This window comes from Balaenoptera acutorostrata, chromosome 4, assembly GCF_949987535.1.
Source record: "Balaenoptera acutorostrata chromosome 4, mBalAcu1.1, whole genome shotgun sequence".
Taxonomy (NCBI): Eukaryota; Metazoa; Chordata; class Mammalia; order Artiodactyla; family Balaenopteridae; genus Balaenoptera; species Balaenoptera acutorostrata.
In genome coordinates, this window is record NC_080067.1 from 56,840,876 (window position 1) to 56,985,054 (window position 144,179).

A 144,179-nucleotide genomic window follows, 5' to 3' on the forward strand; every position below is an offset into this window, starting at 1 on the left:
ATATACTAATTCTTATTAGCAGATTAGAACAAACTACAAAAGTGTGAGAAATCTTCTTCATTCTGATTTGAAGAGTGATGGCATGGGCAGTGTGCATACTTGTGAATGCGGGTGGGTATAGGGTGGAGAAAGATATTCCATAACCCCAAACTAACTTTCCTAACTCCCCATTCTCTGCTGCCCTGAAGGAGTACATATGGAAAACGAAGATGGAGATGGAAAGGGGAGGGCGTAAGGAAAGAAAGGAACTATAAATAAAGAGGAGGGAATAAATTGGAAGAGGAACAAATGTTAAGATGAGAGTCAGGAAAGATGGTCCAGCGTGTCACTCAATTCAGAGATGGAGGTGGAGAAGTTGATCCTCCAAAGGAAGAATCTCAGTAGTTCTATCTTCCACATTTCATTTCCCCACCTCAGAAATTATCGTATTGTTTGATGAAAATATGTCACGCACTTTAATATACTAAGTACTTTAGTTCAATTCCTTTAGTATTTTTTGTTGAAAACTGTTCATTCAGCATGTTAGGAGTTGTGAATGACACGTAAGAATTTTTTAAATGGTTTATTCTTTCAAGGAACTTCTCATTTTGATTTATCTATCTATTTATCCTGTACTGTAAACAGTTTTGTCCCCTTGACATATGAATTCAATAACTACATTTCCAGTGAAGGCACCTGAAGGAAGAGGCTTGCATTTAGCATAAAGACTCTTGGCTGGGACTTGCCTTGGAAGGGGACAGAAGCCTGGCCAAGGGCAGCAGCAAGAAGGCCATATCTTCGAGACAAGAGGAGACATCTTGAGCATTGCAGGCTTTCCCTTAAAAGAGAAGAGAGATTAGGTTTGGTGTAGAAGGACTGTCCTCTCTCTGGTAGGAAAAGAATGCAATGGAGGTCTTCGCTGCACCAAACTTGGTCTGAAGGGTGGCGGGATTTGTGGCTGGGGATGGGTGGGGCAAAGGGAACAGAAACACTGCTGCCAATGCTCCTGTGGTCAGAGATGAGAAGGCGGTGTAGAGGACCATCAGTCCCATCAGGCAAGTATAGGGCCTCGGCTGAGGTAACAGTAGTGGTAATAGTAGCAGCAGCAAAGTCGTAGTAATATTAACAGCTAACATCTACTGAATGTTTATTATATGCTAGAATATGTTTTAATTACATGTATTAACTTTTAATCCTCACAACAATACTCTGAGGTAAGTACTATCATGCCCTTTTATAAAAACTCAAACTGAGGCATAGAGAGGTTAAATTATTTGCTTGAGGTTACTTGCCTAGGAAATGGAAAAGGATGTCACATGGTTAGGAGATGTTAGAAGACTGTATTGCCCATTTATTTGCTAGTCAAACTGCCATATAACCCTTAAAAGGAATCAAGTATAGCTTTTGTTAGGCTAGCATACAATTTGTATGGTGATACCGTGTAGGCAATCAATAGATTTGGGTGCAAAGCCTAACGGAGCAAGGCACAGAGGAAACAGGTTGCTTTCTTCACTAGCTTAACTTATTTTCAGTGAGGAGACCTTTTGGAATGCTGGGCACACCCTAGTTTAAGTACGCAAGCACATTCCAAAGTGAAATTTCAATTACTGTTTTTCTTTGCTTTCGCCCTAACGGTTATCATGGCATTAAATGAAGGGCAGACTGTAAATATTCTTCAATTATCAACAGGGAAACCAATAATTACCAGACTGCTTCACTCATTTTGTGGAATGTATTACAAACTTTTCAGGCATTCTAAGGTGGCCCGACAAAGTTAGGAAAAATTCCAAATCCTGACGACCTGTTTGAGACGTTCAGAAGTGTTGCATTCCAAAGTACAAGTTCTCCTCCTCTTGTTGAAATTTAAGGTTTCAGCAGCGGATTCTCCTTTCTTCCTTTATTTAAACCAGCGATTAGGTGGGAACTATGCAAAACTCACCTTCGGGAGGCGTCTTTTTAAGAGGTTGTGTGACAGGATATTATATTTAGAAAACGAAGAAAATAAAAGATTTTCATGATAGCAATCGTAATTATAGGAAAACCGATAAATTCTTGGCTAGACTTCAGAGGAAAGCAGCAAAAGACCTCGGGGAAGGGGGGGAGGGGCGGGTGCAGCAGCTAGCAATTTACTTTGGCTACAGGAGAGTCTAGAATCTCGTGACGTATTTTTACATTTGTTCAAATGCAAGCTTATATTAAAAAAAAAAAAAGGCTTAGAAACCCTAAGAATTTATTCTAATCATCCGTGAAATTCCCTAGACCAGAGCACAGTGCTTTACATACGTCAGGATTTAAATAAGAGGCTGCTGATTTGAAGTCCATCTGGAGAGACTCCGAGTTCCCGTGTCCTGGGCCCCGCCGCGCCAACACAACCACCAAACCCCAAACCCCTTAACCCAACTTTAAATTCCTAAAGCTCAGGCAGAAAAATCTTACAGCTCACAGGAATCACTGGGGAAAAATTCATCTGTCAAGGCACTGATTACGTTTCAAGGATTTTGTGGCGGGGAAAAAAAAAAAAAGAAAAAAGCCGAGGGGACGGAGAATCCACTCAAACTTTCCTTAGGAAACGGGATGTTTACTGAGTAAATAAGCGGTAGTCACAGACACACCTGCTCCTCCCACAGAAGCCCAGGAGCCATTACTACCACCTCCTGGTCACATCCGGGCACTTCTCTACAAATTCGGGACGTTCTGACGTCGGAGCCGTTGGGTTTATTTGAAACACACGCACAACCAATCGGTTGGCACCTGCGGGGAGGTGGGCGGAGAGCAGCGGCCAATCACCGCCCCTCTGCGGGTCACTTTTTGAATTGGCTGAGGCCGCCGGCGGCGAGGAATGGCGGTAAAAGTGAGAAGGGTCGGTTCTTGAAAAGGTGGAAGTTCCAGGGCGTCTTTTGAGAGTGGTGAGGGCTCTGTGGGTGCGGGTGGCGGAGGTGGGAGTGGGCCAGCGTCCCTGGAGCAGTGGGCCGCTCTGCTTGTGTCCCACGGCCCCGCCCCGGTGACCGCGAATTCCGGAGCTCCCAGCCTTGGCTTCCCGGCTCTGGGAACCACACCGCCGCGTTCCCAACAGCGGGGCCGGGATGCGGAGTGGGAGCCCGAGGTCCGCCTGGCTGCTGTGCGTCGTCACTGCTCACCTGGTTGAATATTTCTTCCGAAAGAGTTTCTGGGCAAAGTGGGGAGTTGTCAGGAAGGGGGTCTTGGCAAACCGCAGTGGGCTCTGCGGCTCTGGGGGCCGGCAACTGCGCCCTTTGGGGGCTTATCTCAGATTACTTAGTGGTTTCACCCTTGGATTCTTCTTGGCGTCTTCTCTTTAGTTTTTAGTATTTAAGGTAAAACGCCAGCTCGTTCCGGCGCCCCACCCCGCGTACAGATGGGTATGGCTTAATGGGTAAAAGCGCAGCCTCTGGAATCAGACCGGATTTGAACCCTTGTTTTGCCACTAACACTGTGACCTGGGGGGAATTAATCTCTCCGCTCTAGGTTTCTTTACCTGTAAGAGGAGTGTGATAATAGTACCTGCCTCTTAGGATTGTTGCAAAGATTAAATGAATACAAGTAAAAGGTTTAGAACAATGTCTAAAGGTTTAGAATAATGCCGCATATTAAGCGTTAAATAAATATTGTTAGTCACAGTGTTATGTAACGTTAACAATGTTATTGTAACACCACTAACATATCCAGGAAGGCATTTAGCTCCTCCACCCTGAAAGATGATTGCCTAAAAAAATAAGTGAAAGGAAACTTATTTAAATGGCAAAATTTATCTTTGTGATGAAAAAAGGCATGAGTTGTATTTAGTTAGAAGCTCCTTGAGTATGTTCTCAGATGAGAAGTAATCTGTATGGGTTTATGAACACTGATCCTTTTGTGTTTGTTATAAAAGCTTACAGAATACATAAATGTGAAAAAGTGATTAGTGTATTTCAGTTTGTAATCAGACTGTTGATATGTGATGAGTTTAGCATGCAGCTATTTTCTAAATTTTAAAACTGTTTTGGCAATAAATTGATCACATACAGTGTCATCAGTCAATTTTAATTTTTAATCACCTACCTTTTTTTTGGCTGCGTGGGATCTTAGTTGTGGCAAAGATTATATTCGTTGGGGCCACGTGGGATCTTTAGTTGCGGCATGCGAACTCTTAGGTGCAGCATATGGGATCTAGTTCCCTGACCAGGGATCGAACCTGGGCCCCCTGCATTGGGAGCGCAGAGTCTTAGACCCCGGACCACCAGGGAAGTCCCAATCACTTACCTGTTTTGATGGTCTTTAAACAGAGAGACATAGGTGAAAAATGTGAACTCATGGTGTTTTTGATTTATTAAAGTATCCCTCCTCCTACATTCCTTAAGGCAGGTTAATTCATCTCTTGGTTTTTCTTTTTAACATTCTTTTAAGGGGACTTTAAATGAAAACCTGTTTAGATAGAGCCTTTCTTTTTCACTGGGAACATTTAAGTGTGAGACTTAACAAAAAAATAAGGGCTGGATAGAATTTATCATTGATTCTAAATAAAGGCTCTTATTAACAACTATTGGAGCACTCCTTTGGAGAGCCTTAGAATAATGATTGCCGTGGATGTTTGGTAAGACAATGAGAAACGTCCACATTTTGAGTATGTATGAGAATGAATAATCATCACTCATTTAGAGACATCATCTATTCAGTTTTTATCACAGTTGGATTTGAGTTGTACTATTATTTCTTTTCCTGATGTGGAAGCTGAGGCTTACCCTACTAAGTGCAGAGCTGAGACAGGAAGCTGAGTTGCTTGTCTTTGAAGTGTGCACCTAATAATTGGGCTTAGGTCTGTTGTTATTAGTGTGTACATATTCACACTATTTGACATCACCATGCCGAAATGATGCTAATGATACCTGAAACTATTACTTTGCTAAAAATCTGGTGGAAGTTATTTGTATATTTTATTATTCCGAAAAAGTAGGAAAGGGTAAATTAGATCAGGCATAGACCTCCAGATAAGATTGGGCTTCCTCTTTATATTTGCCCAATATTCTGGAAATTTACTTCAAGATAATAAACTTATGTAAAAACCCCAATTTAAATTGATGAAGATCTATTCAACTTTTTCTTTATTCCCTGCTTGCTTAACTTTTCAACTCTTTTTAAGTCCTGGAAATTTAAAAACAAACAAAGATTTTCTTTCATAGTCCAGAGTCTTACTGACACGTGTTAATTGTCTTGTGAAATCTTTTAGACATTTGTAAAGTAATATAAAAATACAGGTAAGGGAGCAGTCCAGTTATACATGAGAGGTTTGGAGAAATCTACAGAGGATAAGTCAAGAGTGGTGGGTCAGGGGTTGAAAGACATGATAGGTGGAGAATTGAGCACTATTAAATACAAGTAGGTGTGGAGTAAATTGTGATCTGTATTTGAAAAATGCTGGGAAATGCTTTGTGGCTGGAGCATACAGTCGATGTGGACTGGGGGAAATACAGGAGATGAGGCTAAATAGGTAGGCTAGGACTAAAGTGTAAAGTGGATGGTGAATTTGAACTTGATCGTATAGAGAGCAGTGCTCATGGAAGTTCTAAGTAGCGAAATAATATAGTCACATTTGTTTTTAGGAGCATACCCTGAAAACCATGTGGAAAGTGACCTCTGAAGAAACTGGTGATAAAGTTGTTTGGAACTGTTGTATTTGACCAAATGGCCACTGTGGCATTGGCCACAAAAAGGGGGGCTGGGTCCCAGAGATACAGAGATGCTTTGGGGCAGGGCGAATGAGGCAGATGAAAGAGTATGGCTGGATCGTGTTTTTGACTGGGATTATTTGGGGGATGATGGTATTATAAATGAATACAGGAAGAGAAATAGTTTGGTTGAGGGCAAAGGTATGGAGTGGGGAGGTAGCATAGTATTTGTGAGTACCTTCTGAGTACTTTTTGACTGTCAGGTAATATCTGAGTACTTTTGGTACATTGTTACTTTTACTGTATCCCTATGAGTCAGTTATTAGTATCTTTTATTTATTTATTTATTTATTTATTTATTTATTTTTTAAAAGCATATCCACCACCTCCACAAGTATTTTTATAGTTTTATTTATTTTTATTATTTATTTATTTATTTATTTATTTTTGGCTGTGTTGGGTCTTCGTTTCTGTGCGAGGGCTTTGTCCAGTTGCGGCAAGCGGGGGCCACTCCTCATCGCGGTGCGCGGGCCTCTCACTATTGTGGCCTCTCTTGTTGCGGAGCACAGGCTCCAGACGCGCAGGCTCAGTAGCCGTGGCTCACCAGGCTCAGTAGCCGTGGCTCACGGGCCCAGCTGCTCTGCGGCATGTGGGATCTTCCCAGACCAGGGCTCGAACCCGTGTCCCCTGCATTGGCAGGCATATTCTCAAACACTGCGCCACCAGGGAAGCCCTTTTATTTATTTATTTATTTATTTATGGCTGTGTTGGGTCTTCGTTTCTGTGCGAGGGCTTTCTCTAGTTGCGGCAAGTGGGGGCCACTCTTCATCGCGGTGTGCAGGCCTCTCACTGTCGCGGCCTCTCTTGTTGCGGAACACAGGCTCCAGACGCGCAGGCTCAGTAGTTGTGGCTCACGGGCCTAGTTGCTCCGCGGCATGTGGGATCTTCCCAGACCAGGGCTCGAACCCATGTTCCCTGCATTGGCAGGCAGATTCTCAACCACTGAGCCACCAGGGAAGCCCAATTATTAGTATCTTTATTTTACAGAAGAGCAAACTGAGGCTCAGAGAAGTTGAGTGACTTTGTTTGGTTCAGTATTAAAAAAAAAAAGGGTAATGATACTTTTTATAAGTTCTAGGTATAACGCTTGTCTTTGCCCAGTAATTGTTTCATGTAATTTTATTCAAATTTTGTTTTTTTCAGCCATTGCAGAAGAGTACAAATAATGGCTGAAAATAGTGCATTAACACCCACTACTGGGAGTACAAGCTTGGCAGACTCTTCCATTTTTGATTCTAAAGTTACCGAAACTTCTAAGGAAAACTTATTTATTGGATCTACTTCATATGTTGAAGGTAAACATGTTATCTGCTTTAAAATATCAAATCACTATTTTAATCCTAAACTTACTGACTAGTGACTTTTTTATGATTTAAGTGTAATACTGTTAAGCTAGGTACAGGTATTCAGTAAAAATTTGTTAACAGAAACTCTTTACACTAGATATTTTATTATTGTTTGGATAAATGCTTCCCAACTTTGAAGGTGAAAGCATCTTGTTGGATATTGCTTTTTCTGTAAGTGAGGGCAATCTAGCTGCAACATTGTTAGCTAGAATATAGTCAGTTATGACTGGTCAGGAGAAGAGCCACTTCTTTCCTTCTCACTGTATAAATGGATCTTTCCTAAAGTTGCATGTGCTGTTGAAGAGGATGACTGTGCAAGTGGGCGAATGCTTTCTTTGGTTAGGAGGAGTGCTGATGTTTGAATACTTTGCTACAATACAATATGTTTCTCTTCTTCTAAAATGATACATGATCAAAGTTTTAAAATAAGCTGGGGATTAAGTCATTTTAATTTCAGGGAATGTTATGATCTCAAACATGGAAAACATTCCAGATACAGCCAAAAAAGGGGTTAGGAACTACTGATTTTGATGTTAGTGAATAAAAATATTTTACTTAAACATTTTTAATTCTAATAGAAGAAATGCCTCAGATTGAAACAAGAGTAATACTGGTTCAAGAAGCTGGAAAACAAGAAGAACTTACAAAAGCCTTAAAGGTATGGGAATTTAGTTTTTAGTTTTGTTTTTTTTTTTTAACTATTTTTCTTCCATCCGTGTATAAATAAATTTATAGTTTTCTTAATCTCATACTTAAGTCTCTTTTCCACAGACTATTAAAATAATGGAAGTCCCTGTTATAAAGATAAAAGAAAGTTGTCCTGGAAAATCGGATGAAAAATTAATAAAAAGTATTGTTAATATGGTAGGTCAAGCATTTCATTGCATGTGGCATGCTGCACTTCCTTTGATTGTATTCGTAGAGTCCACTTACGGTGATTGGAGCTAAATTAGGCACAAGTTATACTCTCAGCACTCTGAAGCTAGATTCATAGAAACTATTCCATTTATTTTAAAATTTGGGTGTTTCTGAAACCCAAAAATACAATGTTTCATAAATAATGAAATCCTTATAAAGTAATTTGGCACTGTTAGATTTAAATGGCATTCCATTTATGTATTTATGAAGATGACACTTTAAACTCTTTAGCTTCTTTTTTCTCAATAATTTTATATTTATTCTAAATTCTTGCTTTATTTCCAGAATTACAAATCACAATAATTGACAGTCATCAGGGAATTTACCTCAGCATGTGAAATATATCTAACTCTCTATACCAGTTATACTAGATTGTGAGGGCCTCCATGACAAAATACCACAGACTGGGCAACTTAAACAACAGAAATTTATTTTCTCACTTTCCTGGAGGCTAAAAGTCCAAGATCAAGGTGTCAGCAGGTTTGATTTCCCTTGAGGCCTCTGCTTGGCTTGTAGATGGCTGCCACGTTCTTGATATATCTTCACACAGCCTTCTGTGCATGCACATCTCTGCTATCTCTTTTGTGTGTCCAAATTTCCTCCTCTTATAAGGACACCAATCCACCACTAATCCAATCTGACTAGGATCCACCCTTATGACTTCATTTAACCTTAATTACATGTTGAAAGACCATATCGCCAGATAGTCACATTCTGAGGTATAGGGTGTTAGGACTTCAGCATGAGTTTTGGATATACACAATTCAGCCCTTCACATTAGCCTAGCAAATAAATCCCAAATAATTTACTGACCCATTTGAATTTTCTTTTAAATGGTTCTGTTCTTTAAAAACGGGAGTCATAGATACCGAAATATCTTCATTCTTTTTCATAGATCTACAGTATAAAGTGTTAAACACTAACTTGCCTTTTTATATCCTGTGTTTGCCATGCTGCAACTGCCTACATATTTCATATCTTTCTCTTACTTCCCTTGTGTATACTGAAATGATTAAGTTAACTACATCCTTTTTGTAGATGTTGCATGTCATAGTATTTTTGTCTGTTTTTCTGAAAACAACTTGTGCAGGAAGAACTATATGCATGGCATCATTTTCTTGATCAGAATAAAGAGCAATAGTTGATATCTTTCTAATGCATCTTACTATCAAAATACGTGTACTTAAAAAATTCATCATCTTTATATGCATACTAGATGTTTTATAATGACTACCAAGTCATGTCAGAAACTTATGCCTTTATAATAATCTTCAAAATTTGAGATCTTAATATGGATTGAGATATGTTTATATAAAAACATAAGTAAAGAAATATGACATATGACTGTTAACTATTAAGTATAATGCTTATTGTATGATTCACAACTTCTACAAATATAAAAATAAAAATGTTGATATTGAATTGATTTTTAGGTCTTATTTAGAGAGACACATGAATTACTTTTGTAATATATAAATTTTGTTTCTAATAACTCCATGAAAAAAATCAAGGAAATTAAAGTGCCATTTGTAAAGATGGAATCAGTTGAAGAACTTAAAAGTTTGGATTCTCCAGAATTTGAAAATGTATTCATAGTCACGGACTTCCAGGATTCTGTCTTTAATGAGTTATACAAGACTGACTGTAGAGTTATTGGACCACCAGTTGTATTAAACTGTGCACAAAAAGGAGAGGTAAGAAAGAATATATGCTTATTATAACTTCTCAAGGTTAAATTTTTATTAAAGAATTTTTATGCAGAAAAATTTCATTAATTGTTGAGAATATGAATATTTAGGTTAGGAATAGTAGTGGCTACTCTAATATAGTCCTTTAATTCTAAACAATATTATTTACATATATTTAGTCTCAATACCTGCAGTATCTTGGGAAGTAGTAGTTTGCTTAAACTTGAGTTCTAAAGATGTGTACATATACATAAACTTTAATTTTCCTCCACACAGAACAGGTACCACAGTTCCATTTTTATCAGTTTCTGCATGATTTAAAATTAGGGAAATTACTTTAGCTATTTATTTATTTATTTATTCATTCATTCATTCATTCATTCATTCATGGCTGTGTTGGGTCTTCGTTGCTGCATGCAGGCTGTTTCTATTTGCGGTGAGCGGGGGCTACTCTTCATTGCGGCACGTGGGCTTCTCATTGTGGTGGCTTCTCGTTGCGGAGCACAGGCTCTAGGCGCGCGGGCTTCAGTAGTTGTGGCACATGGGCTCAGTAGTTGTGGCTCGCCAGCTCTAGAGTGCAGGCTCAGTAGTTGTGGTGCACGGGCTTAGTTGCTTTGCGGCATGTGGGATCTTCCCGGACCAGGGCTTGAACCCATGTCCCCTGCGTTGGCAGGCAGATTCTTAACCACTGCGCCACCAGGGAAGTCCTACTTTAGCTTTTTGTTTTTAAACAGCATTTCAGTGCAAGAGTTGCAGTAGAATTAATACCTGTTCTTTGTTTATTATTGCTCTGTTTTGGCATTCTTAAGTTTGCCTTAACTTTAAATTGCTTGGGTCTTTGTGCTTCTTTTGTTATAGATACTAGTAATGAGCACATGATAATCTTTAATTCTGTTTTGATTCAGAAGTGTTGCTTTCAGAAACCACATAAACTTTTTAAAGGCCAAAATTATGGAAAAGAACATTCCTGCATAATAGTGGGAATTATATATATTTTTTTAACCATTCTCTTTCATGTATAGATAGATAAAACCATTTGTTAAATTATTATTATTATTTTTTTATAGTTGAGTTTTTTCCTTTTTTTTTAAATTTATTTATTTATTTTCGGCTATGTTGGGTCTTCTTTTCTGTGTGAGGGCTTTCTCTAGTTGCGGCAAGCGGGGGCCACTCTTCATCGCGGTGCGCGGGCCTCTCACTGTCACGGCCTCTCCCGTTGCGGAGCACAGGCTCCAGACGCGCAGGCTCAGTAGTTGTGGCTCACGGGCTTAGTTGCTCCGCGGCATGTGGGATCTTCCCAGACCAGGGCTAGAACCCATGTCCCCTGCATTGGCAGGCAGATTCTTAACCACTGCACCACCAGGGAAGCCCCCCATTTGTTAAATTATTTACTATCTCCATTTTTTAGCTCATAAATTGGAATCATATTTGGTTCAAGTATATGTATTATTAGTATTTATTAGAAAATATTTTTGACCTCTTTTAACTTTAATTTGAAGCACTTACAGTAGTGTATGGAAATCTTTCCTTATAATACTTCATATGTGTCAAAGTACATTTTGGAAATAAAGGTTTGGGTATGAATATTTATGTTTTATTTGCCAGTAGTAAAGTGTGTTTAGATGATGTGTATCGAATACGATATGGGAATCATGGGAAATTTTTATTGTGAAACTGGTTTTTTGCTATTTGTTGCATATTGAAAGATGCAAGTATATCTTTGGATTGGGAAAGTTAATTGGCAAGAGAGGGAAATATATTTAGCTTGAGAAAGATGTGTTCTATTTTTACTGTAAAGAAGCTCACAGATTTAAAATTGTTGTATCCTTCAGCCTTTGCCATTTTCATGTCGCCCACTCTATTGTACAAGCATGATGAATCTAGTACTATGTTTTACTGGATTCAGGAAGAAAGAAGAACTAGTAAGTATTTTAAAACATTCTATTCAAAGAATATTTTTTTCTAGCAAAATAAATTTAAATTAGCTTTTTTTTTTGGTAGTTATATCATGGTTTTATTTTTAAAATATTGAAGGAGAAATTACTATGAATATACTAGGTCTTAAACTTTGTGAAGAAGTAACTCTGAAGAGCCTTGTAAAGAAACACATATTTTGTCTAGGATAGCTGGTATGTGAATTAGAAAAATTTCATGACTATCTAATCTGTTTAAACTGTCTTTTTGTTAAGTATCACATCAGCCGCATTATTTGAAGTTTTTGTTTACACATTGCGAGTTTTTGTTATGCAGGTCCAGCCTTAAAGCATTCTCATTGCTCTAGAGAATTCATAGAAACTTCTTTCTTTGATCCATAAAATTTTTTATGTTGGAGCTAATGGGGTATTACTCTAATTTTGTGAGAGGAATCTTGGTGTGATGGCAACCTGGTTTTAAAAAAATAATGTACTGGGGACACACAGTTTTTCCAGGCATGAGCCCGATGTGTCCCCCTTTGCTTGGCAAAGCAATAAAGCTATTCTTTTCTACTTCACCCCCCTCCAAAAAGTAATATATTTGCTTTTTTACTTGTGTGAAAGCCAGTTGTTAATTAACTTAGTTTTGTGTGATCGTCTTTACTAGCTTATCTCTGTATAATTTTGCCTGTGCCAATAAGGCAAATGAACCTTTAATTTTTTTGACATAAAATTTATCTTTATAAAAATTCTCATATGTACCTTATAAATAGAAAGTATTCAGTAAATGCTAAATGAATTATAAACATAGTTTAAAATTTTGTTCAAATTAATCATAAAGTCAACATTTACATTTTCTTTTGAGGTCAGATTGGTGACATTGGTTCATCACATGGGTGGAGTTATTCGAAAAGACTTTAATTCAAAAGTTACACATTTGGTGGCAAATTGTACACAAGGAGAAAAATTCAGGGTATGTAAACTTTGGTATTTTTGTGTATTTCAATATAGCACTGTTTGAGGATGGATTTAATAATAGTGCTCTTATCCTGTCTATTTCCCCCATAATTTATTGAGGATCAGAAATTCAATTTTTGCTATATGCACATTTAGTAAAAATTTTAAATCACAGGAGTGTGGCCCCTGAGGTTTGAAGTGAGGCAGTGGAGCTTGAGTTAGGTCTTGAAAGATGATTGGGATTGTGGAGGTTGGTAGGTGGATAACAGTTTAGGCAGATGAATAATATTAGCAAAGATTACTATGAGCAGTGGTGAATAAGGAGGTCAGAAGGTGATGAGGGCAGATATTTCTCTCTTATCTAAGAGCAGAACTTTGTTCTTATAAAATGGTTCCAAGATTTAACTTGTGAAAATTATAAAAGAACAGGAGAAAATACTTTTATTGGGATTAAAGTCTTAGCTTAAGATTGCACTTGAATATGTTAGGAAGAGTTTATCACTTTGTTCCCACCCTCCATCAGTGTATTTATGTAGCAAATGGTAATTTTAGGGTGTTGTTGAATTCCTGGGAGGTATACTTACAATTCATATCTAAGGTTTTAGTGACTTAATCAGAAATTTTCTCTTACTCTTACTGCTGTCTTGGGGGTTAGTACTTCCAAGGAGGTAAACACAAAGAGAAATAGAAATGTAATAAAGGTGAACTTAATTAACTTCACAGATGTATTTATTTAAAATACAATGAAACAGTTTGGACATCATGGAACTTGTTTCAAAGTTATTTTAACCTAAATTGTATGATGGAAATATAGTTTTTTCTGTTAATTTTTCTTTATATTTTGTTACAAAGCAGATGAACAATGATCTAAGACTGTGCAAAAAATGTATGTATATAATTGCTTATAACTTGCATGAATGCAGTTATTTAAGGTAAAAATTCACCATATAATTAATGATAAACATGTTTATGTTTTTAGATAGCTGTGAGCCTGGGTACTCCAATTATGAAACCAGAATGGATATATAAAGCTTGGGAAAGGCGGAATGAACAGTAAGTGTTTAGAAATTCAGTAGTTAATTATGTGAATCAGTCACGTTGTGTCATGAAGATAAACCCACGTGCCCAAAATTCATAGATTAGTATATAAAAAATTAATTCAGTCTTTGTGAAGCTTAGGGAATAAAGTCTAGGAGGAGCAAAGTTTTGTTTATAAATAACTGAAAATGGCAAGACATCTAAGATATCTTTGAACTTCACTTTGTGAAATAATTTAATAACCATTAAGAACATTCTAAGATTATCAGGTAATAGCTTAATGCATCTGGATGTTTGGGTTGTGCTGTATTTTTTCTTATTTTCTGTTTGTCTGGTTACATTTTAAGTGGTGATTGCATTTCGTAACCTTGTTAAGCTTTACAATCTCATAATTCCTTGCTATTGTACTTCATTATTACTTAAGATTTTATGAAACTATAGAACTCCTGGAATGCATATAAAATTTCATGTACAGAGTAGAGATTTGCGTCTTGTAAAGATTACCCGTGATTAAACTTTGCGAGACGTTACTTCTGGGATGACTGAGGACACGTCAATTTTTTTTTTAACTGAGGTTTTCATGAACATTTCAGGACCAAATGTAAAATATTTTCAATAAATAGCTTATGCTAAAACCTTGAGAATTACCGTAGATTTATAAATTAATCTGCCTAACTTATTGAATTTCCGTTAAGCTGGTTTTAGAAGAGTGTATTTTGTTTTTAGGGATTTCTGTGCATCATTTGATGAGTTTAGAAATGAATTTAAAGTTCCTCCATTTCAAGATTGCATTTTAAGTTTCCTGGGATTTTCAGATGAAGAGAAAACCAATATGGAAGAAATGACTGAAATGCAAGGTAGAATTTAGCATAATTTAAAAGTTATATGTATTTTATTCCTTACTGCTGCTGATCACTTCCTGGTGAATATGCCTCTTTAAAAATTTGGGCCTGGGGCTAAATAGTTGGGCTTATGTATGCTTGTATGCTTTCCCCTTTAGGAGGAAACTATTTACCTGTTGGAGATGAAAGATGCACTCACCTTATAGTTGAAGAGAATATAGTAAAAGAACTTCCATTTGAACCTTCAAAGAAACTTTATGTTGTCAAGCAAGAGGCAAGTAATTCTAGAATGAGATTGGTTTTTAAAACACATTGGTAATATTGATAGCTTTTCTGATGAGATAAATTCTTAATTAAAATGTTCTTCCTCCTAGTGGTTCTGGGGAAGTATTCAGATGGATGCCCGAGCTGGAGAAACTATGTATTTATATGAAAAGGTATGCTTTTTGTCCCTTTTGTCATTTGTTCTGTGAACTTGATTGTATAAAGATGACACTTTTTTATCCCAAAAGAGCATAGTATAATTAGCACACAGGTCATCTTATTTGTCATATTTAGGGGTTTCAGAATAATTAAACAGTTGGATATTGAGTAATAGTCTATGTAGATTTAATGTACTGGATCTTATTTTAATCTAATACATTTCATTCTGTGCAAATTCTTGGTAATACCATTATGCACAGTAACATCCCTGTCTTCAAAAACTTAGAACCTTAAAGGAAAGAGAGATGTGCAAACAGTTATAGTGCTGAATGAAATGTGCTATAATTAATTGAGTAATGTATGTATTCTAACTAGCTTCACTCTGAGAGACTCAGGCAGGATTGAAAGAGCAAATAAATATTGAGCCAGCTTCCTAGGCTAACCTGGTAAGGACATTCATGTTAGATAGCAGGTGGGAGAGGGTGTGAAAACTTGAAAGTACATTAAAATAGTAAGTAGTTTAGTATGGCTTTGGAAAAGAGTGTGGGAAAGAAGGCCAACAGATAAAGCAGACTAGATAGGCAGAATCAAGTTTTTAATATGTTAAAGGGTTTGGATTTGGCCTGTAAGTATTGGAACCACTGAAGAATATTAAGGGGAGAGATGGCATTTTAAAAATGACTGTAGTAGAAGGAATATAGGCAAGGAAAAATCCAGCCTTCATGCTGGATCTTGGTGAAAAGTAGTATCATTCACCAAAATGTGACATAAAGCTATAGAAACAGGCTTTAAGGAAAATTTACTTCAGTTCGAGATTTAATAATTTTGAATGGAATATTTGAAAGTGAAGGTGTGGATTTATTGTGTTTCTATAAAATCTAAATATGTACTCTGTTGTGTTCCCTTTGGACTCTTTTATTCTCAATGTAAGGTTCCTGACATAAAGTTTAAAAAATATGCCTTAGATTTCAGAAGAGAACTCCTGAAATCAAGTGGTATTTGACAAATATTGGAGAGCACTATGTCCAAGCATTGTGCTAAATGCCAGAGATATGGTGAATGAAATATGAATGGTCTCTGTCTTCCTGGAGTTTATGGCCTAATGGGGAGTAGACAATAGGGAAGCTTACAGCCGAATATGTAATAGTAATAGTGCTATGGAGAAAAAGCATTAGGTGTTAGGGGTTAGACAATTACAATGGTCCTTTGATTATTATGTTTCATGAAGCTTCTGAATTACATGGAAGAGTATATAGATGTACAATTATTGTGCAAAATCCCGATTTTGTCAGACTCGTAAATATATTTGTCTTTTGTTCCTGTCTCAGTAAAGAACCACGGAAGTAAAATTGAGCTTTTGTGCTTTTGATTGCAGGCTAATACACCTGAACTCAAGAAATCAGTATCACTGCTTTCTCTGAATACCCCAAACAGCAATCGCAAAAGACGTCGTTTAAAAGAGACACTTGCTCAGCTTTCAAGAGAGACAGACATGTCACCTTTCCCTCCCCGTAAGCGCCCGTCAGCTGAACATTCCCTTTCTATAGGGTCACTCCTAGATATCTCCAACACACCAGAATCTAGCATTAACTACGGAGGTAATTCACATTTAAAAAAATTGGTCTCTAAATTTAGTGGAATAGAATAATTATTAGAATATAGATAAATCCCTACTACAGTGAGTATGGAAGGCTCTTTGTTTTACATTAATTAATTTATTTATTTTTGGCTGCGTTGGGTCTTCGTTGCTGCACGCGAGCTTTCTTTAGTTGCGGCGAGTGGGGCTACTGTTCATTTCGGTGTGCAGGCTTCTCCTTGCGGTGGCTTCTCTTGTTGCGGATCAGGGGCTCTAGGCATGGGGGCTTCAGTAGTTGTGGCACATGGGCTCAGTAGTTGTGGCTCTCGGGTTCTAGAGCGCAGGCTCAGTAGTTGTGACGCACAGGCTTAGTTGCTCCGCGGCACGTGGGATCTTCCCGGACCAGGACTCGAACCTGTCTCCCCTGCATTGGCAGGCGGATTCTTAACCACTGAGCCACCAGGGAAGTCCCAGAAGGTCTCTGTTTTTAATGACCTTTGTTCTGTCTGAGGAGAAAAGGCACATGAAAATGCTTATATTTAATAGTTGCTTGCTATATATTAACTGTTTATGTATTTTGTGTATTTATAAGATAGGTTTTATTGTCCCTGTTTTACAGATGACTAGATTGAGGTTAGAGAAGTAAAACTTGTCTGGAGTCACACAGCTAGAAAGTGATAGAACTGTTCAAAGAGCAGACTCTTAACACACAGGAATCATAGAAGATGTCACATAGATTATGGAGAAAATAGGTACAGTGAAGTCAGAGGAAGGTGAATTGACTTTGTTCTCAGCTGATACAGGAAGCCACCTATAATTAGCTCTTCTCCCTTGATCTTCAGTTTTTCCCCTCTGTTTTTTTTTAGTGTGCACACAAATTTGTTGTGTTTTCTAATTTATGAAACAATGAAAACCTTCCCTGGACTCTGTAATACTTTCCACTTACTATCCCATCTCCCTCTTCCCTTTCATATAAGTACTCTTGAAGGAATCACCTTGATCCATTGTCTCATTTCCTTGCCTTTTATTTTCCTTTCAATTCATTCCAGTTGAATTTCATTGCTCTTGCTGGGGGTGCTGACAGTTTTTGTGTAATCAGCAGCATTCAACACATTAGCAGCTACTTCTTCCTGGGCACATTTTTAAATTTTGGCTTTTGTGTATAACTCGTTTCACGTTCTCCTTGACCTAACTTCTCTCTCCAACTCTAAATGTGGAATATTATTCCTGAGTCGTTTCTTCTCCATTGAATTCTTCCTAAATGATCTCATTTAATTCCATGGCTTTTCTATATGCTGTTGACTCCCAAATTTGAGGTTTTCCCTGTCCAACTATATACTTGACACCTCCTTGTTCATGTCTAATACACATCCTAAACTTAACGTAATCAAATTAGAACTCTTGATTCTCTCTGCCACTCCAACTCTGTTCCTTTGTTACCCTTCCTTTATCAACCTTTTCTGTAAAAATGGTCTCTCTTAGACAATTGCAGTGGTCCCCAAGGTGGTCTCCCTGTACTCATTTTTGCCTTTCTACATGCAGACTAACCAGTCTCTAAAAACGTATAAATTAGTTCATGCCGTTCCTCTGCATGAAGTCATTCAATGGCTTTGTATTACCGTAGCTTTCAGGTTCCTATGTAATCTTTCTTCACCTACTTCTAACCTCATGTGCTTTTGTCCTCCACTAATCCTCTCTGGGTGTCAGTCATAATATCTTTATTATTCTTCGGATTTTTCTACTACAACCATACCTCAGGAACTTTATATTTGCTCTCCCTGTCTTAAAGAAATCTTATCGGGGTTCTCTTTAAAGTTAAGTCTCTGTCCCACTACTCCTTCCTACCAACCCGTTACCTGGTTGTTGTCTTCAGTAGTAGTTATCACTGTTAGAAATTGTTTGTTTACTCCTTTATTTTACTTGCTTCACCAGAATGTAAGCTGGAAGAGAACAAGAACCTTGTCTAGCTTCTCTGCTTTATTCCCAGTGCCTAGTATAGAGTAGGTACTCACTAAATATTCATGGAAGGAATTGAAAGTCAATTTAAGGTAGGCCCAGAAGACTGAGGTGGATTTGAGATTATAAGAGGAGCAAGAATACAGGTAACAGCGTACAAAATGAGTTTTTAGGGAATAGTGACTAGGTCAGTTTGCTTGGAATATGGAGGAGTAAGAGTCAAATTAGAAAGGTTAATTGGGGCCTAATATTAGAGAACTTTGAAATCAGACTGGCATGTCTGATCTGTATATTGTCATCAGCAAGGAACTTTAGAAACTTGAGCAGCAGAGTGATTCATTGAGTAAGTAATTTGTAGTGGATTATTCTGAAGAATGACTAGAAGTAAGGCAGTTTAGAGAGAGCCTGACCATGAAGTAATCTCTAGAGACTTGGGCCACAAGGTAATAGGGCCCTAAACCAGGGTTGATGATGTTTGGAAAGAAAAGTAAGAAGCACTGGGGAAATATTGATAGAATGGAGTGATAGAGAGGGAGGAAGAGGAGAAGATGGCAAAGTATTAAATGGAAGAAATTCTACCTTAGCAAAAATAGAAAGTTTATATTTTGGAGGAAGGAGTGTAGTTTGAGAGAAAATCCAGGTTAAATTGAGGTAGAAATGTCCAGTAGGCATTTGGAAAAGCTGGACCAGGTGCTTGGGTGGGGGATTATGATTAGATATGTAGATCTAAGAATTTACTGGTTCTATGATCATGGTGGACATAATGGGCATGAGATGGTAAGAGATGAACATGCAGGACTGAAGCTTGAATATGAAGTTGAGGGGACAGAAGAAAATGAACCACTAAAGAAAACAGACATGACAACTGCTATATATTAGGTATTCTGAATAATAGAATACCCAGTTTGTAGATCACTGCTTAGACACAATAATTAAATTAGATCAGTGTATGTCAGTTTTTTTCCCCCTAAAGTATACCGTAATGGCAGAGGCTCCTGGGTCTGGTGAGTGTAGCCCAAAATAATATATGGCAAGTGGGAAATTCGTTGAAGCCTGTTTTTTTGTTTTTTGTTTTTTTAAAACATTCAGAACTCCACAGTATGCATGATTGTTTAAATTAATGCTTAAGATTATTTATCATTGAGTAAATTTGATATGCTGGGACTATATATTGTCTTCTTTCATGTCATTCTATTATGTGTTATACATTCCTTTTCCTGTTGAGAAACTTGCTATTAGGAGATTCTGTATATAATGTTTAAGTATTCTAACCATATTGATAGTAAGAAAATTTATTTTAAGCTTTTATGAAATTTCATTAAGAATTTTTTCTTGAGATACATATAAAATATACTAATGCATCCTCCCTCCAATTTGGGTTAGACTGAATGTCTTATGTTAAGATACTTTAACAGAGAATTTAGTTAATGTTGTTGGGGGGTTTTTTTTGTTTTTTTTTTTTAAGGGAGTCTTTCTCCATATATATATGAAAAGTTTTCCATTACTGTGACTGTGTAATCGTAACAACCTTTTCCTCCTTTTTTAACTTAAATATCTTTATATATTGCTGTAAAGATTCCTGTACTCTCAGATTTCCTAAATGGAAATATTCTGCCATATTTGCTTTAGTATTCATTCATTCATTCATTCTCTCTCTCTCGCTCTCTTTTTTTACATACACGTGTATTTTTTTATATCTGTGCTGTTTTGAGAGTAAGTTGGAGATATGATGTGCCTCTACCTCTGAATACTTAATTGTGCATTTCCCAAAATACAGGAACATTTCTTACATAAGTACAGTATAAGTATTGTAATTAGGAAATTAACATTTAATACTATGATCTACTCTATAGACCTTTAAATTTTACCAGTTATTCCACTAATGTCCTAATGTGCTTTTAAGCAAAAGAAAAAAGTTTTTTCTGGCTTAGGATCCAATCCACGATCACAGGTTGTTGTGTTATCTTTCTCTAGTCTCTTCTTAATCTGGAACAGTTCTTTTTTTAAATCAATCTTTGTTTTTAATGACCTTGATATTTTTGAAGAGTACATGACCATTATTTTTTTCTGGCCTTATTCTAGGAGGAAATTCTACTTTAATGAGAATGTGTATGGTGGTATATTTATAAGAGTAGATATCTTTCCCTTTTTTCTGTTAAATTTGTACAGTGTTTGGTACTTACATCTGACTTCCATTTTAAATCTTTCCTCCTTTTTACCTTTTAGAAACACCAAAATCTTGTACTAAGTCATCTAAAAATTCTACTCCAGTTCCTTCAAAGCAGTCAGCCAGGTGGCAAGTTGCAAGAGAGCTCTATCAGACTGAAAGTAATTACGTAAATATATTGGCCACAATTATTCAGGTAAGAGTTTGGAAAAATGATCTCTGTTCCAGTGTTTATAAGTAAAAAAATCTAAGTGGTATTATTTTTTATAAGAAAATTATATAAGCATAGAATTTGAACATAGATATTAAAAATGAAAATGTATGACAAAAACTGCTCTTAGGGAAATGGCATAACTGTAAGATTAGCGTTTTATTCATGCAGAAATAGCATCTTTTTTTAATAGTGACTTTAAAGAGAGAAGGATCCTCAATAGACAATCTTAGAGGGGACTGAGTTTAATTCAGAATTTAGCAGCTTCCATGTCAAGGTACTACATTTATATTTGGAAGTGGTAGCTTTTTCTGATAATGTGTATTCTAGAGTCACTGCTTTATTTAGTACTGTATATATATGGAAAAGCAATTAGCAATGAAGCATAACAATATGGCTGTCAGTAATTTTTTTTTAGTAATCCTTTACTGTGTCCAGTTTTCTTAAATTACGCAGTAGTCATATGTTGACTCATTGCTTACTATTATTAAAATGTACTATGAAGTTATTTCTGAAGAAAAACAATTCTAATGAATCCTTGTAGGTTGAGATTGAAGAAGATATTAAGGAATAAATCAAAATTCAAGGTTCTGAAAGACACAATAATAGGACATTATTTGGAATCTGTAGAAAGAAGGAATAACTTTGGTTGTGGTAATGAAGGAGATAGTTTGTCAGGAAAATAAGGTTGATACCACCAAGCTTGACTTTGAATAGAAAAATGATAGGGAATTTCTGATTTGGGTTTAATTTTTAACTGATCTCTATTTGAAATCTTAATATATCTCATTAAGGTCCAATATAATAGCCTTTAGTTGCTTGTACCATTGATAAAATGCATGAATAAGAAATGAAAAGACTTATTTCTTGGTATTCACAGAGAGATTATTCTTCACAGTTAATTTGTTTAGCAGTAGTCAGGGTTTTATGAGGCCCTCTGCTATATTTAAACTTCACTTGTTTTAAGTCAGCTCTGCTCTTCTTCCTCAAGGGAAATCATCCTAGATGAGTTTCTTGTTGAAGTTTTTATAGTCAGCCAAAATGGGGTTGAGTAGCAGAAAATCCTTTTGGCATATACTGTTCATGTACTTTGGTAGCATTTATTACCTAGAAATGTAAATCCTTTCAAGCCGTGGTAAAGGCACTGGAGTTTCAGAATTTTAATTTGCATATCAATTAAATTCACTAAAACTTCTAAAAGCACTTGTAATTATTACACTGTAGACAGACTTTTATACCACTGTGCTTAGTATAAACTCACCTAAGTTTACTTAAAAGATTGTGGTCTAAATTCATGATAGTGTTCTCTTTAAGCTTTTTTTTTTTTATTTTTTTTATTTATTTATTTTTGGCTGTGTTGGGTCTTCGTTTCTGTGCGAGGGCTTTCTCTAGTTGCGGCAAGCGGGGGCCACTCTTCATCGCGGTGCGCGGGCCTCTCACTATCGCGGCCTCTCTTGTTGCGGAGCATAGGCTCCAGATGCACAGGCTCAGTAGTTGTGGCTCACGGGCCTAGTTGCTCCGCGGCATGTGGTATCTTCCCAGACCAGGGCTCGAACCCGTGTCTCCTGCACTGGCAGGCAGACTCCCAACCACTGTGCCACCAGGGAAGCCCTAAGCTTTCTATTTTAGGACTAATGTGTCTTTTTTTTTTTTTTTTAGTTTGGATTTGGAATAGCTTAATTTTAACTTAGCCCCCAAATTAAGTGACTATCCAGAAGCTTGTTGATGTATTCCAAATAATACTTAGGTACCTGTTTTTTTTTAAAAATTATTTATTTATTTATGGCTGTGTTGGGTCTTCGTTTCTGTGTGAGGGCTTTCTCTAGTTGTGGCAAGCGGGGGCCACTCTTCATCGCGGTGCGTGGGCCTCTCACTGTCGCGGCCTCTCTTGTTGCGGAGCACAAGCTCCAGACGCGCAGGCTCAGTAATTGTGGCTCACGGGCCCAGCTGCTCCGCGGCATGTGGGATCTTCCCAGACCAGGGCTCGAACCCGTGTCCCCTGCATTGGCAGGCAGATTCTCAACCACTACGCCACCAGGGAAGCCCCCTTAGGTACCTATTAATATAAAGTTTTGTGACAGGTGTTAAAGAGGATTCCTGTTTTAAAGGAACTTAGACTGGAAGAGGAGTTAAAACATACACACCTATTATAATACCAAGTGGAAGGTTATGAACTTCATGAGGGAGGTTTAGTTAAGGTATTTGGAGATTTGTATGGTGAGAATTTTGCTCCTCTTCCAGCTTAAGGAAGGTTTGGTCTGGAATTTTCAATGGTTGAACATTGGGAAAAGTATCGTAAGGAGGATACAAATTGAAGTGAGTTTTAAAGCATAATTATGATTGGTGCATGCAAAGAGTATGGTAGGAAGTGTATTTGAGATTATTCCAACAGTACAAACGATTGAAGATGTGTATCATTCAAGGTATTACAGAGTAGTCTAGGGGGATTAGAGTTGAGGGTGGGTTAAGGGGACTGGGATAAGGGTTGGAGTATGGATACAGTGAGAGTTAAGACTGCTTATGCCAGACTGGAGAAGGCCTTTGTACAGTGTGTCATGTGTAATTATAGAAGAATTTTTGATGGGAGGGGGGATGATATCACTTGACTTGTATTTTAGAAGGGAACTTGGTTCACTTTGAAGGAGGTATTGAAGAAGGGGAAATTGTGGAGGCAAGGAGATCAACTTGGAGGTTATTTTGGCAGTCTTGGTTAGAGATTTTGAGAACCTGAACTTCTTAGGATAGTATCAGTGAGAATGAAAAGAGGATAGATTTGAGAAATATTGGAAAGGTAGAATCAATAGTTTTTTGGCTAACTAATTTTATATGAGGGATTAAAACAAACACAGTAGAACTGTTTTAAGGTATTGTGTCTTAAGAATACTGAGAAGTTTTAATGAATCTTGATGTATTTTGGTGTCTGAATATTTTTGTTTAGGATTTTTAATTAGATGTTGACTAGATAAAGGAAAGGAATGCTTATAAATGGTTACAGATACCTTTGCATCCTCTATTGTGTTTTTTCCCAATTCCATTTCTTTCCCCGCTCTCAGCGATAACTGTAATCTGGAATTTTGTGCTTATCATTTTCCTTATAGATCTATCACATATGTGTAGAAAATCAAATGTAACAGTATATATTTTTTAGTGAATTGCTTTTTTCACTTGATAGAAATGTTCTTGAAACACACCTGTGTCACTGCATGTAGCAGTAATTCATTTTCCTGTATGAATATTTCAACTTTTTTAACTTTTATTTTTAATAGAAATTGAAATTTGTTTTAGTGTTTCGTTGCTGTTTGTTTTTACTATTACTAGTAGTGCTGCTGTGGCTATTCTTATTCATGGCTCCTTGAGAACATATTCTGGGCAGAAACCTGGAATTTCTGGATCATTGGTTAAACACACTTTTAATTTTACTGGAAGTTGTTAGTATGTTGGAAACTAGGTTTTGTGTTGGTCTTCTGTTCCCACTGAGGCTTTTATAGGTGAAGCTTAACTTTCATCAGTTTAGGCAAATGTCTTTGGGGCAAAAGTTGATTTAGTACTCAACTTTCTACTTTCACTTAGATTTTGGCCTCTGAAGGTAACTCACTTTCTTGTCAACTTATCGCTGTATTTAGAAAGAGGTTTTTCTTCAGTATTTTGTTTTCAGCAGGTAGCCTTCACCATACTTACAGAAATGGAAAGCCTGAATATATATATATATGTGTGTGTGTGTGTGTGTGTGTGTGTGTATATATATATATATATATATTTTTAAGGGGGGGATAAACTGTTGTAGAATTGTAGTCGTTCTTAAAAATAGGAACAATTCATAATCTTAATGAAGTTTCTTACTATTTAGAATGTACTTTCTTCCCCCCTTCCTTCCTTCCTTCAATCCCCTCCTGCCTGTTGTGCTGTTGTCATTCATTTTACTTCTACATATGTTAAGAATACAATAATACATTATTATTTTTACTTTGAATAGTCAATGAACATTTTAAAATTTAAGTCAAATTTTATTAATTATATAGTAAAATTGACTCTTTGATGTATATTTCTGTGAATTTTAACACATGTGAAAATTTGTTTAACCACCACTACAATCAGGATACAGAATATTTCCATCCCCCAAAAAACTCCTGGTACTATTCCTTTATGTCACACCCTTTTCTCCTTCCACCTCCTGGTAACCACTGATCTCTTCTCCATTTTTACAATTTTGTGGTTTTTGAAAATGTCATAAAATGGAATCATATAATACAGTAGTCCCCAACCTTTTTGGTACCAGGGGCCGGTTTCGTGGAAGACAATTATTCCACGTATGGTGGGGGTGTGGGGGATGGTTTCTGGATGATTCAAGGGCATTACATTATTGTGCACTTTATTTCTATTATTATTACATTGTAATATATAATGAAAAAATTATACAACTCACCATAATGCAGAATCAGTGGGAGCCCTGAGCTTGTTTTCACTTGCCACTTCTGATAGGGTTTTGATATGAGTCTGCAAGCAGTTGATTTATTATGGTGTCTATGCAGTCATACCTCTCTGCTAATGATGATCTGTATTTGCAGCTGCTCCCCAGCGCTAGCATCACTGCCTCAGCTCCACCTCAGATCAACATGGTTATAAACAGGTCTTCTAGCTTCACGTCCAGTCTTTTCCCCCTAAACCAAGTTTTTTTGCTATCATTTAAAAACATTTAGTACTTATATTAAGTGTATGACTGCTTATTGCTTTGTTCCTTAGTTACTTGAATAAAAAAGTAGAAATTACTCTGAATCATACTAACAATTTTAATGATTTGTAGAACTGTAATAAACTTTTATTAGATTCTAATGTAACATTTTATTACAAGATTGTATATACACACAGATGAATAAATAAATAGGATAAAACAGACTAGAAAATGTTATGAGAAAAGGTCTCAAATTTAAGAAGTTTTTTTTTTTCAACTTTTTTTTCTTTTCCATTAACATCATAGCTCTCCTTTATCACTGTCTGTATGTTAGATTTTTAATTTTTTTTTCTTTTTCCACAATCTACCTAAACTAATCTTTTTTACCTTTTAGTTATTTCAAGTGCCATTGGAAGAGGAAGGACAACGAGGTGGGCCTATCCTTGCACCAGAAGAGATTAAGACTATTTTTGGTAGTATTCCAGATATCTTTGATGTGCACACTAAGATAAAGGTAAATTTGTATATGTTAATGTGGTAATTCTTTTTACGTTGTGTATATTTACTATGATTTTTCAGGTACTTCTGACTAGCTAAATAAGTTTTGTATTTAAAATTTCTTTTGTCCCTTTGCTCCAGTGCCTTATTAATATTTGCTGTTTGCCTGTTTTTTGATTTTGATTAATTTGAAAATAAGGAATTTAGACCTTATGAAGTCTTTTCTATAGAGACGTGTTTGCTAGTACTATTTTTCTTATTTTCCTGCTCTTGTTCATCTTAAGTTGTGTGTTTTTGTTTTGCTTTGGTTTGTTTGAAAAACTGTGAAGTTGGAAGGGACTCGAGATCATTTCATTCATTTCTCTCTATCTGTATGGTCAGATAAATGCCAAAACCGTGTAAGACAATGCTATCCTCTTTTTAATGATTTTCCCTTGATGAAGGGTCCGTGAATTCCAGGTATCAATCTCTCATAGTAAAGTAATTTTGGGACAGGTTTAGCTGAACCCTTAAAAGTAGTTTAGCATTATTTCCTCTTATTTTTCCTATGTGATGCCTGAGCAAAATTTATCAGTTTTCCTCTCAAAACAACCCACATTAATGTTTATTCCAGCTTTGTGCAGTGGCAATATCATAGCCAATGAGGTTTATCTGAGGCGTGCTATTATTGCTGATTGAAAAATTTTCCCTAAATGTTTATTCTATATTATAATAAAAAGATCAATCTGAATTACAGAATGTTTTCAAACAAATACATTAACTTACTTTTGATTTTACTGCACATTGTGGACAAAAATATAAAAGATCTAGAAGTTAAAATGCAATTTATCAAATGCTTGTATTTTGTATTTTATCAAAATCCTTGACCATATTTCACTTATTTCTAGATTTACAAGTGATTTTGAAGGAGTCTTTCTTTTCTTAAAAAGCTGTAGAATCTCAGGCTAGTTTCTCCTTATTTGCAGTTAGGATTCTGGATATTTGAAGAGTAAAATTTTCTTGGAATGGTTTTCTTTTTTCTTCCGTAAGAAACACTGAGAGGCATAAAGGTAGAGTGGAAAGGAAAGCAGGTTTTCATCTTGGTGTTTTACTACTAATTTGTGGATCACTTTGTGTTAGTCATTTAGCCAGTCTGGGTGTGCAAGTTCCCATCCAATATAAAATGTTACATACTTTTTATGTGTATAGGATCATAATCTCAATTCAGAAAATCATGTTCTCTGATTGACTGGAGCTTTTTTTTAAAAAAGAAAAAAATGTATTTTTTTTAACTAGATGAAAGAGTCTTTAAATTCTATAGTGCTTTCAAAAGTTTCATATACATAATTTCATATAATCCCATAATAACCCTCTTTTTCCACACTACCCTTATATTGCCCTCCTCGCTTCCATCTTCCCACCAGTAACCACTAGTTTGTTCTCTATATCTGTGAGGCTGCTTTTTTGTTTCATTCACTAGTGAGTCACTGGAGCTTTGAAAACGATGGTCACCCTTTAGTTTTCTAATGTGTAACATAATTTTTTAAGCTTCTTTTATAAACTTGGATTACCAGTATTTCAACTAGTAGTTGTTTTTTAGCTGATTTCAGCTTTGTCCTACATTTAAAGTTTTAAAACCTATGTTTTTTTCTACAATGATGCCAATGTGTGCTGTCAAACATTTATTTGTAAAATAAAGGAGAAAAGGAAAAAGGAGTAGAAAAAACCTATAATCCCATAACCCAAATACTCCTAAAATTTTGTTGCATAACATTTTTTTTCTCTTTTGAATGTAGCCCACCATTTATCAAGTACTGCCACATCTATTGAACATTACCAAGAAGTTGATATTATAATTGTCCACATTTTACAGATGTGAAACTGCTACATACAGAGATTAAATAATTTTTCTGAAGTCAGTCATATAATAAATTCTGGACACTGAATTTGAACCCTTTTTTGTCTAACTTCTAAGTCTGTTCTCCTAAACCCTAATGTTGTCTTGCCTCCCCCTTCTGATGAGATAAAATTGACATATAACATTGTATTAGTTTTAGGTGTACAACATAATGGATTGATATATGTATGTATTGCAAAATGGTCACCACAATAAGTTTAGTTAACATCTGCCACCACACATAGTTGTTTTTTTTTTCCTTTGTGATGAGAACTTTTAAGATCTACTCTCAGCAACTTTCAGATATACAAAACAGTATTGTTAACTATAGTCACCATGCTCTACATTACAGCCTAAGGACTTATTTTTCTTGTAACTGGAAGTTTGCACCTTTTGACCACCTTTACGCATTTCACCCACCCTCCTCCCCCTGCCTTTGGCAACTACCAATCTGTTCTCTGTATCTATGAGGTTTTTTTTTTAAAGATTCCACATGTAAGTGAGATCATATAGTATTTGTTTTCTCTGACTTATCTCAGGTAGCATAATGCCCTCAAGGTCCATCCATGTTGTCACAGATGGCAGGATAACCTTCTTTTCATGGCTGAATAATATTTCATTGTATATACCACATTTTCTTTATCCATTAATTCATTTATGGACACTTAGTTTCTTTCCATGTCCTGACTATTACTAATGCTGTATTGCTTCTTGATTATCATGCTGTAGATTTATTCTTTTAATATGTAAATGAATAAACCATGTAAATGTGGCTTAGGTTTGTACAGTTTTTCATATCATCTTATTGGTATGGTATTCCTGGGAAGCACTGGTATCTGTATTTTATAGCATTGCATAGTGGTTTCAGAGATGGACTGTGGCATAAAGTAGATTTGGGTTTGAAGTAAGGTAACTTTAATTGCTTCAGTTTTCTTATCTGTAAAATGGGTATAGTATCTGAATCATGAGTGGTTGTGAAATTTTTATTCTCAATTTTTACATTTTTATAAGTCACTAAGCATAATGCCTAACACTGAGCATTCAGTAAATAACAATAGCAATTCATATTACCAATAAACTAAATTCAGAAGGCAAGTAAACTAATGTTTAGATGTTTTGTGAAGGACTAAAATCATTTTTTACCCACTGTGTTTACAACCATTGTCTGGCACTTAGATTTCTATCAGTAAATATTTGCTGAACATTGGTCATGCTACTTTTAAATGTCCAAATCAGGACTGGAACTTAGTGTATTTTGTCATCCTAGATATCATGTGGATACCTTTAGCCTTATTCTTAATTTGCCTCCAACTTTTAGCATGCTAATATTTAGATTAAGTTGAAAATTTTTGAGATTGTTATGAACACCTCTTTTCCTATGTGTGAATTTTTCCTTTTCAGGGCTAATCACCATTGGTCCTTGATGTGCAAATGCCTGCTTTTGTATGGAACTATGATGAAACAAAAGAGAAAGGAAAGGGTTGGAGGGAGAAGGTTTTCTTTCTGTGTTTATGCTTTGTTATTTGTTAATTTAGTGTAAGTCCTAAGGTACCTTGTACTTGTTTCAGGAACAGATGTATACTGGGAAATCTGTTAATTTGGTGTATTGTGAGCTAAGCAAAAGAGAAACCCATCTTGTATAAAAATAGATGGTAACAGGACAGAAGAAATCTTAGCGAGGAAGAAGAGAAGGAAGGAGCTTAGCTCTCTTAATCCCATCTGCTTACAACTTCCTCTACTTTTGCAATATGCTTTGGGAGCTATGCTCTATGTCTTAGAACTGTAGAGTTCCCCTTTCTTATGGTCAGGAGGTAACTTTGGGAGCATCCGATGGAGAATTGTGTAATGGACAAGGAGGAGACATGTCCCAGGGTCTGTACGAAACTGAGTCAAGCATATTCCTACAGAAACATTGTAAGAAATGGTGGCACTATGAATAATGCTCTTTGGGGCTCGCCTGCCCACCTGACTCCCCGTTTCTGATGGGGAGAACTGTGGTACAGATCAAGTAGAATGACATAGAATCAGGAGTCAGACAAGCCTGAGTATGAATACTGGTTCACAACTGTGTGATTTGGGACAAATTAATGTCTCTAAGCCTTAGTTTCTTTACTTAGTCCCTGAACTAACAGTTGATTAGGGCAGAGATCTTTATTTAATCAACAAGCACGAGGATTTAAAGGTTAACCAGAAACAGTAGACTATTTTTCAGATCCCCTAGAGATTATTTTGCTTTCTGATAACAATATTCTTATATAAGTATTTGCAGTCATCCTGTAATTTTTTACACTTTAAAAATGTACCACTAGATTATATTGGCAGAGCTATAAGTTTTTTTTTTTTTTGCATCACAGTTTTCCAAATATCTCCCTTATTTATATTAAATACATAGGAAAATATAGTTAATAGCTTATTGAGCACTACTATAGGGTTAGGGTTAGGGTTTCTTCTAAGTGCTATACAAGTATTAACTAATTTAATCCTTTATGAGATAGTCATTACTATCCTCAGTTTTCATAATAGAAAATTGAAGCACTTTAAGGTTAAGTAACTTGCCTAACAGCACAAAACTAACAGGCTCTAGAACCAGTATTTAAAACTAACTGGTCAGTGCCAGAATTCACTACATTATATTGTTCCAAGATTAGTCTTATTTATGATCTTTTTCTTCTTTTGTTTCTTTCAAGTGCAATTTTAAACAGTTAAATCTTAGTTCTTGACTCTGTGAGCTGTTAAATTATTCTTGCTTGAGTTCACCTTTATGCTATTGGAAGTAAATTTTTTCCCTTTTGGCTTTTCTGAATCTGCAGAATATAGGGTAGTGGTTCTTAAATTATTTGGTCTCAGGGTCCCTTTTCATTCTTAAAAATGACTGAGGAACTTATGTTTATACGGGTTTTATCTATTGGTATTAACTGTTTTTGAAATTAAAACAAAAATTGAATAGTATTTTTAAAGGTGCCTCAGTTTTTTTAACAGCTGTATTGAGGTACATTTTACATCTTTAAATTCAACCTTTTTAAAATATGCAATTCAATGATTTTAATAACTTTACCAAGTCATGCAACCACCACCATAAATCCATTTTAGAGCATTTCACCTTCCCCATTAAGATCCTTCATACCCATTTGTAGTTAATCCCAATTCCTAGCCCCGGGTCCAGGCAACCACTAATCTACTTTCTTATGAATTTGCCTTTTCTAGACACTTCATATAAATGTGAATATATAATATGTGGTGTCTTATGTCTGGCTTCTTTCACTTAGCATATTCTTGAATTTCATCTATGATTTAGTACGTTAGTAGTTTGTTCCTTTGTGTGGCCAGATAATAGTCTATTATACGGCTATGCTACATTTCTTTATCCATTCACCAACTGATGGAAATTTAGGTTGTTTTCAGTTTTTGGCTGTTAGGAATAATGCTGATACGAACGTTATGTGCAAATCTTCGTTTGGGCATGCTTTCATTCTCTTCCGTAGATACTTAGGAGTAGTAGAATTGCTAGGTCATATTGGTAGTCTTATATTTAAAATTTTTGAGAAACTGCCAGGTTTTTACATCATTTTATATTCTCACCAGTAATGTATAAGAGTTCAGATTTCTACACGTTCTTGCCAATACTTATCCTTTTTCTTTTATAGCCATTCTGGGATGTGAAGTGATTTTGATTTACATTTCCCTAATGATTAATGATGTTGAGCATCTTTTCATGTGCTTGTTAGCCATTCATATATTACCTTTGTGAAATGTGTGCTTAGATCTGGTGCCCATTTTTTGGTTGGGTTGTTTGTTGTCTTACTGAGTTGTAAGAGTTCTCTGTAAACTATAGATACAAGTCCTTTATCAGCTATGTGTTTTGCAGGTATTTCCTCCCAGCCTGTTGTTGCTTGTCATTTCATTTATTTAGTGGTGTCTTTTGAAGTACCAAAAGTTTTAATTTTGATGAAGTCCTGCTTATCCATTTTTTAAAATGTAATGTGCTTTTGGTGTCATATCTAAGAAATTTTTTCCTAACCCAAGGTTTTGAAGATTTTCTCCTATATTTTCTTCTAGAGGGTGTATTGTTTTAACTCTTACAATTAGGTCTAGAACTGATCTTGAGTTCATTTTTGGCTGAGGTGAGGGTTTAAGTTCATCTTTTTTTGTGTGGATATCCAATTTTAAAAACATACATTAATAAATTTAAAGTAATAATGACTCATTATATGATAGCATAAATAACATGTTCTTTTTGAAAAATAACTAATTTCCAAAACAGAAATAGTGAGGAGTGATGTTGATTTATGGGGTTTTTTTTCTGTCTGGCTTAATAGAAGACTGTTTCTCCTGCCTACTTCTTAATTCATTCTGTTGCAGTATCACACATCATATGTATAGCCTCTAGAAAACTCTGTTGTATCCTTATGAGAGAATTAGAATAAAAAGTCAAATAATGCCTTAGTATTGTAATAAAAATAGTTTAATCTCATGGATCCCACTAAAAATGTGTGTTTGGGGGGGGTCTGCATGTAACACTTAGAAAAGCTCTTGTGTAAGTTTATTGATTAATTTCTACTTTAAAGTCACTTTTAGGATTTCAATTAGGGCATGTCATTTCTTGGCATCTCATTTTATCATCTGATTTGTGTTTTATTTTATTATCCTAGAAAGCTTTTAAGTGTCTTCTAAATTTTTGCAAATATGTAGTATTTTAGGATGATGATTGAGAAATTTTATAGGCCAGGGATTAGCAAACTATAGTCAGTGGACCAAATCCAGCCAATGTAGGATTTTGGTAAAGTTTTGCTTGTTTTGGTAAGGAAAGTTTTATTGATACACAGCCACACACAATCATTTATGTATTATCTATGGCTCCTTCCACTCTACAAGGACAGAGTTGAGGACGTGTGACAGAAACCATGTGGCCTGCAAGCCTTAAAATACTTACCTTCTGGCCCTTTAAGTAAAGTTTGCTGACCCCGTTATAGATTACAGTTTCTAATGGCTGATGCTTCAGCAGCAAGATCAAAAGTAGTTTTCTATAATTAATTAATTCTATAATTAATCACACCATCAGCTTTATAGTTAATAATTAGAAAAGATACTGAACTACCACATCATACTGGGAAGTTAGACTTAGTCTTTTTTTTTTAAATAAATTTATTTATTTTTATTTATTTGTTTTTGCCTGCGTTGGGTCTTTGCTGCTGTTCACGGGCTTTTTCCTAGTTGCGGCAAGTGGGGGCTACTCTTCGTTGCAGTGCACGGGCTTCTCATTGTGGTGGCTTTTCTTGTTGCAGAGCATGGGCCCTAGGTGCGTGGGCTTCAGTAGTTGTGGTGCGCGGACTCAGTAGTTGTGGCTCACGGGCTTAGTTGCTCCACGGCATGTGGGATCTTCCCGGATCAGGGCTTGAACCCTTGTCCCCTGCATTGGCAGGTGGATTCTTAACCACTGCGCCACCCAGGGAAGTCCCCAGACTTAAGTCTTATTGACTTGACATTCTTTATATTTTCCTAATTATTTTTCAAAGGATATTTTCCTCATAGTCAAAAAGTTAATTTCTTATTGAGGAGAAAGAATGTTATTAATTGTTATACACATCAAATTAAGATACATTGTAAAGTGCATCTTTCAAATGAATATCTTAAATATTAAAAGATGTTAAAGGGATTGTCAAAATCAATCTCCTAGTCCCATTTTGTGTTTTTTCAGGATGATCTTGAAGACCTTATTGTTAATTGGGATGAGAGCAAAAGTATTGGTGATATCTTTCTTAAATATGTAAGTATTTTATTTCTTTTTTAAGTTTTCAGATTAAAGTATCATCTCAACAAGGACTGGCAGGGAATGAAAGTTACCTGTTTAAATGTGAGAGCTTTTTAAACACTTTGACATAGTTGTATTTGTAAAATATATTAGAAGTGTTCTTGTCTTCTGAAACATGCCTTCTATATACAGTCTAACACTTTCTTGATAGCTTAAGGTCATCATTAGGAACACTAATTGTTGTATTGTGCTACAAACATTTTACTATATATCATGTTATTTGCCTCTTATAAATAGCCACAGATTAATGATTTTTTTAAATTTTTCAGTAATCGAGTTTTAGTCATTTCTTTCCTTAGTTGATAGCAGTTTTTACTGTCTTTGTGTCTGCATAAAAGTTTCTAATGAACTGTTTCGTCTCTAAGATAAGAACAACATAGTTTATCAAATAAAGTATATTAATTTTGGATGAGGTGCTGTGAATAGGATTTATAAATTTCTGTCAGTCTTTTTGGATATGATTTATAAGTTTCACTGCCTTGGATTCTTGCCCATTTATTTTTGTTTTCCGAGGTCTCCTAACTTTAATCTTTACCCTGTATCCCTTAGATGTTTTTTTTCTGGTTGGTTGAGAATTCCAAATATGCAAATTATTGTCCCATATCTTTTTGATACCTGTTAGTCTCAATTAGTCAAGACATTTTCCTTTATTTTGTTTTCATTTTACCCAGTACAGTTGGTCTTTTAATGGTGGTTTGGATCCTTCAGTAGATAATAGCATGTTCTTGGATTCTGCATAGATCAACTATAATTACTATATTCTGAATTTATAGAAGTTTTAAAACTTTGTCATGTTTATATCAATACTATAAGCTTTAATATACTTCTTTTTCATTTTGAGTCTTTATTTGCTTTTCAGGCTTTAGGCTCTGGGTACCAATTGATGCATTTTGTTTAGCAGTTAACTCAGTAGTTAGTGAAAAGTTTATAAAATAAATTCCTGTACTTAACTTGAGAAAAAACTTATTTTAAACTTTTATTTTGGGTCCAGTATGTCAGATTTTGACTATTGATTATTCAACTTTAAGTTTCATTGACTAAGGGTAACATCCATTACCAATTAATGTGTTGTTTTTTTTTAATTGTTGCTAGTCAAAAGATTTGGTAAAAACGTACCCTCCCTTTGTGAACTTCTTTGAAATGAGCAAGGAAACAATTATTAAATGTGAAAAACAGAAACCAAGATTTCATGCTTTTCTGAAGGTAATGTACATTTCTTCAAATAAAAATCTAAGGAGTTCATTAAAATTATACTTTTAGTAAAAATGTATCCATGTAAGAACACCTTAATGTTATCTGTTAACTTTAGCTTTACCTGAGAGTGGCAGTGATGTTTGGCTTCGCAAGTTTTGACATGCTACAAGCAGGATCCAAGAGGCAGCTGAATGAATATGAATGTTGTCTGTGGTTTTTTTTTTTTTCTTTTTAAATTTATGCAGGTTTTAGTTCTCAAACACCTCTAAAAATTTTCCGATGAGTTTTGTTTTGCTTTTAATGATTTTATTTTCTTACCAGTGCCTTACTTTGTTTATCCAAATGGTATCAGCATAATTAATATTTTAAATTTGTTTTTTTTCTTTTGAATGGTGTAGATGTAAGAGAAACTCAAATGAAATGTATACGAGTGCTTAGAGAACTCACTCTCTGTTTAAGCTGTTAGTCCTTGGCTTGCCAGGAGGCCATTTCAGGCCTTGGGGGATTATTTAGCCACAGTAATCTGCCAGAGAACAACTGCCACCCTACTTCTCCTGTTAGTTCTTATCAGGGCACAAATGATAAAAGTGTAATCTAATAAATGTAATGTCTAATCTTTGCAGAAAACCTTTTAAGTAATTATTGAATAAATTAATTCCTTTCAGATAAACCAAGCTAAACCAGAATGTGGACGGCAAAGCCTTGTTGAACTTCTCATCCGACCAGTACAGAGGTTACCCAGTGTTGCATTACTTTTAAATGGTACTTGTCTGATCTGTTTCCAGACAATTTTGGATGTTTCTATGGAATTGCTTTGTTCTAAAAAATTTGAAAAATTTCTTATTTTCAAAATGCTCTTAGGTTTCAGCTTTAAAGCTTATATCTTTTACATAGGAAATATCTTTATGGATAATCTGAATAATCACTGGTGCTACAGAAATTCACTCTGGCTTAAAATGCTTTATTTGTTGTGATGTCAGTTATATTGACTAGTATTGTACTCTTTGTCTCTCTACTAAAAGTCGTCTTATATTTCATGGTGCATCACTAATTTCACAATCAGTTTACATCCACACGAAATTCACCCACAAAATCACAAGATCAGAGATGATTAATATGTCTCAAGTTATTTAGTCTTTTTCTGAATCTTAGTAAAAGTTCTTTATGCTTCATTTTATGCTTTTTTTTTCTTACATTGTGTAGAACACTCTTGAAACATACATCCATTTACTCTAAAACTTAAACTACAGATATCAATGAAAGGGATTTTTATAGCAGTCAATTTTTATGAATAAATATGAATAAATTATGCCTGCATGAAAAGAAAGGCATATTTATATGCTTTTATATTTGCCTGACTAAAGTAGTGAATAGTTCAAGGACAGCCAATTTTTTTTTTTTAATTTTTTAATTTATTTGTTTATTTATTTATTTATGGCTGTGTTGGGTCTTCGTTTCTGTGCGAGGGCTTTCTCTGGTTGCGGCAAGTGGGGGCCACTCTTCATCACGGTGCGCGGGCCTCTCACTATCGCGGCCTCTCTTGCGGAGCACAGGCTCCAGATGCACAGGCTCAGTAATTGTGGCTCATGGGCCTAGTTGCTCCGTGGCATGTGGGATCTTCCCAGACCAGGGCTCGAACCCGTGTCCCCTGCATTGGCAGGCAGATTCTCAACCACTGCGCCACCAGGGAAGCCCAGGACAGTCAATTTTTATATATTTTAATTTTAAGTATGAAAATTAAATTACAAATAGGAGTAAGTATAATAAAGCATTTTGGTCCCCAAACCTTAACTACAGTAGTGTGTGTAGCAGATAAGGAGGCTAAATTTGTGACTGTTTAATCTATTATTGTCTTTAAAGTATATTGGTTAAACTATGAGTTATGGTTGTAACTACAAAAATTGATCATTTTTATTCTCTTTGAGGCTATCTAATGTAGTTCAGAATTACTAGCATGTAAGATGATTTCCCCAGTCTTTAAAAGCTATCCTGTTTTACAGATTATAAGAAGAATATATGAATACATGAACTTTTAACTTTACAAAGCAGGGTATTTTTTTAATTTATCTTCATTATTGTTTCATTAAGTACTTATAGGAATCCCATCAAATGTTGTCATGACTAAAGTGAACTTGATTTTAAGCCCTTCTTCTATCATTCCACTTAAAAGATTAGGTGGGCCTGGTATTAGGGAACGAACGGTTAGATGGACCATTATAAGCAACTTGGATAAGAAGAGTCAAAGTGTAAGCATCTCATGAACCTACAAACTAAACAAAACCATCTCTTGAGGACACCAACTGCTCTCTGTGATGGAGCCATGGACCCCGCTATGAAATATAGCGTATATAATGATTTCTTAGCTAATTGAGAATCATGTGTTTTCCTTCAGCACTATGGAGAGAGTTTGAAGAATCTGGGAGTCCTCAAGCTTTACTAGAAGGGAATTGAAATAGTGTAAGAAAATCTGTTACATATTCTGGAAATTTAGTCAACGAAAAAACATGGAAACTTTAATACATTTAAGAAGAGAGCTCTTAAAAGGGAACATTGCATAAAACATTTTTAAAAGTAAAAGTTACATATTATTTTTAAAAAATTAATCAACCTGTATCTATCAAAGTGGACAGCATTTTTAAGTCATAGTTGGAAAACCACTGAACTTTTTTTAATCATAGAGAAAACATTTTATCGTTACAGATCTTAAGAAGCATACAGCTGAAGAAAATCCTGACAAAAGCACTCTAGAAAAAGCTATTGGATCACTAAAGGAAGTAATGACGTAAGTACATTATTTCAATTTTTTATTGCTCCTTAGATTTAGAATGGAATTGGTAGAACAATTAGAATCATAAATGGTGAGAAAAATATCAATAGCAAAATTCTGTAATAGTATCTAAATTATTTTATAGTAGTGTAGTCACACATTAAAATGTTAGAAGTATTGTTAAGCATACAATAATTAAAAACATATTTCTGAAGGTATTGAACTATTATTTATTTATTTATTTATTTATTTATTTATTTATGGCTGTGTTGGGTCTTCGTTTCTGCACGAGGGCTTTCTCCAGCTGCGGCAAGTGGGGGCCACCCTTCATCGCGGTGCGCGGGCCTCTCACTATCGCGGCCTCTCTTGTTGCGGAGCACAGGCTCCAGACGCGCAGGCTCAGTAGTTGTGGCTCACGGGCCTAGTTGCTCTGCGGCATGTGGGATCCTCCCAGACCAGGGCTCAAACCCGTGTCCCCTGTGTTGGCAGGCAGACTCCCAACCACTGCGCCACCAGGGAAGCCCGGTATTGAACTATTATGCAGAGAGTAGCAATGGTTTAGAAATTTGAAAATGTTGTAAATACACTAGTAGACATTTTCTTCATATACCTCCAGTCTTAGCTTGTTTTTGTCTTCATATTCTTATAAACTACCCAAATGGAAATTGGGAATTTGACCATGATGAAAAGAAGAAGTTTATAATACTTTTTTCACATTAGCTTTGACTTTTTGTTTCTTACTTTGAATTCTATGGAATTAAATTGATACCGTTCATTGGAGATGTATTAAAAGTATAAACTCAAAGAAATATACTACGGAACTTGATTGTTAAACTTAAGCTGTTTACTGTAGGTTTAACTTGGAGACATAGCACTGATCAGAAATGATTTTTTCCTGACTAATATGATCAGAATTGAAAACTCTGTTGCTGTTCATTGTTTTGCTTCATGAAGGGCGAGGGCATTTCACCTCTTTGAGCTTTACATATAAGCATATTCAATAGATTTAAATGATTTCTGAGATTCCATGAGGTGCTTCTGTGTGAAATAGCGTTTCTTAAAAATACTTGCAAAGGAGCTCCTAGAGAGAAACGATACTAGCTCTAGTGAAAGGATCCAGCAGTAGTATAATGCTCAAATTAATGAATACCAGCTTCTGTTGCTGCTGAAAGCATTATGCATATTTTGGCTTTTGCTTATGTTTATATATTATATGTTAATCAGCCAGCCTTCATGCTTTTGCTTTGTTATTTTGGGATCAGGATAATAGTGTTTTTCAACACTTTGTGGTTTAACATACTCACACATTATTTTCCTTGATCCTTTCTATGAACTACGAATTAAGCAGTGAGTGTTAACATATTTTCATAAAAGAAAAAAGCTTTTAGTTTTGTTGATTTTTTTCTATTATTTTTATATTCTCTGTTTCATTCATTTTCACTCTGATCTTTATGATTTCCTTTTTCCCTGCTTGCTTTAGATTTAGCTTGCTCTTCCCCCCCGCCCCCCAGTGTCTTACAGTAGAAGGTTAGAATACTGATTTGACATCATTTTTTTAATTGTACACTTTTTTTTTTCCACTTCTTTAAATTTATTTATTTATTTATTTTTGGCTGCACTGGGTCTTCGTTGCTGTGCACGGGCTTTCTCTAGTTGCGGCGAGCGGGGGCTACTCTTCATTGTGGTGCGCGGGCTTCTCATTGTGGTAGCTTCTCCTGTTGTGGAGCACAGGCTCTAGACGTGCAGGCTTCAGTAGTCATGGCACGTGGGCTCTAGAGCACAGGCTCAGAAGTTGTGGCGCACAGGCTTAGTTGCTCCGCAGCATGTGGGATCTTCCTGGACCAGGGCTCCAACCTGTGTCCCCTGCACTGGCAGGCAGATTCTCAACCACTGCGCCACCAGGGAAGCCCCTAATTGTACACTTTTATAGCTATAAATTTCCCTTTAACTATTGCTTTAGTCATATTCCATAAATTTTGTGTTTTTGTTTATCTGAAAGTATTTTCTAATTTCCCTTGTGATTACTTCTTGACCCATTGGTTGTGTAGGAGTGTTTTGGCTAATTCCCACATATTTGTGAATTTTCAAAGTTTCCTTTTGTTATCAATTTCTGATTTCACTTCATTGTTTATGGAAAATATACTTTGTATTATTTCAGTCCTTTCAAACTGAGGCCTATTTTATGGCTTATCCTGGGGAATGTTCCATGTACACTTGAGAATATATTGTGCTCTTTTTCATCATTTTACTTTCAGTCTATTTATGTCTTTGTGTGTAAAGTGTATCTTTTGTAGACAAGATATAATTGGCCTTGCACTGTTTCCTGTCTCACAGGAATTGACTTCCAGTGACTTGAGAACCCTGTTTCTTTATACTTTGATGGTTTGTTTTTTTTAGTTGTTTCAGGCAGAGTATATTTTTTTCCTCCTTATTCCATCTTGTCCAGTAGTCTTAATTTTTATTTCAGTGAAATGATTAGCATATGACTTAGGAATGATTTGCATAAAACCTTACCTGAACTTACAGTTAGATTGTGTTAACCTGAAGTTTATACCAGTGTAACGTATTTTAGGAAGTATATAGTGAGTATAGTTTAAAAAAAAGACAGAATATAGTAAGGACTAAAGCAAAATATACTTTTCTGAAGGGTTGTATGAAATGTTTTTTAATGTAGTGGGATACTTTTAGGGAATATTTTAACAGATACAAGTATCAAAATTAAGATAGACTCACATGGAAGGATTTTTGTTTGTGACACGAGATGTATGTATGTACAGTTTTTATAGTCTGTTGTTCTAAAAGTAACCTTATTAATTTTTCAGCCATATTAATGAGGATAAGAGAAAGACAGAAGCTCAAAAGCAAATTTTCGATGTTGTTTATGAAGTAGATGGATGTCCAGTAGGTATTCATTTTTGATGATTGTCAACTTATTTTCTTTTTCTTGTTAACAGTTGACCCTTGAACAACTGGGAGTTAAGGGCACCTGCCCCACCAGTGCAGTAGAAAATCTGCATATAACTTTATAGTTGGCTCTTTGTTTCTGTGGTTCTGTTTTCATGGATTCAACCAACTGTGGATCATGTAGTACTGTAGTACTTATTTATTGAAAAAAAAAACTGTGTATAAGTGGACCAGCACAGTTCAAACCTGTGTTGTTAAAGGCTCAACTGTATTTCAATTCTGCAGTTATAATATAAACAGAATCTCAACACAACTTTCTTTTAAATTTTAACTTTTAAAAATTATTTGCTATAAAGTAATCTCTTTTATTAATATTTTCAATCTATTCAGGCTAATCTTTTATCTTCTCACCGAAGCTTAGTTCAGCGAGTTGAAACAGTTTCTCTAGGTGAGCACCCCTGTGACAGAGGAGAACAAGTAACCCTCTTCCTCTTCAATGACTGCCTAGAGGTAAAGTTGTCCTTAATACAGTATAATAACATTGCTGTTTTGTGTGACTTCACTGAATGTTTAAAACCAAACTTTGATTTAATTACAATAACTTTAATTTAATTAAGTGATTAAAGTAAATAAGCTTAAAGTAAAGTGAACTTAATCACATTTTTTTGATGAGACTGGTTGTTGATTTAATACTATTAATTGAATGCTTTTAGGAGAAGACCTAATATTAAGAAATGTGATGATTTTTCATGACTTCAAATCCAGGTCACAATGAAAATTTAGTTTATTTCCATGCAAATAAATGCTTCGGTGAAGAATTTTAGGAACTTCTTGTATCTCTGTATATTTCTTCAAGATTTACAAAATAATTATGAGTTCTTTTTGAAATTTAAGTAGATTTTTCCAGCAAAGAAATCAGTATTTTGTTGAAGAAGGAGATAACTTGATTATTTAATATAATGAATTTATAATCCCCTGATTTCTTCCTTAAGTCTGCAGGTTTTAGAGTGAGTTAATTGTCAGTTTATCAGATGCGGTGCAATGATTCTAATTCTAAAATTCTTATCTATCCAAATTAAATTTTTTCCCCATATTACTCCTACAGGCAGATTGAATTATATTTATGTGCTTTTTCAACCCCTTTCATTCTTTTATTCGTGTATTTTTAATCAACTAAACAGTCTAATTGGGGGATATAAAGGAATGTATTTTCTTTCATCTCAGAAGATAGAACACGTTCTATCTTCTAACGATAAAGTCATTAACCAGGAGACTCATTTGACATTTGTGTTATTGGGTAACTTTTTGTTGCATTCATTGAAGTGATTTGATGAGTTGCCTTTTTCTTTAAAATTTATACTTCTTCCTTTTATTCCTTTCTACTTCACTTCTTATCTAGTGCTATCCTCTTATATCATGCACATTAGTTTTTTTTTTTTTTAACATCTTTATTGGAGTATAATTGATTTACAATGGTGTGTTAGTTTCTGCTTTATAACAAAATGAATCAGCTGTACATATACATATATCCCGATATCTCCTCCCGCTTGCATCTCCCTCCCACCATCCCTATCCCACCCCACTAGGTGGTCACAAAGCACCAAGCTGATCTCCCTGTGCTATGCGGCTGCTTCCCACTAGCTATCTGTTTTGCATTTGGTAGTGTATATATGTCCATGCCACTCTCTCACTTCGTCCCAGTTTACCCTTCGCCCTCCCCATGTCCTCAAGTCCATTCTCTACATCTGCATCTTTATTCCTATCCTGCCCCTAGGTTCTTCAGAACCTTTTTTTTTTTGTATTCCATATATATGTGTTACCATATGGTATTTGTTTTTCTCTTTCTGACTTAACTTCACTCTGTATGACAGACTCTAGGTCCATCCACCTCACTACAAATAACTCAGTTTTGTTTCTTTTTATGGCTGAGTAATATTCCATTGTATATATGTGCCACATCTTCTTTATCCATTCATCTGTTGATGGACAGACACTTAGGTTGCTTCCATGTCCTGGCTATTATAAATAGAGCTGAAATGAACATGTGGTACATGACTCTTTGTTTTTCTGGGTTTTTTGGGTTATTATTTTTAATTTTTCAATTTTATTTATTTTTTTATACAGCAGGTTCTTATTAGTTATCCATTTTATACATATTAGTGTATATATGTCAATCCCAATCTCCCAATTCATCACACCACCACTTTCCCCCTTGGTGTCCATAACGTTTGTTCTCTACATTTGTGTCTCTATTTCTGCCCTGCAAACTGGTTCATCTGTACCATTTTTCTAGGCTCCACATATATGCATTAATATACAATATTTCTCTCTTTCTGACTTACTTCACTCTGTATGACAGTCTCTAGATCCATCTACGTCTCTACAAATGACCCAATTTTGTTCCTTTTTATGGCTGAGTAATATTCCATCTTCTTCATCCATTCATCTGTCAATGGGCATTTGTGTGTATTGAAGAATCCTTGCATTCCTGGGATAAACCCCACTTGATCATGGTGTATGACCCTTTTACTGTGCTGTTGGATTCTGTTTGCTAGTATTTTGTTAAGAAATTTTCCATCTGTGTTCATCAGTGATATTGGCCTGTAGTTTTCTTTCTTTGTGACATCTTTGTCTAGTTTTGGTATCATGGTGATGGTGGCCTCGTAAAATGAATTTGGGTGTGTTCCTCCCTCTGCTGTATTTTGGAAGAGTTTGAGAAGGATAGGTGTTAGCTCTTCTCTATATGTTTGATAGAATTCACCTGTGAAGCCATCTGATCCTGGGCTTTTGTTTGTTGGAATATTTTTAATCATAGTTTCAATTTCAGTGCTTGTGATTGGTCTGTTCATATTTTCTATTTCTTCCTGGTTCAGTCTCGGAAGGTTGTGCGTTTCTAAGAATTTGTCCATTTCTTCCAGGTTGTCCATTTTCTTGGAATATAGTTGCTTGCAGTAATCTCTCATAATCCTTTGTATTTTCTGCATTGTCAGTTGTTACTTTTCGTATTTCATTTCTAATTCTATTGATTTGAGTCTTCTCCCTTTTTTTAAAAATTTATTTATTTATTTTTGGCTGTGTTGGGTCTTTGTTTCTGTGCAAGGGCTTGCTCCAGTTGCGGCGAGCGGGGGCCATTCTTCATCGCGGTGCGCGGACCTCTCACTGTCGCGGCCTCTCCCGTTGCGGAGCACGGGCTCCAGACGCGCAGGCTCAGTAGTTGTGGCTCACAGGCCTAGCCGCTCCGCGGCATGTGGGATATTCCCGGACCGGGGCACGAACCCGTGTCCCCTGCATTGGCAGGCAGACTCTCAACCACTGTGCCACCAGGGAAGCCCTCCCTTTTTTTTCTTGATGAGTCTGGCTAATGGTTTATCAATTTGGTTTATTTTCTCAAAGAACCAGCTTTTAGTTTTATTGATCTTTGCTATTGTTTCCTTCATTTCTTTTTCATTTATTTCTGATCTGATCTTTATGATTTCTTTCCTTTTGCTAACTTTGGGGTTTTTTTGTTCTTCTTTCTCTAATTGCTTTAGGTGTAAGGTTAGGTTCTTTATTTGAGATGTTTCTTGTTTCTTGAGGTAGGATTGTATTGCTATAAAATTCCCTCTTAGAACTGCTTTTGCTGCATCCCATGGGTTTTGGGTCATCATGTTTTCATTGTCATTTGTTTCTAGGTATTTTTTGATTTCTCCTTTGATTTCTTCAGTTATCTCTTGGTTCTTTACTAGTGTACTGTTCAGCCTCCATGTGTTTGTATTTTTTACAGATTTTTTTCTGTAATTGATATCTAGTCTGATAGTGTTGTGGTCGGAAAAGATACTTGATACGATTTCAATTTTCTTAAATTTACCAAGGTTTTATTTGTGACCCAAGATATGATCTATCCTGGGAAATGTTCTGTAAGCACTTGAGAAGAAAGTGTATTCTCTTGTTTTGGATGGAATGTCCTATAAATATCAATTAAGTCCACCTTGTTTAATGTGTCATTTAAAGCTTGTGTTTCCTTATTTATTTTCATTTTGGATGATCTGTCCATTGGTGAAAGTGGGGTGTTAAAGTCCCCTACTATGAATGCGTTACTGTTGATTTCTCCTTTTATGGCTGTTAGCATTTGCCTTATGCATTGGGGTGCTCCTATGTTGGGTGCATAAATATTTACAATTGTTGTATCTTCTTGGATTGATCGCTTGATCATTATGTAGTGTACTTCTTTGTCTCTTGTAATAGTCTTTGTTTTAAAGTCTATTTTGTCTGATACGAGAATTGCTCCTCCAGCTTTCTTTTGCATGGAATATCTTTTTCCTTCCCCTCACTTTCAGTCTGTGTGTGTCCCTAGGTCTGAAGTGGGTCTCTTGTAGACAGCATATATACAGGTCTTGTTTTTGTATCCATTCAGCCAGTCTGTGTCTTTTGGTTGGAACATTTAATCCATTTACATTTAAGGTAGTTATCGATATGTATGTTCCTATTACCATTTTCTTAATTGTTTTGGGTTTCTTACTGTAGGTCTTTTCCTTCTTTTGTTTTTCCTGCCTAGATAAGTTCCTTTAGCATTTGTTGTAAATCTGGTTTGGTGGTGCTGAATTCTCTTAGCTTTTGCTTGTCTGTAAAGGTTTTAATTTCTCTGTTGAATCTGAATGAGATCCTTGCTGGGTAGAGTAATCTTGGTTGTAGGTTTTTCCCTTTCATCACTTTAAATATGTCCTGCTACTCCCTTCTGGCTTGCAGAGTTTCTGCTGAAGGATCAGCTGTTAACCTTATGGGGATTCCCTTGTATGTTATTTGTTGTTTTTCCCTTGCTGCTTTTAATATTTTTTCTTTGTATTTAATTTTTAATAGTTTGATTAATTTGTGTCTTGGCGTGTTTCTCCTTGGATTTATCCTGTATGGGACTCTCTGTGCTTCCTGGATTTGATTGACTATTTCCTTTCCCATATTAGGGAAATTTTCAACTATAATCTCTTTAAATATTTTCTCAGTCCCTTTCTTTTTCTCTTCATCTTCTGGGACCCCTATAATTTGAATGTTGGTGTGTTTAATGTTGTCCCAGAGGTCTCTGAGACTGTCCTCAGTTCTTTTCATTCTTTTTTTCTTCTGCTCTGCGGTAGTTATTTCCACTATGTTATCTTCCAGGTCACTTATCCGTTCTTCTTTCTCAGTTATTCTGCTATTGATTCCTTCTAGAGAGTTTTTAATTTCATTTATTGAGCTGTTCATCATTGTTTATTTGCTCTTTAGTTCTTCTATTTCCGTGTTAAACACTTCTTGTATTTCCTCCATTCTATTTCCAAGATTTTGGATCATCTTTACTATCATTACTCTGAATTCTTTTTCGGGTACACTGCCTATTTCCTCTTCATTTGTTTGGTCTGGTGGGTTTTTACCTTGCTCCTTCATCTGCTGTGTGTTTCTCTGTCTTCTCATTTTTCTTAACTTACTGTGTTTGGGGTTTCCTTTTCACAGGCTGCAGGTTCGTAGTTCGCATTGTTTTTGGTGTCTGCCCCCAGTAGCTAAAGTTGGTTCAGTGGGTTTTGTAGGCTTCCTGGTGGAGGGGACTGGTGCCTGTGTTCTGGTGGATGAGGCTGGATTTTGTCTTTCTGGTGGACATGACCACATCTGGTGGTGTGTTTTGTGGTGTCTGTGACCTTATGATTTTAGGCAGCCTCTCTGCTCATGGGTAGGGTTGTGTTCCTGTCTTGCTAGTTGTTTGGCATAGGATGTCCAGCCCTGTAGCTTGCTGGTCATTGAGTGGATCTGGGTCTTAGCGTTGAGATGGAGATCTCTGGGAGAGCTTTCACCGTTTGATATCACGTGGAGCCAGGAGGTCTCTGGTAGACCAGTGTCCTGAACTCGGCTCTCCCACGTCAGAGGCACAGGCCTGACACCTGGCTGGAGCACCAAGACCCTGTTAGCCACATGGCTCAGAAGAAAAGGGAGGAAAAAAAGACATAAAGAAAGAAAAATAAATAAAATAAAGTTATTAAAATAAAAAATAAAAATGTTATTAAAAATTAAAAAAAGGAAGTAATTAAAAAAAAGAAAAGAAAGAAAGAAGAGAGCGACCAAAGCAAAGAACAAATCCACCAATGATAACAAGCACCAAAAACTATACTAAAAAAAAAAAAAGCGGACAGACAGAGCCTTAGGACAAATGGTAAAAGCAATGCTATACAGACAGAATCACACAAAGAAGCATACACATTCACAAAAAGAGAAAAGGGAAAAAAAATCTATATATTAAAAAAAAAAAAAGAAAGAGAGCAACCAAAGCAATAAACAAATCTACCAATGATAATAAACTCTATAAATACTAAACTAAGATAAACATAAGACCAGACACAAATGAGATGCAGAAAGCAAACCCCAAGCCTACAGTTGCTCCCAAAGTCTACCTCCTCAATTTGGGATGATTCGTTGTCTATTCAGGTATTCCACGTATGCAGGGTACATCAAGTTGACTGTGGAGATTTAGTCTGCTGCTCCTGAAGCTGCTGGGAGAGATTTTCTTTCTCTTCTGTGTTCCCACAGCTCCTGGGGTTCAGCTTTGGATTTGGCCCCGCCTCTGCATGTAGGTTGCCTGAGCACATCTGTTCCCACCCAGACAGGACGGGGTTAAAGGAGCAGCTGATTAGGGGGCTCTGGCTCACTCAGGCCAGGGGGAGGGAGGGGTACGGAATGCAGGGCGAGACTGCAGCAGCAGAGGCCCACGTGGCATTACAGCAGCCTGAGGCGCGCTGTGTGTTCTCCCAGGGAAGTTGTCCCTGGATCGCGGGACCCTGGCAGTGGCGGGCTGCACAGGCTCCCGGGAGGGGTGGTGTGGAGAGTGACCTGTGCTCGCACACAGGCTTCTTGGTGGCTGCAGCAGCAGCCTTAGGGTGTCATGCCGGCTCTGGTGTCCACACTGATAGCTGTGGCTCGCGCCGTCTCTGGAGCCCGTTTAGGTGGTGCTCTGAATCCCCTCTCCTCTTGCACCCTGAAACAATGGTCTCTTGCCTCTTTGGCAGCTCCAGATCTTTTCCTGGACTCCCTCCCGGCTAGCTGTTGCACGCTAGCCCCCTTCAGGCCGTGTTGGCACAGCCAACCCCAGTCCTCTCCCTGGGATCCGACCGAAGCCCGAGCCTCAGCTCCCAGCCCCCGCCCACCCCGGCGGGTGAGCAGACAAGCCTCTCGGGCTGGTGAGTGCTTGTTGGCACCAATCCTCTATGTGGGAATCTCTCCGCTTTGCCCTCCGAACCCCTGTTGCTGCACTCTCCTCCATGGCGCTGAAGCTTCCCCCCCCCCGCACCCCCCTGTCTCCACCAGTGAACGGGCTTCCTAATGTGTGGAAACTTTTCCTCCACAGCTCCCTCCCACTGGTGCAGGTCCCGTCCCTATTCTTTTGTCTCTGTTTTTCCTTTTTTCTTTTGCCCTACCCAGGTACGTGGGGAGTTTCTTGCCTTTTGGTAAGTCTGAGGTCTTCTGGCAGCATTCAGTAGGTGTTCTGTAGGAGTTGTTCCACACGTAGATGTATTTCTGATGTATTTGTGGAGAGGAAGATGATCTCTGGGTCTTACTCCTCCGCCATCTTGAAGGTCTCCTGCACATTAGTTTTTAAAGTATAAATACAAGGGAATCTTAGAGAACAAGCCAAGTACAGTTACAGATGCAATAAAATCTCACCAAAAATTTACTTGTGTTAAACAGTTTTGTTGTTGTGAGGTTAGTGGAAAATGGTATTTTCATTTGGTCAGTACTGTCACAAAACACAAAAGTAAAGGCAGTGAAAATATTGTACACAATTGACCTTACCCTGAACTGAGAAAGTTATAAAAAATCATGAGGCAGATAATTCTGAACTACTTGTCTCCCCATAATGAGAGCTTTAGCCTGCTCTGCTTTTGAGAACAGGGGCTAGGTAGAGTCAATTTTTGATCATATTTTATTTGAATCTGCAGTATCATGTTCACTGAGTACCATGTAGCTGCTTAGTAGTTCTGTTTATTTGCTTTCATTTAAGCTTTTGTAAGTTTTTCCTGTTGACTGTTCATAGGTCAGCTGGCTCCATTCATCTAATAGGTGAGGTTATCTGTACTTCCTTTGCTAATCCATTCTGGTCTTTATCCTCTTAATCCTTAGATAGTTGAGGCTTACTTTAAATTTTTTTATTTTACATCCCCCTCAATTTTTGTGAAGTCTTCTACAACTGGCTCATTGACTTACCTTCCATTTTAATTCCTGCCATTTGGTCATTCCTTGTAGCCTCCAAGTCTGTTGTCTGATACCCTGGCTTCTCACTTCCTTTATCTTCCTGAATTCAGTGACTTTTTGTTCTCCTCTCTCTTAGTCTGCATGTCAGAATCACATTAACTGTAACATTTCTATTGCTAACATTAAATTTGGACTCCAGATTTATAATTTGGACTTTTAGATTTATAAACTCTTATTCTTTAGCTTGTTTGTTTAAAAAAAAAAAAACTTTGAGCAAATTTGGAATGAAGAGAATGGTAAAAGTTAAAAGCATTTAAAATAGATAACATCTAAACTGACTTCACTTAAACATGACAGGTGATGTATCTGTACTTTGAGTTTTTACATTGATGGACTAGCATTTGTATCATCAATATTAGCACTTGTCATTGTCTTTCCTTTTTAAAAATGAACCTTAAAATTATTTATTTTGCTTAGCTAAATTAAAAGTATATTCAAATAGTACAGTGGAAATAATTATTTAAAGAATCTGCTTTTTTCATATATTAATGAAAATGGGCTTTTAATATTTGATATGTATCATAGATCTGTGTCATATTTCTGCATCAATGTGAATATGATACTGTCTTTTGATCTTTTCTCATTAGCCAACACAAGCTATCAACAGTACATTTTTCAGCCTTACTTTGTCGTATTCATGATGATGACCAGTCAATCTCAATTCATTAAGTAGCTTAATCTAAATCACTTTGTGTTAATGTCTTTCAATTGATGATTATAACCCCCAAAGAAATGTTCTTTTAAAAAGGCAAAATAATATACTAGGATTTCATGGAAATGAAAACAATAAATTTAAAGACAAAGATAAAATTCACAGAACTCAAATACGTAATGAGTCCCAGGGTCCTTTCTGGTTTTGCTCCTGTCTTCTCCAGCATTACTTTACCTATGTCTTCCTTTGCATGAGTTCCCAGTTTAGGTAAAGTTATATCTTAACATAGCACCTTGACTTTATAATTTGTATCAATTTTTAATGTATTATTTAGTTACTTTAATTTTCCTATTTTTCAGTAGTATGTAGGTATCATGAGGGCCAGAACCATTTCTGTATTATTCACTCCTTTATCCTCAGTGCCTTGCACAGCATCTGAGATAATTGTGTATTCTGCTCTTACACTGAAATCAATTATCTTTTGAACCCAAGGCAGCAATCCCAGAGCAATGATTCCCCTTTCCGAATTCAAGGCCTTTTACTGAAGGTTCCTTCATCCTTTGATGCTGTTACTTCTCACTGTGCTTCTAAGTTCTTTCACACCTCTGGGATCTTTTCCATGTATCCTGTTTTCCTGACTTTTGAGCTCTTCTCATATAAACATGAGCATTTCTGCTACATAGTTACATGTATGAATTTGTCACATAGTAACTATGCTTCTTATCAGATAGTAATTTTGGAATGACTGGTAGTTAAATAAGCTGCATATAGATTTATGTGATTAGTGCCATTTTATTTTTAAGCATTTGGTGTTTGTTTTTATGTTACTGATGATGACTTTTTTTTTTTTTTCTATAATCAGATAGCAAGAAAACGACACAAGGTTATTGGCACTTTTAGGAGTCCTCATGGCCAGACCCGACCCCCAGCTTCTCTTAAGCATATTCATCTAATGCCTCTTTCTCAGATTAAGAAGGTGCTAGACATACGAGAGACAGAAGGTATGGTCGTTGGATAAACTATTGGCTAGATAAAAATAGTTTATATTCATTGAAAGTTTGATTCCCTTATATATATTTTTTAAACTGGTAAATTATCTTTAAATATTGTTGGTTAGTTCTGGCAAAGTAATTGTTCTTATACTTCAACTACATCTCTAGGAACTGGGAGATTTTTAATTTTTTTCAAATGAAAATACTATCTCAATCTGAAGGATATCTTCATCTCTTAAGGGACAGAGAGCTTTTGAATGGTTACATGTCAAAATAGTGCCCATTCCCACACCAAAACTTATTTTTATTCCTTCAGAATCCAAAGGCAATTGTAGTCTATTACCTGTGCCCCACAGCTTGTAACCTTCCCTGTTGCCAATGGCTGTATTGTTAGGGATACACTTAGGATATGACCAGGAATAGATGTGCATGAGTAAGTACACCCAAAGTAACTATGGTAGACTCAACATGGGCTCAAATGTGTATTAAGGAAAGCTTTTACTCTATACTTTGGGAGTGTTAGAGAGGATTCTTTGAAGGCCTGAAATTGGGAAAAGTTTATACCTACTGACGCAGTATCATTTTTTAAAATAGTACCTAGTGATGTGTGTGCCTGGCAATATTTTGCTTGTTTAGGCATATATTTTTACAGTGTAAACTGGTTCCATTACTGATCCCATCCTCAAATGATGGAAAACTTTTAATTTATGAGAAACAATAAAAAAAAACTTGAATGGCAACTTATATTGCTATCTTTACTCAGTTGTCAAATTCTGTATTTATTAAAGGTTACATAGAGCATTCACTTAAATGATCTCTATATTTTTGGATTATAATTATGGAAGACTTCATTGTTTAAAATAGGTTCTGTTTTAGCATCTTGATCATAAAACATTTTGTAACAATTTTAATATTTGAGTATTTTATTTCTTTGAACTTGATTTAAATAGGTTGAATTATTGAATTATTCTTACAGTGTCACTTTAATTTAAAACTTAAATTCTAGAATTCTAAGAAATGATATAATTTTTTAAAACTCCATCAAAGAAAATATTAATGTCATGGAAAATACTGCTTACTTAACAATATCATTGTTTGTTCCTCACATGGTACATACTATTATAATTCTTTCCAGTGTTTCAACTTAGTATGATGCTATTCTTTGTCCAGTTAAAAACAGAAGGGACAGAAAAGGTAGAGAAGAGATAATTTTTTGGAATTTCATTGCTCTGAGGGAACTTAACTTGTGTTAAGTCTGTCATTTTCCAAGGAGTAACATTTAATGTTTGTGATTATTCTGGAACCCTAGATTGCCATAATGCTTTTGCCTTGCTTGTGAGGCCACCTACAGAGCAGGCAAATGTGCTGCTCAGTTTCCAGATGACATCAGAGGAACTTCCAAAAGAAAACTGGCTAAAGATGCTATGTCGACATGTAGCCAACACCATTTGTAAAGCAGATGCTGTAAGTTCTTAAACCACTATTATAATGAAAGTTTAAACTCCATGGTAGTGTACAGACTAAACATGTACGTTTCTAATGACTTGTTAATTATGAATGAAGGAGAGTTTGTGTTGTGTTTATTGAGGAAAACTGATTAAAAGTTGTTTTGGAGGAAATTTTTAAAAATATAGACACATGAAACATTTCTTTGAGTCCCTAGCTTATAGACAGGGCCTCATATATAAGGCCTCATAGCCTTACGGCTCCTGTGGCTCTGCTGTAGTGAAGCTTTTGGGACTTATAATGTATTTTCTTTAGTGCTCTTTGACTTGGCTATCTGTGAGAGAGTATTTTGTTCTATTGTTCTTTTATCTTATTGAGAGCAATAGGTGAGTTGTAGCAAGTTGCTTTTCCTGTCAGGCAAGTTGCCAGTGCAGTTTTCTTAGTCCAATCTCTGAAAATCAAATGCCATTATGAATATATAATCATTTTTATCCTATACAGATTAAAGTGAAGATATATGAGAAAATCAAATTATTGAAGTTAAATGACTCACCAGAAATCAGGTAGCTTGTAGTAGATCTTGGATGAAATCTAGGTCCATTAAAAGATAATTTGATTTCTTCATTATATATGGGAGAGGTATGTGATAGATATAGATCCCTTCATCTTTGCACAAATGACAATGACAATAGATGGAGGAGAATGTATAGACAGATAACCTTTTTCAGTATAGTACTTGGACATTTCCTGTGGGAATAAAACATTTAGTTTATTATAGTTAAATCTGATCTTCAAAGACGTTGAGGTATAATTATTATTGCTTATAAAGTAAATACTTTATTAAAAGTATTTACCTAACTGTTTAGAAAAATTAACAGACTTTTAAATTTTATGTTTTTTAATTGAAGTATAGTTGATTTACAGTGTTGTGTTAGTTTCTGGCGTACAGCAAAGTGATTCAGTTACACATATATATACACATATTCTTTTTCATTATGGTTTATTATAGGATACTGAATATAGTTCCCTGTGCTATACAGTAGGACCTTGTAGTTTATCCATTTTATATATAATAGTTTGTATCTGCTAATCCCAAACTCCTAATTTATCCCTCTCCCAACCCCGTTCCCCTTTGGTAACCATAAGTTCTTACATTTTCTATGTCTGTGAGTCTGTTTCTTTTTCGTAAATAAGTTCATTTGTATCATATTTTAGATTCCACACATAAGTGATATCATATGGTATTTGTCTTTCTCTTTGTGATTTACTTCATTTAGTATGATAATCTCTAGGTCCATGCATGTTGCTGCATGGCATACTTTCATTCTTTTTCATGACTGAGGGGTAGTCAGTCCATTTTTTTAAACTTTTCTTTCTTTTTTAAATTAATTAATTATTTATTTTTGGCTGCATTGGGTCTTTGCTGCTGCTGCAAAAAAAGCACAGGCTTTTTTCCTAGTTGTGGCGAGTGGGGGCTACTCTTCATTGCTGTGTGCAGGCTTCTCATTGTGGTGGCTTCTCGTTGCAGAGCACGGGCTCTAGGCGCGTGGGCTTCAGTAGTTGTGGCTCACCACCAGGGAAGTCCCTATTCCATTTTGTATATATACCACATCTTCTTTATCCATTCATCTGTCAGTGGACGTTTAGGTTGCTTCCATGTCTCAGCAATTGTAAATTGTGCTGCTGTGGACATTGGGGTGCATGTATCTTTTTGAATTATAGTTTTCTCTGGATATATGCCCTGGAGTGGGATTCCTAGGTCATACGACAACTCTATTTTTAGTTTTTTTAAGGAACCTCCATACTGTTTCATAGTGGCTGCACCAATTTACATTCCAACCAACAGGGTAGGAGGGTTCCCTTTTTCTCCACACCCTCTCTGGGATTTGTTATTTGTAGACGCTTTAATGATGGCCATTCTGACTGGTGTGAGGGGTACCTCATTGTAGGTTTGATTTTCATTTCTCTAATAATTAGTGATGTTGAGCATCTTTCCATGTGCCTTTTGGCCATCTGTATGTCTTCTTTGGAGAAATGTTTATTTAGGTCTTCTGCCCAGTTATTGATTGGGTTGTTTTCTTGTTATAGAGTTGTATGAACTATTTGTATATTTTGGAAGTTAATCCCTTGTCGATTGAATCGTTTGCAAATATTTTCTCCCATTCCGTAGGTTGTCTTTTCTTTATATGGTTTCCTTTCCTCTGCAAACGCTTGTTTGATTAGGTCCCATTTGTTTATTTTTGCCTTTATTTCTATTGCCTTGCGAGACTGACGTAAGAAAACATTGGTACAATTTATGTCAGAATGTTTTGCCTATGTTCTCTTCTAGGAGTTTTATGCTGTCACATCTTATATTTAAGTCTTTACCATTTTGAGTTTATATTTATGTATGGCGTGAGGGTGTGTTCTCACTTCATTGATTTACATGCAGCTGTCCAGCTTTCCCAGCACCAGTTGCTGAAGAGAGTGTCTTTTCTCCATTGTATATTCTTGCCTCCTTTGTCAAAGATTAATTGACTGTAGGTATGTTGGTTTATTTCTGGGCTCTCTATTCTGTTCCATTGATCCATATGTCTGTTTGGGGGCCAATACAACACTGTTTTGATTACTGTAGCTTTGTAGTATTCTCTGAAGTCTGAGAGGGTTATGCCTCCAGCCTTGTTATTTTTCCTCAGGATTGCTTCGGTAATTCTGGTCTTTTTATGGTTCCATATAAATATTAGGACTATTTGTTTTAGTTCTGTAAAAAATGTCATGAGTAACTTGATAGGGATTGCATTAAATCTGTAGATTGCTTTGGGTAGTATGGCCGTTTTAACAATATTAATTCTTCCAATCAAGAGCATGATTTCATTTCTTTGAATCATTCTTCAGTTTCCTTCAACAATTTTCTAGCGTTCTCAGCATATAAGTCTTTCACCTCCTTGGTCAAGTTTATTCCTAAATATTTTGTGTGTGTGTGATATGGTTTTAAAAGGGATTTTTTCTTTTTTTAACTTTCTGATATTTCATTGTTAGTGTAAAGAAATACAACAGATTTCTGTATGTTAATCTTGTATCATTACCTTGCTGAATTTATCAGTTCTAATAGTTTTTGTGTGGTCTATAGGATTTTCTATATTTAGTGTCATGTCATCTGCATGTAATGACAATTTTACCTCTTTTCCAATTTTGATACCTTTTATTCCTTTTTCTTGTCCATTGCTGTGGCTCGGACTTCCAATCCTATGTTGAATAGAAGTGGTGAGAGTGGGCACCCTTGTCTTGTTCCAGATTTTAGCGGGAAGGCTTTCAGCTTTTCACCATTGAGTATTATTTTGGCTGGGGGTTTGTCAAAACAGCTTTTATTATGTTGTGATATGTTCCCTCTTTACCCGCTTTGGTAAGAGTTTTTATCATGAATGGACATTGAATTTTATCAGATGCTTTTCCTGCATCTATTGAGATGATCATGTGTTTTTTGTCTTTTCTTTTGTGGACGTGGTGTATCACACTGATTGATATTTGTATGTTGAACCATCTTTGTGACCCTGGGATGAATCCAACTTGATTGTGGTGTATGATCTTGTTTTTATGTGTTGTTGGATTTGGTTTGCTAATATTTTGTTGAGAATTTTTGCATTTATATTCATCAAAGATATTGGCCTTTAATTTTCTTCTTTGGTATTGTTTTTGGTTTTGGTATCAGGGTGATGGTGGCTTTCTAGAATGCCTTTGGGAGTGTTCCCTTTTCAATCTTTTGGTGGAAGAGTTTGGGGAGGGTTTTTATAAGTTCTTCTTTGTATGTTTGGTAGAATTCCCCAGTGAAGCCATCTGGTCCTGACTTCGGTTTGCAGGGAGTTTTTTCATTACATATTGTATTTCACTTCTAGTGAATGGTCTGTTCAAATTTTCTTTCTTCTTCATTCAGTTTTGGTGGGTTGTATGTTTCTAGAAAATTGTACATTTTTTCTAGGTTGTTGAATTTGTTGGCATATAGTTGTTCATAATATTGTCTTATGTTTTTTTAAATTTCTATGGTACTGGTTGTTATTTCTCCTCTTTCATTTCTTATTTTGTTATTTGGGTCCTCTGTTCTTGATGAGCCTGAAGAGAGGTTTGTTGATTTTGTTTACCATTTCAAAGAACCAGCTCTTTTCTATTGTTTTTTTAATCTATATTGTATTTATTTTCTCTTTGATCTTTATTATTTCCTTCCTTATAAGAACTTCTTTTGCTGCATGCCATAGATTTTTTATGGTTGTGTTTTTATATCATATGTTTCAAGGTATCTTCTGATTTCCTCTTTGATTGCATCATCGACCCATTGGTTTTTGTAGCATGTTTTTTAGTCTCCATGTAATCATTTTTTTCTCATTTCTCTTTTTGTGGTTGATTTCTAGTTTCACGCCTTTGTGGTCAGAAAAGATGCTTGAAATAATTTCTATCCTCTTAAATTTGTTCAGGCTTGTTTTTTGTCCTAGTATGTGGTTCATCCTAGAGATTATTCCATGTGCACTTAAAAATAATGTGTATTCTGGTTTTTTTGGATGTAATGTCCTGAAAATATCAATTAAGTCTAACTGTTCTATTGTATCATTTAGGATCTCTGTTGCCTTACTGATTTTTATATCTGGAAGATCTGTCCATTGGTGTGAGTGAGGTGTTAAAGTCTCTTACTATTGTATTCCTGTCAGTTTCTCCCTTTATGTCTGTTACCATTTGCTTTTTGTATTTAGGTGCTCCTATATTGCATATGTTAACAAGTGTTATGTTAACGAGTGTAATAGCCTCTTTTTGTATTGACCCTTTTATCATTATAGAGTGTCCTTTTTTATCTTTATTACATGAGTTTTAGAGTCTGTTTTGTCTGATAGGAGTATTGCTAGACCCACTTTCTTGTCATTTCTGTTTGCATGAAGTATCTTTTTCCATCTCATCACTTTCAATCTATGTGTGTCCTTCACCCTAAAGTGGGTTCCTTGTAGGCAGCATATTGTAAGCTCCTGTTTTTTAATTCAATCTTCCACTCTATGTCTTTTTTTTTTTCTTCTTTTTTTTTTTTTTAATTATTTTTATTTATTTATTTTTGCCTGTGTTGGGTCTTCGTTTCTGTGCGAGGGCTTTCTCTAGTTGCGGTGAGCGGGGGCCACTCTTCATCGCGGTGCGCAAGCCTCTCACTGTCGCGGCCTTTCTTGTTGCGGAGCACAGGCTCCAGACGCACAGGCTCAGTAGTTGTGGCTCACGGGCCCAGTTGCTCCGTGGCATGTGGGATCTTCTCAGACCAGGGCTCGAACCCGTGTCCCCTGCATTAGCAGGCAGATTCTCAACCACTGCGCCACCAGGGAAGCCCCACTCTATGTCTTTTTATTAGAGAATTTAGTCCATTGACATTTTAGGTAATTACTGATAGATATGTATTTATTGCCATTTTAAATCTTGTTTTCCAGTTGATTTTGTATTTCTTCTTTGTTCCTTTTTGTTTTTCATTTTGTAGTTTGATGGTTTTCTTTTTTTTTAATTAATTAATTTATTTATTCTTTTATTTTTGGCTGCGTTGGGTCTTCGTTTCTGTGCGAGGGCTTTCTCTAGTTGCAGCAAGCGGGGCCCACTCTTCATCGCGGTGTGCCGGGCCTCTCACTATCGCGGCCTCTCTTGTTGCCGAGCACAGGCTCCAGACGCACAGGCTCAGTAGTTGTGGCTCACGGGCCCAGTTGCTCCGCGGCATGTGGGATCCTCCCAGACCAGGGTTTGAACCCGTGTCCTCTGCATTGGCAGGCGGATTCTCAACCACTGCACCACCAGGGAAGCCCCGATGGTTTTCTTTTGTTTTATGCTTTTGTTCTGTTCTTTTTGGTTTTTGTGAATCTGTTGTATATTTTTCATACTCTCCTCCCCCACATTTTATGATTTTGATGTCCTCTTTTACATCTTCATGCTTATTGTTTTGATGTTCATTGTAGTTATCATCGCTTTCACAAAAATTTATTTTTTTAATCTGTATACTGGCTTAAGTGATTTACTTTCCAATTGAGATATTTCTCTTTCCTCTAGATTCTTGCTTCTTTTCTATTTAGAGAAGACCTTTCAATACTCCTATTAGGATAGGTTTAATATTGCTGTATTCTTTTAGTTTTTGCTTGTCTGAGAAATTCTTTATCTCTCCTTCTATTCTAAGTGATAATCTTGCTGGGTAGAGTATCCTGGGTTGCAGCTTCTTCCCTTTCAAGACTTTGAATATATCTTGCCACTCCCTTCTGGTCTTCATTGTTTCTGTAGAGAAATCAGCTGATAGCCTTATGGGGTTTCCCGTGTAATTAACGCTTTGTTTTTTCTCTTGCTGCCTTTAGAATCCTCTTTATATCTTTTAACTTTTGCCATTTTAATTATAATATGTCTTGGTGTAGGTCTGTTTGGGTTCATCTTGTTTGGGACCGTCTGTGCTTCCTGTACCTGGGTATCTGCTTCCTTCTTTATATTTGGGAAGTTATCAGCCATAATTTCTTCAAATAAATTTTTGATCCCCTTTTCTCTTTGTTTTCCTTCTGGGATCCCTATTATGCATAGATCTGGATACTTTATATTATCCCATAGGTCTCGTTTATTGCTTTCCTTTTTTTTTTTTTCATTTGTGTTTCTGTTTGCTGTTCTGATTGGGTGATTCCATTATTCTATCTTCCAGATCACTTATTAGTTCTTTTGCATTATCCAGTTTGCTATTGACTGCCTGGAGCTCAGCTTTTGTTTTGGCAAATGAGTTTTCTAATTTAATTGCCTCCTTTTTATAGTTTTTAGTTCCTTTTTACAGTAATCTGCATTTCTATTGGTAGACTTGCTTAATTACTTCAGTATTTTCATTACCTCCTTTTTGGACTCGGGATCTGCTAGACTGCAGATGTCTGTTTCGTTGTTCTTTCAGGGGAATTCTCTTGGTCTTTTAATTGGGAGTGTTTCCTCTGCTTCATTTTACTTCTATTTCTCTGACTCTGAATTAAGGAGAAATAGTTATCTGCTGTGGTCTTGAAGGGCTGTTTTTTGTGTTTCCCTGTGTAGCCTTCATGAGTGTAATATTTTTGTGCAAGGGCTGTTTTTATTATGGATGTCTGCCACATTTTTCTTTAGTGTGTGTTAGCCGTTATCCCCTTAATAGGGGGTATGATTGTTACCGTGATGACCAGAGCCTGCACTGGATGTTGAGCGTGGCCTCCTCTTTGCTCTTTGGTTGTCACAGCTCTGTCAGGGGCAGGGTCTGCTCCCCAGTTGTTGGAGTAGATGCCACCAGCTCTGTTTCTGGACTGGTGTGAGGTAGGTGGGGCTTGAATGCCCCTGCTGGGAGAGGAGGCCCTGATTATTCCTCTGCAGAAGCTGTCTACTGGGAAGTCGCTCTCTGGTTTTGCCTGTTACCTGTCGTGTTGGCTTACCAAAGTATACTGTCTTTGGCACTGCCCTCAGTCCCACCTCAACCATGGGAATTCAGGCAGTAAGCTTGGGTATCCCTCAGGTGCTGTGCTCACAAAGCCACTAGCATAGATCTTTTGACATGGAACCACTGAGGTCAAGCACTGGTACGCCTTGGTCGCGCACCTGGACTGGGTCGAGCACCTGGACCCACCGTAGGAGCTACTGAGTCAGCCCAGACCCCGGCCCCACCTCTGTGTGAGAGCGCCAGCAGAACCTGCTATCGCCAGACCTGCCCCAGCCACAGGAGCGCCAATAATCTACTCCGATGTCCTGCAGGCACTGGGTTTATAAAGCTGTCTCAGGTGCACAAATCCGCAGATATCACAGCTGCTGGAACACTCAGATTTCAACCCTGCTTCTGAAGCTGTGCGGCCACTGGCCATAGGCTGGGGTTTCAGCCCTGCCTCCATGTGTGGGCGGCTCACCCAAGCTTGCTCGCTCCCAAAACATAGAAGCAGAGCCTCACCCTCTGTGAGCACACTGAGAATGAGGCTGCTGTTCCAGGCCCCGCCCCTCTCTTCGAGCTTGCAGGTTAACAATGGGGCGTCAGTGACAGATCTGGGTTCCTTCTTGCGCATGCCCCCCGTTTGCAGCTGTGGACCACACTCCAGCCCCTTTAGGCTGTCTCCATGCAGCCAATCCCAGTCTTCTCCTCAGGTCTGTCCTCTGAAGCCCAAGTTTTGGCACTCAGCCCCTGTGTGTACCAGCAGATGTGGGTCCTAGGCTGGGGATTGCAGTGAGATGAACAGGGCCTTCTGTGCAGGTCTCTCTATGTTCTTCTTGTTGCACACAGGCTGCAGCGCTCTCCTCCAAACTTCTGAAGCTCCCTTTCTCTCCCCGCTGATCTTCCCTGCTGGTAAAGCGGCTTCCCAGGGTGAGGGAACCTTTCCTCTTTCACAGCACCCTCCCAGGAGCACAGATCCCGTCCCGATTCCTGTTTTCTTTCTTACGCCCTACCCTGTTAGGTGGTGATCTTTCTTGCATTTTGGTTTTATGAGATCTTCTGCTGGCATTCAGCAGGTTTACTGTGAGAATTATTCCACATGTAGATGTATTTGTGGTATATTTGTGGGAGGAGGTGAGCTCCACGTCCTTCTATTCCACCACCTCCTCTGGTCCTTGATTTGTTTGTTTTTTCTGTGGGCCAAGAATATGTTGTTGTAAATAAAGGATTGTTCCACAAAAAGGTTCATAGAAGGAAATACAGAGCTAGTGCGTACAACAGAGTGCTGACGAGGAAAGAGATGCAGACAGCTTTTTGTAAAGCCAAAAAACTGCTCATTATAAGGAAGAATTTTTTCTCATAGTTCTAGATATCCATATATAAAATGGATTTCTGCAGTATAGTGATTGCCTATTATAGAGATTACTCCTGCGTTTATCACAATGTCCGACTGCATGGCTTATGTAGTCCTTTCTAAATTTATAACCATGATTCTGAAATGTAAATGGTTAATGGAAAAATTTCCTTAAAATAAAATCTATTGAATTACTAGCCACAGGATGGCTAATAATTCTAGAACTGAAATATAAACAGTTAATGAAGATATTTCATAAAGTAAAATTAACCACAAGATGGCAGCAAACATTTAACTATATCCTGATTTATACTGTGTTAAACCACAAAATTCTTCCCAGTTGTGAAAGTTTGTTACTAAGAAATGTTTGTAAATTCAGATATTAGGCAACTTCAGTTGAGCTCTTTCCTACATTTCAAATATTATGCATAGTATATTTTTTAAAAGCCCTGAGTCAGTGTCTTATCATTTGAGAACTTTTGCCATGTTGAAGAGAAAATATTTCTATACTCACACACACACACACTGTAAAAAATATAAAAATCTGATTCTTTGAATCAGTTTTTGTCCTTCTGTTATATACTTTTTGAGGCCTTAAATAAATTTCAGAGTAGAAATTATGTCAAACACATCAGAAATCTTGAGTAGCTTCATTTATATATGCTCCCTATGTGTGCATATAAGTTCTTAAAGGTTTGATTTTAGGAACAGTTGTGTATTTTTATTTTTTATTTTTATTTTTTTATTTTTTTAGGATATCTTTTTTTTTTTAATTTTTTATTATTATTATTATTTATTTATTTTATTTATTTATGGCTGTGTTGGGTCTTCATTTCTGTGCGAGGGCTTTCTCTAGTTGTGGCAAGCGGGGACCACTCTTCATCGCCGTGTGCGGGTCACTCACTATCGCGGCCTCTCGTTGCGGAGCACAGGCTCCAGACACACAGGCTCAGCAATTGTGGCTCACGGGCCCAGTTGCTCCGTGGCATGTGGGATCTTCCCAGACCAGGGCTCGAACCCGTGTCCCCTGCATTGGCAGGCAGATTCTCAACCACTGCGCCACCAGGGAAGCCCTGTATTTTTATTTTTATTTGTTTATTTTAAAATAAAAATATTAATTTTCAACAGGAGAATCTTATTTACACTGCTGATCCAGAATCCTTTGAAGTAAATACGAAAGATATGGACAGTACGTTAAGTAGAGCATCAAGAGCAATAAAAAAGACTTCAAAAAAGGTGAGTCTTAGTGAAATTATTATTCAGCATATCTCCAAAATGTATTTTTCAGAGTATATTAAAATAGTATTGCCATAGACATCAGGTAGTGTATAAAAACAAAGCTGTTTTTGGTTCTAAGAAATGGCCTACAGAGATAATAGTTTAACTCAGTGAATTCTTTGGCACAGTAATTATAACAACTTGTTATCCTTCCCATTCTAGTTACTATGATACTTCTGATGGTGTTTTAGGTATAGATATGTGCACATTCATGTTAGAAATTGCCTCATATTTTTCAGCAAAGGGCACACGGTAGAGTCAGGAAACCTGGGATCTATTCCTTACCATAAGTGTGTTTCAGACTTCTAATGATGAAGATAGCTTTGCTACTTACCTTACAGTATTGAAGTTGTTGAGGACTATACAAGAATGTTGGTAATAGGGCTTTTTAAAAGTAGAACTAGAATTTTAATTTTACGGGTAAAATTTTGCAACTGTAGTCTACTTGCTAGGTTTATAAGTTTTTTGGTTGTTTTCCTTGCCTTTGAGGGGAGGCTTTATACTTTAATCATCATTGTATCTCTGCATTTAACATGTATGATGTATAGTAGATAAACACGTTAGCAGTGATGATTCAAATAAACTCCTACACTTTTTCAATTAAAGAAATTGAGGTTTAAGTGACTTTGGATCAAAGATCTCACAACTAAATTGTAGCAGAATCAGATAACACCCAGGTTTCTTCTCTCATGCCAGATTTTCCCTCCCACTTTCTCCTGCTGGACTAGTGCTCTATGAAACCAAGATGGAGTAATCTATAATGTACTACAGTTTCTCACTGCTTTGTCCAAAGAGATTCTAATTCTGCTATATACTTTTTATAGAAAAACTTTTGGTGTGAATTTGGCTTTGTTTACATATAATTGTTCTAATCAGTTAGATTTGTCTAGGTTTTTTAATTAATTGTAATTTAACTCTAGGTTACAAGAGCATTCTCTTTCTCCAAAACTCCAAAAAGAGCTCTACGAAGGGCTCTTATGACATCCCAAAGTTCAGTGGAGGGAAGAAGTCCTTCTAGCAATGATAAACATGTAATGAGTCGTCTGTCTAGCACATCATCATTAGCAGTAAGTGATTTTGATTTAATGGGCTAAATGACTCCAAATTTATGAAGTTGGTGTGGGATTTGTTAACTTTTTAAAGATGGAAATATTAATATCTCCATCAATTTTTTGGATATATCTAAGCATCTGACCTCTTTACTGGGTTAAGTAACTGAGAAAACCTCACTTAATGAATTAGAGACTTACTTAATGTGTAGTTTGATATGAAATTTTATTGGGATTGAGATGTAGATCTCTAAGAAAGAAACATGTTTCAATCTGGCCTATCACTTTACTGATGTAAATAGCGATGGTTCTATTTATAGATTGGCTCCAGTAATATAGCAGAGACTCAGTTTTATTTCTTTTATTATTTCCGTGATGAATATATAATCTCTGAAGCCGTGAATATCAAAGGATGATATGGGTTCTAAATTCATGTATATGTTTTTAAATGTTTCCTGAGCAATCCAAATTCCCAACAGTGTCAGAATTTTAGTCATTTAATTAATATTAAGGGCATTTCTAACATTTATTACTGTCACTAAATAGTGATGTATCTGTCCTTTGTAAAAATTATTAACCTTATCTACTAAGGTTAAGAAAAGCAAGTGACTGTCACTTCTTAGCTGTATGTCCTTCAGCTAGTTTCCTGTTCTCTCTTATCCCCATTTTTGCAGATGAGAGAAAAGAGGTTAATAGTACTTACCTATGGTGTTATTGTAGAGAGTAAATACACACACACACACTCACGTATAATGTGGTTATGTACTCAAAGGCAGTTTGAGTAGTGGTTAAGAATGTGAACTCTGGAACTCACATGTGCAAATCCCGCTTCTGCTGTTTGCTAGCTGTGTGACTTTTGTCAGCTTATTAGAGATCTTCCTGTTTCAATTTCACTGTCTGTAAAGTGAATCTAAAGTAGTAGTTGTAAGGATTAAATAAGTTAATATACACAAAGTGCACAAAGGGAGTGCTTTGGTGTTTTATAAATGGTTACCTTTAATTGTTAAAATTTATACAGAAAAGGCACATAATGCTTAATAACTTATTTTTTCATAAAGCTAGTTAAGTCGTTAGTTAATATACATCGAAGGTTACAGCTAAATATGAGTATGTTTATACAGACTTTTAATCAAGATTAACCTTCCAGTGAGAGAGAAGTTGTACTTAGTTGATGATATAAATTTTTGCAAAGAAATTTGATTAATGAAAAATATATTGAAATTGACAAAATTTAGCATTCATTTACTAAAATCGGATTGTAAGCTTTCTGAAGGCCAAAGTACTATCCCTTGTTTATTTCCTGCATTTATAGTAACTATTATAAACATTATTGCTTTTCAAATGAAGATAATTGGATTTTATAGAAGAATTTTGGAAAATTAATATATATTATTTATGGTTTTGTCAATTTTATGTAGACAACATAAATAAGAAGTACCTAAAAGATCTTTAAGACATTCATGTCCTCTTCTCAATTGCCTATTTCTGTTCTAACAGATTACCCATTCTGTTTCCACAAGCACTATAATTGGATTTACTAAGCATGGTTATGTTCAGCGCTCAAACTCTACTGGTGGGCGCTCTCAAAACTCCTGGTTTCGATCTATACGTCATTCTGCCTCACGAGCTAGTTTTTCAGAGATGCTAGAAGGAAATACTGAGTTTTCAAATTTCAAAAAAAAGTTCTATCCAAGTCACCTTTGACATTTGTGAAGAATTAGGAGATATGCCAACCAGTAATGGAAAGAAGCCTCGTGAAGTTTAATGTGAGCTTATTAGCTATTTGAAGTTTGCGTTTGTGAAAAAAGAAAGTATTTTTCTCCACTGAATTACTTATTAGGTGGGTGGGGACTTTTGAATTCACAACTTTATAACTGCTTTGAATTCACAACAACATAGGCTTAATAGAGTTTATTTGCTTATCGGCACATAAAGATATGTTTGCAAGATAATTTACTCATAAGTCCAGAAAAAATCAGTCCCATTAGAGATTTTCTTATTTATGAAAATGATTATTTAAAAAATAGTAGTAATTGTCCTGTGAAGTGGATTTATATTACCAATCTGATTCTTAATCTTAGATTTATGACATTTATGTAAAACTTATGCTTTTAATATGGCAAATCGTAAAGGTTTTACCTGAGGAAAATGTAAACTATCATACTATCTACTTAAATCATTGCTTTGCTATCACTTGAATGGTAATACTTTACCAACCTAGCTCTTTAAACACTTCATTTTATTTACTACCTAGTTGATGAGAACTTATAGCTAGCTACCTTGCTGGCTCTAAGTTTAGTTACAGTTAGCCATTAATATCTGCTAAAATAAAACAGTACCTTTATAATTTGTTTTGATTTACACCCCCTCTTGAGTGTTTGGTATTCATGTCTGTGTTTCTTTGTTATTAAAAATCTGATGATATTTAACTTTGACACTCTGAAACAATAAGTTTAGACAGCTTAGTATATTAATAATCTCTATTATCAGAAGCACTGCTGTTTTGCTCAATTTTTATATGGAGCAAAATCATACATACACACAGACACATACAGACATATAAATATGGGTTGCATACATAATATAAAAACTCAGAGTTTATGACTTTTAATTTAGAAAATTATTTCCCATGAAGTAATTTTACTCCTCTTAATTCTGCTTTATGATTAAGTTAAGAAGAAGCCACTAGGGTTTGTCTTTTTAACCTCAAAACTTATCTTCTAATTTATAATTTTTAAAAAACCTGAAACACTAAGCATATATCTGTTTCAACTGAGTTCATATGTAGTAGTCTATCCATTTGTTTCTTGTTTTCAGAATGCTAAAATAGTTTTAATTATGTGTTCTCCCCACCCTTCCCCCTAATTTTAAGTTTCTGTTTATTTAAAGAGTTTAGACTTTTCAGATGTCTTAATTGTTATGATAATTTGTAAAATGTAAAAATGACATGTATGATACTAAACTGTATATTACAATTTTTAAAAGAAAAAATTTTAAGTACAAAATATTTTGTCTTTACAGGGCATCCCATCTCCTTCCCTTGTCAGCCTTCCTTCCTTCTTTGAAAGGAGAAGTCATACTTTAAGTAGATCTACAACTCATTTGATATGAAGCTTAAAAAAATCTTAATTTGTAGAAACTTTTAAACAACCTCATATTCAAATAAGAAACTGACTTAAATGGTACTTGTCGTTAGCACTTGGTGAACGCTGGAAAGAAGGTAACACTAAACTATGCCATTTTATTTTCTTCTTGAAAGAGTAAGGTTAACCTCTTACATTTTTTGTTAATTCATGTAAAAAATTATATTGATTTTGATGTAATTTTTCTTTGTTGAATCCAATTGAAGACCAGTCATTTAAGTTATTCATGATATTAGTAACTTTGCCACGTGATACAGTAAATAAATTTTATTGGCTGACGCCAAATACTGCTGTGAATCTCTTTGTATAGTGTCCATGAATGAATTTTTGGAAATAAATATCTGTGTATCTCAATTTGTTCAGAAATTAAGTGATACCACAGTACTGACTAGATAAAAACCTGCATAGATCTCTGAATAGTGGGTTCTTGGTCCACATGTGCTATTTAAAGTAGTTATTTAACTGCTCCTTTTGCAGTTTATTTAAAAAATAAAGATACAGCATGTGGATTTTAAAAGATTTGCCCCTATTAACAAGAATAACAGTTAAAGGAGATGGTTTCAAAATACGCTTGCAAATTGAGATAAGGGCAGAAAGATTAGAAAATAATGTATATTTTGCACAAACGTGATACTGATGTATACTTGTAGCTGTTTAAGGGACAATATACTTATGGTGATTTTAGCCACTAGCAAATCTTGATTTAGTTTGATAGTGTGTGGAATTTTATTTTGAAGGATAAGACCATGGGGAAATTGTGGTAAAGATTGTTTATATTCTTTATGAAATAATTCTAAAGTTGGCTAACCTGCTGTAAAATACATAGATATGTGTATGGTCAAATTTTTATCATGGCCTCATAATTAAGTGTAAAACTGAAATACATTTATTTGCTTTTGTAAAATATTTTTCAAACCCTGATGTCATCTTTCACAGTATTTTTTTTTAAGTCAGTAATACAAATTAATCAAGTTCCTATGAATAAATGCATTTTTATTTCCTACCTGTTGAGGGAGTACTGCAAATGTTTAATTGTCATTTAACAATTTTCAGTTATCAGTTATAATAGTTTAACTGACTATATAGATTTATTTCTATGCCACATATGTACCACTTTTAAATAGTAAATGATCCTTTATTGCTATATTTTAAAAGCAGTTGTATTAGGAAGAACTTTGTAAATAAATACTTAAAACCCAAGTATATTTTATGTTTCATGTTTTAAACAGTTCTTTTAGACAAATTTTCATAGGCCAGTATGAATGCTTATATCAACCTTTGCTCTGTTATATATTTGCTTGCATATTTATTGCTTATTTCTCCCTCTATTAGTATTTGTAAGCATTATATATACTTGGCAATGTGTAAGTTAGGAGTCTTTAATCTGGAATCTACTTTGCAGAATGGAGGTAGTGAATCCTATATGATAGTTTATATAAGAGTTTGTGTTTATGTGCATGTATGCATTTTTTCTGGCAGAAAATACACAACTTTTATCATTGTATTGGGATGGAGGGAGCTATGGTTGCCTCCAAAGATGTGGGTTTTCCAGGGAGAGGAAGTGATGTGAGAAAAGGCATGAAGTTGGAAATGTATTGGATGTTCACTGGCAAAGTGTAGCAGGTAGTTAATTTTAACTTTAAAGGGAGCTTTAAAGTCAGTGTGGGAAGGTACTATTACCCAGGAGTGTGGATGCAGGAAGATGTGAGCAAATTGGAACTCATTACTGCAACAGAATACCACAATTCTCATAGACATATTTCTAGAAAAATGTAACTTATTAATACTGATATAGGAAGAAATAGAACACGTATAAATGTTCATATAAACACTGTAGAAATGGAATCCACATTTTAAATTATTCCTAGAAAAAAATCACCAGGCCCAAATGGCTTCACTGGATAATGCTATTCAATATTTAATGAAGAATTAATACCAATCTTACACAAATACTTAAAGAGAATAGAGGAAGGAAACTTCCCATTTCATTTTATGAGTTCCAGATAACTTTGGACATTTTAAGAAATGTTAATCCTATTTGTGAAAATACATTCAATATTTCAAAATGTTAACAAATGAAATATTGTAATATATAAGAAGAATAGTATATCATAACCAAGTTGGGTTTATGCCAGGCACACAAGGTTATTCTAATTTTAGATAATTTATCAGTATATTTTCCTAATAGGTTAAGGGAGAAAAATTATATTACCTCTGTAGTTGCAGGGAAAACATCCAATAAATTTGTCTCTTGTGATCAAACTTTTTGCAGATTAGGAGTAGAATGGAACATCCTTAAACTGATAAAAGATTATCTACCAAAAAAACTATAACAAACATCATACTTAATGATGAAACCTTGGCAACATATTCTTTTTTTTTTTTTTTTAATTTTTATTTATTTATTTATTATTTTTGGCTGTGTTGGGTCTTCATTTCTGTGCGAGGGCTTTCTCTAGTTGCGGCAAGTGGGGGCCACTCTTCATCACAGTGCGCGGGCCTGTCACTGTCGCGGCCTCTCTTGTTGCAGAGCACAGGCTCCAGACGCGCAGGCTCAGTAGCTGTGGCTCACGGGTCTAGTTGCTCCGTGGCATGTGGAATCTTCCCAGACCAGGGCTCGAACCCGTGTTCCCTGCATTGGCAGGCAGATTCTCAACCACTGTGCCACCAGAGAAGCCCGGCAACATATTCTTTGTGATCAGAAAGGAGAGGGGTGCCTACTGCACCTTTAATCAACATTTTAATATAGTCCCTCCCAGTGCAGTATTGTAAGAAAAAGAAATGGTATAAAAATTAGAAAGGAAAAACCAATACTGCTGTTATTCACAGATGATATGATTGTGTAGATAGGAAATCCTAAAGAATCTACAGATAAGTTACTAAGTTAAATTCTGATACAAAATCAGTATACAAATATCAATTATATTAACACTAGCCACAAACAGGTTGAAAATGCTTTTTCTTAAAAGATACCCGTTACAATAGCATAAAAACCACTGAAGTACTTAAGAATAAATCTAATAAAAGATGTACAAGATCTTACAGAGAAGACCATGGGACTTTATTTACGTTAATTAAAGACCTTAATAGAGATATTATACCATAGTCATGGATTGGTTACTTTACTTTTGAAAAATGTTTCCCCCAAATTGAATTATAGATTCAAACAAAGCCAGTCAAAATACAAAGCTTTATTAGAAACAAGGTTTATTATAAAGTCGTAGCAATCAAGACGTTGAGGTGTTGGAAGTTTTGGTGTACTGAACACAAATAGATTAATGAATTATAATTGAAAATACATAAACAGACAAAAGTAGCACTTTAAAACATTGGGGAAAAGGCAGTCTGTTCAATAAATGGTGCAGAGAAAAATGGGTATCTTTATTAAAAAAAGAAGAGAAGGAAATTAATTTCTTCACATACTATACAAAAATGAATTTTAAGGGAATTGTAGACCTAAATATGAAAGGTAAAACTATAAAGATTTTACTAGGTAATATAGGAGAGTATTTTTAATCTGTTGGGTTGGAAAAGATTACTTAAACATGTTACTTTGTTTAAGCTAATTATAGTGGGAAAGATTGATAAATCTACATTAAAATTAAGAACTTCTAGTCATGAAAAGACATCATTAAGAGAGTGAAAGTCACAGAGTAGATGTTTGCAATTTATGCAACTGACAAACGACTCATATCCAGAATATGTAAATAACTTAAAAATCTGAAAAATCAGACATCTCTATAGAAAAAAAGGCATTTTACAAGTGAGAAACCCAAATGGCTAATAAGCGTATTAAGAAATGTTCCCCATTCATAATGCAGAAAATGCAAGTAAGATACAATTGCACATGCACCATATTTGCTTAGCACAAATGGGAAGCAGAGAAGTCTCTTCCACTGCTTGTAGGAGTGTAAATTGTATAATCATTTTACAAAACGCTTGGGCATTAAGCAGTAAGGTTTAAGATATGCATACCTTAAAACCAAACAGTTGCAATCCCAGATATTTATTTCAGGAAAAATAGGCACATGAATATCAGAATCCATGTACAAAAGAATGTTCATAGCTGCATTATACATAATAGCCTGAAAATGAAAAATCAGGAATTTATATCAACATTATAATGGATGCATATACTGTATTATAGTCATGCATTGAATGAACTCCTGAACATGCAATGACCTGGATAAATCTTGAGAGTATTGAGTGAAAGAAAACAGATATAAAAATAACTATTTTTAAAATTCTATTTATATAAAGTTTAAAAATTGACAAAGTGATACTTTATTGTGTAAGGTTGTAGAGTTATCTGGTAAAAGTTTAAAGACAAACAAGAAAATTGTTACTCTAAAAGCCAACATAGTATAACCTCCATGGGGGAAGATGAGGAAGGGGCACATGGGAACTTATGTACTCTGGCAGCATTCTATTTCTTAACCTTTATGTTATACACTTGTTCACTTCATAGTAATTTATTGTTTTATTTAGCTTTTTAAGAAGACCAGTAATGTTGACATCTTTCAAGGTTGAGAGAGCAAATATAAAATGTTAGATGTGATATAATACACTGACACATGCATATTATATTTTTTTTTTTTTTTTTAAACTTTTTTTTTTTTTTTTTTTTTTAAAGGATTTTCTTATTTATTTATTTATTTATTTATTTTTGGCTGTGTTGGGTCTTCGGTTCGTGCGAGGGCTTTCTCCAGTTGCGGCAAGCGGGGGCCACTCTTCATCGCGGTGCGGGGACCGCTCTTCATCGCGGTGCGCGGGCCTTTCTCTATCGCGGCCCCTCCCGTCGCGGGGCACAGGCTCCAGACGCGCAGGCTCAGCAATTGTGGCTCACGGGCCCAGCTGCTCCGCGGCATGTGGGATCTTCCCAGACCAGGGCTCGAACCCGTGTCCCCTGCATTAGCAGGCAGATTCTCAACCACTGCGCCACCAGGGAAGCCCACATGCATATTATATTATGAACAACTTTATGCCAGTCAAATTGCAGACTTAGTTGAAATTGATAAATTCTGAAGAAAATACAAAAAAAATGACTCAGTAAGAAAAAAAAAAATCCTGGTTGGTTCTATAATTATTAAAGAATAGATTCCAAAGTTAAAATTCTTTCTTACAAAGAAAATGCTTGGCCTAGATAGTTTCAGGGTAACTACACCCCAAATTCAAGGAACAGATTGAAGAGAGAACATTTTCCATTTATTTATTTATTTTTAAATATTTATTTACCTATTTGTTTTTGGCTGCGTCGGGTCTTAGTTGCGGCACGCGGGATTTTTCGTTCTGGCACACAGGCTCTTCATTGCAGCGCGTGGGCTTCTCTCTAGTTGTGATGAGCGAGCGGGCTCCAGAGTGCGCGGGCTCAGTAGTTGTGGCACACGGGCTCGCTAATTGTGGCACGTGGGCCTAGTAGTTGTAGTGTGGGCTTAGTTGCCGTGTGGCATGTGGGATCTTAGTTCCCTGACAAGGGATTGAACCCACGTCCCCAGCATTGTAAGGTGGATTCTTAACCACTTGGACCACCAGGGAAATCCCAACATTTTCCATTTTCTAATGAGTTTTTAACATAACCTTGATATCAGAACAAAGAGAAAAGGAAAGGAAAATTATAGTGTAATCTCATTTAAGTCTATCAATGGAAAAATTCTAAAATTGCTAATACTCTTAGCAATGTGAATTCAGCATTGCATAAAAAAGATTATGCATCATTACTAAGTTGAGTTTATCTCTGGAATGCAAGGTTGCTTTAACAATGCAAAATCAGTTTTTAAATACAAAATGTAATTCACCACATTTACAGATAAAGGGGAAAATCATAGGATCATCTCAATAATAAATAAAAAACATCTGAAAAATTTAATGCATAAAAAAGCACTTCCTTAAGGTAGTAAAGGACTTTCACCAAGAAAAACTACAGCACACATCTTACTTAATGATGCAACTTTAAAAGCATTTCCTTCAAGATCAGAATACAAGGATGTCATTATATTGGAGGTCCTAGCCAGTGCACTGACAATTAAAAAAAAAAAAAAAAAAAAAAAAGTGGGCTTCCCTGGTGGCGCAGTGGTTGAGAATCTGCCTGCTAATGCAGGGGACAAGGGTTCGAGCCCTGGTCTGGGAAGATCCCACATGCCACGGAGCAGCTGGGCCCGTGAGCCACAACTACTGAGCCTGCGCGTCTGGAGCCTGTGCCCCGCAACGGGAGGGGCCGCGATAGTGAAAGGCCCGCGCACCGCGATGAAGAGCGGTCCCCGTACCGCGATGAAGAGTGGCCCCCACTTGCTGTAACTAGAGAAAACCCTCGCACGAACTGAAGACCCAACACAGCCAAAAATAAAAGAAATAAATAAAGTAGCTATAAAAGTAATGGATTTTTATAAAAAAAAAAAAAAAAAAAAAAAAAGTCTAAGAATTCAAGAGGAGGGATTTCCCTGGTGGTGCAGTGGATAAGACTCCGCTCTCCCAATGCATGGGGCCCATGTTCGATCCCTTGTCAGGGAACTAGATCGCATGTGCATGCCACAACTAAGAGTTCGCATGCCACAACTAAGTAGCCCTGGAGCCGCAACTAAGGAACCCGTCTGCTGCAACAAAAGGAGCCCACATGGGGCAACTAAGACCTGGTGCAACCAAATAAATAAATAAATATTTAAAAAATAATAATAAAAAGAATTCAAGAGGAAAAAATATATTCTTATTCACAGGGGAGTTATTGTCTGCATAGGCCCATCTTCCCTCCCCACCTCCACAAAGAATATGCAGATAAATTGATAGAATTAATAAGAGTTTAGTAAGGTTCTGGAAACAAGTAAAAATCAATTGTATTTCTATGTACCAGCAAAAATCAAAAGCTATAGTAAAAAAAAAAAGGTAACAGTTACAATGGCAACAAAAAATATAAGATACTAGAATTAATTCCAACAGAAGATTTGCAAGAGTTTTATGCAGAAAATTAAAACTTTATTAGAAGTCATTAATCTAACAGTACAGAGTATATTCTTAGATAGAAATTCCCCAAATTGATTGTCCATCCTCTATAAGAATTTTTAATTTATCAAACTGGCTAATTCTAAAATAGACTTGGTAGAGCAAATAGCCAATAAAGTTAAGATACTCGTGAGGAGGCACAAGGTGAGAGCATTTGATTTACAAGATACCAAGACTTATAAACGAAATGGTATTTGGTGCAAGGATAGGTAAATTGACGTATTGATGAATTGATTTATTGCACAGAAGTCAGTTTGTCATTACGTAGTAAAGTTGTACATGACCAAACCTATATCCATTCTTACTTAGGGAAGCCGTTGCACACGTGTGTCTGCTGGTGTACAGGTGTGAGAATGCCTACAGCAGCATTGCTTATAGTAGTATTCCCAAATTGGAAACAACCCAGTGTCAACAGTAGAATGGATATGTAAATTACAGGATAGTCATACAATTTAATGACATACAGTGATGACATGAATGCATTTTATCTATGTCCAAAAACATTAATTTCAGGAACATACTGAGTGAAAAAGCAAGTCAGAAAAATAGATACAGCATTATTCTGTCTATATAAAGTTCAAAAACAATATAAAGTTCAAAAACAAGAAGGACAGTTATTTAGGGATAGATAGCTGGTAACATTTTAAGGAAAAGCAAGGGCATAATAACTAGCACAAAATTCTGGATAACAGTTACCTCTTGGAAGGGTGGGTTTAGAGAGAGAGATGTGGTCAGAGAGGAGCACAAAGGGAGACTCTAAGGTACTGGTAACTTAATACGGCATGGTGTATACATGGGCGTTTATTTTGTTATTCTCATAATATTCATTTTAAATTTTAAGTTGTATTATATATTTCACAATAAAAGTTTTTAAAGAGGAAAAAAAATCCTCAAAATAAAATAGCAATAGAGGGAAATCATCTAAATGTAATACTTTGTAAGAACTGACAGCAAATCTCATGTTACATGAAATACACATACCATTGCATTAAATTAGAAAAGATAGATTTACCCTTCCCCACAACTGTTTATTCGGTTTTTAAAGCTTTAGCTAATTCAAAATACAAAAAAATTAAGTAATTGGTATACATCAAAAAAAAAGAATAGGGAAATTATTAATGATGTGGCTGTATACTCCAAAGACTTCCCTAAAAATCTTAGAATTAATATTTGGCTGGTTACATGATAGGTAATACAGAAATCAAAAGCTTTTCTTCAAGTTGGCAATATCCAGTTAGCATTTGAAGCAACAGATAAATTCTCCTTACAATAGTGACAGACTTTATAAAATCCCTTGGAATAAATTTAATAAGAAAGGAACAGACCCTGTGTAAATACAGACCCTTATTAAAGGGCATAAAGCAATCTTGAATGATCATAGAGACTTCTTTTTCCTAGATGGGAATACCTAATATTTAAAATAACTCTAAATTAATATCTAAATTCACTGCATTTCCATTTAAAATCTTGTTTATTTATAAATTTTTTATTGAGATATAATTGGCATATAACATTATATTAGTTTCAGTTATAAATATGATTCAATATTTGTATATACTGCAAGATGATCACTACCATATGTCTAGTTAACATTCATCACCACACATTGTTACCCATTTGTTTTCTTGTGATAAGAACTTTTAAGATCTAGTCTCTTAGCAACTTTCAAATATACTATACAGTATTACTAATTACAGTCACCAAGCTGTACATTACATCCCCATGACTTATTTAATACTGGAAGTTTGTACCTTTTGACCCATTTCGCCCACCCTCCACCCCACACTCCCCACCTCTGGCAACCACCAATCTGTTCTCTGTGTCCATGAACTCGTGTTTTGGGGGTGTTTGTGTGTTGTGTTTTTTTTTAAGATACCACATATAAGTGAGACCATAAAGTATTTGTCTTTGTGTGACTTAAGTTAGCATAATGCCCTTAAGTAGTTCCCTCCATGTTGTCAGAAATGGCAAGATTTCCTTTTTTTAATAAAATGGCTGAATAAATATTCCATTTTGTGTGTGTGTGTTTGTGTCACATTTTTTAATCCATTCGTCCAATCACTGGACACTTGTTTCCATGTCTTGGCTTTTGTAAATAATGCTGCAATGAACATGGGGGTCATATATCTTTTCAAGTTAGTGTTTTCTCTGTCTTTGGGTAAATACCCAGAATGGATCATATGTAGTTCCATGTTTAATGTTTTGAGGAACCTTCATGCTGTTTTCCACAACAGCAGCCCCAATTTACATTTCCAGCAACAGTGTACAAGCATTCCCTTTTCTACAACCTCACCAGGTCTCCTTTTATCTTTCTGATAATAGCCATACTAACAGGTATGAGGTGGTATTTCATTGTGGTTTAGATTTGCAATTCCCTGATGATTAGTGATATCGAGCACCTTTTCATGTGCCTGTTGGACATCTGTATGTGTAAAAATGTCTATTCAGATCTTCTGCCCATTTTTAAATTGGATTTTTTGTTTTGGCTCTTTGAGTTGAATGAGCTCTTTATATATTTGGATATTAGCCCCTTATCGTCTATATGATTGCAAATATTTTCTCTCATTCAGTAGGTTGCCTTTTCATTTTGTTGTTAGTTTCTTTTGCTGTGCAGAAGCCTTTCAATTTGATGTAGTCCCACTTGTTTTTTTTAAGTAGGTTTTTGTTTATTTTTGTTTGCTTTTTTTTTTTTTTTGGAATAGTACAAAATGATTCTAATACTAATGTCTGTAGGGGAGAGTAGACATCTGAGACAAGCCAAAATTCTTTTGCAAGTTAGGGAGGACTTGCCTCCCAAAGTTTCTATAATTAAACCCACTTAGTACTGGAATGGTATAGACAACTAGATTAGATAAATAATATAGAAGATCCAGAAAAAAAAAGATCAGAATATATATGAGAAACTAATAAATGATAAGACTGTCATTTCAGTTTGGATGTAAAGGATGGTTTATTTATGAATATACTGGCATAATGGGCTATCCGTTTGGAAGAAAACAAAGTTATATTTACAGCTTATATCATTTTGAAAATAAGTTCCGTTTTAAAATATAAAAGCAATAAAATATAGGAAAATATTGTCATAACCTCTGTGTGTGGGGAAAAGAAACAAGACAAAAACGTCAAGATAGACATGTTTTACTTCATAAAGATAAGTTGTTTGTATATGGTGAGAAATTACATATACAGGTCTACCTTGGAGATATTGCAAGTTCGGTTCCAGACCACTGCAATAAACTGAGTATTGAAATAAGGCAAGTCCCATAAATATTTTGGTTTCCCAGTGCGTGTAAAAGTTGGTTTACACTATACTGTAGTCTATTAAGTGTGCAATAGCATTATGTCTAAAACAAAAAGACAATGTATATACCTTAGTTAAATAATACTTTATTGCTAAAAAATGCTAACCATCATCTGAGCCTTCAGCGAATCTTTGTGCTGGAGGAGAGTCTTGCCTCGAGTTGATGGCTGCTGACTGATCCAGGGTGTTGTTTGCTGAGGGCTGGGGTAGCTGGCAATTTCTTAAAATAAGACAACAATGAAGTTTGCCCCTTCGATCGACTCTTTCTTTAAGGAACGATTTCTCTGCAGCATGCAATGTTGTTTGATGGTATTTTACTTCAGAAGTTTCAAAATTGGAGTCAATCCTCTCAAACCCTGTGCTGCTTTATCAACTAAGTTTGTGTAAATCCTCGGTTGTCATTTCAACAGTCTTCACAGCATCTTTACCAGGAGTAGATTCCCTCACAAAAAAACACTTCTCTTTGCTCATCCATGAGAAGCAACTCTTCATCCGTTAAAGTTTTATCATGAGATTGCAGCAATTCAGTCACATCTTATGGTTCCCCTTCTAATTCTACTTCTCTTGCTTTTTCTACTACATCTGCAGTTATTTCCTCCACTGAAGTCTTAAACCCCTTAAAGTCATCCATGAGGGTTGGAGTCAACTTTTTCCAAACTCCTGTTAACTTTGCTATTTTGTCCTCTTCCCATGATTCATGAATGTTCTTAATGGCATCTAGAATGGTGAATCCTTTCCAGAGGTTTTCAACTGACTTTGCCCAGATCCATCAGAGGAATCACTATCTATGGCAACTATAGCCTTACAAAATGTATTTCTTAAATAATAAGACTTGAAAGTCAAAATTACTCCTTGATCCATGCATCATTCATCTCATTGTACATCTCCATCAGAGCTCTTGGGTGACGAGGTGCATCGTCAATGAGCAGTCATATATTTTTTTTAAATTTTATTTATTTATTTATTTTTGGCTGTGTTGGGTCTTCGTTTCTGTGCGAGGGCTTTTTCTAGTTGCGGCAAGCGAGGGCCACTCTTCATCGCGGTGCGCGGGCCTCTCACTATCGCGGCCTCTCTTGTTGCGGAGCACGGGCTCCAGATGCGCAGGCTCAGTAATTATGGTTCACGGGCCCAGCCGCTCCGTGGCATGTGGGATCTTCCCGGACCAGGGCTCGAACCCGTGTCCCCTGCATTGGCAGGCAGACTCTCAACCATTGTGCCACCAAGGAAGCCCCAGCAGTCATATTTTGAAAGAAATCTTTTTTTTCTGAGGAGCAGGTCTCAGTAAACCATGTTGTAAACAGATATGCTGTCATCAAGGCTTTGTTGTTCCATTTATAGAGCACAGGCAGAGTTGATTCAGCATAATTCTTAAGGGCCCTAGGATTCTTGGAATGGTAAATGAGCACTGCCTTCAACTTAAAGTCTTCAGGTGTATTAGCCCCTAACAAGAGAGTCAGCCTGTCCTTTGATGCTTGGAAGCCAGCCATTGACTTCTCTCTAGCTATGGAAGTCCTAGATGGCATCTTCCAATATAAGGCTGTTTTATCTACACTGAAAATCTGTTGTTTAGTGGAGCCACCTTCACTAATTATCTAGATCTTCTGAACAACTTGCTGCAGCTTCTACATCAGGACTTGCTGCTTCACCTTGCACTTCTATGTTGTGGAGATGACTTCTTTCCTTAAATCTCATTAACCAACCTCTGCTAGTTTCAGACCGTTCTTCTGCAGCTTCCTTACTTCTCTCAGCCGTCACAGAATTGAAGAGAGTTAGGGCCCAGCTCTGGATTAGGCTTTGGCTTAGGGTAATGTTGCAGCTGGTTTGATGTAATATCCAGACCATTAAAGCTTTCTCCATATGAGCAGTGAGGCTGTTTCACTTTCTTATCATTTTTCACTGGAGTAGCACTTTTAATTTCTGTCAAGAATTTTTCCTTTGCATTCACAACTTTACTGTTTGGCTCAAGAGGCCTAGCTTTTGGCCTATCTCAGTTTTTGACATGCCTTCCTCACTTATCTTAATCATGTCTAGCTTTTGATTTAAGTGAGAGACATGCAACTCTTCCTTTCACTTGAATACTTACAGGCCATTGTAGGGTTATTAACTGGCCTAATGTCAATGTTCTTGTGTTTCAGAGAATAATGGCCTGAGGAGAGGGAGAGAGGTGGGGGAACAGCTGTTCAGTGCAGCAGTCTGAACTCATACAACATTTACAGACTAAGTTCACTATGAACATGGACTGTGGTGCCCCCAAAACAATTACAGTAGTAACATCGAAGATCACTGATCACAGATCACCATAACAAATATAATAATAATAATGAGAATGTTTGAAATGTTGCAAGAATTACCAAAATGTGACACAGAGACACAAACTGAGCAAATGCTGTTGGAAAAATGGCGACAATAGACTTGCTGGACGCAAGGTTGTCACAACCATTCAATTTGTAAAAACTGCAGTGTCTGCGAAGCACAATAAAGCCAAGTGTAATATAACAAGGTAGGTCTGTATTAAAACTAATGAGGGGAATGGAGTCAAGATGGCGTACTACGAGGATGTGGAATTCGCGCCTCCTCACAACTAGGGCACCTACCGGGCACCGGTGGGGGACCACGGACACCTAAGGGGACAGGAGGAACCCCCAGCGACCAGGTAGGACGTGGGGTGTGGGGAGAGTGAAGGGGAAGAGAAGTGGAGGCGGGACGGGACTGGCGCCCCTGAGGGGCGGCTGGGGGAGGGGAAGGGATCCCACGCCCAAAGGGGGAAATTGGGGAACCACTGGGAGGGCAGAGGATCAAAAGGGAGCATGGCCAGGTTTCCCCTGCCCACTTGGGCCCCCAGGAACCTGCTGAGATCCCAGGCCTGATCCTGTGCCCACCTAGGCCCCCTCCAGCCACGTGGGTCCTGAGGGAGTGGGAGAGAAGAAGGGAAGGGGGAGCAAAAGTAAAGGCTGGACCTCTGGGACCAGCACCCCTGAGGGGTGGCTGGGGGAGGGGAGGAGCTCCTACACCCAGTGGGACCCACCCACAGTTAGGGGTCCAGTGGCGATGGGGAGACCCTGGGGGAGATGGGGAGGGGCACAAGGGAATGGAAGAGAACAGGGCCAGTGCCTTCCCTGTCCACTTAGGCACCAGGGAGCCTGTTGGGCTCCCGGGCCTAATCCTCTGCCCTCAGAGCCTCCCTCCTGCTGTGCAGAACCCAAGCCCCGCCCATACACCCCCACCCAGGGCCCCACCTCTACCCTCAGAGAACCCCTCCAACGCTCTGGGCCTAAACCCCACCCACATGCCCTCACTCAGGGCCCTACCTCCAACTCCAGAACCCCACCCTCCAGAGGCCCTCCTTTCCACGTGCTGCCTCTCCCTTCCGCACAGGTCCTAAGCAAAGGCCCTGCCCCATGCTTGAACGTCACCACTCCCCCCACCTAGGTCCCGCCCCACCCTAAACCCCACCCCTGCCTAAGTTCCACCCCCCCCAAACTCTGCCCCCATAGCCAAGGCTTTTTTTTTTTTTTACCTCTTTTAGATGGGGTTCTGTTTTACCTTGTTGATTCATTGTTGTTGATTCTTTTATATTTTAATTTTTCCTAATAAATCTTCTATATTTCTAATTTTATTCTTTATACTTTGTTAGTGATCACTCCTTTTAGCTTGTCCCCCCCCCTTTTTCTCTTTTTCTTTTTTTTCTGTTGTGGTTTTAATTTACCTTGTTGCAGTTGTTTCAATTATACTTTTATTTTTCCTAATATATTATTTTTTCTTTTTATTCTTTTTTCTTTTTTTTAACATCTTTATTAGAGTATAATTGCTTTACAATGGTGTGTTAGTTTCTGCTTTATAACAAAGTGAATCAGTTATACATATGTCCCCATATCTCTTCCCTTCCTAATATATTTTTTATCTTTCTAATTTTATTTTGTTTTGTATTCTTTGACAGCCATAAAAGGGGAAATTGACAGTAACACAATAGTAGTAGGGGACTTTAACACCCCACATTCACCAATGGACAGATAATCCAAAATGTAAATAAATAAGGAAACACAAGCTTTTTGTTCTTTTAAATTTCTTTTCTTTTTTTATTTATTTTATTTATTTATTTTTGGCTGCATTGGGTCTTCGTTGCTGCACACGGGCTTTCTCTAGTTGCGACGAGTGGGGGCGACTCTTCGTTGCATTATGCAGGCTTCTCACTACACTGGCTTCTCTTGTTGCAGAGCATGGGCTGTAGGTGTATGGGCTTCAGTAGTTGTGGCACGTGGGCTCAGTAGTTGTGGCTCTTGGGCTCTAGAGCGCAAGCTCAGTAGTTGTGGTGCACGGGCTTAGTTGCTCCATGGCATGTGGGATCTTCCCAGACCAGGGCTCAAACCCATGTCCCCTGCATTGGCAGGTGGATTCTTAACCACTGCGCCACTAGGGAAGCATGAAAAACAAGCTTTAAATGACACATTAAACAAGATGGACTTAATTGATATTTATAGGACATTCCATCCAAAAACAGAAGAATACACTTTCTTCTCAAGTGCTCATGGAACATTCTCCTGGATAGATCATAACTTGGGTCACAAATCAAGCCTTGGTAAATTTAAGAAAATTGAAATCATATCAAGTATCTTTTCCAACCACAACATCTTAAGACTAGATATCAATTACAGGAAAAAAGCTGTAAAAAATACAAACACATGGAAGCTAAACAATACGCTACTAAATAACCAAGAGATCACTAAAGAAATTTTAAAATACCTAGAAACAAATGACAATGAAAACAAGACGACCCAAAACCTATGGGATGCAGCAAAAGCAGTTCTAAGAGGGAACTTTATAGCAATACAATCCTACCTCAAGAAACAAGAAGCATCTCAAATAAACAACCTAAACTTACACCTAAAGCAATTAGACAAAGAAGAACAAAAAATACCCAAAGTGAGCAGAAGGAAAGAAATCATAAAGATCAGATCAGAAGTAAATGAAAAAGAAATGAAGGAAACAATAGCAAAGATCAAAACTAAAAGCTGGTTCTTTGAGAAGATAAACAAAATTGATAAACTATTAGCCAGACTCATCAAGAAAAAAAGGGAGAAGACTGAAATCAACAGAATTAGAAATGAAAAAGGAGAACTAACTACTGACACTGCAGAAATACAAGGATCATGAGAGATTACTACAAGCAACTCTATGCCAATAAAATGGACAACCTGGAAGAAATGGACAAGTTCTTAGAAAAGCACAACCTTCTGAGACTGAACCAGGAAGAAATAGAAAATATAAACAGACCAATCACAAGCATTGAAATTGAAACTGATTAAAAATCTTCCAACAAACAAAAGCCCAGGACCAGATGGCTTCACAGGTGAATTCTATCAAACATTTAGAGAAGAGCTAACACCTATCCTTCTCAAACTCTTCCAAAATATATCAGAGGGAGGAGCACTCCCAAACTCATTCTATGAGGCCACCATCACCCTGATACAAAACCAGACAAAGATGTCACAAAAAAAAACTACAGGCCAATATCGCTGATGAATACAGATGCGAAAATCCTCAACAAAATACTAGCAAACAGAATCCAACAGCACATTAAAAGGATCATACACCATGATCAAGTGGTTTTATCCCAGGAACGAAAGGATCCTTCAATATATGCAAATCAATCAATGTGATACACCATATTAACAAATTGAAGAATAAAAACCATATGATAATAGATGCAGAAAAAGCTTTTGACAAAATTCAACACCCATTTATGATAAAAACCCTCCAGAAAGTAGACATAGAGGGAACCTACCGCAACATAATAAAGACCATATATGACAAACCCACAGCCAACATCATTCTCAATGGTGAAAAACTGAAACCATTTCCTCTAAGATCAGGAACAAGACAAGGCTGCCCACTCTCACTGCTATTATTCAACATAGTTTTGGAAGTTTTAGCCACAGCAATCAGAGAAGAAAAAGACATAAAAGGAATCCAAATTGGAAAAGAAGTAAAATTGTCACTGTTTGCAAATGACATGATACTATACATAGAGGATCCTAAAGATGCTACCAGAAAACTACTAGAGCTAATCAGTGAATTTGGTAGAGTAGCAGGATACAAAATTAATGCACAGAAATCTCTTGCATTCCTATGCACTAATGATGAAACATCTGAAAGAGAAATTAAGGAAACACTCCCATTTACCATTGCAACAAAAAGAATAAAATACCTAGGAATAAACCTACCTAAGGAGACAAAAGACCTGTATGCAGAAAACTGTAAGACACTGATGAAAGAAATTAAAGATGATACAAACAGATGGAGAGATATACCATGTTCTTGGATTGGAAGAATCAACATTGTGAAAATGACTATACTACCCAAAGCAATCTACAGATTCAATGCAATCCCTATCAAACTACCAATGGCATTTTTCACAGAACTAGAATAAAAAAATGTCACAATTTGTATGGAAACACAAAAGACCCCGAATAGCCAAAGCAATCTTGAGAAAGATAAACAGAACTGGAGGAATCAGGCTCCTGACTTCAGACTATACTACAAAGCTACAGTAGTCAAGACAGTATGGTACTGGCACAAAAACAGAAATATAGATGAATGGAACAGCATAGAAAGCCCAGAGATAAACCCAAACATCTATGGTCACCTTATCTTTGATAAAGGAAGCAAAAATATACAATGGAGTAAAGACAACCTCTTCAATAAATGGTGCTGGGAAAACTGTACAGCTACATGGAAAAGAATGAAATTAGAACACTCCATAACACCATACACAAAAATAAACTCAAAATGGATTAAAGACCAAATGTAAGGCCAGAGACTATAAAACTATTAGAGGAAAACATAGGCAGAGCACTCTATGACATAAATCACAGCAAGAACCTTTTTGACCCACCTCCTAGAGAAATGGAAATAAAAACAAAAATAAACAAATGGGAGCTAATGAAGCTTAAAACCTTTTTCACAGCAACAGAAACCATAAACAAGACGAAAAGACAACCCTCAGAATGGGAGAAGATATTTGCAAATGAAGCAACTGACAAAGGATTAATTTCCAAAATATACAGCAGCTCATGCAGCTCAATATCAAAAAAGCAAACAACCCAATCCAAAAACGGGCAGAAGACCTAAATAGAAGACCTAAATATCTTCCAAAGAAGATATACAGATTGCCAACAAACACATGAAAAGATTCTCACCATCACTAATCATTAGAGAAATGCAAATCATAACTACAATGAGGTATCACCTCACACCAGTCAGAATGGCCATCATCAAAAAATCTACAAACAATAAATGCTGGAGAGAGTGTGGAGAAAAGGGAACCATCTTGCATTGTTAGTGGGAATGTAAATTGGTACAGCCACTATGGAGAACAGTATGGAGGTTCCTTAAAAAGCTAAAATTAGAACTACTATATGACCCAGCAATCCTACTACTGGGCATATACCCTGAGAAAACCATAATTCAAAAAGAGTCATGTACCACAGTGTTCTTTGCAGCACTATTTACAATAGCCAGGACATGGAAGCAACCTCAGTGTCCATAGACAGATGAATGGAGAAAGAAGATGTGGCACATATATACAATGGAATATGACTCAGCCATAAAAAGAAATGAAATTGAGTAATTTGTAGTGAGGTGGATGGACCTAGAGTCTGTCATACAGAGTGAAGTAAGTCAGAAAGAGAAAAACAAATACCGTATGCTAACATATATATATGGAATCTAAAAAAAAAAAAATGGTTCTGATGAACCTAGGGGCAGGACAGGAATAAAGACACAGACATAGAGAATGGACTTGAGGACACAGGGAGGGGGAAGTGTAAGCTGGGATGAAGTCAGAGTAGCACTGACATATATACACTACCAAATTTAAAATAGATAGCTAGTGGGAAGCAGCTGCATGGCACAGGGAGATCAGCTCGGTGCTTTGCAACCATCTAGAGGGGTGGGATTAGGAGGGTGGGAGGGAAACGCTAGAGGAATGGGATATGGGGATATACGTATGCATACAGCTGATTCACGTTGTTATACAGCAGAAACTAACACAACACTGTAAAGCAATTATACTCCAATAAAGATGTTAAAGAAAACAACAATTAATGATGCACTATTTTCAAAGGTATGCGGAAACAGTGCTTTTATGGAGCACTTGTGCTATAAACTTTTGGTGCATAGTTCTATCAGAATCTTTAAACAAACCAAACGTATCTTTTGATAGAGTCAGACTCCTTCCAGAAATTGATCATAAGTAAATAGGCATGCATAGCTGTATTACAAGATTGTCAGTACAACAATGTTTTATGTCCTTTAATTGGGAATTGGTTATGTAAATTGTGATACATTCATGCAATGGAATACTACACAGTCATTAAAAATGATGTTTTAGATATAGATTTATGGACATGGAAAGATGTTTATTACCTATTATATGAAAAAAAGATTATAAAATCGTATATAGAATATGATCACGTTTTTGCTAGAAGTATTACATATGATTAGGAAAATGTCTAGAAAGAGACATACCAAAATAATAGTAGTTAGTATCTATGAATGAAACAAAGTGATTTTTAAAAGTTATTTCTTCTCTATTGTCTAAATTTTTAAATAATGAACAGATGATCTGTCTATCACATAGGTAGAACAGATCATCCATCTATGCAACTATCTGTCATCTTTCTATATATCTCTGGTGGGGGAAGGAGCAAATTCTATGTTGTTATTTTTTCTGACTCTCTTATTGCTCTTCCAATCACCCTGTAACCCACTGCTATTTGGCTTTTGCACTTATTTTGCTGCTGAAACTTGTTTGCCAAGGTCACCTGTGACTTTCCATGTGTCAAATCTGATGTATACATTTCAGTTCTTATCAGTTGGACCTCTGGTTCTGTTCTTGTAAACCATCCCCTCCTTTTAAAAACCTTTTCCTCCTTTGGATTCTGTGTCATCTGGGTTTTTTTCCTTCTTACTTATTGAACTAGATCTCAGTATATTTCGTTGAATATATAGAGAATCATTGTCCAGCCCTTATATGTAGATGTTCCCCAAATGTTCATCTTTGTTCCTCATTTCTTTGTATTTTACGACTCATACTGTAGTATTTTATGTATATCTCTATATCATATATATATATCTATATCTATTTATGAAACTGCTCACAGGACATCATCCCCTGGATGATTTAAAACCATCTCCCATTTCGTATATTCACATCTGAAGTCTCTTCTTCCTTTACCCCTCCAGTACTGTTTCTCTTTTTTCTCTACAGCTTTCTGTGAAAGGCCACCCTACCACCTGAATCAGACACCTGGAATCATCCTAGGCCTAGTTTTGTCTCTTCTCCTCATTCCTCATAGCCATGCTGCTGATTCCACATCCTTAAGATCTTATGAATGAGTCCATTTCCTCGTCTCCATTCCCACTGCCAGGCTGTATTTCAGGCACACATGACTTTCTCCAGAATTTATGTAGTAGTCTTTAGTCTTAGCCTGGGTTCCACAAAAGCAGAATCTGAAAAAAAAAGGCTTGTGTTAAGGTTTACTTGGGTAGTTCATCCTGGGGAGTAGGAATGAAGAAACGGAGAAGGAGGGAAAGCCAACACAGTCTGCTTTACCAAGCTGGCCACCACCACAAACCACTCTTGCTCAGTCGTGTAGAAATTTGCCATCTGTTATGTGAAAGGAAGAAGCTGAGCATTGATTTCTCAGCTTCCATTCCAGTTTTCAAGGGTGGTACCATGGACATAGGGTGGTCTCATGGTCATCAGGTCCCCAGCAATTCCAGGCTGCACTTGGCATGAACGCCCAGCAGCGATTTTGACACCCCAAAGCCTCAGGAATCCCTGGTGCAGAAAGCGAGAGGTAAGTAGCACATACTCCATACTCCAGCAGTGGCTTCCGGAAGAAGCGGTGGGGCTGAGAGGGTTTGAAGTGGCCCAGAGGAAGTGTCTGATTTACCTTCTAACTGATATTCCTGTCCTCCTTTTGAAATCCATCCCTTAGAGCAGAGTAACCTCCCTAAAACAAAATGATTATGTTATTGTCCTGCTTAAAATGTTTCAATGTCTCTCCTGGAGAATTCCAGAAAAATATATGTTCCTTAGCATATCGTAAAGACCCTCTCTTTATGACCTGGCTCCTTCTTACCTCCCACTTTCCCAAATAAACCCTTCCCAGAACATGCCTGACTCTTATTCCAGCTCCTTATCTATAATATCCTGTACCTTCTCCCGAGAATGCCCTTCCTCTCCTTTTTTGCTTAACTATTCTCTCCTTCAAGAAACCTTACTTGTCACTCTACTATACTTCCCAGGCTGGGTTAGTCCCCCTCCTAACTGTTCCAGCAGCACCCTGTGTTTACCTTCATCGTAGAACTTATATTCTGTTACATTTTGGGGGGTCTAATTTATCTGTTAAACTAGATTGTCAATTCCTAGCACATAATAAGTGCTAAATAACTGTTAAAATTGTTCCAAAATCTATGGGAAAGCTGCATATCAGGGAAAGTGAACCAACTGCATTACTGAAATGAAGAATAACCACATTCATGTATGTCTAAATACCTTTGGTGTTTTAGTTCCTCTCAGAAGGTGTTAATCTAACACGTGTCTGTTAGATGTGCCTTAGCGAGAATGCAGATTTTAAGCATTGCATGAAGGAGTAGTAGGTGAAGAGATGAGCGAGGTGGCAGCTCTGATATGCTGGAATGGTCCAAGGAGCAGTCTTGTTATTACTGATGGAAACACCACTTCGTGGCTCACCTGCCTGCAAGAAATGTGAAAACTGATAACCGGTGTAACAATTTGCTAGAGGAAGTAGTTCAGCCCTGTAGATACGTTGCACCCACACGCTGGATCTGGCAAAGCTGTCACATGAGTCTGGATGAAATTGGGCTGTGGGTCAGGATAATTTTTGTAGAGTTCAAAAATGTGACATAAGGCACTAATACTGTACCTCCCCAAGAACTGAGTCTTGCTGTCAAGAGGTGTGGAATTGCTATAACCCTGGAAAGTGTGGCAAAGACTCAGGAAAATATCATAGGCTGAGAGATTATTTTTCACTTCCCAATAAATCTGCCAGGCTGAATTCATTTGCAAAAGAATAGATTCAGCTTGATTTGTTTGGCTTTTGTAGTTCAGCTGTCGTAGAATTAATTTGGGCCAAATATATTATAACTCTATTTTTTAAATGAAAAATTCTTTACTTGATTAGACAAATAATAAAATGCTTATAACTATTTCTGGTTTTAGTGTTTCTAATGGTTGCCTTTCTAACTTTAAATAATACAAAACGGTGCTGTTTCTTCAACTGTAAACTTCAGGCATTATTTATTAGCTGAACTTCTGAGAAGCTGAAAGGTATTGTGTCCACTTAAGCTATACTTTCTCTCCTCCCCTTCCACCTCCAATTTAAAACAGCTGTTATTTTTGTTTTATTTTTAATTTTACCAAGACAGCATCTCATAACTCCCAATGATGTTAGATAACATTAAACATTTATTTAGTGCTTACTGTATGCCAGGATCTGTTCTAAACACTTAATATATATTAAGTCATTTATCCTAAATTGGACCTATGAAATAGAGATTATTATCCCCATTTTTCAGACATGGAAACTGAGGCACAGAGCAGTTTCTTGCATAACTTGTGAAAGGTTGCCAGTTAATAAGTGATAGATGGGATGGGATGGCTCTATTAACTGTGCTATTAATTATTATGCTCTACAGTTTCCCTTGGAGGAAACTATTAGAACCATGTGTCTACTGACCCCTCTGCATCTAACAGCTCTTTTTCCCTTTTCACTCTCCACAGACATCCTGTTCACCTTCTAGAGCGGGAGTATCATTCTTCCTTCTTTTCGCTCTCAGTCTCTTCTCCCTCAGAGCACACCCTCTCTTCTGTCAGCCTGTAGGTCCCTGAAGCGAAAGGCAGCCCCTTTGAGTCCTAGGCACTGGGGGTGGGAGAGGTGGTGCTGATGGTGGGCGTGCTCTCATGTGCACTGTCCAGGCTCCAGTGCAAGGGGTGTCCTGGGGCAGGAGGCCAGTGCGGAATGGCCATGTGGGTGGAGAGCATTAAACTGTCTGCTCTGCAAAAAGTTTTTAATTTTATGTTGTCAAATTGTTAACATTTTCTTCTGTTATGTAACATTTTAAAGTTTTCCAGGTTCAGTTTATAGATTAATTCAAAGGTTAAACATTAATAAGCAGCATTCACATTATTATGACCAAGTGAATACCGTCCAGTGTAGAGGCTAGTAAGTCATATGTTAGGATTAAAAACTCGATGTTTCAACTTTGGTACCAATCAAAGCCGAATGATCCTTGTATCCAGTTCAAATGGATTTCCATTTCTTATCAGCAAGCCCTCTTCCAGATGCTCAAAGTCATGTCACATTTTAGTTTACATGGTTCTGAGGACCTTCTTTCCTTCCTTCCTCTCTCCCTCCCTCCCTTCCTTCCTCCCTTTCTTTCTTACAAAAAACAAAACAAAACAAAAACACTTTTAATGTTCCTTTAAAAAGGCACCATATAGTGACAGAGTCATTTCTTGCCCCACTTCTCCCCCCATCCCCTACCCTACCCCAGGAAAAGGGAAGAGGGTCACCCACAGCTGACTGAGTCAAGACACTGACCCCTGGCCGAATAGGGATTGCAAATGGAAGTTATCTTCTGATACAAATAGTTACAAAATGCACATGCCTTCTAGACAGGAATTTTGCAGTTCTCATTCTCATCTGTATAATATAAACAAATTTAGAATTTACAGGATTATAAAACCACAAATCAATACATCACAACTTAATCATCCATATCCGAACAACTCACCGCTTGTCTGGATCCCCCCCACTTCCTTCACTACCCTGTGTCTCCGCCTCTCATTCTGTATACCTATTTCTCTCTCTCTCTCTCTCTCTCTGCCTTACGCGCCAGTCCTGCCTCCCTCTGCAGACTTGTTCCCCTCCTGTTGCTCTTTCTCCCCGACCTTTCCAATGGGACATGACTTTCTTGTAGGGTTCCTTCCCCTCACCCACTGCCACCTCCCAGAGTGTTGTTGATAGAGGAATTTTAATCTCTTTTCAGCCCCCTATCTTCTGGTCCTCATCCTTACCTCTGACCATGAATTTGTTGTCTCTCTGGGGTTCTGCATCAAGATTAACAGTCTTTTTTTTTGCTGCTTTTCTTCCTTCTATGAATTCTAAGTCTCTGCTTCCTCCGTTGATTTTATCCTTCAACAGGCTTTTATTCTCTTTCCGTCTTTTAGAAATGTGTTCAAACCTCTCCTCTATTGATGTTTTCCCTTCTGTCTGTCCACTTTTATTACATTATTTCTTCACTCTTTCTTGTTGAAGTCTTTATTGGGTAATCATTTGTGAGTAAGCTGCATTTTTTTTTAATTTTTATTTATTTATTTATGGCTGTGTTGGGTCTTCGTTTCTGCACGAGGGCTTTCTCTAGTTGTGGCAAGCGGGGGCCACTCTTCATCGTGGTGCGTGGGCCTCTCACCATCGCGGCCTCTCTCGTTGTGGAGCACAGGCTCCAGACGTGCAAGCTCAGCAATTGTGGCTCACGGACCCAGCTGCTCCGCGGCATGTGGGATCTTCCGAGACCAGGGCTCGAACCCGTGTCCCCTGCATTGGCAGGCAGATTCTCAACCACTGCGCCACCAGGGAAGCCCTAAGCTGCGTTTTTAACTAGAAATCCTACTTGGCCCACATTATAAATGTAATAGTCAAAGTGACGTATATATCTATATATCTATATCTGTATGTAAAGTCTTGCATGTGTACAAATAGCACTGTTAGACAAAAACAGCATTGTTTCTTTAAAACTAAATGCCTTTGATATAGATGAACGTTTACTTAGAAATACCTAAGAATTAAAGATGATTTCAGAATATTATTCTTCACCTCCCACCTACCCCAGGCTAGTAATACAGAGAAAACTTTGTTATTGGATCAACCATTAATTAGACTCCTTATCAGCTTAATCACATGTATAGCACAATAATAATTGATGTTCATATTGATGGCCTCCAGGCAATGCAAGATGCCAAAGCACCTTCATAATTACCAGAACAAAGTTAAATTATGTTCAAGATTAATTTTAGTGCAAATTATTTTTATTATTTGTGATAAATATATTTATTGCTCTACCAGATTACAGAAAGAACTTGAGGCGGTTTGCATAAAAGCATGCTACACAAAAAGATAAAAGAAAACCATGGGGAAAAGAGTAGGAATGGTAAGTGGAAGCTAAGATTGAGGTTGGTACTCAAAGTGCCTGCAGAGTGTCTGGCGTATTGTTAGAAGAGCACCACACGTTTTATTCAGGATGCTCGAACGGCTGAACGAAAACCAGTTTCACTGGCAGCAGGACCAGTTCCTTGATTTCCAGTGAGCATAACACAAAAACAAACACTTCGCTGTGGAGGACAGCTACTGCGGGAACAGCGCTGGGGCAAGTTACTTCCTGTGCGCTGTGGTTAAGAAGTTATGCTTGGTGTAGAGTGTGAGGTACCCCATAACTTCTTCACAGTAACGGTAGCAGTATGACACACATGGGAGCTTTAGTAAATACGACAAATGGAACTCAGTAGGGTACAATTATAAGCAACTTTATTCTCCCGCTCCCACGCTACCATCATTTAATGCCTGTTGATTTCCCCCACTCCTTGTGTGAAATTTAGGACAGGTCCCTCAGGTTTTATCATTCTCAGAAGATGAAATGTTTCCGCTCACTTCTGGTCACCAGAATAATCTCCTTTTAGTTTTTATTATGTTCAGGCCATGAAAATAATAAAAACTCTGAACTTCATTTGAAGTTGAACTTTTCTTCTCCTTCCAGGCTGGGCTGGAAGTCTGTGGTGATAAAGGAGGGCAAGGTCTTGCTTCTTACTTCTTTCTAGGTTTTGAAATGTTCTCTCCCTCTTTCCTTACTACGCCCTCCCTTCCTACCACTGTGACTAAGTTGTCCCGGATTCCTCTGCTTTGGGGAAGAGTGGGGAAGCCAGCATCAGGAAGCATCTTATCAATACTTAGTAGGTTGTGCTGTATCCTCACTAGTGGGACAAGAGTAGCCAGAGCCCCCTGCCACCTGGGCTCTTTCCAGGTCTTCTCCCTCAGGTGGTGGATCCTTTAGGGGGTGCCAGACACCAGTCTCCTGTGCCCTCCACGTTCCAGAAAACACATATCCAGTTCTTGAAATGTTCTCCTTAAAGCCCCTTTCTCCAAGCTGAGAGGTAAAGCTGAAGGAAATATCCTTCTTCCTCCCAAGGGAGGGGCGAGTGAAAAATGTCACAGCACTGCAAGTTTTCTTTCTCACCTCTTCTACAAAACCTTTTAATACCCATGATATTTGGGGTTCAACTAAAGGTTGAAACAACTGCTTTCTGACACCTCCTTTGTGAGTCTCCTTTGTCATCTATTGTTTGGCTCTCAGCTTCTTGGTGGCCTCTGCTGAAACTGATTCAAAACAGAGTCCCATTTTAATATCTTGCTACATTTTTAATAAAGCTTTGCAGGAAAAGTGGATGGGAAATATTGTTAAAGTGCTTTTCTGCTTAGAGGACCAAAACAGTGTGTTTCAGGTGTGAGGTACTCTGCTAATCCAGGTAGATGGCATTTTATTCTATTATCTATTTTCCCCATTTAACTATAAAATTGATAGATATTCATTTTCAATAGATCAGAAGCATTGATAAACAAAAATTGTTAAAATTACTCTGTCCCATCTTTCAGGGATAGTTACTATTAACCTTGGTTACTATCCTTTTATATTCTCCTTATAATGGATAATTCTTGCCATCCGAGTCTCACTATCCAGATCATTGTTTAAATGACTTATAACATTTTTTCCCAAAATTCACCATCTGAAAGGAAGACTTGTTATAACAAATCCACATTATTACAGCAGCAAAACTGTTTGATTTGTGCACAAATTCAGGAGAGAAAATAGAATGTTGTAGTAGATTCTCAGCTCTTCTTTTGGCAATACTGAATCTTGTCTTACACAGTTTAAACATGTTGTGCATTATCTCATCAGATTCCCCACATTATTACAGGAAAATGTCTTCTAAGAATGATGGAAAGCCTATGAAGAAAGTAGATGAGCCCATGAATTGCAGAAAACTATTGACAAAGGTGATTGAACTGCAAAGCAAAATTTTAATGTTGATGAAATTGGGCTATTTTGAAAACAAATGCTATCTTGTACGTTCATTTCAGAAAATGGAGACAAAAGTCCTAGAACATAAACCATCCCAAATAGGCTAACACTGCTTTAAAGTGAATTTGTTTTTAAGCTAAAACCTCCGTTGGCATATCACTTTAAAAACCCCAGTACCTTTTAGGGACTATTGAGTGAATTGTCTGTTATGTGATAATCAACTCATAAAGATTGGGTGACCAAGGCAGTATTCAGTCATTACATGAGGATCTAACTGTCTCTATTCATCAAAGGGTACACAAAGATGGAAAACTTGCAAACAATGCTTTTTTGATAATAGACAATGCTCCCAGATGTCCTTCTAGTGTTGACAATTACAGAGATAATATCACAGTGGTCTTTATGTTTCCCAGCATCATGTCTTATTGTAGCCTCTGAGAGTCCTGCAGCCTTCAAGGCGTATTGTTTACAGATGGTGATGCATTATGTGGCACTTATGTGCTGATATATGGTCTGGTGATGCAGGCAACACTGCTTCGATTAAGGATGTATGGAAGAGTCTTGACATTCAGAAGGTCTTCAAATTTATCAGCTGGGTTTGGCATGTATCGTAACAAACAACGAATGGAGTATGGAAAAAACTGGTCCCGCAATTGTTGCTGACTTCCAAGGTTTCAAGGAAGTGATTAACGCAAAGCAAAAATCCTAAATCTTGTGTGGGAGGCTAGCTTTAGTGAAGTGGATGGTACCAAGAACTTACAACCAAGAAACTTGTTCAACCTGATGTTCATTCTAGGTCAAAGGAAGAGAAAGAGGGGGAGCCATAAATACCTGTGGCTGGATCTTTAGAAAACTTGGAATTATGCAGAGAAAATATTTGTTTTTGCAAGTTTTTGTTTGTTTGCTAGTTTTGGTTCTTGGCTATCTGCTATTTCAGATAATGGTTTATAGCCACCCACTTCTAGAGACTCAAGTGCCAAAAAGAGATGGCTGTCCACAAGATCCTTGGGCTTGAACATAGGTGCACCGCAGGTGTGTGCTGTTTCACCTGCTCTCTGCTAGCTCACTCCCTCCCCACACCCACCCCTGAGTAGCATCACTGTCTACCTAACTGAGGCTTCATCTTTCTCTCCATAAATCCCTGCTTATTTGGTAAGTAATCATTTTAAAATGTTTCATGTTTGCTTATTTAAGTTCTATCTATATTCATTTCATAACTTTAAATATATAGTAGTTTTTAGTTTACATTATAGTATATGCTTGTTGTACAGAAGAAAAACAAATTTCTACTGTATTGTTGCCTATTACATGAAAATATATCCACTAAACAGCCCTTTAAATAATTATGTGGTTGACATTTTACCTAATAGATTTATGCAGAAATCCTTGGGGTTATTATTATATAGGTGTTTATATCATGAGTGTGCCCCTCCTACCGTCTCGTTGGATTTCTTCTTTATGTCTTTGGATGTAGAATATCTTTTTTGGTAGGTGCCAGTCTTTTTTTGTCGATGGTTGTTCAGCAGTTAGTTGTGATTTTGGTGTTCTCACGAGAGGAATTGAACTCAAGGTCTTTCTACTCCAGCATCTTGTCTCCCTATATAGGTGTTTAAAAATATCTAGTTAAATTTTGGAAAATTGGTTGGGGTTTTGGGATGGGCTTGAAACAGATATAAGGCCCATTCTCCACTCCGTCCAAATTTGATATCCAACATATCAAACCAAGAAAAGGATTAGATTCAAATCACAAGCAATGCCTGTATATAAATTTATTATGAAAAATGGGTTACTATCTTACTGATTTAAACCTGCTTTTTCACAATATATTGTGACCATATCTCTATGTAATTTAATGGAATATGTTGAAATTTATAAAAATAGATGATTTTCCCTGTTTATGTAATGGATAAGCCAAGCCTCAGAATGTCTGCCACACCCATATCTACCTTCTGAAGGTTTTCTATATCCATGGCCCCTGCTGAGGGAGCAGGACCATATCGTTTCTTACAGACAGGGAGCTGTTTCTTGTCACCTGACTCCACCTCTCTGGTCACAAATGATTGGAGCAGAGGAGGGTACTTCCTCAGGGATTGCAAACTCAAAAGCCAACAGAGGCCAGGCAAGTGAGCAGGCAGATGCGTGAGACAAGAGGGAGAGTTCACTGGAGACAGCAAAGAACTGGAGACGGCATGCCCTATCTTCAGGGAGAGGATGATACTTAGCTTTTGCCAACCGTTGTCATCCAGGAATAAAGACTAAAGATAGTCCAGATCTTTAGATTTTCAAGAAAAGCTAAAAATTCCTATTTTAGATGAAATTCCCTGAAGCGAAAAATGATTTAAATTTGTGTTTCTGGTTAGGCTAAACTACTTTTGGTATGTATGTTTTTCTTTTTTTAGTAAATAAACTGAGCTGTTGATAATTATCGAAGAGCAAAGAGATTGAGATTTTAATCTTCTAACAGGTACTTAGAGCCATTCTGTGTTTCTAGTGAAATGTGGAGACCTGTGCTTTCATAGTCCCTGAGAAGGGTCACTGCCGATGGTTGTGGAGATTATGTTCCAATTGGCCCTGAGAGGCGAGTCAAGACTGAAGAACAGCCTTATACTTATCAAGGCACATGCCCTGGCATGGAGCTCCATCAGGCTGGAAGAAGGGGAACTTGCTTGTAACTTTATAGGCTGTATTTCTAATAACTTGCTTAAAAGCGTGTTTTGTTCTAACGACTTAATTTATTTAGGGATGGGAATACTGTTCTCCCTACCTCTCCCACCTCCCATAGCTGAGTCATCTGAGAAAGGGGACTTTTCCAGATTTCTGCAGGGGCCTCACCACCCTACCCTAAGGTACTCACACAGGGTGTGAATTGGTGGAGCAGAGAACCAAACCACTATTACTGATATCAGTGTATTGCATCCCATAGGGATGTTGGGACAAAATACAAGATGAAAACTTATGCCATAGTGTATGGCAGTAATAATCTTAGCCTTGAACGTTGTTCTTTTGTCAGACATTTTATAAATACCTCCTTCCCTAGACATACCAGGTCATAGAGCAATCATGGAGCATCCTTTAGAGAGTCCCTACGTGTTGCGAACTCCCCAGGGATGCCTCTTCCAGAGAGAGATGCCATTTATCCATCTTCTACTTATAACAGTTGAGTTTGCTCCCGTTTTGTGCAGAAGCCCAGTATTTCCAAAATAACGAATACAGATACATGTCCATTTTGTGAATTACATAATTTAAAATATTGGAATAATTCATATTAATATGAAACATATCATTGATGGCAAACGTTCCATGTATTGGAATGAACATGTTTTTAAAATCAAAAGACCAGAATTCAAATCTCAGCTCTACCACCTTACTGCCTATGATATCCTGAGTAAGTATCTTTTGTAATTTTATCTGTATCCCCATTTAATTTGCAAAATGAGGATAATAATGTTTTCTTCTTTTGGCTGTTGTCAGGAATAATTAAAATTATGCATGCAAAGACAATAGCCCCAAAACGTTAATTAATTCCATTCCCTCATATGTGTAATAAACATATCAATACCTTCAAATGGTGACCAACTTATGAAAGCTTCATTGGTTAAGATCATAACCATGATCCACCAGAAATAAATATTGGGAGTCACAAAACAGTAACAGGTACTTGTATAATATATTTTCATTTTTATTAATATTCTCACTCAGATCGTGTGTCATAAAGTCCTTGTTTCTCTTAAAGTCATGAGGCATTCGTCCTGTAATAATTTGCCTGACTAGACATATGTAATTTTTTTTTTTCTAAGGGGTAAGGAACTTTTCAAATCTTTCATTCTCACCAAGTACCTAGGGCACAAGGCATGGGTTAGGCCAGAGGCCTCATTTTACAGATGAGGAGATTCAGTGATTTATTCCTAACTGAGACTGATCTCATAAATCCTCATAACATGGGCAAGGGAATAGGATTTTCAGCAGCTTGACCAGAAGAGAATCTGATAGCCTTGTGTATTATGTGAAAAATTTGACTAACATTTTTGCTACAGTGCTCTAAAGCTTTTATCACATTAAATTATGAATTAACACTAATGATGCTCATTAGGCAGAGTTCACCTCTTATTCTCAGTATACATTTAAGGGATTAAAAAAAATAAAATTTACATGATTACTCCACAAATTTCCTAGGACAGCTTTTTTTTTTAACTTCACAGATTTGAATTACTAAGTTTTTTGTTCTCTCTGAACCTCAATAGTCTCTCCTGGGAGTAAAAGAGCTAATATAACCCATGTTTCCCCACTTTGCTTACTCTAAGGGAATAGGTGAATGATTAAAGAGATAATGAATGTGAGAAGAACTCCCTGGAGGAAAGACATTTCATAAACATGAAGTGAAGACTTGGCTGACTCAGGAATTCTAACAGCTCAGAGATATGGATAAATCTTTTGGTATGGACCCTCGCTACTTAGTCTACCCACCTCATGAACACCTTAAAAGTGGATTCTGGAGAGTTTCCAAAATGTCATACTGATCCTACTTACAGCAAAATTCATCATACAGTTTGTAATTAACACCAAGTATTTATGAAATTCAATGATTCATCTCTCAATGTTTTTGCTGATTGGGAAGCAGATTAGTACTCAGGTCTAGCATGGAGTTGGAAGGCCTATGTAATGTAGCCAAACCTGCTTACTTGGCTTTTTATGGCCTTTTAGAATAAAAAGTGCTGTCCCAGAACCACTTCCTTTAAAACAAATTGATGTTTTTATTTTCTGAAGCTTTTCTAGGAGAATGGAAGTGAATTGGTAAAATTTTAAAAAGCCAAAAGCAAAAGATAAAAACTCACAGCTGGAAGAATTGAATGACTACTATATCCAGCTGTTTTCCGGGGACCTAGAGTATGTTGGGGATGTCAAGATGTTATTGTATATGTGGCTGGAAGCTCCTCATTATGCCTCTAGCTCTGTGGGGTGAAATGGAAAACAATTTCAGAAGAACAAATAAAGAAATGATTTTCCAACCCAACTTTTGTGTTAAATGAGAGGCATAGCATTTTGTTAGATTAGAAAATCAGCCAAGAGACACAGTACAGGGGACTTCCCTGGTGGCACAGTGGTTAAGAATCCGCCTGCCAATGCAGGGGACACGGGTTCAAGCCCTGGTCCAGGGAGACCCCACATGCCACGGAGCAACTAAGCCCGTGCACTACAACTACTGAGCCTGTGCTCTAGAGCTTGCGAGCCACAGCTACTGAGCCCACCCGCTGCAACTACTGAAGCCTGTGTGCCTAGAGCCTGTGCTCCGCAACAAGAGAAGCCACCGCAATGAGAAGCCCATGCACCGCAACGAAGAGTAGCCCCCACTCGCCGCAACTAGAGAAAGCCCATGCGCAGGAACGAAGACCCAACACAGCCATAAATAAATAAATTAAAAAAAAAAAAAGAGAGACACAGTACAGTTACGCACATTCAAGATTGTTATGTATCCTTGATGAATTGGCTTTTAAAAAATCATTATAAAATGTCCTTCCCCTGTATGAACTTCCTTAGCTTGGCTTCCTCTGTCAGTGCTCTTCTATCTGTTTTTGTAACAAATAATTTTTTTAAATGTCTTGTCTGTTGCTGGTTTTCATAACCTCTTCATTGTTGCAGATTTAGAAATTATCAGATGGCATCTCCAATCATTGGGATAAAGCTGGACTTTTTAATGGTGCTGGACAACTGGGTAATCATTTGGAAGAAGTTAAAATTAGATCCATGTCTCACATTATACCCAAGAAGAAACTCCAAAGGAGTGAGGGATCTAAATGTAAAAAATACAAACATACAAGTATGTGAAGAAAACATGGATAAATTCATCTTTAACATTATTAAAGACACAGGGGCTCTAACTGTGACTCAAAATCCAGGGTCAATAAAAGCAAAGTTCTGACTACATAAAAGTTTAATAAAAAAAGCTTTCATGACCAAAAAAAAAAACCAAAAAACCACATATCATAAACAAAACCAAAGGAAAAACTACGAGAAAATATCTGTAACATATACCACAAAGATTATATATATATAAAAATACATATATATATATAATCTTTGTCTGTGGTATATGTATATATGAGAGAGAGAGAGAGAACTTGTAGAAATTGAGAAACAAAGGACCAAAACCTATTAGAAAAATGGGAAAAAATCATGAGTAGACACAAAAATATATAAGGAGCATTCGAACATATGGAAAGATGTTCAGATTCACTTATAATTAGAGAAATGTACATTAAAACAATACTGAAGGGGCTTCCCTGGTGGTGCAGTGGTTGAGAATCTGCCTGCCAATGAAGGGGACACGGGTTCGAGCCTTGGTCTGGGAAGATCCCACATGCCACGGAGTAAAAGAATATATATAGCATGATACCCTTTATGTGAGAAGGAACGGAAATAAAAAAAATACACATGTATCTGCACATGTATACAAAAGAGATACTGGAAAGATAAACGAGAAACTAAAGAGACTGGTTATCTACAGAGGTTGGTAGGAAAGGTGCAGGAAGAAGGAATGAATGGGGACAGGTTAGTAGGGATGAAAATGTAGAGATACTTTTCTGAGTATTTTTTTTATAGGTTTGACTTTTAGAACCGTAGTGATGTTTCACGTACATACCTTCTCCCCATTTAATAATTAAAATCAACCAGGAACTGGGAGAAAATCCAAAATGGAATGTAATCAGTAACAAATGAACCTAACTGTATTACAAATGGATGACATTACTGCACTGAGGTTGAACGGACAGAAAAGCACTAACCTAAATAGCTTTGGAAAATAATACTTTGGCTGGATGCTGTGAGGCTAAAGATAAAAAGAACTGTATGCAAATACTGTTATCTAGTTAGTAAATCTGTTTCTCATAGGGGTATAGATGAGCAATTGTGTAACTACTTTATGTGTATACTAGTATTGAACAAACAAGTGAATATATTGTAGAAAATGAGAGCTGGGTCTCTCACTGTTGGAGAAAGAATTTAGAGGTAAATCAAGGGAAAAAGGTGGAATGAGCCTCATGGTGTTGGATTGGAATCATAGGTATGATTCATGAATATGAATTTACAGATTTTATATATGTATAGACACAGATAGATATATGTAGAAATAAATGTAGATGTGTGTATGTGTGGGTTAGTATTCATATGTATATTTCCCATCTTTGTCCACTGAGAGAGCCCAGGAGTAATGATACTCTAGTAGCCATGAGTACTCCTAGTGGCAAAATCTCGGTTTATAAATTCGCTTGTCCTATGAAAGAAACCAGAACTCTTTGGAAAAGTTGGGGAGGAAAAAAATAAAAGATGAGACTGGAACATCTTGTGATGTCAGAAAAAAGAAGTATTCAAAAAAAGGATGACATTGTGTCATAAGGACACAGGAGCTAAGGTGGAACTCCCAATGGCCAAGAATGTAATGATTCAAACAATAAAAATATATAACAATAACATTGGATTATGACCAGTAGAGTAAAATAAGTATCCTTGAGTCAATACGGATATAAATACATAATGAAATAAATAAATTTCATTTATTTATGAAAGAAAAACTCTTTATGTAAGGAGAAGGGACAACTCTTCCCTATAGAAAAATCTCAATTAAAAAATGTTGAAGGAATGAAGGAAATATAAAATCATTACTGGGCAAACCAATAGAAAGAGCCACTAAGTAAGATAGATGCTAAAATCATTGGGCAAAAGTTTGAGGAGAAACAGGGTTTTAGCACAGTCTCAAACCATCTCCATTAATTCAAAGGGAATAATAGTAACTTCAGAGAGGAAAAACTTCACAGACACCACCTTGATCAAGGTTAATATCACCAGTAATAAGGCATGACCCTCTGTTATGTTCTGAGAAGGACAAAACATTACTTCATGTAGTATTCTTGCCCAAAAGGCTTAAGGTCAATCTAATTATGAGAAAACATGAGAAAACAACCAAATTGAGCACCTGTGAAATGTATCATGTATTCAAAGAGTACATTATATATATACACAGACACACATATGAAGCACAGATTAAAGGATAATAAAACAAATATTCACTTCTTACCATTAAGCTTAAATAGTACCAACACCTCAGAAGTTCCTATGATCCCTTCCTCAATTTTATCCTCCATATTCTTCTACCAAATGTAACCGCTTCTCTCAATAGTGTGTTAAAAATTTCCCTCTTCTTTTTTTATGGTTTTACCACATGTATATATTTTTTTCCTAAATAATGTACTGTTTAATCTAGTAAACAGTGAATTCATATGGTATATGGTATATTAGCTGGATCCAGCTCTGCAAAGTTACAATCAAGGTGTTTGGAGCTGAGCCATCTCAAGGCTCAACTTGGGGAGAATCTGCTAACAAGCTCAGTCACATGGCTGTTGGCAGGACTCTGGTACTCCTTGGTTGGTGACATCAGTTCTTTATCATGTGAGCTTCTCTGTAGGCCAGCACATAACATGGTGGCTGGCTTCCCTCTGAGTGAATAAGGGAGAGAGGAAGAGAGAGGAAGCAAGAAGGAAGTCACTATCTTTTTTTGCCACCTAATCTTGGAAGTACTTTTCGCCATATTCCATTTGTTAGAAGCAAGTCACTAGCCCACTCTCAAGGCAAGGGGATGACACTAGGGCCTGAACAGGAAGTGGAAGTCATTGGGGCCCATGGTTGGGGCTGCCTCTCCCACAAACAACGAATAGCAACATGGAGGGCAAGAGGAAGAGCAGGGTTGGAAACTGGAAGGATAAGCAGTTCCATTTTGGACACATTGAGTATAAAGTGTTGGTGAATATTTAGGTGAAGAGGTCCATCTGGAAATGAGATGTTGTGCCTGAGGCTCAGGTATAGGATCAGAACAAGAGGTAAAGATTTAGGTATCTTCAGCCTGCCAGTGGCAATTAAAACCAGAGGCTAGAAGCAAGTAACACTCAGGGAAAATGTGCAGGCTGAAGTGGGGAGCACCAATATTTAAGACACATGCAGATAAAGAGAAGCTCACAAAAGAGATAGAAACAGGATGATCAGAGAGGCAGAAGGAGAATCAAGAGCTAGGCACCACAGAAACCAAGGATGAGAGCTTTTGAAGAAGAGGTGAGAAGTCATCAGTGGCAACAGCCACAGGGCCGTCTGTTAAGATGACTACCAGGAAGTATTCACTGAATTGGAAATTAAGAGGTCACTGGAGGCCTTGGTAAGGCTAGTTTTGATGGAATGGTGGTAATGGAAGACAGATTCTTCGGTTGAGAACTGAATATGAGCTGAGGAAGTAAGGAAACTGAATGAGTTTAGACTACTCTCTTTAAAAGGCTAGAAGGAAGTTATATACTACCTCTGTTACTGAACCAAACTTGGGTCCCCTCGCCCACTGTGCAGCAAAGCCAATCTACTGACACTGGGCTGTGGTGAAGGAAAGTATAGCATTTATTGCAGGGTGCCAAGTAAGGAGATTGGGCAGCTGGTGCTCAAAAGACCTGAACTCCCTGATGGCTTTCTGGAAAGGGTTTTTAAAAGGCAAGATTTGGGGTGAGGGTTGCAGCTCATGGACTTTCTTCTGATTGGTTGGTGGTGAGTTAACAGAGTGATGTTTTAGAAATCTTGATCATCAACATTCTGGTTCCAGCCAGTCTGGGGTCTACCTGCTTGTGGTCAGCAAGTAGTCACCTGGGTATTGGTGGGGGGTGGGTCTCAGTTTCTGCAGAATAACTCAAAGTTATGCATCAGATTGTTGTGTATATCCCTTGAGGATGAACTAGGACTCTGTTTTATACCTGAACTCTTATTTAAGCTATCATTACTTTTCTTTCTTGACTGCTTTACCTTTGTTTCTGTGTTCCCTCACTTCCCTAACCTTTAGTAACCTCTTCAGTCCACTCTTTGGAAATCGGGGAAGGCCTAGGAGACTAAAGCCTTTTTCTACAAAAAGAAAATGGGGGATGTAGAGGGGTTTTTATAGCTGGGAGGTCCCTGTAGCATCCTGCTTGGTATCGATCCCCCCTTTTCTTTGATACTCTTCAATCCTGAGGGGGACAGGAGTGGGACTGAAAGGGAATAAAGTTTTGGATAAAGAGGCTACCATAAACTCAGCAGGGGAACTCAGTTTTAGAGGGCCTTGGTTTTGGGGGGGACTCAGTTTCACTCTTGTGTGAGTGTGTTACACTCAAGCGGTTATTTGAGATAGATGAGAAATTCCCATTCTGCCAATTATCATCCAATAAAAAGACTACATTTTAAAACATTTTCTGTTAACTCCTTATATGTAAAAGATGACTCTATATTTCTTGAACATGTACTTGTTCCTATGCTCTTTAAAACTGGTAGAATATTTCCACAATTGCTGACTATATGAAATGCATTTCCCATCATCAATCTCATAAATATTCAGCTATTGTACTTTTCCCCAAACAGCCAGAGTTTTATTCATTATATTGAATTGCAATCTCACCCTTCCTTTCTGCTCCTTTGTAAAGAGAAAGATAATATTTCGGCAGTTTTTGCAACGCCTTAGCCTTGAGTGAATATAAATATAAGCATGATTGATTTTCTGAACTTGCTTTTTTTCCATGTTCCAGTGCTTTATGCATTATAGGTGGGATGACTGACAAATCAGGTCTGATTGCTAACTGGAAAGCAAAACATATTAAAAGCATAGCACATATATCCAGTTTGCTCTCAGTGCAAACCCTGAAAATGTGATGCTTCTAGTGATCTAGTGCATGCTATCTAATTACCTGCTCTTTTGCTTTGACTCAGCCATTCAGGAATTACACTATCAGTGTCTGGCAGGTCAGGGGTGATTGCTAATTAAATGGTGGAATTCACTTCGCCTCACCTTGACTCATCTTTCTTCCCCCTCCCCACTCTGCAGTGACACTCTTCCTCAAAAAGCATTACTTCTCTTCACGTGTAGGCCAGAAAATGAAGGCTGGTGCTCTTATCCCTGTTTGAAGCCCAAATTCTCAAGGTAATTTTACTTCAAGGATTGGTGAAATAGGAATTCTGTCCTCTCCTCTTTCTAAGTCCTGGTATAAAGAGGTCTTTTTGTGTCAGTGCCCTTAATGGCAAGGCAAGACCCCTGGGGTTTCTATTCTTCCAGCATCACCTCAGCAATCAACTAGTGGCCCTGAAAGGAGAGGCCATCTTTGCCTTTGTGTTTGAAATGAGAGTTCACGATTCACACCAGGAAATCAGTGGGCACGTGCAGGCTGAAAAGGAAGAATTGATTTCCTTTTATCCTCCCACTAATCTGAATGTCACCTCAGAAATGCCCAGGATTTAATTGATCTGTGACAACTTCGTGGCAACCACAGCCCCATATTGAATAATTAAGAATATTAAGGAGTTTGGAGGCACTAGCAACACTGAGAGGTAAGGATCTGCTTCTCCTATTGGGACCTCATCACTAAGCATTTGAATAGAATTTGATTCTTATAAGTGCTTTAAAATAGTTTCTCTCTGTTTATCTGAAGGTGGCTTAGAAGTATCATGGGAGACTGAACCATATAAAATTGCCAAAATCTGTGTGTTTTTCCACTTTGAAGACGGCATTTTCATATGGTTCAGCTTAATATTAGCTTCTGTCGGAGAAATGCAAGATTGAAGCCCAGATAGATGAAATGAATTCTGAGTTCCCATCCAGAACTTTTGCCCTTATACCTAATGGATTAGTAAAGTCACTGGTCTCTTCATTAACAAAACATCTGTTGCCTATCTTTTCTTGTCTTGAGCATTGAGACAAGAATGCCAAGGGTTGGGTATGTACTAGCTCTGCTTAATTACCCAGTAGGCAAATTAGGCACGCCTGTAAGGCCCTGCAAAACAGGATGTTATATAGTTTGTAATTTAGTTTAAAATTATTCAACATAGAAAGTGTAATACATATATGTGTGTTTAGTTAGTTTAACGTACCTCTACGGGCAGATAGCTGATGTGTGAAGTACCTTAATCAGAAATACACACTCCAAGGGAGGTTAGTTAGCATCTGAAAGACTCTACTCAGGTAGCTACTGTAAATGTTTAACTCTCTGCCATTTCAATTAGCACTAGAGGGTTTATTAGGTAGCTTGAGGGATGCTAGCAATAATTTTAAAGGAGTGAAATAAGTACTATTCAAGATAAATATATTGGCTAGGAATGTGGCACAGGCACCACTGCCCTTGCATGAACGAAGCATAGGAATCTAGGGTGCTCTTGACCTAGGGCTCTGATTCCTATTAGAGAAGGTTGGCTGAATCCTGTTACGGGGTATGGTTGCATTTGCCTTGAGTGAATCTTACATGAAAGGTGCCTGTTGCAGTGCTTTTAAGGACAGAGAAAAGGGAAATTCATGGACTTTTGATACTGGATATATAACTGTACGTGATTGGGTTTGTTTTCAGAAAAAGAACATTCTGACAGCAGTGTAGAGGCTGCATTGGGGTGATCCAGGACGGGAGAGAGAAAGAGAGAGGGAGGCCATGGTAGTTGCAGAAGGATGAAGGCCTCAGCTAAGGTTGCGGCCGTGTGAGTAAGTGGAATAGAGAAGATAGATTTGAACGATTTATAAGAGAAGACTAAATGGATTTAATGAATAATTAGATATGGGGGGAGGGCACATAGGTGAAGAGGTGGTCATAAAGACAACCTCCAGTGTGTCTGATTTGCATGGTGTCATTTACTAAAATAGAGAATCAAAGGTAAGGAAGAGGTTGGGGGCCAGTAGAGAATAGCTATTTTTTTTTTAATATAAATTTATTTATTTATTTATTTATTTATTTATTTATTTATGGCTGTGTTGGGTCTTCGTTTCTGTGCGAGGGCTTTCTCTAGTTGCGGCAAGCGGGGGCCACTCTTCATCGCGGTGCGCGGGCCTCTCACTGTTGTGGCCTCTCTTGTTGCGGAGCACAGGCTCCAGACGCGCAGGCTCAGTAGTTGTGGCTCACGGGCCTAGTTGCTCCGCAGCACGTGGGATCTTCCCAGACCAGGGCTCGAACCTGTGTCCCCTGCATTGGCAGGCAGATTCTCAACCACTGCGCCAACCAGGGAAGCCCGAGAATAGCTATTTTTGAAAAAGATAAATGTGAGATGCTTGTAAGACATTCAGGTGGAGTAGTCCAATAGGTAGGTATATAATATGTATGCCCACATATACATATATACATATTTATTGTCTGGGGCTCAGGAGGGAGACCTGGGCTGGAGACGGGTATTTAATGCATTCAAAAAACATCTATTAATTATTTTCTGTACTTCAGGCCAAGATTAGTAGGATCCTTGCTTTCATTATGATTAGAGTATTTGGTAGACAGTATAATGGACCTACTTGAAGTCTTGAGGATGAAGTTACCTAGGAAGAGTGTGGTTAAAAGTGCAGAAACAGAATTCCAGGAATGATTAATATTTAAGAGGCAGGAGAAAGAAGGATGAATGATATGAAAGATTTTATATGAATAAAAATGAGGAGGATTGGCCAAACAGGAGGAAAATGAGAAGAGAAGAAAATTATACCAAGGAAGTCAAGGGATATAAAAGTTTCAAGGAGGGAATGGTGAACAGAATCCCATACTGCAGAAATCTAATAAATAAGGAATGGAAATATCCATGCTACGTGACTCTTTGGAGGTGCAAGTGTGAGATCATTTTCCTGTAGTAAGGGGAATAGTGGATTGAAGGCTGAGTACTGAAAAAAGAACGAGAAGTGATAGAGTAGAAAAGAATCTTTAAAAAGCTTGGCCAGAGAGGGGTACTGGAAATTTTGGGGCAGGGGGTTTTGGAGAGAGAAAGTGTCCAGAGCTCTGCTTCCTGCTCTGTCTGATATAGGACAGAACTCTATAAAAATGACTTACACAAATGGGAATTCCCTGGTGGTCCAGTGGTTAAGACTGCACGGTTTCACTGCTGAGGGCCTGGGTTCGACCCCTGGTGGGGGAACTAAGATCCCACAAGTGGCTTGGTAAAACAAAACAAAAGAAAACAGAAACTTGCACATAAATGAAGTAGGGTAAAATAACCCCAAAAATGAAATGCTAAAAATAGTAAAGGAGACAAAATAAATTATTAAAAATGAGCAAACTTTGTTCTTTTTGATGAAAACAAATGCCCTGGTAGGTACATAGTTTAGGATACAACCTGAGAAGTGCTGGGTTCTCTAACACAAACCTATTGCATGAGCATCAAGCAGACAGAAGGTGTCCCATGAACTCTCTGGCTGGAGTGAAGGGGAAGAGGTGCTATGATCACAGAGGCCCTCTTGTGTCTGCTAGAGCTCTGACAGGCCACTTTATATGGGACATGGTTCCAGGAATGATGTTCCATTACAAGTGAGTCAGCATTTCTGGGACTGTCCCAGTTTTACTGGAAGTACCACCTTATCTTTCTGAGCAATTACTCTCAAGAAATATGATGGGAAAAATTTCAAAGCTCTGACCTCTTCAAATTTCCTCTTCATGTTTTCAAATTCTCTGTAGAGTTGTTCATAGTTGAGAATTGTTTTCATTAGAAAGTGCATGTAGAGTCTACTGGCAATTAAAAGCAGCCAAATCTAGCCCCGGGACCAAAGATGAGATGCTACCTACTAGTCTGGAGCCAAAAACAGGGCTTTGAGGTCAGATAGACTTGGGCATAAGTTCCAACTCTAAAATTCATTAGCTGTGTGACCTAGGGCAAGTTACTTAGCCTCTCTGAGACTCAGTTTCCTCAGCTGCATAATCAGGGATAATAAAAACAAGTTTTACAGGAATGTTGTAAAATAATATGTATTAACTCTTTTGGAAGAAGTAGTTTGCTCAGTAGCCTATATATATATATATGTATGTGTGTCTGTGTGTGTGTGTGTGTGTGTGTGTGTGTGTGTGTGTATAAATCCACTTGACTTGATTGGTTAAATTTAAACAACATTTGTTCAGCATCTATGATAAGCAAAGTACTCTGTCCACATACACTGCAAAAAGGTAAGGCAGGGCCAGTATAAAAGATGGTAAATGACTCTTTGTTTCTATTTACACCAATAGGTCAAGAAAGAATGGAGTGAAATTGATGCAGGAGGGATTTAGATTAAAGTGCAGCAGAATACAATTTCAAACCACAGTGAAATGCCATTATAAAGCGAGTCAATAAGAAACCTTTAGTGAAGATTTAAAAGGAAAGAGTAGTTACTTTGAGATGATTTAAGGGCTAGAAAACAATGATGTCATTTTGGTTTCATGCTATCTTTATTATTTTATACTCTGAGATGCCTGAGCTACTTCCACATTTTGAGGTAGCCAGTATGTTTACAAATGGAGAAATGCTAAAATAGGGCTAAAAACTGTAGAGTATTAAAAATATGTGTATATCTATTTATCTATGATCAATTAATTCTGTTAAGACAAAAATATAGTGCAATATAAATAGGGTTTTCACAAGATAGTCACAAGATTTATCAAAACTTATTTCAAAGTCCATTACAGGTACTATGAAGAACATCTTTCAATCTTGCCAGTGTATCCTTGGGAAGATACCACAGCCCACATTTTTGTTTTTTTTAAATCTTATTTTAATTAATTTATTTTTTTATATTTATTTTTGGCTGTGTTGGGTCTTCATTTCTGTGCAAGGGCTTTCTCTAGTTGCGGCAAGCGGGGGCCACTCTTCATCGCGGTGCGCGGGCCTCTCACTGTCGCGGCCTCTCTTGTTGCGGAGCACAGGCTCCAGACGCGCAGGCTCAGTAATTGTGGCTCATGGGTCTAGTTGCTTCGTGGCATGTGGGATCTTCCCAGACCAGGGCTCGAACCCGTGTCCCCTGCATTGGCAGGCAGATTCTCAACCACTGCACCACCAGGGAAGCCTCACAGCCCACATTTGTCTGGACTACATTGGCCTTAGTGCATGTGAGTTTTGGGCCTGTGGCGTTTTGCCATAAACTCTTAGTAATGGACTCTGTCCAGCACCTCTGAAAGCTCAATCCCTGACATAACATAGATGCTCAAGAAAAGTTTGTTGAACTAATCAGTGAATTCTTTTGCACTGATTACCACCAAGGAAGCTTGCTGAAGATCTTTAAAACTGGTTGCTGCTAGATTGGTTAAAAGCTTGAGATTTCATTCATTGTGCAAAGGGAAAGAACACATTACCTGTGTTGGGCTTCTGCATTCTTTTTATAGGTGACTGCCTTTTAATCAGAGAGTGCTCGGTGCAGAGCAGAAGGGAAGTGGAAGATGGCGAGATATGTGGACAGAGGAGCTCCTTCAGCTCCAGTTTACTAAGGCTGTTACTGATCAGAGCACTTAAGGATTCTGGATTTTTATAAAGCACAAATGACACAGCATCAACCTGCAGTACGCGAACATAAGTCAATTCTATCAGCAGCAGCATCTGGGCACTCCTAACTTTCCTAGAAATTAAGAGAAACCCACCTGTTTTTAAATGCAAGGCTTCTTTCTAATCCCTGTTCCTAATAACTCAAAGGTGCACTGACTGCAGAGACCCAGTTGCCATCTTCACATTTCAAGTATCTAGGAGAGACTATGCCAACAGACCTCAAGCCAGGGCTTGCTGTCATTGCTGGGCTTCCTTCTCATGGCAATGTGATTCATTTCTGACAGAGAGAAAGCTGGGTAGAGCATTTAAATCTTCCTTAAACTGATGCAGCTTAGCAGGCTTAGCTTTGAAGCCCTCTGAATCCTGAGGCCCTGGTTTTCCCGTGCTAGATGGTATAATGCTTCTGTTAATTCCCCCCAGGTAGGTAATCAATTCTTGCTGGTGTGCTAGAGAGAAGGTGAAGGCTGGTGCTTTAGTTTTGAGTCTTTAAAAGACTCCAGTCTCCTTTACCCATGGGAATCTTTTTTTTTTTTTTTAAAGGAATTCCTTTATTTTTATTATTTATTTATTTATTTATTTTTGGCTGTGTTGGGTCTTCATTTCTGTGCGAGGGCTTTCTCCAGTTGCGGCAAGCGGGGGCCACTCTTCATCGCGGTGCGCGGGCCTCTCACTGTCGCAGCCTCTCCTGTTGCGGAGCACAGGCTCCAGACGCGCAGGCTCAGTAGTTGTGGCTCACGGGCTTAGTTGCTCCGCGGCATGTGGGATCTTCCCAGACCAGGGCCCGAACCCGTGTCCCCTGCATTGGCAGACAGACTCCCAACCACTGCGCCACCAGGGAAGCCCTACCCATGGGAATCTTTAAATACTCCTGGGCACAAGAGATAGGAAGAGCAGCAGTAGTAACAGTAATAGTAGTAATAGTAATGCTGCTCCTCCTGCTACTGAACCCATTATAATTTTGAATTTAGCAGCTACCTATCTACAAAAATCTGTGGATTTTAAAAATTATGGCTAGCCTACCCATCAGCCTCCCTAAAGTGAAAGAAAAGAGCAGACTCACTGCACAGAGGAAATTCAATTTAGTGAAGCTTTATTGTGTTTGATTCCATATTAGGCCTTTTGGCTGGAAGAGTATATAGAGGATTCTAGATTATGATCTTTGTTCTTAAGCTCAAAATCTAGAGTGGAGGCAAACTTGCACCCAAGTAACGGAGCCTGGCAGGTCTTAGTGCCAAAGTTCTGTGCCCTGCCATCCTGCTGCCCCTCTTCTCCCTCCCTTTCCTCCTTCCCTCCATCCCTGCCTTCAGCCACCATTCGCTGAGCACCTATTTGTGTCAGGCCCAAGGCCAGGTGCTGGGGTGTTGCTTTGTGACCCTGGGAACTTGGCCGGGTGAAATCTGAAACTGGCCCCAGTACAAGGAGGGCAAGGAAAGACTGAAGAAGGAAGCAGCCGCCCACTGCAGACTGGTAAGTGGCAGGTTTAATAAGCAGGCTTGGGCTGCCTCTGGACGAGCAGATCTCCACACCCACTCACCAGAATCGTAAAAGTTTATACAGTGGCTTTACCTGGGTTCAGTCACGTACACTGTCCAGGTGGTTTCAACACTACATTGCTCTCTCAAGGCTGCATCCCTGAAAATGGCTCTGGTTGTGAAAAAGGGGGACAGAACATACATCCCAAGGACAGGGGAGGGGGTGAGGAGCCTTTGATTGCCTGGGTTCAGCTTACAGGTCAACTGGTGGTCGTGTCCTCTCGATGCCCTCTTTCAACACTCCTCCCCTTGTGCCCGGCTCTTACAATCTCACATGCTGCCCTCTTCTGCAAGGCGCCCTGAGCGATCAGCAAGGGGTTTCACTAGCATGGAGGTGGCGCATTTGGCGGCGGTCTGGCTGCACTGGAGGCAGATACCACAGTGACGATACAGGCATATGCAGGAGAAAACACAGATTAAGATAATAATTCCCCAGTAACAGTTCTTTCCACCTAGAGCCCATTGATGGGAACCGCTGATTTACTAAGTCCCCTAGGCTGGGGGTCGGATCACTCTGGGCCTTCACCTGTGTCCTCATATTTAATAAAGATGATCCCTGGGCAGACTCATCAGGTATGAACACGCAACATTCTGCTTAGACAATGGCACAGGTGCCTCCTTGCAGCGAAGTAATAATGTTCAAGGCCCTTCTATTTTGGAGGACAGTTTTTCTCATTAGAGACATTTCAGTGTTCAGTAAGGACAAGCTTTGCTGGCTATTAACGAAGTGTTACTGGGTGAATTACTAAGGGCTTCTATGTGTGCTATAATGTCCTCCAGGCCAAGGGAAGGAATAAAGGTGGTGGCCAAATGATTGTACTATTGGAAAACAGAGCATGCCCATCTGGCCCTGAGGAGAGGGAGGTGGGCAGTTTCTGTTACCATGGGGTGGATTCTCCCCTGTGCCCAGGGAAAACCCAGGGTGCAACGGTACAACCAGCCAGGTGGAAGCCATGGCCAAAGATTTGTGCCACACACCCATTGGGTCCCATTTGGGGCTACCTAATAAATACCTGGGCAGCATGACCAGTCAGTGCCAAACCAGTCATCAGGTGCCCCTTCCATTACCCGACACCACAGGAGAAGCAGAAGTCTAAGGTCAGAAAGACAGATAGTTAGGGACTTCCCTGGTGGTGCAGTGGTTAACAATCCGCCTGCCAGTGCAGGGGACACGGGTTCGAGCCCTGGTCCGGGAAGATCCCACGTGCCGTGGAGCAACTAAGCCCGTGCGCCACAGCTTCTGAGCCTGTGCTCTAGAGCCCATGAGCCACAACTACTGAAGTCTGCATGCCTAGAGCCCGTGCTCCGCAACAAGAGAAGCCACCGCAATGAGAAGCCCGTGCACTGCAACGAAGAGTAGCCCCCGCTCGCCGCAACTAGAGAGAGCCTGCATGGGGCAATGAAGACTGAATGCAGCCAAAAATAAACAAACAAATAAATAAATAATGTAATTAATTAATCAATTATAAATAAATAAAAACTCTTTCCTGAAAACCAAAAAAAAAGACAGATAGTTAGTAGGAACTTGGATGGGAGCCTCTTTCTTTTCTAAAAGAATTACACTATGGCCTGATTCTTGGATATAAATGCGGCTGCAGCTTTAGGAATTTGACCTGGTTGTGCACACCATGCATATTGGCCAGGGGAAGCAACACTGTCAGGCTTGAGGAGGTGGATGGGGATGCGATACGCCAGACCAGGACCCCCAATAGTATGTGTTCAGTTCTAGGTATAGTGCATTTCAACAGGTCTGGCCTGCACCAGGACAACGGGGTCCCAGCGGAGTCTGAGTAGGTCTCTCACCTAGTGGTGCCTAATAACTCACCCATCCTATTGCAAATTCCAGTAGATAGCGCCTTTCCCAGTCATGATGGGGCTTGGTATTCTCAGCAGCATAGCACATCCAAGGTGAGAATCAGGGCAATGGCTGTTTCCAGCAACTTCCATACCTTTACAGTGTTGAGTGCCTCGGCAGGGGTCCCCAGTCTGGTGTATAAGGCAGCAGGTCCTCCTGGTTGATCATTCAAATGTATTAAGGCATGAGATAGTGCTTTAGTCCAGCTGGCCAAAGTGGTTTTACCTGTAATTTAATCTGCTGCTTTAATAGTCTGTTCTTCCTTTCTACTAACCCTGCTGCTTGTAGGTTATACAGGGGATGAAACCTCCATCTAATGTCGTGTTCCTTGCCCTTTGCATATCATGACCTTTGAAACATGACCCCCAATCATTGTTGACTCGATAATGGTATCCATACATGGGACTCAGTTTCTCTAAACCCCTTACAGTGGCAGCCTGGATTGTGCAGCGGCAGGGGAAAGCTTGGGTTAGGCTAGACACAGTGTCCACACAGATCCAGGCATATTTAGAACCCTCACCCAGAGGGAGGGGGCCAATATAATCAACTGGCCAATCCCTCACCAGTTGGGAACTCCAGTGGACGGCCCTAGACACCTTTGGCAGTGGCCTTGGGCCTTGTTTAGAACACATAGGACATGCCCTTACTGCATTAATCAAGTCAATGTATTTCAAGGGCAACACAGCATCCTTGGCAGTATGTCATCCCACCCAATCTGCTGTATCTACTGAAGGGTCAGTTGCTAGGGCTTGTACCCAAGCTAGGACATCAGCTTCCTGATTGCCAGTGGGTGTCAGTACCTTATGAACGGGGACGTGGAAGACAGTGAGGACAGTTTAGGCCCTTGGATGCGAAACCAAATGTCTTCCCACATATCCCAACCCCCAAGGGCTTCTTCATGGTTATCCACCCCTTATTTTCCCATTGTGCAAACCATAGCGTTAATCCCTTTAGAACAGCCCAGCCATCAGTGCAAAGAATTAACAGTCAGGGCTCGCAAGTGATCACCAGTTTATTCCTGTTTCAGCCAGATGGCGTCAGTGTTGGGCTGAATAGTGACTGCAGTCCATGTGCAGAAGCTGTTTGCCTTACTAGACCCATCTGTATACCGGGCATCAGTGGGAATTTCCCCCAGTCCCTCCCTACAGGCCGCAGGGGCTGCCACCGGAATAGGGGTGGAGGCATTTGCAGGATCTACATACTCTACAGGGTCAGGTAGCCCCCATATTTCTAGAGAGAGTGGGCTGGCAGACAGGAGGTTCCTCTGTTGCAAATAGGCATGCCTCTTAGTCAAACTGGGAGTCTGAGCCATGGCAGAGGTGGGTCATTGGAAGATATTCTCAACTTTCCCCTTGCTAGGAGGGGACATCCTTACACGATACGCTGTTCCTGTGTGAGAAGCTCTACCTGAAGCAGCACTGTGTACGCTGTCAGGAGCTGGTGCCCTGGGGTGGTTTGTCAGGCTCCTGCCCCCTTCCAGAGCTGGGACCCTCTCCTCTGTTGTCTCTGCCATAGTGCCCAACCCATACCTTCCAGATTCACAGACACATCTACCCCAAATGGTGTCCCTGCCTGGGAGATGATGCCCAGATCTGTTTCACAAGTATTTTTCTCTTCTCAAAGGCAGCTTGCTGCTCTGATCCTCAGTCTCACCCATGCCCTTCCTTTACCAGGCAGTAGAAGGGATAGAGGCACTGTGCCAAGTGGGAAATAAAAGTCCTCCCAAACCCCTAAACTCCTACAAAAGCTTGTGTTCTTAGGGGCCATTTAGGCTTGCACCTTATCAATCACAGCTTCTGGGACAAGACACATCTTACCTGACACAAATGACTCCCAAAAACTTTGCAGTGGTGTCTGTGCCTTGAATTTTCTGTGGGTTCACTGCCCACCCTCTCCCTCAAAGATGTTCCAGTGAAGTCTGCAGAGTGTTCTGCAGTACAGGCAAGTCTTCATGTTAACATTTTAGCATCAATGTAATGGGCTCATTTTATTGATGTGGGGAAAGAGAACAGGGACAGATCTCAAGCTACCGTCCCATGCCATTTGGTGGGGCTGTGTTGGTAATCTTGGGGAAATTCCCTAAAGTCCCTTGCTGCCCCTCCCGTGTGAAGGCAAGTTGATCTGGTGACTCAGCGGCCAGGGGCACACCGAGAAAACCATTTGCTAAGTCTAGTGCAGCATGGTCCACTCCTAAGGTGGCGGCCAGGTATCTAAGATGGTGCAGTGTTGGGTACAGCCACATGGATGACGTCTTCAATTCTTGGGGGGCTTGCTGAATTCTTGGTAGTCCATGGTCATCCTCCATGAGCCATCTGGCTTTTTTACTGGCCATACTGGGCTGTTGAAAGCACTAGGGGCAGGGCGCACAATACCCACTCAGTGAAGTTCTTGGATAGTTTCTCCTATTTCCTTATGCTGTGTCCTCGGCAATTTATATTGTTTGACAGTTATTACTCTTCAAGGGGGCAGTAGACTAACTGGTTCTCAGCTGGCATTTCCCCTCAACACTGGTTTGATTACTTTAACCTGGATGTGGAATTCACTGATAGAGGTTTGCAAAATTCGACCTTGTAGGATAACAATGCCCAATACGTTCTCTGGTACTGAAGAGGAAAAAACCTCGTATTCTAGTGCAAGAGAACACCTGATTTGCAGTGCCAAAGGGACCTTTCTGACCATAACCATTTGCCCTCCATAACCATCAATGGCTGCTTCTGAGGGTTACCATGATATTAGAGTACATTTGGTTCCAATGTCAACCAGAGCCATCACCTTTTGTTTATTTCTGGGGAACGGTGAATGTGAGCTCAACATGAGGCCCCCAAGGGCCCTCACCTGGAGGCAATCTTGGCTTGTATCATGTATCCAGAGCGTGAATCCCCGAAGCCTCTGCGGGAGCAGGCAGGGCATCAGGGATAGCAGGGGCAGGTGAGGCAGATCTGAATTGTTGTTCAGGTTTTAAAGCTTTCCATAGGCTGACCAAACAACGTTGGGTTGCCTCTCTCTATCTTTTCAGGTGGGGCTCCTGCAGCAGTGAGGTCAAACCACTTTTGCTTCCGGGTTACTTTTACCCAACCCTTTCCAGGTGATTGGGATAGCCTTTTGGCTTTTTGAGTTCCCTCCATCTTGGGTCTTGCTCACAGCCCGGACCTGTTCCGGGGATTTGTCAGTTTCCCCCCCAGACCAGCGATGAATTGCCCAACACCATAAATGTCTTCTCCCACGGCTGCGCTCGGCATGGATATCAACATCCCAAAGCAGGTACTGGGGTGGGATTGGAGTATCTTGACTTAAATTCCTGCAGTGAATGTGGCCAATTCAGGACCTTCAAAGACAGGGGTGTAGATGGCCTGTCTCATTCCCAAATCCCTAAGAATTTGTTGTACCTCCTCTATAGATTTCCAGGGTTGCACAGGCCCAGGGAGGTTCCCCCCCACCAGCCCCCAATCATTGGGCCAAGCCTCCCTGTAGGGTAGAAGAATCCAATCTATGAGGGGGTGAGTTCCTAGAATACCCTCCTCCCCCACCCTTAACACCCAGCAGGCGCTGCCGGAAGGCAGGGTGTGCGGTAATGTTGCTCATTTTTTCTGCCTGCTGCCCAGTGACATTAGAGAAATGTCACCGTCCCCTGTATAGCACAGCCCCACGAACCATGCCTGGATACTTTCCCTGGCCTTTTGCTGGAACTTGGTAGCTAGATCAATAAGCTCAGTGGGCGGACATTCTCTCATCATGAACGTTTCCTGAACTGGGGGATGCTGCCTGGCGTTGCTGTTGCTGTGCTTTCGGTTTCCTTTGTTTTAGGGGTTATACCGCTCGAGGCGTTTTGTGCGTTTCACTGTCAATCACCGCAACATCCTGCTTTGGCTCGCCTCACTTTTCCAGGGATTCTACCTCTTACCGTCCCAATCCGCTTTGTTATTACAAACACTCAGACCTTAATTCCTGGCAGCTTGCGCCCTCCTCACTTGACAGAACCCTTGCGCTAAGGCCTCCAAATTACTACCCGGTTCTTCCACCTCGCCTGCCAGCCCTGAAGCTAGCAGAGCCGTGGACACTGCACGTCCTTCTCTATCCTCAGCTCTTCTTCCAATTGTCTAACCTGAGCTTCCCCCTCCAGTTGGGCGTCGGGGTGCAGCCCGTCTGCCCACAGTTAGAGGCTTGCCCACTGGGGCAGCCGTTTATTTCTCTTCTTTGCGGTGGTTCGCCCTGCGCAGTTCCTCAAACGCATTACAGCAGCCAGCGTTTTGGGGTTTCTCCGCTGACTCACTCGATGGCCCACAAGCATCTAACATGCGGGCCACCCTTCCCCACATAGAAGTCACTGGCCAAGTCGGCTTCCCCGCCCCCAGGATGTCTCCTTCCCAAGGCCCATTTCTTCGGTCCCCTGGCTGCCTCACCAATTGTTGTTTCACGACCTTGAAATTTCCCTGGTGAAATCTGAAACTGGCCCCGTACACGGAGGGCAGGGAGAGACTAAAGAAAGAGGAGACCACTCCAGTTGGTAGGTGGCAGGTTTAACGAGCAAGGAAACTTACTAGGAGACTTGTCTCCCGCGGCTGCGGGTAGACCACCCCACCCGTCTGCCAAATTTTAAAAGTTTCTGTAGAGGCCTTAACTGGGTTCAGTCACTTACACCGTCAAGATGGTCTCAACACCACGGCGCTCTGTCAAGCCTGTGCCTCTGAAACCGGCTCCAGCTGTGGGAACCGTGGGCGGAACGTACAATCCAAGGACAGGGAGGGGCTGCGGAGCCTCGGAGCGCTCAGGTTCAGCTCCAGGTCAGCGAGCAGTCGCGTCCTTCCCGTGACCTCCGCCCACAGCGGGCACAGGCCTGAATAAGGAACCGGGCGCGCTCTGCAGAGATTCGCAGCCTCAGAGGGGAGCAAGAGGCAGAGGTGCAAATGCTGGTGAAGGAGGCGGGAGGTGTGTACGTGTCTGTGCTCTGGAACCTCACAAACTTCGGCTTCCACACTCTCCCTCTGATTCCTCTTCCCGAATACCTTCTAAAGGTTCTTGGTAAGTCACCTCCATGTTTTAGCTTCTCTTTCTTTCGCTCAGTAACTGTTACGGACTGTATATGGAGCACGGTCATAGACCGCACTGCGTATGGGAGTACGAGCAGAATTGAGAAGAGCAGATTTTTCTGCTTAATCTTTTTTTTTTTAAATAAATTTATTTTATTTATTTATTTATTTTTGGCTGCGTTGGGTCCTCGTTGCCGCGCGCGGGCTCTCTCCAGCTGTGGCGAGCGGGGCCTTCTCTTGTTGCGGAGCACGGGCTTTAGGTGCACGGGCCTCAGCAGCTGTGGCCCGCGGGCTCCAGAGCGCAGCCTCCGTAGCCGTGGCGCACGGGCCCAGCCGCTCCGCGGCACGTGGGATCCTCCCGGACCAGGGCTCGAACCCGTGTCCCCTGCACTGGCAGGTGGACTCCCAACCACTGCGCCACCAGGGAAGCCCCTCTGCTTAATCTTTTTGAGGAAATTCTGAGATTGAAAGCTAAGGTAGTTAAAGGCGGGAGGTGGTTTAGTTTTCCAGAGATCAGGAAGAGTTCTGGGATCTTGGACAACCTGGTTGCTGAAGGAATTGCAAAAGGGTTAATACCAGGAATTAGGCACCTTAAAAGTCAGCACAGCTGATAGAAGTTTATTTAGAGACTTGGAGAATGAAAGGGTCTGAGTAAATCAATTGTGGATGGGGTGAAGATGCTTATATTTGAATGGTGTGGTAGTGATTCATCACTTCCTACTATCAGTAAATCAAGTTCTAGTAGGTCTGTGTCTTTATTCCCGTCTTACCACTAGGTTCCTCATGACCTTTTTCTTCCCCTTAGATTCCATATACATGTGTTAGCATACTGTATTTGTTTTTCTCTTTCTGACTTACTTCACTCTGTATGACAGACTCTAACTCCATCCACCTCACTACAAGTAATTCAATTTCGTTTCTTTTTATGGCCGAGTAATATTCCATTGTATACATGTGCCACATCTTCTTTATCCATTCATCCGATGATGGGCACTTTGGTTGCTTCCATGTCCTGGCTATTGTAAATAGAGCTGCAGTGAACATTTTGGTACATGACTCTTTTTGAATTATGGTTTTCTCAGGGTATATACCCAGTAGTGGGATTGCTGGGTCGTATGGATGGACTTGAGGATATGGGGAAGGGGAAGGGTAAGCTGTGACAAAGTGAGAGAGTGGCATGGACATATATACACTACCAAACGTAAAATAGATAGCTAGTGGGAAGCAGCCGCATAGCACAGGGAGATCAGCTCGGTGCTTTGTGACCACCTAGAGGGGTGGGATAGGGAGGGTGGGAGGGAGGGAGATGCAAAAGGGAAGAGATATGGGAACATATGTATATGTATAACTGATTCACTTTGTTGTAAAGCAGAAACGAACACACCATTGTAAAGCAATTATACTCCAATAAAGATGTTAAAAAATAAATAAATCAAGTTCAAGTTCTTTTAGGGGGGCAGTTTTTACTTAAAAATTTTTTCCAGCTTTATTGAGGTATAATTGCCAATTAAAAAATATGTATATTTAAGGTGTACAACTTGATAATGTGATATACATATACATTGTGAAAGAATCACCACAATCAATTTAATTAACATATCCATCATCTTGAATAGTTACTAGTTTCTTTTTCTGGTGAGAGCATTTAAGATCTACCCTCTTAGCAAATTTCAAGTATTCAGTACAGAATTATTAACTATAGTCACATTGTTGTACATGAGATCTCCAGAAGAAATTCATCATGCATAACTGAAACTTTGTACCCTCTGACCAACCTTTCCCCATCCCCCTCTCCCCTCAGCCCCTAGTAACCACCATTTATACTCTCTGCTTCTGTGAGTTTGATGAGTATTTTATATTACACATGTAAGCAAGATCATACTGTATTTGTCTTTCTGTGTCTGGCTTATTTCACTTAACGTCGTGTCCCCCAAGTTCATCCATGTTGCTGCAAGTGGCAGGATTTCCTTCTTTTATCTGGCTGAATAATATTCCATTGTATGGAATGTAGGCCACATTTTTTTATCCACTCATCTGTTAATGGACACTTAGGTTGTTGCCACATTTTGGCTATTGTGAATAATGTTGTGATGAACATGAAGGTGTAGATATTTTTTCAAGATACTGATTTCATTTATTTGGGTATATACCCAGTAGTGGGCTTGCTGGATTATGTGGTAGTTCTATTTTTAATTTTTTGAGGAACCTCCATACCGTTTTCTATAATGGATGTATCAATTTACATTCCCACTAACAGTGTAAGTGTTGTTTTTTTCCCATATGCTCGCCAACTCCTGTTATATTTTATCTTTCTGATAATAACCATTCTAACAGGTTTGAGGTGATATCTCATTGTGCTTTTGATTTGCATTTCTCTGGTTATTAGTGAAGCTGAGCACCTTTTCATATATCTGTTGGTCATATGTATGTCTTCTTTTGAGAAATGTCTATTCTGGTCCTTCATCCATTTTTTATTTTTTGTTTTTTAATTTTTTTGGTTTTTATAGGCATTTATTTTGAAAAGCACATGGATTGCCCATGACCAAAGTGGTAACCATTTAAATTTTGGCTTATTATCAGTTCTGAGAGTTAAATTCTGGTTTTGTTTGTTCTGCTGAGAAAACAAGTTTTCTCAGGAACCTTTTAATTTCTCTTACTTTTGAGAAAACTTGACCCTACTGAACCTTGAATGAAAATTTCAAATCAATATGGAGATTCACATAGGCACTATTATTTTACAGATGAAAAACTGAGGGCTCAAGTATCTTGTCTAGGGCCACAGGTAAATGATGACAGAAGCAGTGAGAAAATCCTGGGCTATTTCCCAGCATGGTAGAGTAGGGTTTCAGACCACTATTCCCCTGAAAATTAGCTGGAGGTGGCCACTTATAGTGAAATTCCTTCCTGTTAGTGCTTATTGGGTTCCCCTGGAGACCGTGACCATGTTCCTTCAAGGATCCTCAGCCCTTTACAAGGGGAAGCCTCCTTCCCACGGGAGCCCGAGTTTTCTGCTTGCCTCTGTCTAGATCTTCCTGGTGGCACAGAATATGAATGTCTCAAGGCAGCACGCCAGCGCTCAATGATCTTGGAAGTTTAAGGAGACCAAGTGTTAGTATACTGTACACTGGAATACGATGCCCGATTTCTTAGGAAGCCAATAATTCACTAGAAGCAGGCCCCCTCCAACTCAGACCCACGGATAGTTTGAACCCACGGTTACTCAGCCCACAGGGACTGGCTGAGCGGCTGGAAGGTCCGACGACTGACTGTCCTCTTGTTTGATAGCACCGTGTGGGATTTCCTGTCACTGGGGGTGTGGCAGAGCAGAGCATCCAAAGTGTACGCGGTGACCTGGCCATGTATGTGCAGTTTCCCATACAGCTCATCAAATGTGGCCAGAAGAGCGGGCACATCCTGCACTTTTTCCCTTCACTTCACTTTTTTCTCAGTGTCTATTCTGGTCCTTCATCCATTTTTTAAAAAATTGAAGTATAGTTGCTGTACAATATTATATAAGTTACAGGTATACAATATAGTGATTCACAAGTTTTAAAGGTTATACTCCATGTATAGTTATTATAAAATATTGACAATATTCCCCATGTTGTACAATATATCCTTGTAGCTTATTTTATATCTAATAGTTTGTTCATTTTTTAAATTGGGTTATTTGGGGGCTTTTTGCTGTTGAGTTTTATGAGTTCTTAATATATTATGGATATTAACCCCTTATCAGATATATGGTTTATAAATATTTCCTTCTGTTCTGTAAGTTCGCTTTTCATTCTGCTGATGGTTTCCTTTGCTGTGCGAAGCTTTTTACCTTGATGAAATTCCATTTATCTATTTTTGTTTTTGTTGCTTGTGTTTTTGGTGTCATATCCAAAAAATTATTGCCCTGACCAATGTCAAACTTTTTTTCCCTGTTTTCTTCTATGACTTTTATGGTTTCATGTCTTACTTTTAAGTCTTTAATCGATTTTAAGTTGATTTGTTTATGTCGTGTAAGATAAAGGTCTAATTTCATTCTTTTGCATGTGGATATCCAGTTTTTCCAGCACTGTTTATTGAAGAGACTATCCTTTCCCCATTGTGTGTTCTTGCCACGCTTGTTGACAATCAGTTGACTATAGGTTTATTTCTGAGCTCGCTATTCTATTGCTCTTCACATGTGTTTTTCAGCCAGAACCATAATCTTTCAATTACTGTAGCTTTGCAATATATTTTGAAATGGCTCCAGCTTTGTTTTCTTGCTCAAGATGCTTTGGCTATTTGGGGTCTTTTATGGTTCCATGTGAATTTTAGGATTGTTATTTTCAATTTCTGTAGAGAATGAGATTGGGGTTTTAATAGGGATTGCATTGACTCTGTGGATCACTTTGGGTAATGGACACTTTTAACAATATAACTTCTTCCAATCCAGTAACAGAGGATGTCTTTCCACTTATCTGTGTCTTTTTTAATTTCCTTCATCAATGTTGTATCAAGTTCAAATTCTTTTTTTTTTTTTTAAAGGATTTTTTTAAAAAAAATTATTATTTATTTATTTATTTATTTATTTTTGGCTGTGTTGGGTCTTCATTTCTGTGCGTGGGCTTTCTCAAGCTGTGGCAAGTGGGGGCCACTCCTTATCGCGGTGCGCGGGCCTCTCACTGTCACAGCCTCTCTTGCTGCGGAGCACAAGCTCCAGACGCGCAGGCTCAGCAGTTGTGGCTCACGGGCCCAGCCGCTCCGCGGCACGTGGGATCCTCCCAGACCAGGGCTCGAACCCGTGTCCCCCTCATTGGCAGGCAGACTCTCAACCACTGCGCCACCAGGGAAGCCCAAGTTCAAATTCTTTGACCTAGATTTTAAGATCCTCTGTGGTTTGGTCTTTGATGACCTCTCTAACTTGATTTCCTACTATTCTCTAATTGGCTGTCCATGCTTTGGCTGAACTGAACTGCCCCCTGAATACATTTTCTCAATTCAATGCTTTTTCTTATGCTAGAGGAATGCCTCTATGAGGAAGCCTTTCTCTACCCTCTTCCACATCTTACTGTTTATCTAAGTCCACACCTTCCTATCTATCCTTCATGCTCCATCCCTCTGCCTCCATGAAATGCTAATTTATCCTCAGCAAGAAGCCATCTCCCTTTTTTTTGAAACTTTATTTCACCTGATTTGAATCTCTTTCAAGCTTGAGTGACAATTTCCTTTTTATGTCCTCTTCCATAATGGACCATAGGCACATAAAGACAGGGACCATATCCTAACCATTTTTGTATTCCTTATAGTCCGTGTCTTGCATAAAAACTCAAGAAATATTTGGTCAATAAATACATACTCTCAGGATTTTAAATTGGGGAGTTTGGATATTTTTGGCCATTATCTTAAACTCTCAATTGTTTCATTTCATCTCCTAAAACTCCTAAAACCGATTCTCATCTTCTGGTGTCTTTTTCCCATCAGTTCCTTCCCACCTAGGCTCCTTGGAGCTAACTCTGACCATTTCTTCTTATCACCTCCATATCTAGTCAATTTCTATATCTTGTTAAATTTTCATTTATTGGGATCTGTCTTTGATATTTTCCAACGGTCTGCTTAATGATCCTCTTAACTGTAGTCTTTCACTTTCTAGTCTCCCTTCCTACCACCCCACAAAGCCAGTCTTACTCCTCTAATGAGTAATGGTAATAATAGCTAATATTTATTGAGCACTTGAGAAGCGTTGCAACTAGGCGTTGCATTTACATACCGTGTCTCATTCTATTTTCCTATGAGACAGTGTTATGGATTGAATGTTTATGTCCCCTCAAAATTCATATGTCCTATCCCCAATGTGACTTTATTTGGAGATAGAGCCTTTAAAGAGGTAATTAAGGTTAAATGAAGTCTTAAGGGTGGGACTTTGATCTGGTAGCATTAGTGTCTTTATAAGAGGAGGAATTAGAGAGCTTGCTTGCTCTCTCTCCATGCCCACACACCGAGGAAAGGTGATGTGGAGATGCAGTGAGAACGTGGCCATCTGCAAGCCAGATAAATAGCCCTTCCCGGAAACTGACTATACTAGCAACTTGATCTTGGACTTCTAGCCTCCAGAACTGTCAGAAAACTGTTGTTTAAGCCACCTAGTCTACGTTTATAATGGCAACCTGAGCAGACGAACATACGTAGATTACAGTATTAATCCATTTTCCTCATTTATGAATGAGGATAATGAGGCTTAGAGTAGCTAAATGACGTACAGCTTGTAGATTGTACAGTTAGGATTTTAATCCATCTCTCCCCAATTCCAAATCCCTGTTCTTAGCCACTATGCTGTATTTTTCATGCTTTCATATTTTTCAACGGTGTGCTACAAAACGGGCTTTCTGGGGGGGGTGGAAAGAAAGGCTGATTTATAGTGCTTGGCAATTTCTGCGGTGTAAATACTCCCATATTTAAAGCTACCAATGGTTTAGCAACTAGTTCTGCATATTTTATTAATTGGCTCTTGCAAGCCAACACACACTGCCTCTGGCACACCATTGGTTGCTCCCTTGCTCAAAAACCTCTTGAGGGAAAAAAAAAATCCTATAAAAAGTAAAACTCCATGAAGACAGGAACAGTGCTTCTCTTTTTAATTAGTGCAGTAGGTTTTCCATAAGCATTTGTTGAATATTAGCTACTTAAAAGATTTCATGTTTATTATTTCAACCAGCTAATGGTCCGTGGGGTAGGTATTATTATTATTATCATTTTAAAGATTAGAAAAATGAGGTTTAGTTGAGTAAGTACCTTGACATCTTTCCATTCTCATCCTGGGGCAAGGATTTTGTCTCCCCTGCGGTTTCAACAAAAGCAGTGTTTTAGGTAAGAGCACTTAAGTACTTGATAGATGATTGCTTGCATCATCCTGAGAATTCTGGCTCCCAAATCTGTGAAATGACAACCATTCCTGTTAAAATGGTTAAACCTTGTTTTACATTGATGATCTAAATGTGTGTGTGTGTGCACACGTACACATACCAAGAGCAAAATAATAGTGGTTTTCTTAAATCACCTGGAAATATTAAATCTAGAAACAGAGCAAGAGATGTTTTTCTTGGCTCTACTCTAAGGGTTAAAAAGATACCCTTCAGTACCCCAAAGGAGCCAAATCCAGGGGGCCATCTACTTTTGAGGAGAAAATAAAAGATAATGTTAATCGGAACAACATTTAATGCTACTCCAGGGATTTGCCCGCATCCTCTCACCCAACCTGAGACAGATTTCTGTGCCAGACGTGGGGAATCTGGAGTGAAGACGTTCAAGCCTGATTAATGTATAGACCTGCATTAAAGTGTGTATCTTAGGGACCCAGAACCAGGTCTAGAAGAGGAGGTGCTGGGCCTCAAAAACCAGCTCCAAGAGGAACAGCTCAGCTCAAAGGGCTGTATGCAGTGAGTGGGAAGTCTGATGCAGGAGGTAACTACTACATGTGTATTATATTTGAAAATACCATTGAGCTCTCTTGAATCTACCTAATAAATGGGAAGTTTATTAAAAGGCTCAAGGATAAAGTTGGGAAAGACATAGTAGTGATGTCTCAAATCCAGTCATAATGTCTTCTTTTTTTTTTAAACATGGATTTTTTTTCCTTTATTTAATTAATTAATTAATTATTGGCTGCGTTGGGTCTTTGTTGCTGCACACGGGCTTTCTCTAGCTGCGGCGAGTGGGGGCTACTCTTCGTTGCGGTGGGCAGGCTTCTCATTGCAGTAGCTTCTTTTGTGGAGCTTGGTCTCTAGGCACACAGGCATCAGTAGTTGTGGCACGCGGGCTCAGTAGTTGTGGCTCTCAGGCTCTAGAGTGCAGGCACAGTAGCTGTGACACACGGGCTTGGTTGCTCCGCGGCATGTGGGATCTTCCCGGACCAGGGCTCGAACCCGTGTCCCCTGCATTGGCAGGCGGATTCTTAACCACTGCGCCTACCAGGGAAGTCCCCATAATGTCTTCTTAATATCTTTGGTGAAGTAGAAAAAGGTACCCTTTCCCCAAGATGGTTTACTGACATTTTGTCTGGAAATTTTCACAGTGAATGGACATATGTATGATAAACAGGATATGAATGTCACCCCCTAGAGTAGTACAGTGCATAATCTATACACCCACACATTGTGGTAATACAGGGATTATCCAAAGTGTGTAAAAATATGATGGTGTGGAGGACAAGGAATTGATCAGTGAAGGATACAAATTTAGTCAAATGTAGAAAGGCTTCTTATCTAGAATCTATAATAAGATGTAATATTTATATAATCTCCTTCATATTCTGAGTGGCATGAAAAAGTTAAATTCTAATTAACCTTTAATGTACTAATCTGAAGGTTATTCTATCAATTTTAAATGGATCAGGGTGAAGCAGGGAGAGCAAATGCCTGGCCCAGGCTCTTGAGTGCGTGGCACAGGTACAATTTAAATGGAACTTTCTCCAGTTCTCTGTTGGAAGGATGAGTTTTTTTCTCTTTTTTCCCTAGCCATCTAGCTTAAAATTTAAATTTTAAAGCAAAGCTTTAATACAAGTGGAAAGTGGCAAAGACTAAACATACAAATAGATTTGAAGAAGATTTAGATAAATTCATAGATGACAGACCCATAATGGTAACCAAGGGAGATAAGGATGCCTGAGGAGCATCCCTAACTATTGCACAGGATATCACCAAGAATGGCTCCTAAGGGGGCCACTGTCAGAGTTGGTAAACTAGGTCGGGGTGGGGCGGATATCTGTTTCCTATCCCATGGGTCACCCTAAATTTCTTATTAATGTTTGCCCACTGCCTTCCTTCTTTCCTTCCTTCCTTCTTTTCATTATCCATTTTAAAATCTCCTACAGACAGAGGCTATTACAGCAAAAGAACAGAACTGGGGCTGTATTTCCAACTGCCTCAGAACCACAGAATGTTCGATGGAAAGCTCTTTTCCTATCTGTTTCTTGGAACACCTATGATAATCCTTGCTTCTACAGTTGGGGGTCTCCTTACTGGATGGTAAAAGTAGAAAGGGAAGGCCTACTGAAATCCCAGTTTCAATTTCAGCTTCCAGATTTTTCTTCCTTCATTAATTGATTACTTTATTGAGCCATTCATTCACCAGAAGTAGCAAATAGTTTTGTGTGTAAAATATTTGACTAGGGTCCATAAAGACAAACAAATCATGGTTCCCAGTCTAAAAGTGTTAATGCTGATAATAATGATGATGATGACAGGCTAATAAAAATAACAACCACAACATGACAGACACTAAACTAATTTCATTACATATGGATATTAATCCTACTCACAATGATTATGTGAAATGGTTATTATTATCTCCTTTTTGTAGATCCAGAAACTGGAGCATAGAGAGGGGATGTGACTTTTCTCATTACAAAGCTAGTGAGGAAAGGGATACAACATAAAAACTATGAAAGAAGGAAGAAAGTAAGGAGGACTGAAAGAGAGGAGCACATTCTGAACTGGAAGCTTGCAACGAAAGAGATGGGCTCTGGCTTCAAAATGATATCTCAGCTGGGTCTTGAAGAATGGGCAGAGAATGGTGGGTAGAAAATGAATATTCCAGGTGGAGATAATGTGTCATAGGTATTTGTTGCTTTTGGTTGCTGGGCCTCTATTATTTGTTCTTCTGGCACTAACGCTCTGACTTACTTTTGAAGAATTCTCTTCTCCCATTGAATAGTGTTTGTAAAATGATCTATCAAGGTGCTCTGATTGCCTCCAGCCAAAGCCAGTTCCATTCGATGCTCTCTGGAGTTGGAATGTGAGCAGAGCGGCAAAAAACAAAACAAAACAAAAAACTCAAAAATCTGGGGCTCACTTATTCACCTTGGCTGTGCCCCGAAGAGATTGTCCAACAGTTCCCGCTACTGAGCAACCCCCTGAACAACTCTGGTTCCTGTCCTTTCTGTGCTTTGCTCTTCAGAGTCTGTGAACTTCCACACATCCTTCCAGCCCATCCCCTTGCTCCCAAGGTAGCCAAAGTCAGTGTCTGTGGCTTGCAACAAAGAACTCAAAGTGGCAAGAATAAAGGCATGTGTGGGGTACACTGCAGAGTGCTGGACCATCCAGATTGTCAGCAGCGCAGAATGCATGAAGAAGTGTAGTTAGAGCTACATCTGGAAAGGGAATTCGGAGCCTGGTTCTATGAGGTTGAATGCCAGGTTGAGAAGACTGAACTTCACCTGGTGAAAAATGGAGAACTATTGGAGCATCTAAGCTGGGGCAATACGGTTGTATCTCTCCTTCAAGAGTAATGTGATGACAGTGTGCTTATTCAGATTGTCGAATGTGGATAATGGAGGTAGGGTGATTAGGTAGGAAACTCTTGCAGTGGTCCAAGTGGGGGCTCATGAAGGCCTGGAGTCATGATGTAGAGGTGGCAATGCAAAGGTGTGCATGTGTGAAAGAGCTTCTTGTTCTTCTAGACAGGAACCAAGATGAGAGAATGCGGATTTGTAACAGAGTCGGTGGGGAACACATCCCATAGGTATATAGAGCTGATGAATGCTGTTGCGTTGTACCTTAAGCATCCCAGAGAAGGAGGTTGGGCTCGTAAAGAGGGATGCAGAAACTCAGTCTGGAGAGTAAGTCAGTTGGATTTGGACCAAATGAATATCTTGAGTTGTTATGTTGAAGCTTTGACCAGTCCCTTGACAAATAATTTTTGATTGAGGCAGCAGACAAGAAAAGTTCCCATTTGGAAGATTTGGTATTTCTGTGGTTTCTTCTGTAAAAAAATTAAAATATAATCCCCATTTTTTTTTAGTGTTTCATAAAAAGTTGCAAAAGGGAAAGCATTATTGAGCGATAAAAGGTACATTTGTGTGTATTCATAAGAAGTGGGCTAGAGGCCAACTCCCATAAATGTGTTCGACTTGAACCTCAGTACTGAACAATTACAAGAACACTGGAGGTTCCTGTTTCACTCGGAGGATATAATAGAGACAGCCTTTGCAGCCCTTTGAGGCTAATCAACTTTTAAAGACCGAATTGGGGAACCTGCCCCTTTAAGTGTTGAAAGTAATATTAGCAAAGATCGTCTTGGAGCCCAATTCTCTCTATTTTCCTCCCTGGCTTGGAAAATACCTGTGTCTCCATGCATCCCCTTGTGTTTCCAGCCAGTACCATTGGCTCTGAGCCTATCTCAGTTGGCAACATCCGATGCTTATCAGGTTTGGAGACACCACTTTCAAGTGACATTTTGTTGTGCAGGCACTACAGCAAGTGGTTTTCCATTGTGAAAACTAGACCCTTGATATCCATAGATAAAAGATTTCCTTACAGAAAGCAAGGAATGGTACCCTGTTCAACTGGCTGCGATACTACTTTCCCTGTTCTCAGGGCCCAGTGGGGAAGGAGGAGGGACATTTTTGGGGAAGTAGGTTGGGAAACCTCATCCTTCCCCATGAAATAACACTACAGAGGCAACTGCTCATTTCATATGAGAGCAGGGCTAGCTGTGCCTTCCACAACAGGTATTACCTGAAACATGCAAGGGCCTTGGAGGCCAAAGATTTTGCCGTATAGTCACTTGACTCCTTCTTAGTCCCTATCACTTAGAAACTTTATGGTCAAACAGGACTGAAGGCCCTCTTCAAGGCAGAAACTCTCAGGAAGAAAATGCCTCAATATTAAACTTTCCTCCCTTTTGTATAAGTCAAGGATAGTTGAATCTTTTTTTATGGCTTCTGCAACAATTTTTCATAAATTTGGTGGCTTAAAAACAACACAAACTTGGGCTTCCCTGGTGGCGCAGTGGTTGAGAGTCTGCCTGCTAATGCAGGGGACACGGGTTCGGGCCCTGGTCTGGGAGGATCCCACATGCCGCGGAGCGGCTGGGCCCGTGAGCCACAATTGCTGAGCCTGCGCGTCTGGAGCCTGTGCCCTGCAGCGGGGGGGGCCGCGATAGGGAGAGGCCCGCGCACCGCGATGAAGGGCGGTCCCCGCACCGCGATGAAGAGTGGCCCCCGCTTGCCGCAACTGGAGAAAGCCCTCGCACGAACCGAAGACCCAACACAGCCAAAAATAAATAAATAAATAAATAAATAAGAAAATCCTTTAAAAAAAAAAAAAAAAAAAACAACACAAACTTATTATTGTTCAGAACTAAGCTAAAAGCAAGGAGTCAGCAGGGCTGCATGTCTTTCTGGAGGCCCTGGAGAATTTTTCTTGTCTTTTCTAGCTTCTACAGGCATCCCACATTGCTTGGTTTGTGTCTCCTTCCATCTCCTAAGCCAACAATGGCTAGCAGAGTCTTTCTCACATAGCATCACTCTGACACTAAGTCTTCTGCATCCTGCTTCCCCTTTCAAGGACCTTTGTGATTATGTTGGGTCCACCTAGATAATCCAGGAAAAATCTCCCTCTTTTAAGGTCAGCTGATTAGCAACCTTAATTCCATCTGCAACTTTAATTCCCCCTTGCCATGTAGCATAACATATTCGCTTGGTTATCTTTGGGAGTAATATCATTCTGCCTATCCCAGTAAGGAAGGATGTTAAAATCTGCCCCCTTCTCTTCTGTGTTCTGGTTACCCTTAAAAGTATTTAAAGTTCTTAAAATGCATTCGAACTAGTTCACAGGCTTCAGAAGTAGCACAGCAAAAAATTGTTTTCAAATGACTTCAGGGTGGAAGGCCCTGTGCTAGGAGCTACTGGAGGTCCAAAGGAGAGTATGTGGGATTAGACTGCCTTTAAGGAATTTTTACACCCTCCTTGAGTGGATGAGGTAGACACACACAGAGAACAGAGCAGAACAGGATGTGATAACTGCCAATGACTGGTCCAGCCAATTGGCTGAGCCGTGGTGCCACCAGAGCTCAGAAGAGGGAGCGTCACTCTGAATCCCACTGACCGAATGTTTCCCCTCCTGACCTACAGTCTCTCCTTCCAATGGAAAATTTCAATAAGACTTTACGGGAGCAAATTTTCTCTACTATTTTTTATTACAGCAGGTGTCTTCCAGCACAGGGGTGGGGGAGAGATGGGGAGAAGAAGGAAAGAACAAATGCTAAGTATCTGCATAAGTTGACCCCAGACAGCTATAACTTACATGATCCTCTCCTTATACTACATAATGCTGGAGAGATTTCTTCCCTTTCCTCCTAAAGCAGCCAATTCCTTCAGACTGATAACAAGAGTCGGCAGAAATCTGAAAGAGTGCAGCTCACTTGCACAGAGGCTGTGGTAAACGAGGAGAGAGAGAAGCATTTCATGAAGAAATAGGAGGGAAAGTAGGAGGATTTACTAGAAACCTGTAAATGTGACCACTAGAAAGTAAACAGCTGAAAATAATTTCCACCAGAAATATTTGGGGTCTTTTCAGCTGCCTTCATCTTTGAGTCTTGATATAGTTGGTGAGGAGATCATTGAAGAGGGGATGGTAAGTGTCTTTGGGGATAGCCCGTGTAACCACTTTAAAATTAGGTGTTTTTAGGACTTGCTCCTGTCCTTCCTTTATTTGCAGAACAGTATACCTGGTAATGCAGGAAATGTGCTGAGATGACTGCTGAGCTTGACTGATGTGGTGATGGGAGCACCTTGCCCTCAGACCTGCCTTCCTTGGCCAGTTTCCTGCAGCAACACCTTCTCCAGAATAACGGGATGCAGGAATGCCTTTTCTCCTGATACAGCAGTTCCTTCCTTAATCTACCCAAAGGTACATCCTCTAGAACTGAAAATATGGAAGCATGCAGGCATTTCAACCCTCCTAGTGAACACCAAATGAATGTACACACATGGCTTTACTTCAACATTAAAAACATTTCATGGTGTGACATTGTAATATGTAAAAATGGAATGATTTCTGAAAAGGAATTCTTCATCCAGAGTGCTTCAGTTTGAGAATTTTTCATTCCAAGTAAATAACCCTGCTAAAGGATGAAAAAGCAGCTTCGGACACTTGACCTCCAATGATGCTGAGGAGAGTCAATAGAATAAAGCAAGCAGAAGAGGTAATCTCGTAGGTGGCTCCCTTTCCTTTCCACTGTGACCCCATAGCCTCATAAAGAATAGTAAAGGCTGAAGGGCTGCCCCCTGATTAATACCTGTGGTCCAGAGGGAGAGCCTCATTTTAAGTCTGTTTAAGTCCTTGGCTTCCTTTGACTCTTTCCTGACTTCTTCCTATGATAGCCTCCTGGTGATGCTTGAAGCCAAAAACGTATTTCCTTCATTATTCAGAGTGTAAACTGTATTTAGGAAGTCTGGTGCATTACCTAAACCATGGCTGTATATGTGATGATTTCCTCTTCTATAACTAGTATTACTGAGCTAAGGTTTGGCTGTTTGCTGCTTGAAAGCCAATACTTGAGAGACAAGTGTTAGCTGGAAAGGAAAGGTTGCTTAATTCAGGAGGCTGGCAACCTGGGGAGAAGGCAGACTTGTGTCCAAGAACCAACTCCAAAGATTCTGCTTGCCCATGAAAGTTTTTAAAGGCAGATCATTTGGGGAGGGGGTCAGAGTCTTCATTATCTTTCACTGTGTGCAGACATGCTTCTGATTGGTTGGTGGTGAGGTAACAGGGTGGCGTTCCAGGAATCTTGTGCTCAGCCTGAAGTTACCATCCTCTACTTGAGTGGGACACTGAAAGGATTTGAACCCGGGGTGGGGGGGTGGAGGGTACAGGTCCTGCTCCATTTCACTAGCAATACTGCCCATTATAGAACTGTCAGCCAAAGACAAGTTAAAGTATGATGTGCTTTTGTCATAGAAAAGTAGGCCTATAATCACAGACCTGCCCAGAGGGGAGGACATTTAAAGGTAACCATTCTCTCTTTTAAAGACCATATTCCTTCCACATCCTGGACAGACCCAGCCTCTACTTGAGTATTTCCTGCAATGGAAATCTCACAACCTCATTACTAGACCAGGGGTCAGCAACCTTTTTCTGTAAAGGGCCAGATAGTAAATATTTTAGGCTTTGCAGGCCCTAGGGTTTTTTCTTTTTTCTTTTTTGGCTGCACCACGAGGCTTATGGGATCTTAGTTCCTTGACCAGGGATGGAACCTGTGCCCTTGGAAGTGAAAGCATGGAGTCCTAAGCACTGGACCACCAGGGAATTCCTTGTCCTTGGGTTTTGTTGCAACTATTCAACTCTGCCTTTGCCTGTGAAAGCAGCTATGGACAATATGTAAACAAATGGGTGTGGATGTGTTACAATAAAACTTTATTTATAAAAACAGATGGTGGCCTAAATTTGGCCCAAAGACATAATTTGCCTACCCCCAGAGGGAGCATTCTTCTGTGGGACAGCCCTAGGTGTTAGAAAGTTCTACCTTGAGGCAAAATCTGTCTCCCTTTAAGTTAGTCACAGCTCTTTATCTCCTTTACCATGCATTACTCTGTTTAAAAAAAAATTTGATTGATTTGCCATAACTCTGCCTTCTGTATTTAAGTTATTTATAACATATAACTTTTCCAACCTGAATCCTTTTGTTCTAAAGACAGTATGGGGGCTTCCCTGGTGGCGCAGTGGTTGAGAATCTGCCTGCTAATGCAGGGGACACAGGTTCGAGCCCTGGTCTGGGAAGATCCCACATGCCACGGAGCAACTAGGCCCGTGCGCCACAATTACTGAGCCTGCGCGTCTGGAGCCTGTGCTCCGCAACAAGAGAGGCCGCGATAGTGAGAGGCCCGCGCACCGCGATGAAGAGTGGCCCCCGCTTGCCACAACTAGAGAGAAAGCCCTCGCACAGAAACGAAGACCCAACACAGCCAAAAATAAGTAAATAAAAATAAATTAAAAAAAAAAAAAAAAGACAGTGTGGTTTATTGATTGTTTCATTCGTCTCTTTATCAATCACTTATTGAATAGGGGTGGGGGATATAGAAATTAAACAAACAAACAAAAAACTTTGTCCACTAGGAGTTAACAGTCTTGTGGCAGAAGATAAGAAGGAAATGGCCTAAAAAACAATGGTAGGGATAGTCACTGGGGTCTGTGGGAGCACATCAGAGTAGCACCCACCCAGATGGAGAGTCGGGACGATGGGGAGCCTTCCTCAAGGAAGTTGTGCTTTGAGCTGAGTTTTAAGCAGTCGGTCAGGTAGAAATTAGTGCATTCTGAGAGTCATATGTGCAAAGGTCTGCAATTGAGAGTGACTGCAGCTCTGTGTTTCAGAAACCACAGGTCATTTCCTATGACTGGAGTGCAGTGGATTGAGTGAGTGTCAGGTTGGGGATGAAGGTGGCAGTGTAGGCAAGGGAGGGACCTTGTCTGTCGTCTTAAAGGGACTCAACCCAGGGAAATGTAATCCTGCTACTGTTGCTGAAAATATTTTAGCAAAGAGTTCTCTGAATTGGTAAAAAACTTTTTTATAAGCAGGACATCCTGACCTTAAGTGCCTAGCCTATTCTCTGAAAATATTGTAAGTTTGAATAACTATGACAGAACCTTACATTCATATCTAGCATATACATTTGCAGCATAATTTGTTGGATTTTTAGTCTGATTCTGGAATGTTGATAACAGACATCTACTGGCCCTATCTAAAAACAAGTTGCAGGGAGTTGCCTGGAACTTATCAGAAGACTCCAAACTAGGAGTCGGATGCTTGCAGGTTCTCTGGTTCCATGCCGTGCCAAGCTACGTTGGGGTGTATGCAACAGACACACAAGCTTTCCTGACACATTCTCTGACATCCCTGGAACCTCCTTATTACAGATTATACTTTTGATTTCTGTGGAATGGTGCCTTAGGTCTTTGCACCTGTTCCCTTTCTCTTCCAAGGAATCTTTTTCCTTTCACTTTACAACTGTCCAGTAAACTTGCACTAGTCCTGCAGTGCTCTGAATGGTTCCTCAGCTCTCCTCTCTTCCTTGTTCATTCCCTGACTTGCCCCTGGGTTCCCAAGGCTCCCTGTGCACACACTGGAAAAGAATTCAAGGCATTGCACCATTATTGTTTTACTTGTTTCTTCTCAGCTAGACTCTCAAAGCAGAGACCCTTTATTTCATTTTGTGTTTCCACAAGAAGCACTTAACTTGGCACACAATAACAGTTGCTGAACCAATGTTTATTAAGTGAATAAATGAATGAATGAATAAAAGAACCAAGGATAGTTACTATATGTCCTCAGCCAGAGTCTTGATTAACCCTAGCTCATGCTTTGGTTATTTGGGTATTACTATCAATACAGAGTGTGCAGGGAAGGGAGGACCACAGACAGCTAGCTCCTTTGGTGTAGAGCTATGCTGACCAACATCATAGCTGCTAAGACACTCGTGGCTGTTGGGCGCTTGCAGTGTGGCTAGTCTGAAGTGAGATGGGCTGTCAGTGGAAAATACATACTGGATGTCAAAGACTTAGTATGAACAAAAAAAGTAAAATATCCTAATACTTCAAAAATGCTGTTAACATTTTAGAATTATAGTATTTTGGACAGATTAGGTTAAATAAAATATATTATTAAAATGAATTTTACCTTTTTTTTAGTTTTTTTAATGCAGCTATAAGAAAGTTGAAAATTACACGTGGTTCATGTTGTGACTCATATTGTTACTGGACAGAAATTGTATAAAGAACAACTCCCCCTCAGAGCAATGGTTGCTGCACCCTTCCGTCTTGGCAGTTTTTCAAGATGGTCTTGCCTTCAGATACTGGGTGCTAGTTACCAGACCATATGTTTTCATTTTATCTTCAGAAAATATAGTCCCTGTACCACTTCATTGCTGCGGCAGTAGCCAACTCCTTGAGAAGTCGCCTTGTCTCCCACCTCGTGGTACAGCCCCGCTGCAGCCCTGAGAAGGCAGGGACCATGTGCTCAGCCAGTCCCTGCAATACAGCGGCACAGCTGAGGACACTGCGGTTTGAAATCTTGACTGACCCCCTTGAAAACGTCTCATGCCCTGGCGCAAACATCTATTCCCAATTCCAAGTAGGCCTTAGTCAGCCGGCGATTCTCAGTAAGCCTGGTCTGATTATTTCCTAAGACCCATGAGATCGAGGGAGACAGACAAATCTTATCTTTGTTCATGAGAATGGAGAAGAACAGAAGCAGAGTACCAAAGTATTTGTATTGGAATTTGCCTGTGTCATGTGATTTGGGGAAAGGGCAGCAAAGGAAAGTGGGTTGCCCCTACTTAATTAATTTTAACTTAATTAATTTTAATTTTACTTAATTTTGCTGAGGCCAGAACTAATGCTGCATTTTATTTATTTATTTATTTATTTATTTATTTATTTATTTAGGGCTGCGTTGGGTCTTTGTCGCTGTGTGTGGGCTTTTCTCTAGTTGCGGCGAGCGGAGGCTACTCTTTGTTGCGGTGCGTGGGCTTCTCATTGTGGTGTCTTCTCGTTGCAGAGCACAAGCTCTAGGCGCATGGGCTTCAGTAGTTGTGGTACGTGGGCTCAGTAGTTGTGGCTCATGGGCCTAGCTGCTCCGTGGCATGTGGGATCCTCCCGGACCAGGGTTGGAACCCATGTCCCCTGCATTGGCAGGCGGATTCTTAACCACTGCGCCACCAGGGATGTCCCCCCTGCATTCTCTTGACACACATTTTTTCTATGCCTTTGTTCTTTCCTCTATCAAGTATGTCCTTTGCGCTGTCTCCATTTGGAAATGTCCTGCTCTTCAAAATCCAACTCAAATACTATCTCTGTTAAACCTGCCTGCTTGGGTCTCCTGATACAGAATTTTATTTGTACCCAAATTCCACCACTTAACAAATAGTGCTTGTAATTTATCTACTTCTCTCCCCACTAGACATACGCTCTTTGAGGGAAGGGACTATCTCTTTATCATTTTTGTATATCCCGTGCCTGTTACCCTCTCACACTGTCTAGTGCATAGTAGAGTAAATGTCTGTGGAATAAATGAATGGTTGAATGAATGAGTTAGTTAATTTATTGTCTGAGAAGAGTAGTGATTGGTAAAAGAAGTGGGTGATAAGACTTTTTTTCAAATACTGCTTGCTAAATTTACATGCAAATGACGAGCAGAGTGTACATTTCATTTACATTTGTATAATGACCACAATTAGAATAACAAACAAGAGGCTGTTTATATATCCAACTGGAATTCCTGAGGCTTCCATATCCATCATAAAGCACTGTGTGGAAATGCTTTCATGAGCTCCTAGATAAGCCACATGTGACATAATTTACCCCAAGCTTTGTAGCCTCCCAGGGGAAAATCCCCACAGATCCCAACTGTCACCTGTGTACAAAGCCACCCAGGTGAAGTTGGAGTATGATATATGTGATAGGGATAGGGGTGCAATTCCATAACGTTAGGTCAGCTGGGGGCATGCTACCAATTTCTAATGCTCCATAGATTTTCTATGCTATAAAAGGCTAGGCAATCTAGCTGGATCAAGAGTGAAAAAAATAACACAGAGAAGAAAAATGAATGTTTCCTTTTTAATTTAGAAATTACTGGATTTTTATGTCCTTCCTGCATTTACCCAACTGGGGGATTTGAGCAACGTCTGAAAAATTGTAACGTAATCCATGTCTTTCTTTTTTTCATTTTTCTTGCATTGGTGCAGCTATAGTTTTCCAGATGGTCACACATATAGCACGATAATACAGGTAGGTGTGCACTGTGATGGCTCTACTATAGGCCATAACACTTAATAGCCAGGCTAGAGCCCAGACGCACTGGTTCTAAAACTTTTGCATTTGTTTCTTTGTATATGAGCTTCAGTATCTTCACACTGTATTTCATGAATTTCTAGAAAAATAGAGAATTTGGTTGCTGTAGAGGTTCTTACCAATTTTATAGAAGTTTCTATAATACAAAGGAAAGCGACTGAGCTGAAACAAAGTCCCTCCTGAGGAATAAAGGCCATTCTGTTGTAGGAGAGTTTTATAGGGAAGGGAGGGTAGACATTTCCGCCAGGCTTACTGACATATAAACTACATAGGGCCAGAAAGCATTAGAAGAAGAATGTCATTTTAAAACAGTTCGGGAAGAGCCTTGCTTTGTGCCATTTCTTATGAAACAGTCTGGGACCCTGGAACAAGATATCAGAATTTAATATCCCAGCTAGTTCATGAAAAGCACTGAGTAGCAGGCTTTTTGCTTTAACCTTTAAAAATTTCCAGAAGCTCATTGTCCAGACCATCTCACCCTTCTAGATTAATGAGGTAGCTAACAGGCCATAATAGAAAACAAACTGCCCAATCAAGTTATGACAAACAAGCAAAAAAAAAAAAAAAAAAAAGAGGCCTGAAGTTACACAGGCTTTTATTGTCTTTCAAAGAATGTAAGAATGTACAGCGGCATCATCATTCTGTTTCTCTTTGTGATGGATTGCAAAATGAATCAGAAAAGGCACAACATGAATATGCTCTCAGGACAATGCTTGTAATCAAAATAGGAAATGGTGCAAATGTAAGCCATTCTCCTTGCAGTTTAAAGATTATAAATCCCTATTCACCTGTTATGATCCAGAGCCTACTTGTGATTTTTATAGTTCTTTATACGCTCAGAATTTTAAAACCGCAGTGTAAAGGGGCTACAGCTGTTCTTTTTCCGATTTGGATGTTTAATCTGCGCTTGGCGTGTCGCACCCTGGTCTCAGCCTGAGCCTGCTGCTGACGCCTCGCACAGTTCAGCCCACCAGTCTCTTCCCCTCCCAGGGATTAAAACACAGCACTGACTCCTCCAAGGAGCTCTGAAAAAATTTAGGAGCACTTGTCAAAGGTTTTGTTCTTTCTCAGAGATTTGAACCATCCTCATGTTCGTTATGCAATTTAAAATGGAAGTGGGAGGTGCAGTAGGTTTGGACCCCGAAGACTTGGATTTTTATCTTCAATGTGCCGCTTTCTAGGAGTTTGACCTTCTTTCTCCGAGACTTTGTTTTCTCATCCAGCAAGTAACTGCACTACCTATTGCATAGGGCTGTGTTGAAGATCAAAGGAGCTAATGTGTATGAACGTGCTTTGGGAACTACGACCAGCTTTTATTTGAAAATTTCATATTTGTTAAAATGGTGTTCTGAGACCAGTTTCGACATGTATGGAGGGGAGAGTTCCCCACAGCAACGAGCAGTGCTCCAGACACCAGCTGGGTGTCCTCCAATTTAACTGAATTCTGACACTATGTACTGGAGATGGAATCAGACTCCACAGGTGAAGCGTTCGGTCCTAGGAGACTGCCCCTTAACCACCGTATCTTCAGATGCCAGTCACAAGCCCGAGATTGTTACCTGTACTTCTGACCAACTGGTTATAAATCAGAGTTTCTCAAGATTCCCTTCTTGGGTTTGATTAATTTGCTAGAGTGGCTTACAGAATTTACTAGGTTATGGGTTTATTATCAAAGGCTGTAACTCAGGAGGAGCCAGAAGGAAGAGATGCTTAGGGCAAGGTATGGGGAAAGGGTGTGGGGCTTCCATGCTCTCTCCAGGCTCACCACTCTCCCCGACCTTCATGTGTACATCAACCCCATAGCTCTTCTAACAACGTCCATTTTGGGTTTTTATGGAAGTTTCATTACATAGGCATGATTGATATAATCATTGGCCATTGAGTCAACCTTCAGTCCCTTCCCCCTCCCAGAAAGTCATGGGGTGGTGCTAAAAGTTCCAACCCTCTAATCACATAGTTGGTTCCATTGGCAACCAGCCCCCATCCTTTGGTGCTTTCCCTAAGTCACCTCATTAATATACCAAAAGACACTTTTATCACTCTCCACACTTAGGAAATTCCAAGCGTTTTGGGAGCTGTTAGACAGGAAATGTGGATGCAGACCAAATATATATTTCTTATGAATCACAATATCACAAATGTAAAATGTTGTTAGTATTGATATTGGCAGTGCAGTGAAAAAGCCAAATGGGAGATAATAGAGTGATTTGTGACCTTGTAGATTTCTTAAATAACACTGAATACTTTGAGCTAGATTTTTCTTGTTTATAAAAGACTCTTAACAGTGAATGAAGTCCCTTGGGAGACCCAGTTCTCCTCCTAGTGCACTTGAGTGACGTTGGGTGTAAGAAAACATATTTCCTTAGCTGTGTCCTAGGGGACAACAGAGGTGATACTCTCCAAGGTGCTCAGCTTATACCCTGGAAGAATCTTTGTTGGATATTTTGTTCTCACATACATTTTTCATTGTTTTTTTCAAATTGAAGCTCTCCAGGGATGATCAAGATAAATATTCACATCCCCCAAATATTTACAGATACAGTGTATGAAGTGTTATGCTTATTATCTCAACACTTCTCAATTTGAAGTGCTTTCTATTCATCACTATAGTCGTATCTTGCAAAAGACATTGAGGCTTGCCTTTTAATACAAATTTATCAAAAGGATCCTTTTCCTATGCTTTGAGGAGCCCATTTCCCTCTGAAGTGAACATCCTTTCAACGTTATTGTATTTTTTGTCTACTGTGACTCTTTCTCATGGCAGGTACCTTGTTGGCAAATAATTCAAGTTTTTGACTGTGCTATGATGTCACAATTCCTGTTTTCTAGTCACTTTGTCTCTCCCTTGCAGTCGTGCCTTCCTGCATAACCCATGCGGTCTTTCCACTCCTGCAGAACTTCTCATTCTCATGGTCACTGCTGACCAAGAGTCCAGTACTCTTAACTGTGGGCATCTTTAAGTTGGATATCCTGACACTTCCACATTTGGAGAGCACATTTTATTTTGTGGCTATTTTGATTTTGCATTTTCTAATTTAATTCATTTCTGATTTCTTTCATTTCTAATTTCTATGGAGGGAAAAATAGTTTTAAACCTCCCTTTTACTAGGTGGTCTCGTGATTTTAAAGAATCTTCATACAGGATTACCGGACTGAATGTCAATATTATGACATAGTATGAGTGTGTTTTGTGTTTGGTAATTGCAGTCATTGTTGCTTTTGTTGTGGTCATCCATGTACAATGCTTGGTGTCAGTCTATTTATCTCTTGTAAAAATAAAATACAGTGTGTGTGTGAAAAAAAAAAAAAAAGACTTAGGATTAGGAGAAGGCAAAGTCCCCTTTCTATCCCTTTCTCAAGTCCTTTGGGGTACCAACTTCATTGTATCCCCAGAAATCAAAGTAGAAACCTGCCCACCCAATCTGGGTCAAAACCGCACACTTGCCTTCCCAGACTGTGCTTATGGTCTTTCCATCTCCCACTCACCCCAGTTCAACACCCTCCATTTTCCTCCCCCTCCTCATTTGCAGTGTTGCAAAGAGGCCCAGAGAAAGCCCTTGGCTCAAACACTGGGTGATGGATTTGATTAGAATAAATTTAAATTGCATGTTTAAATTTATCTTTTGAATTTGAAAGGCAACTTATTTTCATAATATAGTTTTACACTATTTTCACTGAAGATGTCTATGTTGCTTATTATGAGTTTAATGAGCTTCACCTGGCTGGCCTGGGAATTAACCACTGTTTGTAACAACATTTCTGTGGGAAAATGTGTTTCAAGTTTCAAACACTTGACTCTAATGTAAACTTTTGGAAAATACTTGATTCTCAAGTTGGAAAATATATTAATGAGCATTTAGTTTCCAAAAAGAAATAGATTATCCCCAAGCTCATCGAGCAAAACCCAAATATTTTCAGGTATTCTGCTACCAAGACAGGTTAACATACATATCAGATTTATGTGGAAAGAAGGCAAGATAGTCACATTAAATTAAAGACGTTGAAATTTCAAAAAAAAAAAAAGAATCTTCATACATTAAAATCCCATTTTTATGTAATATCATTTTAACAGAAATGCTCATTTTATGGAGGGAAAATGATAAAAATTTGAATGATTCTTAGGAGCCCCTTATACCCTTTTTACTGCATTTTGATGTGGCTTAATTCATTCACAAAGGGGGGTGAGTTGGAACTGTGGCATGTTTTTATCTCCTATCATTATTCAACAAAAGAGAATATTTTTTCAATAAAAATTTTAGAGCAAATTTCCAATTTTCCTTTTCTGAAAAATACATTTTTAAAAACGGAGTGACCTTGGACTCAGTTCAAAATTGGAATTTTACAGGCACTCTTTCAACTTATTTGTTCCTGGAGCAGTACCAGGGAGGTAAGATCTACTACTAGTATTTCTATTTCTATTTCGCAGATTAGGTGAGTGATAGAGAAACAATGTGGGTTGTCTTTGGTCACAGCATAGCTACTTCATCTGTAGGAACTAGGCTAAAAACCAATTGTGTTGAATTCTAAACTCAGCTGCTAAACATCCCCCTTCTCTTTCATCACCCCTATTTTTCTTCTCTATATAAGATTTTTGGAGAATTCACTCTCTCCTAGACACTTTTAAAGAGCTATTGACTAGCTGCCCTGATTTTATAAGGTGATATCTTGCCCAATCCCATCATTAAACTAGGGATAAAAAAAAAAAAATCTCCCTTTCCTTTAAAAGTCCATGATGTAACTGAGAAAAATAATGTGTATACAATTGATTCTAATATGATATGACTAGAGTTATGCTAGTGATATGAACAAAGTGTTATGTAAATGTTGAGAAAAGCGTGATAGTTTGCCGGGGGTTGGAGACAGGAGAAGTGAATGGATGAAGGTTTTAAAAAATAAGCGACATTTTGTGCTGAGGCTTTGAAAGCCAGGTAGATGAGAAGGGAAAGTGTATAGGGAAGAGTAAGAGCAAGGTAACAATGGCAGGAGATTGCCAAAGTGTGGTGCCCAGCATCTCTGAACTATGGGGTGTTCCAGGGTAGGACTGCTCAAGAGATGGGGCAGGAAATTAGGCAGGACTGGGTCTTGAAGTCTGTGCAATCCAAGTGGTCTGGCTTCTATAGAAATGGGGAGCTACGGATGGTGGGAGAAGCAGTGCAGTGACCAGCACTTGTGGGATTCTGAAAGATTGCTGTGGGTTCAGTGTGGAAGATGTATTGGAGTGAGGGGGAACTGGGAGAATGGGGCCCATCAGGAACAATAAAAACTCATGAAAAATGAGAAAAAGTCTGTAACCAAGGGACTGGGATGGAGAAATTTATGATTTTGAGCTATAATAATAATAAAAAAAGATGCCTAGTTGCAAAGTATAAGGGGAAAGACATGTTTCTATTTTACAAAAATCTAGAATTCTGGTAAAACATGAACATATTTAGTTTAAAATTGTGATTATTTAGAACACAGCTCATTAAATACCTCAAATAATTGGTTTTTCTGTGCTAAACATTTATGAGAAAGGCAAATGACAAAAAAACAAGCTGAAAGCAATTTTATCTTCAAGGAAGCAGTTCCTACTTTTTGTCCTGGGATCATATCAGTTCAATTTCATACATGTTCTGTGTCATATTCCTGCCCCCTCTTGCCTCTGAATGTCCACTTTCTGGTTGTCCTGGATTCACAGGCACATGCATCAGTGGCGCCCCCTTTCTTCCTGCCACTGTAGAGGTGCACGATTGCACCTGGGCTACAGCATTGCTATGGGAGTGTTAGGATGAGTGCTGTGCTGGTCTGCTGCTTCTCTGGCTATAGTATTAATTCTTTCATGTCAGGGACTGTTTTTCACTCTTCTATCTCTTAGTGGGAGGGCACTAAAAGAGTCTTTACTATGTGTCACACACTGTCTAGGCAATTAAAATACATGATCAATTTAAGGCTCACAATACCCATATGAGGATTGTTATCATTTTTTCACAGATTAAGAGACTGAGACACAGATCTCATCATGAGAAAGCCAATGCTTTTTATATTATTTCACGTTACTGTCCTAATGTCTACCCCACTTCCTGTCATATAGTCGGATGCTCTCAGTAGATGTTTAATTAGCATTTAAACAGAGGTGGATTTTCTCATCATTAGGTAGCCCTTTGTCATGCTTGCTAGTGGATAGGGATTCCCCTGTCCCTGGAATATATAAATCATATTGCGTTTTAGCTTTATTCTGGGTTAAATGCAGTGTTATGTCTTAGTACAGGAATTTCACTTTGCTGCCATTTATATTTTTATGGGATAATGTGACTCAAGGGACTGACACTGGTTACAGATGTAACCAGTATGTCCTTGGCTTCTCCTGTGGTAAGTACACATGTGTCACATTTACAATAAGATCACACTTCTGTGCTCTTTGAGTATCTACCTTCCTATTAGCAGGAAGTTCAGTCTTTTCCTAGGATCCCAGGAATCCCTGTTGGGCAAGGTGGGTCCCTTTGTGGTCACCATTTGTCAGGAGCCAAGCCAATTCTATAGCTCTATGAGTTAGAAAGGCTTAGGGAAACTTCAAGCAAGGTTCGGTGAGATGTGGCGTACATGACGTCCACAGAAAGGAGCGCTGGCTGTAGGGCACTGTGCTGGACACACCGGGGGTGTACATTCCAAGAGCAGGACCTGCCTCCTTGTTGATTTCTCATAGGGCAAACATGAGAGCAAACTCATCAAAGGGGGGATACCACTGGACTCCAGGGCTTTCACGGCCAGTTGTCTGGGAAAGCCGCTTGCTCTGCCTCTGGGAACCTTGGAGGCTTACAACCAGGGTAGGAAGGTCAAGATCCTGTTGAGCCCCTTCTGCTGGGAAAAGGGGAGAACTCCTCATTCCAGCTGAGTTATTGTTCAGGCCAGTCAGTGCTGGCCAATAGAAATATAATGTGAGCCATATACGCAGTTTTGAGTGTTTTAGTAGCTACAGTAAAAAAAAAAAAAAAAAAGTAAAAAGAAACAGGTGAAATGAATTTTTAATAATACATTTTCTTTGAATCACTTTATCCAAAATATTATCATGTCAACATGTAATTAATAGAAAGTTTGTTATTGAAACATTTTACATTTCTTTTCTGAAATAATATTAGTACAGATTCTTTTTTAAAAAATTTTTATTGGAGTATAGTTTATTTACAATGTTGTGTTAGTTTCAAGTGTACGACAATTTTTTTTTTTTTTTTTTTTCTTTTTTGGCTGTGCTGCGAGGCTTGAGGGATCTTAGTTCCCGGACCAGGGATTGAACCTGGGCCCACGGCAGTGAAAGCACCGAGTCCTAACCACTGGACAGCCAGGGAATTCCCTACATGCTTTTCTAATACTAAGTCTTTGAAATCAGGTGTGTTTTTTACACTTACAGAATCTCTCAATTTGGATGCTAATTTTTCTTTGGGTATACTTGATCTGTATTTTGATTTCATAAAAT

The 144,179-nt window shown here is 38.6% G+C and overlaps 1 protein-coding gene and 1 non-coding gene across 8 annotated transcripts; both read left to right on the top strand.

Annotated features, from left to right (window-relative positions):
- Positions 1-2,738: 2,738 nt before the first annotated feature.
- Positions 2,739-67,193, top strand: ECT2 (epithelial cell transforming 2). Of its 7 annotated transcripts, none has more exons than XR_003621991.2 (26): positions 2,739-2,885; positions 6,843-6,994; positions 7,624-7,703; positions 7,817-7,909; positions 9,475-9,657; positions 11,484-11,573; positions 12,430-12,537; positions 13,501-13,574; positions 14,286-14,416; positions 14,560-14,675; positions 14,776-14,838; positions 16,200-16,422; positions 20,583-20,719; positions 25,798-25,917; positions 33,473-33,541; positions 34,679-34,789; positions 35,446-35,542; positions 37,481-37,562; positions 40,370-40,448; positions 40,842-40,961; positions 50,210-50,348; positions 51,649-51,803; positions 61,652-61,759; positions 62,722-62,868; positions 64,348-64,616; positions 65,872-65,977. XR_003621991.2 is itself a non-coding variant. In XM_007197495.2 (25 exons), the coding sequence occupies exons 2-25, from the start codon at positions 6,865-6,867 to the stop codon at positions 65,959-65,961; spliced, it is 2,745 nt and encodes a 914-aa protein (XP_007197557.1). In that variant the 5' UTR covers positions 2,739-2,885; positions 6,843-6,864; the 3' UTR covers positions 65,962-67,193. The 7 variants fall into 7 exon arrangements, 4 of the variants coding, with proteins under 4 accessions (XP_007197557.1, XP_007197558.1, XP_028018488.1 ...); XR_009008232.1 differs by having other exon boundaries at positions 7,627-7,703; XR_003621992.2 differs by lacking the exon at positions 7,817-7,909.
- Positions 26,513-26,653, top strand: LOC114235923 (U4 spliceosomal RNA). Its single transcript, XR_003621993.1, has one exon. It is a non-coding gene; the product is annotated as a U4 spliceosomal RNA (small nuclear RNA).
- Positions 67,194-144,179: the final 76,986 nt, after the last annotated feature.

What these genes read in the sequence shown, in the direction of transcription:
- ECT2 (XM_007197495.2), top strand. Translation starts at nt 6,865, where the DNA reads ATGGCTGAAAATAGTGCATTAACACCCACTACTGGGAGTACAAGCTTG. An exon ending in AACTTACAAAAGCCTTAAAG is followed by an intron (nt 7,704 to 7,816) that starts GTATGGGAATTT and finishes TCTTTTCCACAG; the next exon opens with ACTATTAAAATAATGGAAGT. An exon ending in TCTTCAATGACTGCCTAGAG is followed by an intron (nt 40,962 to 50,209) that starts GTAAAGTTGTCC and finishes TTCTATAATCAG; the next exon opens with ATAGCAAGAAAACGACACAA.